This window comes from Crinia signifera, chromosome 4 (genome assembly GCF_055691185.1).
Source record: "Crinia signifera chromosome 4, ASM5569118v1, whole genome shotgun sequence".
NCBI classification, from domain to species: domain Eukaryota; kingdom Metazoa; phylum Chordata; class Amphibia; order Anura; family Myobatrachidae; genus Crinia; species Crinia signifera.
This window is the reverse complement of record NC_139220.1, coordinates 297,953,883-298,098,061: the sequence shown is the minus strand read 5'-3', so window position 1 is coordinate 298,098,061 and position 144,179 is coordinate 297,953,883. Positions and strand designations below refer to the sequence as shown.

Here is a 144,179-nt window from a genome sequence, read left to right as displayed (position 1 = left end):
GATATGCATTGGATCGACCAATGAAGGTCGACAGGGTTGGAAGGTAGACACAAGCATTAGGTCGAAAATGGAAACGTCGACAGTCCAAAGGTTGACGTGAGTTTGTCACATTTTTAGTTAACGTGCCCACGGGCAGTATTTCGTGTCCTACCATCCACTACCGCGACGGGTGCACTTTGGCTGTGTCCATGTCAACTACTGTATGTCAACATTCGGCACAAAAAAAGTGAAACTCATGTCGACCTTTTGACTGTCAACCATCCCATTGTTGACGTAATCATTGTGTTGACCTTCCAACCCTGTCGACCTTAACCATGTCAACCTATTTCAGGTGTTGACGTAAACCATGACAACCTTCATAGATTCGACCCACACCCATGCATTCTAAGGTTGCCCGTTCATGTGTCAGATTGTGTGGTCATAGTATCATAGTAAGGGAGCATCTGTAGAAGAGATGGAAGCTTAGAACATGGGTCCTCAAACTGTGGCCCTCCAGATGTTGTGAAACTACAAATCCCAGCATGCCTTGCCACAGTTTTAACACTCCCTTATAGCAAAACTGTGGCAAGGCATGCTGGGATTTGTAGTTTTACAACATCTGGAGGGCTGCAGTTTGAGGACCCATGGCTTAGAACATAGAACCAGCTGATCTCATTATTAAGGTCCATACAATTTGATAATTTCATATTTTTAGTTTTACAGGATGATGAGATAAATGACAGAGATAATCGCTATATACTGTAGCAGAATTAGAATGTAAGCTCTCACGAGCAGGGCCCTCTTTCTTCCTTCATGTGCCCTTCCTTCCTTTTCCTAAACCATTTCCCTACTTCCTTCGATGGCATAGAATCCCTCGGTTTTATGCCACCTTTATACTTGTTTCAGTATTGTCTGCTGATGCAGAAATGTTTATACAGATGGAGACCCTGCCATACTTGGCCGGAGCGCGCCAGACCCTCCCCGCTGGCGAGCGCCGGCGGCAGGGGCTACACTGAACTGGGACCTGCGTGCGTCTCACACGCACGCGCGTACCAGTCTCTCGGCGGGGACGCTGCGTGTCCCTGCCCGTCTCCGCTTCAGGGAGACGGGCAGGGTTAGGGGGGGCGCTCGGGGTACCTATACGGGCAGGGGAGGCAGCGGGGACCGGGAGCAGGATCCGTTGCCAGGGGGTGCGCGAGCATCTCATGTGCATGTGCCCCCCTGGCGGAGCTGGCGTAATGGCGGGGCTGGTGTTTGAAATGCCAGCCATGCAAAGATGAAGCCAGCCCCATCTGTATACCCTGTACTTGTCCTATACTTGGTCGGCTTTTAGCTAGACAGTGACGGGAGATTGACGGATAGTTAGAATCGACGGGAACCTAAGTCGACAGTAACAATGTAATTTTTTGGAGCTGGTCCTACTTTACTATCCAATTGGACATTGAGTAGGAATAGAATAGTGGGGCAAGCACAAAGAGCCATGCGAGGAGACACTGTGCACATACAGTGTCCACAGGGACCCCACTGACATGAGGCACCAAAAAAAGACAAAAATAACAATGTCGACCCTGCTACGGTGGACCGGATTACCATCGATGCTTATCTTCCATAGATCTCCCGTAATTGTCTATCTAAACGCTGATGACTAAGTATAGGCGTCTAACTAGACGTCATCGACCTCTAGTGGTCGAACTTGGTAATGTCGACCTAAACATGGTTGATGCCGTATACCAGGCTACAACTACACATCCCAGCATGCCCTGCTACAGTTTTGCTATTTAGCCATGCTAAACCTGTTGCAGGGCATTCTGGTATGTGTAGTTTAACAACAGCTGGAGGGCCAAAGCATACCTCCCAACAGTCCCGATTACCGCGGCCGGCAGTGTCCCATGGCGAGGGGGGGGCTGTTGGGAGTCGCCCTGTCGGCTGCTGAGCAGCGGGGAATAAATGCTGTGCGCATGCGCACAGCGTCTATTCCCGCAGTCAGGGGGGTGGGGGCATGGCTAGAGGCAAGCAGCTAACACGTTTCACTGCTAACTGCAGCTTTATCAAAGGTCCTTAAAATTCCAAAATTATACATTTACTTTTTTGTTGTGGTTAATTTTGTTTAAAGCGCTGCTTACATGACTTTTGCATGATTGCAGAGAATTCGAGGATTGCCCTGCCCTAGGAGACAGGAGGTTAATTGTGCTTATTTCCAGGTGCCGGCACCAGGACCCTCGGCGAATCAGGAGACTGGTAAACATCCGGTGAGTATAATCTGTGTTGTGTCTGTTTGCTGTTTTGTGAATGCTCCTTCCCCTCCCCTGGATCGTTTCCCCACCCGGGTTGCACCTGCCCTGTTCCACAAGCGCGTGTACCCAGTTTGAGGCCAGTAGTGCCTGTGATGACCATCCCTCCCCATAGTGGGACTCCATACCTCCTAACTTCTTGGGAGCCGGAGGAGGGACAGGGGACTGCGCGCATTAGGTATTTATTCACCGCTGCTCACCAGCCGACAGGGGGGACTCCCAACAGCCCCCCCCTCGCCGCGGGACACTGCTGGCCGCGGGAGGGATGCGGGAATGTCCCTGAAAACCGGGACATTCCTTCGGTTTTCGGGACTGTTGGGAGGTATGGGACTCTCCACCCCCATTCCTCCTACAGGTTACGTGGCACCGGAGCCCAGCGGAGCCAGAGGGAAGTACCGGGACCATAGTTGTCCCGAAGGTGAGTAAGCGTAGCGAGATTAGGCGCAGTCCCCACCCCCATGCCTCTTACATTTTTAAATAATAAAAAATACCCCTTACTTGTGGCAATCAATGTTGTGTTAAGAAATGACCAGATTTCTTGGGGTCGGGGTTTAATATTTCAAGACCGTGTAATGTGTTTGCAATCTTACAGTGCAGCTACTGACATTATTACAGTAAACAGTGCAAAGTCACATACTCTAACCAAATGAGTTTCTACCTCCCTGGCTTCAGTTTATTTGCCATTAAACATCAGAACATTTGTGTTTTTTCTTAGAATAAAGCAAACAACTCTCACTTAGCACACATTCCCTCGTTATAAAAACCCCACGCACCCATTGTGCAACCTCCTCCCAACTCTCCAGTATACACTAGACGTCATCCACTCTTGTTCTTATCAACTATGAAACACTAATGACAGTTTTATTAGTACAAGTTCATTCATCAGGCCTGACACAATTTTGTACTGTAAGTAAAGCAAAAAATCAAGTACAGTAGCTGGGATGGTGGGGCAGATGTAACATGTACAGTAGGAGTTATAGTTGAGTGAGTTATATTTTTTCAGTGCAGGGTAAACATTGTCTGCGTTTGCATGTAGACTACAAACGTTAGACAGCATTATTTTTACACAGCAATTTAGATTACAGTTGGAACACTGTACATTTTACATCTGCCCCACCTGCAGTGCGGTATGGTTGAACACAATTGCCTTTTTTTTGCTGTACTTGCAAACATAAATCATGTCCATATTGCAGTGGTTCACAAACTTTTTTGAATCACGGCAACCTACAGTAGAGCAGTGGTAGTAGCCAACTCCAGTCCTCGAGAGCTAACAATGGTTCACGTTTTCTAGATCACCTCGCAGGTACACAGGTGCACTCTGTCAGGACTCGTGGGTTTTGTCCGCTTGCGGGCCAGGAGCTAAGGGGCACTCTGAGGGTTGGAAGGTAGCAGGCTTAATATAAGTCTTACGCATAGGCCAAGATGAATAATACCTCTTTATTAAAGTAACACAGTCTCAGGTATTAATACTTAGAAACATTGAACAAGTCATGGAACAGTCGTACACACTGGGAGATCACTGGAGCATCCAACCTGGAGATACACAGGTGCTGGGAAACTTGATACAGGTACACACTGGGAGATTACTGGAATGTCCAACCTGAAGATACACGGGTACTGTGAAGCTTGTACAGGTATACCAGTGGCGTAACTATACATTTTGCTCCCCCCTGCCAAAAAGTTTGTGCCCCCCCCCCCCACTATATATATATATATATATATATATATATATATATATATATATATATATATAGTGTGGCCATGATGCACGTTCTCTCTAAGAGAGTGGAGAGAGAGAGAGGACAGCAGAGAGAGCAGAGAATGAGAGAGAGAAGGACAGCGGCAGGAGAGAGATAAAGACAGCAGAGGGAGAGAGATAAAGACAGCAGAGGGAGAGAGATAAAGACAGCACAGAGAGATAAAGACAGCAGAGAGAGATAAAGACAGCAGAGAGAGATAAAGACAGCAGAGAGAGAGATAGATAAAGACAGCAGAGAGAGATAGATAAAGACAACAGAGAGAGAGATAAAGACAGGAGAGAGAGAGATAAGGACAGGAGAGAGAGAGATAAGGACAGGAGAGAGAGATAAGGACAGGAGAGAGAGAGATAAGGACAGGAGAAAGATAAGGACAGGAGAGAGATAAGGACAGGAGAGAGAAAGAGAGAGATAAAGACAACAGAGAAAGATAAAGACAGCAGAGAGAGATAAGGAAAGCAGAGAGGACAGCAGAGAGAGATTATGACAGCAGATATAGAGATAAAGACAGCAGAGAGAGAGATAAAGACAGCAGAGAGAGAGATAAAGACAGCAGAGAGAGAGATAAGGACAGCAGAGAGAGATAAAGACAGCAGAGAGAGAGATAGGGGGATAAAGACAGCAGAGAGAGAGAGTAACAAATCACTTTCATTATTCAAGGCAAGCAGTGTACTGTGGAGACAGTGTCGGGTTCCATTGAGGCAGCAGTGCATCACATTAGGGAGTGCAGGGCAGCAGGCGACGTTGGAGGCATCAGTGGTGGGTTTCGTGGAGGCTGCGGCGGCGGGTCCCGAGAAGGCTACAGCTGCAGAGCCTGTGGCAGAAGCGCCGTGCAGTAGCGCATCATAACCCTGCGGCCTGTTTCATTTATCGCGCCGGGGCAGTCACTAGAGCGTGACATCAGGCCCCGGCAGCGGCATTAAAGAGTGGAGGTGGAGGGTCCGCAAAGGGCTGTACCTGTAGTACAACTACCGGGCGGACGGGTAATTGCTGGGGCAAGGGATGTTGGTAGGCTGCGCATTTGTGAACCGGGGATGCGAGGTGACGCCACTGGACAGCAGGCTTTATGGCTGCGCCCGCGCCGCGGCTGACTCCGCTGCTCAGCCTGCGGGGCGGGCAGCGGCAGGCATGTAAGTGCTGGCCGCCGGCGCCCACACAGACAGCGCTGCCACTCGCTCCCCCAAGCGGTTGCGGTGGCTGCCTTAGTGTATTTACGCCACTGAGGTATACACTGGGAGATGACTGAAGTAGCAGGCCAGAGGATACACAGAGGCGGAAGCGCTGATGTACGAACACACTGGAGGACCAGGGGATCATCAGGGCTGAAGACTCACGGATACGGCAGCGCCGGTGCGGGTACACACTGAGAGATCAGCGGAGCAGCAGAACTGGAGACAGTTAGAGCACAGTCTTGGAAGCACACAGGTGCGGGGACGCTGGTGCAGGTACTCACTGGGAGATAGTTAGAGCACATTCTTGGAAGCACACAGGTTCGGGGACGCTGGTTCAGGTACTCACTGGGAGATAGTTAGAGCACAGTCTTGTGTACTTGTGTAGGATAACGGCGCCCATCGCATCGCATACCATTTGGCATGCGATGGTATGCGATGCAATATCGCGCAATGTTAACCACTGTCATACAATGCCATACAATTCGATGGGTTGCGATTTTAAATTGTATAAGCACCCATATCGGTGCTTACAATGTTAAATGCACCGCCACGCCACACCCACTATAAACGTGAACCCGAAGCGTGGCGAGCGCAGCAAGCCCGCGAGGGGCGGCGGTACGCGTCCTATGACCTTTTCATACCCCCACTATCCACGTCGGCGTGGAGTTGTTTTTATAAAGTGTGGCGAGCGCAGCGAGCCACCGAGCCCGAAGCGTGGCGAGCGGACGCGGATACCTGTGAAGCCTGCGAGGGGACGCGGATACCTGTGAAGGTATCCGCGTCCGCTCGCCACGCTTCGGGCTCGGTGGCTCGCTGCGCTCGCTACACTTTATAAAATCAACGCAACGCCGACATGGATAGTGGGGTATGAAAAGGTCGTAGGACGCGTACCACCGCCCCACGCGGGCTTGCTGCGCTCGCCACACTTCGGGTTCACGTTTATAGTGGGGGGGGTGGCGTGGGGGTGCATTTAACATTGTAACCACCCATTAGGGTGCTTATACAATTTTTATATGGGTGCATGGCATGCCATAAAAACATTGCGCGATCAATATCGGGGGCGCCATTATAATACACAAGTACCCAGTCTTGGAAGCACACAGGTGCGGGGACACTGGTGCAGGTACTCACTGAGAGATCTTGGAAGCAGGAGCTCAGAAGCACACAGGTGTGGAAACTCTGGTGCCAGTACACACTGGGAGATCTTGGAAGCAGGAGCTCAGAAGCACACTGGGGAGCACAGGTCGCAGGTAACCACCTGGGAGAGATAGCGAAGCACTGGCATCTGCTGAGTGTCAGGTGAGGGATTAAATCCCCCGGGCTTGCTCCTGATTGGACGAGCGGAAAGGACAGAGAGAAAGCCATTGGGCAGCCACGGAAAGATGGCGGCACACTATGAGACACAGAGCCAAGCCAACATGGAGCCCGGGAATGGAGACCCACGATACTAGGCAGTAGATGAGAGGCACGGCCACTAGGACACACCAGCAGAACTCCTCCGGCCGGTACCAACATGAAGGGACCTAAGACCCCGACAGTGGACCCGGACCGGTAAGCGCCGCTTGTGTCCAGTGGTCGTGACACACTCTTTACTGACTGACACATTATAAATGATCCACAGGTGGAGGTAATTACTTCACTTATGATTTTGTGAGTAGACCTGGAAAACGTTTACTGTTGGTAGCTGTCGAGGACTGGAGTTGGCTACCCCTGGTCTAGAGCATCAAAATATTTTCAAGGCACCCCTAGGCCAAATGCTTCTTATCGAGAAATTCAGAAAAAAAAAATTAAATGAAGTGCATTGTGTCAGAGGCGTAACTAAATATTCGTAGGCCCCATAGCAAAAGTTTGTAAGGGCCCCCTATTTATCAACTGATGGTGATAAATGTATGTAAAACATATTACTTAGTAAATATGGGCCCCCTTCAGCTCTGGGCCCCATAGCAGCTGCACCCCTTGCACCTATGGTAGTTACGCCATTGTATTGTGTGTATATGTCACAGTTTTCTGGTGAGGGACAGGATTTGCTTCTGTTTGTCCACATATATTATGATTGGCAGCCACAAGCACTGGTTTTTCCTGGTACATTGACCATAAATAATATGAATTGATCCTGGTCCACCAACCCAAGGCACCCCTGCAAGTGTCCTGAGGCACCCCAGGGTGCCTAGGCACACAGGGCCTTATTCTGCTTGGTGCGGTCCGTTCCGAAATCTATCAGAGAACGTTTTTTAGCCTTCTGCGCATGCGTAGGCAACGAAATGCGCATATGCAATGTAGTGTCTCCGCACTCGTTCTCGCCAATACCGTCTAGAAATGTGCACCGAAGTGGCTTGGGAAATATGGGCGTAACATGGGCATCATGTGGGCGTACACAAGGGCGCGGTTTCAAAGTGGGCAAAACTGGGCTTAAATCTGGGTGTACACGTGGGAGTGCACGAACTGTGGTAGGCATGCAATCGGACAGGACACCGACTGCAAGCGAACCAACACGCCAGAAATATGCGGTGTCCATAAGCAAGTTTCAGTTTGTGGAGAGCAATGGTTCATGCGCTAGGCATTCGGTTCGCCCAATTAGTACGCCCGCACCTGAAGCACTCTCAGCTGACCACAATACAATCCACTCCTCTACTCATTAGTGATTAATTACACTCTTTTCACAGGTTCAATTGGAAGCATTGCTGCCTAAATGGCCCATTACAAAATACTACAATATATGCTGTAAACACGACTGCATTGTTGCTATCTGACCCACATTTACACTGCGCAAATACACCAACTCGGTGCGTACGGCCTGCTTCCCGTCAGTTCGGACGCTGTAAGACCGTGCAGAATCTATGTGTTCCCACCGCACACGCACGTTTCGATGTAGTCCGAAGACACTCCCACTTCTTAGTGAGTCCGAAGGGATGCCGACGACCTGTGGGCGTGTGTTCTTAGAATGTCCGCACGGCGTGGCGTTCGGACATTTCCGAAAGAAGACGGAATGGACCACAAAAAACAGAATAAGGCCCACAGTTTGGGAACCACGGCCATAGTGTATAACCACTGCAGTATAAAAATGTGATTCATATTTTAATTGCCAACCGCCCTGTCTTCATTCTGGAGCCCGCAAATATACGTCAGCCTCTACTGACTTATATTTGCCAGCCCAGGAAAAATCATTAGATGGTCACCAACCATCGAATGATTTCTCCTGCTACAAGCACATGCAAGGGAGTGTGTTTTCATAACACATCCCTCATATGCTGCGAGGGGATACGGCGGAGCGGGCTCCCTGGGACTCGGTAAGCTGCAAGCTTCGCAGCTTACAGAGTCAACCAGAATCAGTCCCCGGGTCTGACTCACTCTCTTAGTTTCTATGTCACTTTTGAAGAATGTTCTTTGATATTCCATATATCTCATAAATCAATACTTCTTTCCAGTGGCGTAGCTACAGTACGGCAGCCACCACGGCTGCTTGGGGGAGCAAGCGCCAGCGGGGCGCCGCCGGTGCTCATCAGGGCACACTGCTCAGAGCCGCCCCCCCCCCTTAAGGCTATTTCACACATGGCCAGAAGCTGTGCCGTGCATAGTAGTTACTAATGGACACGATTGTGTCCAGTGGCGTAACTTCGTTCCAGTTGCCCGGAGGCAAGATATATATTGGTGCGCCCCCCCCCCCCCCCCCCCACACACACACACACACACACACACACACACACACATACAACCCTATATAACCTTATATAAAATATATATTTCTGTTTAGATAGATAGATAACACATAAATATTTCAGAACTCAGCCACAGAAGTAATATCATTGGCTTTTAAATAACTGTTTTAAACTTCCAGGGGAGGAGAGGTGCCCCCTTGGGAGCAGGAGCCCGGCGGCAGATGACTCCATTGCCTCCCAGAGTTCTGCCTCTGATTGTGTCCATTCAGATAGGACGGCCACGGCAGCTGGATCCCACCACTGGAAGGGACGGCTGCCAGACTGTGGCCATCCACTCTATTCTAAACTGCTGTGTGCAGGATTTTCGCCACCCGGCAGGACCGGGGTGTGAAAAATAGCCCTTACCCCTCCGCATGCCGCCTCTGCCACATTCCTGCCTGGCCCGGCACAGCAGATATCCTCCTGTCGTGTAATGAAAAATTACACAACAAAATGGCTGCCCCCATACAGCAGACAGTTTTTTAGCATCCTTAAAAACTGTCTGCTATTAGGTGGCAGCCATTTTGTTGTGTAATTTTTCTTAAATGCAGGAGACGGAGCCAGGTGGATATACGGAGCCAGGTGGATATCTGCGGTGCCGGACCAGGAATGCGGCGGCGGCATGCGGAGGGGTAAGGGGGGTCTTAACTTTACTTGGGTGAGCGGATGGGGGCTATGGGGGGGGGGGGCGATGTCAATTTCAGGGGGGGGGGGGGGGGCGCAAACATTTTAGTTACGCCCAGGGGCGTAACTACATCTATGTGGGCCCCATAGCAAAATCTTGAAAGGGGCCCCCCCATTACCATTGTCACTATGCGACTTAGGGGGGCAGAAGAAAGAGTGAGCAACAAGGAGGGCATGGAAAAGAGAGAGAGAGTGCTCCATGGGAACGAGTAAAAATGAGGGAAAGGAGCACAGGAAGGAGAGGGAGGTAGCACAGAGGAAAAAGGAAGGGGGGAGCACAGGATGGGGAAAGAGGAGAGAGCAGCATGGGAGGGATTAAAAGAGGAGAGAGGGAACGAGCACAGGAAAGAGGGAGGGTGTAGGCGAGCACGAGAGGGAGAAAAGCTACAGGGGTACACTGGGGAGAGGAGGAGGGAGCACAGGAGAGAGAGGGAGGGAGAGATGAGAGAGGGAGAGCCAGGCTATGACAGGGTCTCATAAGCAGCGCCTCCCGAGGAGACCGGATCTCCTGCTCACCAACGCTGCCGGGCTTACCACTCCACAGTTAGCTGCTGGGTCTCGTATCAGCGCTACCATTAGGCCTCCCGCTCCACCGCCAGGTCTCCTGTATCCCCGCAGCCTGCATAGAGGCACCGCTGGGACTCTGGCTCTCCACACATTGGTTCCATGGAACCTCCTGCTCCCCAACATGCAGCCGAGTCTGCTGCTCATCCGTGTACAGCGGCAGCCGCTGTCGGATCTCCTGCTCCTCCACGTTCATCCAGCCCCGCCCCCTGGCCTCCTGCTCCACAGCTCACTGGTCGGGGCATCTCCTGCCCCCACCCCCCTGCATACAGACGCTGCCGAGTCCCACACCTACTGCTGGATATCCTGCTCCCCAGCAGCTGCCGGGGTTTTGCCCGGCTTGGTAATCAAGATAGTTTGAAAAAAAAAATTAAGAAAAAAAACATCAAGAGGGTGCAGGGGATAGCCTGCTAAGTCCTCGGGCCCCCCAATCAGCTGGGCCCCATAGCAGCTGCATCCCCTGCACCCTCTATAGTTATGCCACTGGTTACGCCACTGCATCTTTCTTATATTTAGATTAGGGATGGCCAAAAAACGGTCCTTGAGAACTACCAACAGTGCATGTTTCCCAGACCACCTGTGGATCTGTAGAACATGTTGTCAGGAATGAATGCAGCATATATTTGAAAATGTGACAGTAATGACTGCACCTGTGCACCAGCTGGGTGGTCTGGAAAACATGAACTGTAGGTAGATCTCAGAGCCGGCCCTAGCCTAAATGACGCCCTAGGCAAGATTTTGGCTGGAGCCCCCTAGCACCGTTACTAGTTCCACCTCTGACCCTGCTCCCCTTTCCCAGCACCATCAACCCTCGTCATAGCAGTCATCATTTTGGTGCTCCTACCCGCAATATTTTAAATAGAAACAGTGCACACACTCGGTGCGCAGCCCAAACAGGAGTGTGTCCTTGCTGGGAAGGGGCATGGCCACCCACTAATATCCCTAATTCAAATTATGCCACACAGTAGTGCCACTTTATTCACATTATATCATGCGATGGTGTCCCTTATTCACGTTACATCACACAGTAGTACCACTTTACCTTATGGACATTACTCCTCACATTATTCACATTATACCCTTAGAAAAAAATCCTGAGAAAATATTGTATTTTAAGCACCTCCATGGCCACACTGCAACCCAGCACAAATCGGTGTCTGCTGGGCAGAGGAGAAGAGCTGCAGCTGCTGCTGTCACATAAGAGGAGGGAGCCCGGGGCCCCCACTGGGCCCTTCCATCAGACTTTGGCCAGGGTAATTTGTACCCCCTACCCCTTTCTCTCGGCACCTCTGATAATACCACACAGTAATGCCCCTTACACATGACACACATTATTAATGTCCTTATAAGCATAATGCCCCTTACACATTATGCCAACCTTTATTAATGCCCTTTATACACATAATGACACACACAATGCCCCTTACACATATGTTGCACATTATTAATGCCCTTATACACATGACACACATAATGCCTGTTACACATATGTCACACATTATTAATGCATTTATACATGACACACATGATGCCCCTTACACATATGTCGCACATTATTAATGCCCTTATACACATGACACACATAATGCATGTTACACATATGTAGCACATTATTATTGCATTTACACATGACACACATAATGCCCCTTACACATATGCCGAACACTATTGCACAACCAACCCACCCACAGACAGCACTCGCACAGCCACTAACACTGTGACCTCTGCCTCTGCTTGGATACAGATGTTTCCTCATACATCTTGACTCAATAAGCCATGCAGCTCCTGGCCAGTTCTGCTAACGTTGGGTGCATTTTTTGCTGAAAATTCGTCTTATTTGCATTGTTATGACAAGCACAAACAAGGAGCTTCCGATGATTAAAATATGTGACATAAATATATTCTGTGTGCGACTGTGGCTGTACCTGCATACGGAATGCTATATTACAGTGATTTCCATGAACACACTATTTCATATGCAGATACAGCCTCACTCACACAGAATATAGGCATGCTGCATATCATTTTAATCAGCAGAAGCTGCTGATGCCCCTAGGCATTCCAAATGCCCTAGGCAATTGCCTAGTTTGCCTATGCCTAAGGCCGGCTCTGGTAGATCTTGAGCACCGGTTTGGCCACCCCTGATATAGATGGATTTCACAAACAAAATAGAAAAGATAAACATAGTACAGCACGTTTTAAAATGTATAAGAGGGAGATGCACTAACATCCATATCCCCTCTCTGCCGCACATCGCCGGCTACCGCATAGATAATTAACGCATATGCACTAAAATATTCAATAATTATTGCAGAGGACAGCTCTTGTGTTAAGAGCTGCCCTTTGCAATGCGCCCAACAATGGCAGCGGGTTTGCTAGTGATAGCCCCATTGCAGTAACCCGGCGGTGGGGCTTTAGTGCTTCCCAAAATGCGGTAAAAACAGCATTTTTGCGTTAGTGCATCCCCCCAAAATGTTTTTTTTTTATTTTATTTCACAAAGCACTCACATTTTATAGACAAACAACAGTATGTACAGTACAGGGTAAATCCTCAAAAGGTGAATAGATGGAGAAAACGTGCCGGACACCAGTACTGGACTCCCATTTTGAAGTCTCCAAGCATAGCACACAGTCACCTGCTAATGCATTTCAGACATACAGTACATGTTGGTCGAAGGACATAATTCAGCATCAGATACAGTTTTGCAAAGGTTAAGGCCCAGCACCTAAAGTACCTCCCCGCCATGCAATTTCAATGCTCCCATGTGTGACAGTGCACAAAAATCTAGACAGTTGGGAGGTACAGATGTAGCACCGCTCATTCAATCCCGGCGCCCGCCAGATCCCTTTCACTGGTGAGCACTGGCGATAGGGACTTGGATGCGCGTGCGTCTCACGTGCATGCACATCCCAGGATCACGGCGGCTGGGCAGCGTCTCCCTGCTCGTCTCTGCTTCAGGGATACGCTGCCCAGTTCGGGGGGGGGGGTGGTCGGGGCGGCGAGGGGGACCGGCGGCGGGCTCCGTTGCCAAGGGGCGCGCGAGCGTCTCATGTGCGTGCGCCCCTGGCGGTAGCCAGCCGCTGGCGGTGGCTGGCGATAGAATTGCCAGCCCCTGCAAAGATGACCCCCGCTGTATGGATGTATGATGTAGGAAGCTTAATCCTAAAAAAAATGGCATTTACTGAGAAAACGAGTAAATGTAATAGCTTTAATAGCAGGCATCAGTAGGGTTGGCCGTTGACCATTGATGATTTATAATCATCAGTGGTTTATGGACGATGTAGAATAGTTTTGCCATTGATGGGAGAGAACCATATGGTTACCCTCCATCTATGGCAAAGCATAACCAAATATTTTTTTCCCCTCCAAGGGTCGGGACATGGAACATAGCTCCACCCCCAACACTATGAAATTCCACACCCAGGTTCTGATTGGCTCATGGACCATTCAGTCAAAGAAAATGGATGGCCAGCAACAGGTAAAACCATCAATGGTCATCCATTGCATATTGTTCTATCATCGATGACCAGTTGCATTATGGGCATCAATGGCAAAACCAAGTTTGATTTGCATATAACCTGCTGATTGCCGTTTGCAGGCTGTTACATTCACCTCATAGCAGCGGCGTAACTATAGCACCGCAGCCCCCGCCACCGCGGGGGGGCACTGTGCATGTGGGGGCGCTATAGTTACACACACCCCCCCCAATCCTCCGCAGACTTACCTATCTCGCTGGTCCCGGTGGCTCCGTTCTTCTGCTGAGGACCACCACAAAATGGCCGCCCCCATATAGCACAAAGTTCTCTAAAACTGTCTGCTGTATGGGGGCGGCCATTTTGTGGTGGTCCTCAGCAGAAGAAGAATGGAGCCGCCGGGACCAGCGCAATAGGTAAGGCTGCAGGGGATTGGGGGGGTGGGGGGTTTGCATGGGCGGCGGGGGATTGCGGGTGCTTGGCGGGGCGGTGTCGGGGGCGCCCCCCCTAACGGCGGGGGGGCGGCCAAAACTTAGTTACGCCACTGCCTCATAGACTTGTAATAAAGTATATATGTAATAATTAACAAAACTATAAACATTTACAAGTTTACAGAGAGTATTGCGGTTACATACAGCATATGCCAACTATATTTGTTTAAGTTTTGATGAGCTACCAAGTGAACAGGATGCAGGAATCATTCGTCATACTAGAACCGCGTCCTCGATTATATAACCATGGTTGTGTTAGATTACGCAGGATGACATGAGCTTTCATAACATCAGCCACATACTGTAATCTAGATCCAAATTTATTTATGGTCTATAGAATTTATTGATATGAATTCCAAGTGCATGTTGCATCAAAGTATGTTTTTCATAAATTATAAATAAATATTAAATGTGGCAGCTGCATCATGAGCCCCCGCCCCCCCCTCCCGCGATTCGCCGCGCCCCCTACTGCAATTCGAAGCGCCACCCTCCCACGATTTGCGAACCCCCGCCCCCTCCTACGATTTGTGGCCCCTCGCAACCCCCCTCCCGCGTTTCGTGACCCCCTTGTGATTTGCAGACCCCCGTCCCCTCCCGCGATCCCGCGATTCACGGCACTTCCCACGCCCCCCTCCCACGATTTCTGGACCCCCTCCCGCGATTCGTGACCCCCTTGTGATTTGCAGACCCCCGTCCCCTCCCGCGATCCCGCGATTCACGGCACTTCCCACGCCCCCCTCCCACGATTTCTGGACCCCCTCCTGCGATTCACGGCCCCCCACGACCCCCCCCTCCCGCAATTCATGACACCACCCCCCCCGCGCCCCCCTTCCGCGATTCCCAGACCCCCCTTCCCCCCGCGACCCCCCCTCCCGCAAATCACTGATCCCCACAACCCCCCTCCCGCAATTTGCGGACCCCCCTTCCGTGATTCAAGGCCCCCCGCCACGCCCCCTCCCACGATTCATGCTAGCACCCCCCTCCCGCGATTCACGGCAGCCCCCGCACCCCCCCTCCTGTGATTCGCGGCCCCCCACGACCCCCCGCCCTCCTGCAATTCATGACACCACCCCCCGCAGACCCCCCCCCACGACCCCCCCCTCCCGCAAATCACTGATCCCCACAACCCCCCTCCCGCAATTTGCGGACCCCCCTTTCCCGCGATTCAAGACCCCCCCCACGCACCGTCCCACGATTTGCGGACCCCAGCCCCCTCCCGCTGATCGCAGATCCCCGCAGACCCCCCTGACCCCCTTCTGGCACATACCCCCAGCGGACCCCAACTTTTATCGATGTCTTGCCCACATACCACTATTATACAGCCTCCTGCTCTCATGCACCCTCACTCCCTCCCAGTAGGAGGAGACGCTCACCCACTGCCGGGAGCTGCATATTGTCCCCCAGCCTCCGCCAGTTCTAGGGATGCCCATCGGCTATCAATGATTTCAAATCATCAATGGTTTATGGCCGATGTTGAATACTTTTGCCATCGATGTGGGAGGACCAGATGGTTTCCCTACATCAATGGCAAAGGAGAACCGATCAAATTTCAAAAAATTTTAAGGTGCCGGGACACGGAGCATAGCTCCGCCCCCCCACACCCGGAAGTCCCGCCACCGAGTTCTGATTGACCCACGACCTATTCAGTCAGATATAATGGATGACCATCGATAGCTACAACAATCGATGGTAATCCAAGTAATATGTTACTACTATCGATGGCAGGGTGCAAAATCGCCATCAATGCCAACCATCGATGGCGTCTGCACCAATGCCCATCCCTACTCTGCAACAGGCAAAAACCTTTACTACCCCTCATGCCCACACACCTCTATCACTGCATTGCCTCCTGTTCTCCTGCCCCGTAACTTCCGCCAGTGGGAACCCGCTCACCCTGTGTTGCCCACATTCCCCTCTCATGCTTTACCACCCAGCCTCCTGCTCTCATGCACCCTAACTCCAACCCAGTAGGGGCACCGTCCTGTACTCCTGTGCTGCCATGCTGGACCCCCACTGGCAAAAGCAGCACAGTGTCCCCCACCCTCCTCTTTAGTCCCCCGTATGCCCACACACCCCTATCACTACTCAGCTTCCTGCTCTCCTGAACCGTAACTTCCACCACTGGGTTGTCGCTGACGCTGTGTTGCCCACATACCCCTATCATGCCTCATAGCCCAGCCTCCTGCTCTCATGCACCCTAGCTCCCACCCTGTAGGAAGAGACACTGACTCATGGCCACCGTCCTGTACTCCTGTGCTGCCACGCTGGACCCTCACCCACTGGCAGAAGCTGCACAGTGTCCCCCACCCTCCTCTTTAGTCCCCCGTATGCCCACACACTCCTATCACTACCCAGATTCCTGCTCTCCTGAACCGTAACTTCCACCACTGAGGAGTCACTGACGCTGTGTTGCCCACATACCCCTATCATGCCTCATAGCCCAGCCTCCTGCTCTCATGCACTCTAGCTCCCACCCTGTAGGAAGAGACATTGACTCATGGCCACCATCCTGTACTCCTGTGCTGCCAGGCTGGACCCTCACCCACTGGCAGAAGCTGCACAGTGTATTTAGTCCCCCATATGCCCACACAGCCCTATCACTACCCAGCCTCCTGTTTTCCTGTGTCGTGACCTCCGCCAGTGGGGAGCCGCTGACTCAAAAACACCCTACTATACTATTGCACACACACCAACACGCACCCCCCCCACACACACACACACACACACCCACAAATGTCACTGTACCATCCACACTATCAATGTACATCTTACTCTGTAACCGCTTTTTAATTAAACAAAACACAGCACACCCCTTCCACATCATATGCTCTCTATTTAACACATTTCGCCTCTAACTCAAGTTGCAATACAGGCATCTTTCATACAATTCTAACCATATTTCTCACAATACAAACGTTCACAAATTAAGAGGGCGCAGCCCCTTACAATGGTGTGAAGAGCGCCCGAAGGGTGTGATATATATATATATAAATGTCCAAAATACCGGCACATACCACTGCGCATACCCTGTGTATATCTAAGCTGGGTGCCCGCACAAACTTCAATAGATACTTGCGGGGGGGGGGGGGGGGGCTAAGACTGGCACTCGCAGCATAATAAAGAGTCCAGTACACGAGTTATAATAGCAACGTTTCAATAATAGGTTTTGCCAAAAAATTGTTTTTAGGCCAAAAGGTTGCACCAAGGTAGCTGTATGACTATGATAAGCCACACAAGTGTGCGGCACAAACACTGGACTGATATGGCACACTTAGCATCACCCCTGGACTAATACAGCATACTTGGCTGCACCCCATGAATTATACAGCAGATTTGGCTCACTCCATAAATTATGAAGCAGACTTGGCTCACCCCAGGAATTACATAGTGGCACCCCTGACCTGATATAGCACACATGGTGGCACACATGGAATTATACGGCACAGATGGTGGAACCCCTGGACTAATACAGCACACATGGAATTATACGCCACACATAGTGACACTCCTGCAGTAAAAAGAAAAAACTTTTTTATTCTTTTAATATAAAAAGGGCAGCACCCCTGGATTTGTGATATGTCGATGGTGAGGGGTAGGGATGGGATTACCTTGAGTCGCTGGATGCTCTCGGTTCCGCACAGATTCTTCACTGCGTCGGTTGTAGAGAACACACCTCCGTAGGAACTTAAGCAAGGCGTTCAGCAGGTACAACTACTTACGTTTTATTTAGTGCAAAAGGGTGAAAACAAAACTGTCATACTTTTACACGGCTGTAAATGGCCTGAAACAGCTTAGCACTACAATACTAACCCCACACCCGCCTAGCAGGTTACTACTTCAAATGAACATCAACAATCTACCATTAAAGTACGCTGCGGCCTTCCTGCGTCACTGGCGAATGGGAACACACATCCCACAGACCGATAACTAGGTTCGGGGAAGATGATGCCCTCACTCGGCAATACTAGCAACCATGTGTGGGCCTAGCCACCTAATCACAGATAATTATGGTCTACATGAAATATAATGCATACCAAATACAAACATTACGAGACATGCACTATGACCTTAAAAGATATCTTATTAACACTGTACTAAACACGTCCCTCCCAGGTATAAACCTTAGGATAATGTCCCTGGATGACGGGTGAATACTGTAGTCCTAGACAAGGATAGAACTTGACTCCTGGCAATATGAACTTTAGCCACAAGATGGCAGTGTGCTCCTTCTCTGTGCAATTTCAAAACAGTAGCGTCCATACAACTTAAGGGAAACTTCCCAATCCGGATACACTGAAATAGAGGGCTAATTCCCCTCGCTTAGTGGGGCTGGCGTGGGGTTCCTTGTTGGAACAAGAAATAGGTGGGGGCTGTCCTCACCCTGTTGGGTGTCCCTTTGATTCAACAAGAAATAGGTGGGGGCACTTTACCCACAAAGCTGAAGGGGTGGCGTGTAATAGGGTTCCACGCCGGTCGGAAGAGGGCAGTTCTAAACGGGGCCAAATTGAGTCAGGGGCTACCCAGGTGTTGGATATGGTAGGCTGCCCAGGACATTGGGCACAGCGGGGTCTGCCTGGGTGTTGGGCACAGCGGGGTCTGCCTGGGTGTTGGGCACAGTGGGGGTCGCCTGGGTGGCCGGTGGACAGTACCTGGTGCCTGGAGTTGGTTGCAGGCTCCTGCCCGTCACGATGCTGCTCCCTGACGTCCGTCCGGCTGGCTGCTGGACCTCTTCAGCGGCGGAGGGCACACTAGTGTGGGCGCTGCTGCTGCAGCGTTGCCACACTCATGCGCTCTCTCCGGTCCCGCCACCTCAGGCTGCTGCTCTCCGGGTCACTGCGGCTCGCCTCTTCTCCTCTCATGCCGGCTCCCTCACTTGCCGCTTCAGCTGTGTTGCTCGGCGGTGGTCAGGCTCCATCCTGGACTCGCCGCTGGGCTCTCTCTCTCTGCTCCACACTCCTTTTTTTTCCTCCAACCAAGCTGCTTCACCGCTCTCCTCCCTGCGGTCACACGTGCCGCTCCTTCTCTCCTTACACGCGCTGCAGCTTCCTCCCCTCACACGCGCTGCTGCTGCCTCGTGCTGGGACCTCTAACCTTTCTCCATCCGCCCCCCTCACTTTCTCCTATTCGTCCTCCAGTGCTGTCAATCAGCCTGGGGACGTTTCTTCGCGCCCTCCACTTTTCGGGGTATTAACCCCTTGAAACCTGCAGTCTGGGGCGGCACTAGAACATGGTTGCTTTGCAACCCAACTACCGCAGTCCCTGCTGAAGGAAAAGTGGCCCAGGTTGGGGTGCCACAGATTGATACGGCAGACTTAGCAGCACCCCATGAGTTATACGGCACACTTGGCTCACCCCTGGAATGATACTGAACCCCTGGACTGATACGGGACACATGGGGGCACCCCTGGACTGTTATCGGAGGCATGGGGGCACCCATGGAATTATACGGCACACATGCGTGCACCCCTGGACTGATACGACACACTTAACATCACCCCTGGACTGATACAGCACACTTATTAGCACCCCATGAATTATACAGCAGACTTGGCAGCAGCAGCAACCCATAAATTATATAACATACTTGGCTCACCCCAGAAAATATGCGTCACACATGCGGGCACAGATGCTGACCTGATACAGCTCACATGGTATTATACGGCACAGATGGCGGCACCCCTGGACTGATACGGCACACATGGCAGCAGACATGGAATTATACGGCAGACATGGCGACATTCCTGCAGTAGAAAAAGAAAAACTTTTATTATTTTAATTAAAATAAAGAGCAGCACACCTGGAATTATATGATATGGGACACATGCAGGCACCCCTGGACTGAAACGGGACACATGCATACACCCCTGGACTGATACGGGACACATTGGGGCACCCCTGGAATTACACGGCACACATGCAGGAACTGCTGGACTGATATGGGGCATATGTGGGCACCCCTGGACTGATATGGAACACATGCGGGCAGCCCTGGACTGATATGGGACACATGGGGGCACCCATAGAATTATACAGCACACATTGGGGCACCCCTGGACTGATACGGGACACTAGGCAGCACAGCTGGACTGTAACCGGGCAGCCCTGCCCTAGTGGATGGTAGGGCATGAAATACCTCCTGTCGGCACATGTCGGCTCAAAAAACAGTGAAAAAAACAATGTCGACCTCGCAACCTGTCAACCAAACCCATGTCGACCTAACGCATTTGTCGACCTAAAACCATGTCGACCTTGTCCCATGTCGACCTAGACACCTGTCGACCTAGAACCCTGTCGACCTAGTTGCCTGTCAACACAACAGTGTCAACCTATTGACTGTCGACCCAAGTGTGGTGGATAATACGACCATATCCCCATACCAGGCACACAGCATCCCCGCACATGCTTTTTTAACACTCACTTATTTCACTTTGTTTGTGTCATTCGTTGTGTGTTTTTTAGATATTTTGCCATTTTAATATACATATTAAAAGTTATATTTTATTATTTCTCCTCCAGGGGTACATTATTTTGGGGTTCATGTTTTGAGATCTGCATGTCTACCTTTTGGCTTCAACCTAAGCACTGTTGACCTAATTACTTTCGACTATGGGGACTGGAGTCCCGGGAAAGGCAGACAGGGGGCCCAGGTGTCAGTGGTTAGCAGCTCGAACCCCTTTTTAAATTTAGTGCCACTCACACTCGCTGAAAGCCTCAGATCACATGACATCAGCGGGAGATAGGGGCCTTGTGGGCATATAGAAGTGCTCCCTTCTCATTCCCCCATTCCTTCCTCCCTGGTTATGGAATTCAGAGATGGCCAGAGTGGGGCGAAGGATCAGCGCTATCTGGAGATAGCGGGCAGTGCGCCTGTGGACGGAGCTCAATGTAGCAGGAGCCGCAGGGACCAGCTGGAGTGTCAGGCAGGGGCAGACTGGGCCACTGATTCTTCCCATAGGGTGCTCACCAGCATCAAGGAGGAGCCAGATCAAAGTCAGCCACCAAGAGGCAGAGAATGGAGCTCAGCACCCACAGTGCCATAACAGAGCACAGATAGGCACCACTTGTTTTTGCCCCCCTACACAGAGTAGCTGCTATGGGGCCTTGTGGCTGTGGGGCCCATTAACAGCTATTAATCCCCTGCACCCGCTTGCTAGTTTTATTATATTATAAGGGAGTGAGGGAGCCGTCCGAGGCCACCTGCTTTGCTGGGAGAGTGAGTAGCCGAGTAAGTGAGGAGCCGGGTGGGAGGGGGTCATGCCGTGCAGCTGTGCCAGGCGGATAACTCTAGTCGATTGGTGGGTCCCTGTGAACAAGGGTCCAATCTAAGTTCCAATCTAGGGTGACCAATCCCGGGATTTGGCCTCAAAGTGTCCGGGATTTCAATCCCGGGATTGGAGTATCCAATCCCGGGGTTTCGGGATTAGACTGCGCATGCGCATTAGACAGCGTCCTGCTACAGAAGACCGCTCCTAGCCTCCCCTCCTGCCCAGCTAGTGCTGCCGCTACCTGCCTGGAGGCACCAGGCGAGCACCACCGCAGCGCTGCTGTCTACCCCGCTCTTGCCTGCCTATGTAAGTAAATCTGCAGGGCGGCACCAGGAACCCCCTGCAGCGCTACTCTGCCCCGCTCCCGGCTGCCACGCACCGGCCCGTCCATGTAGGGGTGGACAGGGCGTGTTTTTCTTTAAGGGATGCCAATCCCGGGATCCCGAGAATCCAGGGATTGAGCATTTTTCAATCCCGGAATCCGGGATTGAAAAAATGCCCCGGGATTGGCATCCCTAGTCCAATCCTTTCAGACATAAGCAGGACTCGTGTCTATAAACTGCGCCCTGTCAAATACACAGGTTTTTACTTACGTTGGAAAGAGTATAATTTTCTCTTTCTTGTGTGTGTGTGATGCACATTATATGCTAATCAGGTGCCCAGCCTTGCAGAACACTCCCAGGTGTTCGCTCCTGCCCAGCACCATCTCTCTCTGTTCTCCTCACAGACAGGAGACGGCTGCTCAGCAGGTAGGAGAACACTTACTATTATCTCTGATACTTGTTACTGCAGGTGGTGCGGTTTCCCTTGTGTACAGCATTAAGCAATGGCATAACTACTGTAAGGCAGCCCCAGCTGTCACTTGGGGGAGCAAGCGGCAGCGGGGTGTGTGTGGGCGCCGGCACCTGCTCGACACACTGACATGCTGCTGCCTGCCGCTGCCCACTGGCTGAGCACCGGAGGTGAGTCAGCCGCAGCACGGGTGTGGCCATAGCAGAGACGACAAATCCCCCCACTGATTCAATTGACTTACACAGCGCTGGCTATTGGCTACTGTGTACAGGATGGTCGGGTGGATGGCGTGCTAGGGCAGCCTCGGATGCGTCGGTCTGCCGGTCTCTCTTCCTCTATCCTGCTTCAGCTTCTCTGTTATGCGTGTGATGTCATCACGTCACATGCTGGGGAAACACACTGGAGAGGAGCTGGGGGGGGGGGGGGTGCCACAAACTTTTTGTCAGGGAGGAGCAAAATTTATAGTTACGCCGCTGGCATTAAGGTGTAGCACTCAATACACTAGCTCTAATTAGGCTTTCTTTCTCTCAGTAAATAATAACAATACGTTGTATAGAAGGTAAAAATATATTTATTTAGTACAATAACGTGATGATAAAACAGCATGGAATTAGCAACCAATGGTTATATACTCTCTGGGTGTTAGTTCCTAAGGGTGTCTGGGAGCTTTATTGATCATGTGATGCCCAGATGTGATACGGTCATTGGATCACCAGCATGTTGGTCGACAGTCACTAGGTCGACACTATTTGGTCGACAATCCTTTAGGTCGACATGAGTCTAGGTCGACATGCAGGAAGGCAACATGAGTCTAGGTCGACACGGGTTAGGTCGACAGGGTCATTAGGTCGACAGGGTCATTAGGTCAACATGGGTTAGGTCGACAGTCAAAAGGTCAACATGGGGTTTTTCACATTTTTTTGTGTCGACAAGCGGCATTTCATGCCCTACCATCCACTAGGGCGTGGTGGGAGAATAAAATAGTGCCTGAAGCATGGCAAGAGCAATGAGCCATACGAGGGGATGCAGTGCTACGTTTCAGTGTCCATGCGTTGCAAAAAATGTGAAAAACCCCATGTCGAACGTTTGACTGTCGATCTACCCGCATGTCGACCTAATGACCCTGTCGACCTAACCCATGTCGACCTAGACTCATGTTGCCGTTCCTGCATGTCGACCTAAATGCATGTAGACCTAATGGTGTCGACCAACATGCTGGTGACCTAATGATCCATACCCGCCCAGGTAGACAGGTTTGGTGCTAGAGATGCCAATGTATTGCATTCATCTTATTCTAGCCATTCTAAACTATTATTAGAAGTACAGCAGTTAAAATATGAATAATCCCTAACACTAACAGAAGTCACTTTTTCCAACTACTTGTTCAAGCAGAAGATTTTCAGTATCTGCTGTGATCTCTCCATTTTCGAAAGCAACCGCAGTAGCCCCAATAAATTGCCAGGGGCATGCGGTCATTCCACTTTCACCAGGCTCTGGAATGTGAACGAGATGGTATTATGCTACAGTAGCTTTTGGGCTGCTAACTGACATTTTTTTCTGTTGGCCCCCCAGTGGCACCTACACTGGCTGACAGCTGTGCATAGCTGCCAGGGTCCAGAACCAGGAAGCAGGGTCCAGCTGTTCTACAGCAGGATTGGCTCTTATCGGTGCCTTCTCCTGTCAAGAAAACATGAAAAATGTTTTTTTTTTTTTTCACTTTGTAAATTTAAGTGAAAAATATTTATGGCATCTGCATTAATAATATGGATTGTGATAAATACAATGGCCCTTATTCTGGTTGGTGCGATAATATCCACGTGCGTTCGGGCCGCCGATGTTTTGTGTCTGCGCATGTGCAGAGGCGTCTCTGCGCATGTGCGAGCGGGGCGTACGGCCAAATCCTGCATGAAATGTGAACACTCCGAACAGGGGGTGGAGAGGGGCGTGAAAGCCTATTTGGGCTCATTACCATATGCATACGCCCCGCGTTTCATGGGCGTTCCCATGCAAACGCTGGCCGTACGTATGGTAATGCGGCCGTGACGCACGTGTAGGAGGCGGACATATGACATCGCCGGATGTCAGCTGCCCGCCCAGATCCCTGCTTTTGCACGGAAAAATGTCCGTGTGGTCTGAGGTTGCGGGAGCTGGTGGAGCACTCGGTCCTGCATTCGATGGTCTGCGACCATCGAATGATGGGGGAGGTTCCCTGAGATGGAGGAGGCGTATTCCATGAAAAATACACGTGCGGTCCGTTCGGCCAGCTTCTTACCGCGTACGGACGGAGTTGGCGATCCGTACGGAAGGCGGGGTTTCACACGCACGGTCCTGGCCGCATATTCGGATCCGGCCGCACCGATCAGAATAAGGGCCAATGTTATGTGCTCAATTAGTATTTCACTTTATCAATCCCTAGTTACTGTTGTTAATGTTTTTCTGACCTCCAAAGATCAGTGCTCTTTCTTCTTTCTCCTATTTCAGTTGTACCTTATATCCTCTCCTATACAATGGGATTACTATTTATCAACATATTTAAAATAATGAACAGACTATAATTACACTTGAATGGATAGGTATCATCATTACTGTTCTCAGAGCAAGTTGTTAGCGATAGGCATATGCACCTCAATAGCAAGCAACCAATCGGTTGTCAGGGAGCTGGTGGGCGGGGGATCTGTGGAAAGTGTCTCTGTCCTACTCTTGGCAAGTCAGCTGTGACAGGCATACGTGCCTCAAAATCTCAGCCCATGTGTAACATGATAGACTTATTCCTAGATAAGCCTCTTAACACCCTCCACCCCAACCTATATATTATCAACATTTAAAAAAAGCCTAGATAACATTATCCGTTATTATTGACCTCCGCCAAGCGATACTGCAGCTAGTTCCTTAATAACAGCTGAACAGATGAATCACTATGTGACTATTGGGATTCAGATCTTTGCGGTAAGACCAGGATGTCTATAATATACTAAAGCATACCTCCCAACTTTTGAGGATCTGGAGGAGGGACATTCTGTGCGCCTCAGAAGTTTGTGGGCATGACCTAGTGGAAAGGGTGTGTGGCCTATAATCACAACCCTTTCGTGAAGCCACGCCCAGTTTTTGCTAATGTGGTGGCATGGCTAGTGGCTCTGTGAGCTTCTGACCAGGCCCTCAGGCTGCAGTAATAGAAACACAGTGTCTATTCACGAGTGCCAGGGGGGACTCCCAACCGAAGCATGCAGAGGAGATGGAGAATGAGTGAGGCCAGCACAATGCCAAGAAGACAAGGGGGTGCGCAGAGGGTGGGGAGAGGTGTAGGAGCTGAGTAGACACACTGCGAGGGATGTGGAGGGCATACCTCCCAACTTTTTTAAAGTAAGAATAGGGACACCGCGTGAGCCCCCGGAAAGGGGGCGTGGTGTATGCAAATGTGGGCGTGGTATATGCAAATTAGGGCTGCATCCCTTTTTTTCGGCCACTGCACCGCTGAATAGACGCTGTGCGCATGTGCACAGCATCTATTTTGTCAGATTGAGGGGGACTCCCAACTGCCCCCCACAGCGGTACACTGCCGGCCGTTTAGCGGGACAGTTGGGAGGTATGGGAGGGGGAGGTGTTTGTTACGCAGGGTGAGAGGGAGCAGGAGGTGGAGGAGGAGGCAGACAACCCTATTGCAGAGTACCATGAGGAGGGTGAGGAAGGGCAGATAGAGGAGGAGGTGGAGGATGTTTCCCCTTTACCTGGGTAAACGCCCACTGGGTGAAAGGAAAATTGGACCATAGTGTGGGCAATGGTGCCCCTTTACCCACGTCTCTGGCCCGTAGAAGGGTAACCATTACCCAGGAGGTGAATGCAGTCATACCCTAGTGGATGGTAGGGCATGAAATACCGCCTGTCGGCACATACCCTAGTGGATGGTAGGGCATGAAATACCGCCTGTCGGCACATACCCTAGTGGATGGTAGGGCATGAAATACCGCCTGTCGGCACATGTCGGCTCCAAAAAAAGTGAAAAACAGCATGTCGACCTTTTGACTGTCGACGTTCCCCACGTCGACATAATGCTTGTGTCACCCTAATGACCCTGTCAACCTAACCCCAAGTCGACCATCAGTCAGGTTGACCTTCAGTCATGTCGACCTTCATGCATGTCAACCTAGTGACCGTATCCCCATTTGTTATGTTTGAGTTTTCAACAATAATTCACAGGCGAAACCTATTCAACCTCTGCACAGGAGACCACCTCCACGTCTGGATGAAGATGCTGCTAGTTGTAATAAGATGACATAACATTTGTTTATATTTTTTTGAAACCATAGAGTGGCCACTGAACATGCCCCCTCTCCATCAGCCCTTATCCATAACCAGTGCTGGTATATTGTAAACACCCCCAAAAAATTATAGAAATATTTTATTTTAAAAAATACTATACAGGGTCAAGGTGCAGGTCGGACTAATTCCACCTCACCAGTAGAAGGTGTTAGATACACATCCCCCCCCCCCCCCCCCCTCCACTCACCCACAATTCCAAACATCTCTAATGTACAAACCTTACCATTGTTTGCAAATATACAGGATCATCCCAAGTACGGGGGGTCCGACGCTGCAGTCCCCAGCATTTAAATGCCGGGTAAAAGGCATGTGGTTCATACTGGCAATGTCAGATCCATGCATGAAAACCCAACACCAACACCTGCTCCAACTCCCCAGCAAATTGCAGCATCACTTGATGCATTCATTCAAAAACAAATTGATTTTATGTCTATACAAAGCCAACAATTTGACCTGGTTAACATACAACTCCGCTCTATATCACACCACCTCTGTTATGTATCTAATGCCACCCGTGTAGCCTAAAGCACACAGATTAGGAGGCACACAGATTAGGATGGCTTCAAATATAGATCTGCACCTTTGTGAAATTAGCCAGGCAATTTGGCACAAACTGCTGGCATTCAGGCGAAGCTGCAGAGCTGGTGTCCCTACACACCCATTTAAGTGGACAAAGACCAATTGAGGTAGGGCCTGCCGCACCCACTATAATACCCCTTTCACACTGCAGCTCTTAACGGGTATATTGCCGTTTTTTTAACCTTTTAAAACGGTTAGAGCTGCAGTTTGAAAGCGCCAGCCTGCAATTACCGGTTACAAATAACCGGTACTTGCAAACGGGTAAATACACAGTTAAGAGCTGTTTTTTATGCAGTGTGAACGGCTCTGAACCGGTATATAGGCAGGGCCGGCTCTACCATTAGGCAACTTTAGGCAGCTGCCTAGGGCACCAGGTTCTGGGGGGCGCCACCAAGTCTGCCTATCAAAAAAAATTAAATATGTCTATGGGGATACTTGTACTTAATGCAGGTGGTGGCTGTGGAAATTCTAAAGGCCCCCTTACATTATGCGATTTGGGCACGATTTTGCCCGATTCGGATGAATCGGGCCGTGAAATCGTCCCAAATCGCATATGGAGACATCCCCTCCGACCCGATGCGCGGCCCCGTGCGCATCGGATCGGAGACGGGAGGTCGGACGGGCTGCACATAAGATTTGCTAAATCTTATGTGCTGCCCGGAGCCGTGCTCCCCCGCAACAGGGGACCTACCAGAGCAGAGGGATCAGGCGCAGGGAGCCGGGCAGCATCAGCGGAGCAGGGGGGGCAGCGCAGAGTGCCAGGGAGCCGGGCAGGAGAAGACGCTGCAGCAGCAGCACTTCCAAAAAAAAAAGCCCATACAAACGCATAGGAAGCCATTCATTGGCTGAGACCTCTCTCAGCCAATCAGCGATTGGCTGATACCTCTCTCAGCCAATCGCTCATTGGCTGAGAGAGGTCTCAGCCAATCAATGGCTTGCTATGCATTTGTATGTGGAATTTCTTTTTTTGGAAGTGCTCTGCTGCTCATGCCACTCGCGGTGCTGCTGCATCGTCTTCTCCTGCCCGGCTCCCTGGTACTCTGCGCCGCCGCCCCACTGCTCCTTCACCAGCGGCTTCTTGCCAGGCTCCCTGCGAGCCCCCCCCCCCCCCCCCCGCCCGCTCTCTGGTTGCGGGCATATCCCCGCTGCTGTCCCCCGCTCCCATTGTCCCTGCAGCTCCCCGGGAGTGGCATGTGATAAATCGCATGCGATTTATCACATGCAAAACTTGGCACATGAAGTGCCATCGCATGTGATCCCTCCCGGGGAGCTGCTGGGACAATCGGGTCCGACTTGTCGTTATGACAAGTCGGACAAATGTAAGGGGGCCTTAAGACCTCACCTCCATACTTTCACTTGAGGCATACTTCCCTACTTTGCTGCCACCTCTTCCTTGTACTGATTTTTGGGAGCCTCTTCCATAATGTTAGGTATGGGGGGGGGGGGGGGGGGGGGTAGAGTAGGTTGAAGTTTTGCCTAGGGTGCTAAGAAGCCTTACACCGACCCTGTATATAGGACTCAGGCAGCAGTGAGCACTGAGCTGGTTGTCAGCGCAGTGAATATTGAATGAGCGGAACACACTCATTACATATGCACATATGTAATGAGTGTCTCATTCATATGCGCATATGTAATGAACGGGTCCCGCTCATTAAATATGCACTGCACTGTCTAGCTACTGTCTGTCCTGTTCCCCACCCTGCTTTCACACTGCAAACCTGCTTGAGACCCGGTATTTATGTGCAGTGTGAAAGGGGTTTCAAACGGTAATATACCGGCTTTCACCTGCAATGTGAAAAGAGTTAAGTAGCTCAGACCCGTTTTAAATACCGTTTCAAAATACCGGGTCTTAAACGTTTAGGCAATGTGAAATCAGTATAAGTCATGGGTGTCAAACTCAAGGCCCGCGGGCCGAATCCGGCCCGCCGGACCTCTTCAAGTGGCCCCCTGCCTCTGCCCACACCCCCCCTCGCCGCTGCCCATCCGCCCCCGCTGCCCGCCCCCCCCGCGCCTCTCCGTCCTTGCACACAGAATGTTCAGTGTCTGACAGGAAGCACAGCTCTGCGACTTCCTGGTGACGTGCAGAGCTGCTCTTCCTGTCAGACGCTGAACATTCTGTGCGCAGGTAAAGGCAGCAGTAACTGTGGGGTGGGTGGGCAACCCCTTGGCAATGAGCTGGAACCCCTGGCAACGGACATTAACACCCCCTGGCAACGAGCAAGAACCCATGAAAACGGACATTAACCCCTGGGCAACGAGCTGAAACCCCTGGCAACGGACATTAACCCCTTGGCAACGAGCTGGAACCCCTGGTAATGGACATTAACCCCTTGGCAATTAGCAAGAACCCCTGGCAACAGACATTAACCCCCCTTGGCAACGAGCAAGAACCCCTGAAAATGTACATTAACCCCTTGGCAACGAGCTGGAATCCCTGGCAACAGACATTAACCCCTGGCAGCCACCACCAGCAAAAAGAAAAATCGTGCAGGAGACAGTTTGAAGAGCAGCTCTCCCTCTCCCCGTCCTGGTTGGACACAGGTAGGCAGCCTACTACTCACCATGATACTTGTAGTAGTACACATTCGGAAAGGGGACGTGGTAACGCCCTTTTTGCCCATGGCCACTCCCATTTGTTCATGGCCACGCCCCCTTTCTGAATGTGTACCGGCCCTTTGCGGGTGACCAATCTGCTGATGCGGCCCCCGATGAATTTGAGTTTGACACCCCTGGTATAAGTAGTATATCTAGCACCTCTGGGGGTACCTATTATAGCCACCAAGCAAGTGATGGAGCACATATTTGGCCTTTTGAGAGGACGATTCTGTGTGCTCCACCGTAATGGTGGCAGCCTCATGTACTCACCAGCAATGGACTCCAAGATTGTGGTCCTGTGTTGTATATCACGTAACATCTCAATAAGGAGGAATGTTGCCTTGTCCTTAGATAACATCATTGATGTAGAAGTTAAGGAATGGGGGGCATTTACCAGACAGGCTCCGGAAAATCTGCGGGGATACCAGGCCAGAGATGATGTGGTTCGCTGCTTTTTCAGGTATCCACTTACATTAGCAATATAATGTCTCATTAATTGCTTAAAACCATTATTGTGGAAAACATAGATAAAAAAGGATAAGAAAACCTTATCAAAGGAAACAATTATGTTCAATGTGTGGAAATAAATAGTTAAGATCCAAACAATACACAATTGTAGACATCTGTTAATTGTTCAATAATTGTTACATGGTTTTTGGCATGTGAGATGTGACCTGACCTACAAATTTGTGTTGTTGGAGTTAGTTAATTATATTGATAGATGTGCTATTGTTTTCATTGTATTGTGTTACATTTAATTAATGAACTGCCGTTACATTGTGACCTTCTGTGCTTAGAATTTTTCCATTTTTATCACACATTTTTTCTGCACCCTGAACCACAACAATTATTTAATTCCTAGTTTTAAGGCCTGTCCGAAGAACAGATGAAAGTTTAGGCTTATGCAATTCTCAAAAGTTTTGTAAAGTGAAAATTTTATTAATTTAATGGCCCTAATAGTCCTTTAACCCCTTCGGTGGTATGGCCGGAAATTTCTTGGGGTGAGCTGAACTGCAGTAGCGGTCTCAAGAAATGTCTGTGCATGCTACTGTAAAGAAAGGGTGCAAAATGGTGCCTACAGCAGTGAACCAATGGTGCACCACCATCCCCCCCCCCCCCCGTCGCTGATCCTTCCACCCCATAGCCAATCCTCCCAGTCACCACCCCCATCATGATCCTCCCAGTCACTATTCGGGGAGGATCGTGGCCGCACCGGAGGATCGTGGCCGCTTGGGAAGGTTCGGCCTCGCTCGACCATTCGTGTGTTCGGGCATCCAAACTTCTCCAAGTGGCCGCAAAAGCCGAAGCCAGCAGCAGCAGCCCCTTCTGTGGTGAATATTTTCCCACCACTCAAGGGGTTAAGGGTGTTTTCAGTGTTGTCGAGAGGGGGAGGCGGGTATTTTTTACTCAGGACCAGGACTGTTGGAGAGGCTGGGTCCCGTGACCCCCTCCCCCACTGCAGAGACCAGGGATGGACAATTATTCAAAGTATAGCATAAACTTAAATCAGAACTTCCGTGTTATACCGATGTTATTAGATATTGAAGTTATACCTTCAACTGTTATCAATTGTGACTCCTCCTCTTATCAACAGGTAATTGAACTTTTTCTCTTCCTCCTGTAACTCTGACCTGCCTTTACAAAATCACTGGTAATTGAGCATAACAATCTAGTGTAGTCATTTGTGCAGGATTTATTTGTCTGAAGGTAACTATTTTAGAATACCCCTGCAGATTATCTGTATTGATTGCACTGAATCCCCTCACTGGCTCTCATTGGCCGGCCATGTTTTAAATAGGGGACTGGCCAGTCTGACTGCAGCCCCCCTTTTCCCCCAGACCCGGGGTTCCCATCATTGCCCAGTGGGATTCCAAGTGCCCTGTCCCCTTATCCTACTCTGGTGGCCATTTTTCGCTACCTACACTCCTTTTAGTAATTTGCCTCAGACAACGTTAAAGGTTTATAACTAGAGACAGGATTATAGGCAACATAAAAAATAAATGAAATATGCATGAAAAATACTTAAAATATGCATGAAAAGTGTTAAAATATGCTACATTAAATAATAAAAAAAGTAATTTTTAACTTATTTATTTAAAAATCAGCATACAATTAGTTGAAAATAAACCTCACAAATAGGCCCACGGCATCTGCAGATGTCTAGTGCTGTACACAGGATTTTTTATTTCCTGGCTGCTACAGCAGACTGCAGCATCCAAAGCTCTTCTTGCATCAACTACACGGAGCCTCATCTCCAGCGCCGATGGATCACATGTCAGCATAGCGCGTGAGGGCGGCGCAGTGGAAGGCTTCCTCCCTGCGCCGCATACTCACTGCGACACGGCATTTCCTCCATGCCGCGTGATGTCACAACCGTTCCGGCCGCCTCCTCTGCTGCAGAAGTCTGTCTTTTGGTGTAAAGTCCCAGGCCAGGGACAGGTAAAGTTTCAGGAGCTTAATAATGGCATCCGCCCCGACTGACTTTTATCAACATGGATTGGCAGCTTAGAGCAGTGTCAGACATATAGGGGGAAATTTACTAACAAAAATTTGTGGGAAAAAATCGTATTTTCATACGAAAATACTTTTTTGGGGGGCGTATACGTATTTTTGGCATTTACTATGCCAAAAATACGAATTTACGTATTCATATTGATGGGACATTCGTATTTGTATTTACAAATACGAATGAATACACCATTGATAGAATACGACAGAAATCACCATTCAAAAGAATGGTGGTTCCTAATTTACTAAGCGGCCGTATTTTCAATTATTGGCGTGGAACGCCCGCAAATGGACGGGAAAATACGGCAGGAAAATACACTTTATTTTCCTGTCATATTTGGTTTTAGCCTGCACGGATCAGTCAGATCCGTGTAGGCTTCAGTGTAAAAAAAATAGAAAAATAAATAAATTCAAAAAAAACAGCATGGGGTCTCCCCCACAGCCGTAACCAGCACCAGGCTGAAAGAGCCAGGGCTGGTAATAAAAAATTAGGAAACCCGGCAAATAGGGCTTCGCTGATTTTTTTAAAACCAGCTCCAGGTCCGGGGCTGGTTCCCAAAATACGGGGGACAAAATGACTAGGGGTTCCCTGTATTTTAAGAACCAGCCCCAGGCCCAACCAGCCAGCAGGGTAATGTCACAGCCGGGGGACACTTATTAGATAAGGTCCCGCGGCCAAAACATTAACCCTACTGACCAGTCAGTCTGGCCAGGGGCCCTGGGGGAGTGGGCACCCTCCCAATAAAGGGGTCCCCACCCCTCCAGGACTTACCAGACCAGGCTGAAGCCTGGTGCTGTCCCCGACTTTCTCGGCTCCTGATTGGCCACTAGGCGGCCAATAGAATCATTCGGAGGAGAGGCGCAGAAGATTAAACATCTCTGCGCCTCTTCTCAGTCTGTGAAAGTTGATCGCTGGGACACTCGCGTGGTCTTATTTTGCGAAGACCAGGACTACTTCAGGAAAGAAGAGGACAAGAACTTCGCTACAGGAGACATGTAAGTAGAATTTCCTTCCACAGGTCCCTATGGATTACTTCGGACCCGGACCCGGACGCCGCTGACATGGACCCGGACGCCGACATGGACCCGGACCAGGACACCGGACCAAGACCCAGGGACCTACCTACGGGCTCAAGATAGGTAAGTATCAGTATGTATGGGCTTTGGATGTATTAAAGTTTTATTTTTATTGTGTGTTAGTGTGTTTATTTGACTATTTTTACTACTGTGGAACTACAAGTGCCCGCATGCTGGGACTTGTGGTTCTCCAAGTCCCAGCTTGCAGGGGAGGCTTGCTGGGACTCATAGTTCCACAGTATTAAACAATACTTTATTCTATTTTTTTACACTCAATCAGCCCGGTGACCACGCACAGGGTCACCGGGGACAGCACCAGGCTTCAGCCTGGTCAGGTAAGTCCTGGAGGGGGTTGACCCCTTTATTGGGGGGTCCCCACTCCCCCAGGGCCCCTGGCCAGGCTGACTGGTCAGTAGGGTTAATGTTTTGGCCCAAGTGTCCCCCGGCTGTGACATTACCCTGCTGGCTGGTTTGGCCTAGGGTCTTAAAATACGGGGGACCCCTAGTCATTTTGTCCCCCGTATTTTGGGAACCAGCCCCGGACCTGGAGCCTGGGGCTAGTTTTAAAATATCAGCGAAGCCCTATTTGCAGGTTTTCCTGAATTTTTAATACCGGCCCCGGCTCTTTCAGCCTGGTGCTGGTTACAGCCGTGGGGGGAACCCCACGCCGTTTTTTTTTTATTATTTCTTTATTCCTCTATTTTTTTTGACACACTGCAGCCTGCACGGATCTGACTGATCCATGCAGACTGCCTGTACGAATTCGTATTAGCGGTCGTATATACGGCCAGCTAATACGAATTTATACGACATCAGAGGGTTACAAAGCAGTCGTATTTGACTGCTTTGTAAATTCCCCTCCGGAACACGACTTTGCATACAGCTGAAACAGCCACATGCAGTCGTATTCATTCGTATTAAGAATACGAATACGATTTTTTGTATTCGTATTCTTAGTAAATTTCCCCCATAGCGTACATCCAAGGTTCCCCACACTGTGCACATATTGCCCCAGCCTGCACACTCTACCACTACCTGGCCAGCAGCAGCAGGGCAAAGCAGTCTCGTGACTCGCGGGTGGAAAGTGGGGCGGGGCCTAAAATATGCACCATCACTAGATTTTAGGGAAAATATGCAATAACCAGTGAGAATGCATATAGTCCTGTCTCTATTTATAACCAACTAATATTACTTTCATTTTAACTGACAGCATGCTCACAAAACGATTCATCTTCATATCATGTCATGGAATTATTTTCAAAATCTACTCATCCTACACTATAGGATACTGAGGAAGCGGGACCTCCGCGAAACAGCTGTCTATCCCACAACCATTTTTTGCACCTTGAGCTATTTGAGGAGATACCAGACTCCCTATTTCTACAAACAGGTTCAGACCTAAGAAAAATCTCTTTCCTTCTGCAGCAGATTGACCGTTCCCTAGACCGCAGCAGGCAGCTATCCGGGTGGTGGTAAGACCCCTATCAAGGGGCTAATCACACTATAACCAATAGATACATTTGTGAATACGACCCCACAGATCTTTTTGTCATGCTACTATTTTGAAGAAAAAAAGAGTTTTATTGTTTCCCTCTCTTTTTTGCCTGCACTGGTTTGGTCAAAAACTACTAAGATTACTTTAAGTGATATTTTGGCATGTTTTTGGAATGAGATTCACAATTGTTTCTTCTTAGTGAAGAATTTATAGATAGTGACAGAAAAAAAATTCTTTCTTGTTATTTATTCATTTTTTCTTATACTTTTGTAAATACAAGTGATTAATCTTATGCGTGATAAATGAAAGTTTGATATACAGGTGTATACTATAACACTGTGACCATAGGACCACTTTTTTGATCCTCTTGACATCAAATAATTCACATATCGCAACCTCTACCTGTTATCTTGCTTTATTTACTTTCTAATCTTTCCTATACAACTGGGAATTTTCCAAATTGTCCTTAAAAGGTGGGGTTTACCGCTCATCGCCCACCAATACTGCAAAGCAAGTGGGAGAAAGCAGCGTGCACGTACACCTTACAAGGCAACAACTTTGTCTTCTGATACTATACACTTTCTGGGCTCAGAATCTCACTGATTGAGGGTGGACTTCCCTGCAAGGGCTTAGCTAACCAGGGAGTCGCCCACTCTAACAGAGAGAGAATCTACAGCTCAACTAGTTAGCACCCTTATCTGCAACTGTCGCACGGTAAGACCCGCTCAATTGCACAGTCTGGTTTAGCCAGGCAGATAGAGCAATCAGCAGCAGTCACCGTGATTACAAACAAACTGCAGGGTGCACTGACACTTAACTTGTTTTTCTCTCACTCCTCGTTTTTTCCTCTCTTTCCCTCTATTTATCCCTACCTTTCCCTGGTAACTTCCCCCCCCCCCCCCCCTTTTTTTTCTCTCCCCTTTTTTTCTTCTCTCCTTTCTTTCTCCCCCTTTCCTTCCCCCTCTTTTTTCCTTTTCTCTCGTCTCCCCTATCATCACATATCAATTAAGGGTCATTAACATAGCACAATTTCTAGTAGAATTTTTCCTGTCAATAGAAAATTAGACTGGCCTGAAAAACTAAGAATCATTGGTGTAAAATAAGGTATATTACCATAATAACTAAATATTCGCGGTCCACTCCATATATTGTGGTACCTCAAAAATTGTGTGAGAAAGTTAGTTCCGAACCATCATTGGTTTCAGATTGACGGATTTTCTACCTATACTTTACTCATTAGCAATTAACAGAGAGCTCTTTAAAAATTGAAGTCTCAGGAATCTGTACATGTTTTGTGTATGTCTGTCTTGCTATGTCTAAATTAATTTTAATGAATTAATAAATAAACGTTAAGTTTTAAATTCAAAAGTGTGCCCCCAACAACAGAGAGTACTTTCTTCTTTTTCTCGTTGTATCAATTTTTACTCTCAGGGGAGCACCTCCACATCACCCATTAATGCACAAGCATTTTGACACTACAAAATAGTGGACTTTTTCATATAAATATATCATATATACATCTAATATAAAACGTGGTACTGGTGCACAGGTTCTTTTCCCCAATTTACCCTTTCCCATATTAAAGTCATCCTACACTATACCAACAACTAACACCCCCCCCCCGTGCACATTTCTGCTTCCATTATTCACTTCACTCTTCTTAACACTCATAAGCTGTTTACATGCACTCTAACATCCACAAATTACCGCCACACAAATCATTCACAAACTTCCACCAACATTTATTTTGCTCTTGACTTTATTAGCTGGCAATATTTCCACAAATCCAGGCCCTAACCACCTGCTCCATTCACATTCAGCCGAGTCAAAATAATATAGAAAACTATCTAACCTCATAAATATCACATCTCTCCCATAACCCTCCAAGTCACTAAAATGTGCCTTACTAACTGCACGCTCAGTTTTCAACAAACTAACACAGGGTTGCCGACCCTCCCGGAATTACCAGGAGTCTCCCGAAATTCAGGTCCCCCTCCCGGCCCCCGGTGGGCAACCCTGGACCCCCACTGAGCCCCCCGATCGCGGCATTTAAATGCCGCAATACGCGGGTCTCAGAGGAGGGCGCGGAGCTAAAATTACACACTCGTGGCATTTTAGCCCCGCCCCCTCCATAGAGATCAGTGATTTAGGCTATTTCCCGCGATGGGGTGGGGCTTAATGACGTCACAGTCAAGCCCCGCCCCCCGAACGGGTAATGACAGTCTCCTCTCCGGGCTTCTCTCGAAGAGGAGCATTTAAAAGTCGGCAACCCTGAACTAACATCAGTCTACAACCTCTTCATCTCTAGCAACTTCAATTTTCTGGCTATTACAGAGACTTGGCTCACACAATCAGACACGGCTTCCCCTGCAGCACTGTCACATGGTGGTTTCCACTTCACACACATGGTGGTTTCCACTTCACACACACCTCCAGGCCTGGTAACAGTAAAGGAGGTGGGGTAGGTATATTACTGCCCCAGCTGTGCACATACACAGTCCTACCACTGGTTCCTTCACTCACATCCACATGATTTGAAGTTCACTCTATAAGACTTTTTACCCCTTTCTCTCTGCGTGTTGCAGCTATCTATCGCCCACCTCGGGCTTCCCAAACCTCAATTTCTGAAAATTTCTCTGCCTGACTCCCACACTTCTTATCCTCTGACATCTCCACCATCATCATGGGTGATTTCAATTTCACAACTGACAGCCCACTTTCTCCTCATGCATGTAAATGGCTCTCTCTAACCACCTCTCTTGGCCTCAGCCAATAGTCTGATTCTTCTCTCACAAGGAGGGACATTGCCTTGATCTTGTATTCACCAGGCTATGCTCTCTTTCTAAATTTGTTAACACCCCCGTACCCTCTTTCTGATCACAACCTTATGACCTTCTCAATGTCCTCCATTTCTCCAAACTCTATAAAACCAAAATCATCCAAGTGTCTAACCGGCAGAAAAAATACTAATGCTATTAATTTTCAACAACTTTCTATGGGCCAGATTCTCTAAGCTTCAAAAGTGATAAAAGGGAGAGTGATAAACAGCCAGCCAATCAGCTCCTGCCTGACATTTTTCAAACACAGTCTGTGACATGGAAGGTAGGAGCTGATTGGCTGGCTGTTTATCACTCTCCCTTTTATCACTTTTGAAGCTTAGAGAATCTGGCCCTATATCTCTGCAACAACTGCTCTCACCCATTTCTACACTTGCCTGTCCTGAGACAACTGTATCCCACCTGAACTAGACACTACAAACAGCCAGGTCCGTGACATGGGAGGTCAAAGGGGACAGCTGTCCCAGGCCCTGATGATCTGAGGGAGTCCCAAAGCCACATGCCCGGCTCTTCAGCTCCCCGCAGGGGTTTTCTGATTACCCAGAAACCCCGCCCCCTTGATCATCCAATTGTTTTATTTTTTCTTTCAAAACTGAAATCGAGCCTGCCCACGTCTATAGCCCCACCCCCTCATTGCTGTTTGCAGCGATTCATGGGCTGGCGGCAAGGGGATGGAGCAAATATGACACTTGTCATGTAATAATGTAATATTGACCTCACCCCCTCACCGCTACCCATGAATCACAGGATTATGCCATGGGTGGGGGGCTTTAAAGATAAAATGTTCTGCTGCACAGACCTGGCATCAATTACTGCTGCTGTGGCATCCTCCCTCAAGATGTCAGTGTAAGTGCACTACATGTATTATGTGTATGCAGGGCTATTTTTTAGCAGGCTCCAGCAGGAACTGAGGCCCTTATTCTAGTTCACTCTTTCTGACAAAATATTTCTTAGATGGACAAAACCATGTGCACTGCAGGTGAGGCAGGTGTTACTTGTGCAGAGATAATTAGATTTGGGTGAGGTTTTACACCTGCCTCACCTGCAGTGCACATGGTTTTTTCCATCTAAGAAATATTTTGTCAGAAAGAGTGAACTAGAATAAGGGCCTCAGTTCCCGTTGGAGCCTGCTGAAAAATAGCCCTGTGTGTATGTCTGTGTTCTATATATGTGTATATGTGTTCTATGTGTGTGTACTTGTATGCATGTATAAGTGTATATGTATGTAATCTATATGTATGTGTATATGTAACATCATAGTTGCTGCAGTCCCCGCTCACCTGACTATCCCCCTGTCATCTGGGCCGCTCAGCCCAGAGACCTCAGCACCACTCAGACGCCCAGACTCACCACCGCCCAGAGCCCAACTGCTGAGATGTCCACTTGCAGCACTATTCCCATCCTGCTACACTATTCCCAACACTACTCTTCCCCTCTCTCCCTGCACCAATACTCCAACCCTCCTCCCTTGCACTTGCACTCCTGTCTACTTGCAGCACTATCCCCTTTTTGCTCCGCACCACAACTCCCACTCTCTATACCACTAAACCCATCCTCCCTCCCTGCTCCACACAACTAATGTGTTTAATGGGGAGCGGCCCCAAAAGATAACAGTGTATGGGGTCCAAAGACTTCTGTTGCCATCCCTGCAAACAGCCCTTGATGGAGTTGCTCCAGCTACTCCTCACAATCCACGTAGCCTTAAATGCCAACCGTGGCATTCTTAATTAACAAGAGTCCTACAAAAACTATCAAGTAGAGTTTAACGTCAGTGGAACAAATCTCAGAATTCAAGACTACCTACCACCTCTATCATTATGCTCTGGACACTGCTAAACAAACATATTTTCAATCTCTCATCTTTTCTCATACCACTAACCCCAAGCTACTTTTTAATATGTTAAATCACTTCTTTACCCTCCCTCACTATCCCTTCCAGCTACTATCAGTGTACAAGAGCTTGCTTCCTTCTTTAAGGACAAGATTGCTAAAATTCATGATGAAATGGCATGCTCTTCTTCAGCCAGTGACTTGCTTACTTCCTTTCCTGAGCCCTTTCTCCTCATTTGACCACGCAAGTGAGGTTAAAGTATCAACACTCTTCTCATCCTCCTACTCCACTACCTCTCCCTTGATCCTATACCCTTACAAGACAGTAATGATATGTCTGCTGTGCTTATCCCAAGCTTAACTAAAATCTGTAACCTCTCTCTTGCTACTGGTATCTTTCCTTCTCTGTTCAAGCATGCACTTATTACTCCCATTCTAAAAATACACAATTCTGATCCAAACTGTCTCTTTAACTACCGTCCTATCTTTCAGCACCCATGCCTCTCTAAGCTACTTGTTAGACTTGCCTTCACTCGCCTCACACACTTTCTTAACTCCTACAACTTATTGGACCCACTTCAGTCATGCATTCACTCTCCACAGAGACAGCACTGACTAAAGTAGTCAATGATCTGGCCACTGCTAAATCTAAAGGCCATTTCTCACTTCTTATTCTTCTAGACCTTTCAGCTGCCTTTGACACTGTCGACCACTCTCTTCTCAAACAAACACTACAATCCCTAGGTCTTCAGAACACAGCCCTTTCTTGGTTCACTTCCTACCTATCTAATCACTCTTTCAGTGTTCACTTCTCTGATTCTACCTCCTCCTCACTACCTCTGTCAATTGGAGTACCACAAGGCTCAGTCTTAGGGCCTCTGCTTTTCTCAATCTACTAGGTGTTTCATCGCGCCCTACGGGTGCTCTTCACACCCGCGTAAGGGGCTGCGCCCCCTTAATTTGTGAACTTTTGTATTGTGAGAAATATGGTTAGAATTGTATGAAAGATGCCTGTATTGCAACTTGAGTTATAGGTGAAATGTGTTAAATAGAGAGCATATGATTTGGAAGGGGGTGTGTATTGTTTTGTTTAATTAAAAATTGGTTACAGAGTAAGATGTACATTGATAGTGTGAAGGGTACAGTGACATTTGTGGGTGGAGGGGTGTGTGCGCGTGTTGTTTAGGTGTGTGTGTGTGCTATAGTATAGTAGGGTGTTTTTGAGTCAGCGGCTCCCCACTGGCGGAGGTCACGACACAGGAAAACAAGAGGCTGGGTAGTGATAGGGGTGTGTGGGCATAAGCAGGAGTAATGAGGAGGGTGGGGGACACTGTGCAGCTTCTGCCAGTGGGTGAGGGTCCAGCGTGGCAGTGAGTCAGTGTCTCCTCTTACTGGGTGGGAGTTAGTGTGCATGAGAGCAGGAGGCTGGGCAGTAAAGCATGATAGGGGAATGTGGGTAACACAGTGTGAGCGGGTAACCACTGGCGGAAGTTACAGGGCAGGAGAACAGGAGGCAGGGCAGTGATAGGGTTGTGTGGGCATGAGGGGTAGTAAAGGTTTTTGGCTGTTGCAGAGTAGAGAGGGCCATTGGTGCAGACGCCATCGATGGTTGGCATGGATGGCGATTTTGCACCCTGCCATCGATAGTAGTAAAATATTACTTGGATAACAATCGATTGTTGTAGCTATCGATGGTCATCCATTATATCTGACTGAATAGGCCGTGGGTCAATCAGAACTCGGTAGCGGGACTTCCGGGTGTGGGGGGCGGAGCTATGCTCCGTGTCCCGGCACCTTAAAAAAAAATGAAACTTGATCGATTATCCTTTGCCATCGATGTAGGGAAACCATTTGGTCCTCCCAAATCGATGGCAAAAGTATTCAACATCGGCCATAAACCATCGATGATTTGAAATCATTGATGGTCAATGGGCATCCCTAGAACTGGAGGAGGGTGGGGGACAGTATGCAGCTCCTGGCAGTGGATGAGCATCTCCTCCCACTGGGAGGGAGTGAGGGTGCATGAGAGCAAGAGGCTGTATAATAGTGGTATGTGGGGAAGACATTGATAAAAGTTGTGGCGCTGGTGCAGAGGACCGTGGGGATACTTCTGGCTTCTGCCAGTGGGGGAACCTGCAGCGCGGCAGCCAGGGCCGGATTTCCCACCTAGGGGCGGGACTTTCTTATGGCAGTACAGGATCCCCCATTCTCACGGGGGTCCGTGAAATGCGGGAGCGGGGTCACAGGGGACCGTGTGTGTCACCTGGTGGCTGTGGAGTAATGGTGGATGGTGGCCGTGTACTGTAGCCCTGGCTGGGCGGGGGGAGGTGATGTCAAGGGGGTGGTGGTCAGGGGCAAACGCAGGATTTTCAGAAGGGGGTTTCCAGAGGGTGCAGCAAAGCACGGAGATGGACACTTAGGTGACCCAGTATATGCCGGGTCAGTTAAAGTATTATAGATAGACCAAATGTATATAAATAAAAATATATATATATATGTATATATATATATATATATATATATATATAAACAAACAAACAAACAGAAGATCCGACACTCCAATCGAGCATTCAAAACGTAACTTGCACCGGTGCCATCCTCACCCCAAAAGGGTCAAACACAGGTCAGCAGAACAGGCGTCACTCGGAGACTTTAATGCAAATCAGGTATATGCTTTATTGCATGTCAGGATGATACACGTCCTCAGGGTACAACCCCTATACACACAAATGCTGTGAAATATACCCTCACATGATTCCCCAACCACATAGTTAATTGCACATTACCTGCATCAGATGTCTGCACGGAAATCATAGCATCCAGCCGGGTCGCTCGTTCCCCACAGCGTTACTTCCGGGTTGCGTCATCAACCAGGCGACTCCCCCCTGGTGGAACGCATAGGAGCGACGGCGCTAACCCAGCTTCCTGCCATGTGAACCGCACAGCCCACCGGATCCAGGCATCACCAAGACAACTAAATAAACAAAAAGAAAAAACAATACATACGGTTTTAAAACATATAAAGTGCATTAAAAGTACATTAAAAAAGGTAATCAGCATACTGCATAAGAAGCTGTGCAGCCCATGCTGCTCATTAAGCTCTCCTGGTGCGATGGTATCCAAAATATGGATCCATCTGGACTCCGCCAGAGCATTTTACCTTTGTTCCCTCCCCTTGCGGGTTGGGGCACATGGTCAATTATTTTAGACATCAGACTGGCAACACTATGACCTTTGTCAACGCAGTGTCTCGCCACAGGCTGGTCACTGGTGCCACTACTCAGTGCCTGCCTGATGGCATAGCGATGATTCGCCATCCTCTCTTTAAACTGACATTCTGTCTTGCCCACGTAGTAAAGACCACATGGGCAAGACAGAACATATACTACATATCTGAAGGAACAAGTTAATGCATGCTTAATAGCAATCTTACGCCCTGTGTGTGGGTGATTTATTGAATTTCCCACTAACATAGACCTGCATGTAGTGCAGCGAATGCACCTGTAACAGCCGGCCTAGTCAGAAAATGTGTAGGGGCAGATCTTTGTGTAAGTTTGCTAATATCTAACTTTACCAACATATCACTTAAATTTTTGCCTCTTTTGTACGCTGGCATAATCTGCATTTTATTAAGCCCGGGCAAATCCCTGTCCGAGGTGATCAATGGCCAAAGTTGTTTAACCTTCTTGGTGACTAACTTACTGTCAACAGAGTACTGGTTTACCCAAGGCAACCTCTGTGCTATCGACACGTTCCTAGGAGGAGGATTCAAAGCAATATCCCTAGGTATTTGCATCACCCTTTGTTTAGTTTTAACTAGATCCCCTCGGTAATACCAAACTTCTCTTGCATAGTTCGTAGCTGTTCTCTAGTTTCTTGGGGGTCACTGGTGATGCGTCTTATCCTCAGCATCTGCGAGTATGGTAACCCATCTCGCAATGGCAGGGGATGACAACTTTCATGTCTCAACAGTGTGTTTCTGTCGGTCTCTTTGACAAAGATAGCAGTGGACAGCCTCCTATCCTTTAACCTAATGCTGACATCCCAAAAATTCACCAATTGATCACTCACAGAGAAGGTAAACTTAACCGGGCTATAAGATTTGTTGTGTGCATAAAAAAGACCAATCAAGGATTCCTCGGAGCACGACCAAAATATTAATAGGTCATCGATATATCGGAGGTAGAGCACATATATAGAGTATGGTATAGAGGGGTTATACATGGTATAGAGGGGTTAGTGATGTAGTGGTGGGTAAAGAGGGGTCAGTGACGTAGTGGTGGGTATAGAGGGGTCAGTGGTATAGTGGTGGGTAAAGAGCGGTCCGTAATGTATTGGTGGATATAGAGTGGTCAGTAGTGTAGTGGTGGGTATAGAGGGGTCAGTAGGGTATAGAGGGGTCAGTAATATAGTGGTGGGTATAGAAGGGTCAGTAGGGTATAGAGGGGTCAGTAGTAAAGTGGTGGGTATAGAGGGGTCAGTAATGTAGTAAATGGTATAGGGAGGTCAGTAATGTAGTGGTAGGTATAGGGGGGTCAGTAATGCAGTGACAGGAATAGAGGGGTCAGTGATGTAGTGATGGGTATAGAGGGGTCAGCAATGTAGTGGTGGATATAAGGGGGTCAGTAATGCAGTGGTGGGTATAGAGGTGTCAGTGATGTAGTGGTGGGTATAGAGGTGTCAGTAATGTAGTGGTGGATATAGGGGGGTCAGTAATGCAGTGATGGGTATAGAGGGGTCAGTGATGAAGTGGTGGGTATAGAGGTGTGAGTAATGTAGTGGTGGGTATAGAGGGGTCAGTAATGTAGTGATGGGTATAGAGGGGTCAGTGATGTAGTGGTGGGTATAGAAGGATCAGTAGTGTAGTGGTGGGTATAGCGGGAACAGTAATGTAGTGGTGGGTATAGTGCGGACAGTAATGTAGTGGTGGGTATAGAGCAGACAGTAATGTAGTGGTGGGTATATAGAGGTCTGACTCGGGCACAAAGAAGTGCAGATGCAACTGCAGCAAAGATGCAAGGAAGGCCGCAGTTGTGTCCAACTCAAAAACAGGCCTAATGAGGAGTAACCCCCCCCCTCAACAGTCCCCACCCACTCAAAAGACCCCGCCCCTATTAGGGCTGCTACCATACTTTTCCCGGGCTGCTTTTAAATCCCAATCCACCCCTTGGCAGGGTTGACCTGTGTGTGCAGCCGCTTTAGTTTGCCATATGAGCTGGACTGATAGGGAAGTCCGGCTGTCGGTCAATGTTGATAATCCTGCCTGTGATCCTGCCTCTAATTCACAAAGCTGTGAATTCTACCCGATTCCCAACTGTCTGTGAATAAAAAGCAGCTCATGTCTAGTGTAATTGGTGTCAGAGCCTGCTTGGCTAAATGTCAAACTGGGGAAAGCACTGGGGACAGGGCCTCCCCTCACAGACAGGGCGGTGGCCGCTGGGTTCCCACTGTTGGAAATTATTTTAAAGGTGTTGATATTGCAGAGCTATATAGGCGAACACCAATGGATGATTCAGACTATGAACAGTCCAATTAATTAAGCAGTGGTGTTGACATTGACAGATAGCAGGTACCCATTGTTACATGTAGCACGGATGGGCAGCACGGATGGTGTAATGGTTAGCATTACTGCCTCACAGCACTGAGGTCATGGGTTTGATCCCCACCATTGCTCTAACTGTGCAGAGTTTGTATATTCTCCCCGTGCTTGCGTGGGTTTCCTCCGTGTACTCTGGTTTCCTCCCACATTCCAAAAAATATACTGTTAGGCTTATTGGCTCCCAACAAAATTAACCCTAGAATGTCTGCGTGTATATGATGTAGGGAATATAGATTGTAAGCTCCACTGGGGCAGGGACTGATGTGACTGTTCCAAATGATCTCTGTAAAGCGCTGCATAATCTGTGTGCGCTATATAAGAAACTGTTAATAAATAAATAAATAAATAATGTACACTGGTAATGGAGCAGAGCTGGAGAGGATCGAGGTTTCATAGAGCTCACCTGACAGTGTGCGTATCCTGTTTTATGACAGGAGTTAAACAGGTCTCTCAAAGGATCTAAGGAAGAGAATTCTGTTTTCCACAATGTCACTACATAGACTTATACAGTAAAGAAATGAGATGGCCATTGCACATTTTTAATAGTGAACTTGGTGGCCATCTTGGGACAGAGAATGATGCCTCCCTGGAGGACAGGAATACTAGATTCTTTGCAGTACCACACTTCTTACTAATGTACATCCCCTTGATCTTCACACAACACTGGACTGTGTGATTGTACAATCACCCTCTCCTTATCACCCACTGCCTCAACCTGTTATCTCCCCTTGTCACTCTATGCCTCTCTCTGACAGTCATTGCTTCTCCCTGTCAACCACTGGCGTGTGGTATATAATGCACTTGGGATGTATCAGCAGAGGGTGGGCCAAAGTATATATTTGCACCTGGTTCCACCACTCACAAGTTTTGCCACTGTATAGAGGCTTTACATGCTTGTTGTGTTGCTGGTTATCTCATTAACCCATTATGGGGCAGATGTATTAAGCCTGGCGAAGAGATAAACTGGAGATAAAGTTGATATAAAGTGTAAGGAGATAATGCACCACCCAATCAACTCCTAACTGTCATATTTAAAACTCAGCTGATTGGCTGGTGTATTATCTCCTTCCAGTTTATCTCAACTTTATCTCCAGTTTATCTCTTCACCAGGCTAAGTACATCTGCCCCTTAATCTTTTTCAACCTATTATCTCTGTGAAGGTCAAATTTACTGTATATTATGTTTGCAAGTTTAATGTTGTTCTAATAATTCCATCTGTCTATGGGGGTTTGTGGAGTTTGAGAAATCATACCAATCATTATTATTCCTTAATTTTCATACTTTTTTTTGTAGGTATCTTGCAGAGAAGAGAGTATGCGGGTCCAGCACTGTTTGTGGAAGTATTTCCTACTTGCACTGATTTTTATATTGGCCTCTGGATACTTATCGTACAAAAAGTTTGCTGAAGGTTTCTTAAAATTCCAGAAACCTGTAAATAACTTGACCTATCCAGCCTTCAAACACCCTCTGGCCCCACCATATCCATATCCCTATCAGTTCCTCATTAACCAACCGGAGAAGTGCAAGAACCGAAGCCCATTCCTAATTATGCTGGTGATTGGTGAGTGCAGTCATGAGTCCTCTAGACACGCCATCCGGGACACATGGGGCAATGAAAGTCTTTATGATGTTGATGTGATAAGAATTTTTCTGGTTGGTCGGTCTACACTTGCAACTGAAAAGGTCCAAGAGGTGCTTGAGGAGGAAAGTGCAGCCTTTGGTGATATTGTACAACAAGACTTCTTGGACACGTACTATAACTTGTCTCTAAAATCCATAATGGGCATGGAATGGGTGGCCAAATTCTGCCCCACTGCCAGCTATGTTATGAAAATAGACAATGACATGTTTCTCAATGTGGATTATCTGGTCCACCAGCTCCTTCACCCAGAGTTGCCAGTCCGTACAAATTATTTTACAGGATATATAGTATCCAACACTAGACCTTTGAGGAAAAGAATCTACAAGTGGTATGTACCTGAGGAAATCTATCCCAACGACACCTACCCACCTTACTGCTCGGGTCCTGGGTATGTCTTTTCAGCAGATATGGCACGAAAAATCTATGATGTGTCCCAGAAAATTAGGATGATCCCAATGGAGGACTCTTTTATGGGAATTTGCCTGTACGAGCTCAAGATCCCACCTACTCATTCACCTCCGGACATTTTTAATGCCCACATGACTGAGTACAGCCGTTGCAAATTTAAGCAGGTTGTTTTAGTTCACCATATTGGCTGGGAAGAGCTGAGGACTTTGTGGGCAGATTTCTGGGCTAAGAGATTATTGGCATGCTGATTTCAGGAACTGGACATATCTTGCTACTGTAGGGTGACTAGAAAAAGTAATTACTGGGAGAAATTGCAATGAAGCGCAGCTAGGAATTCTGGGAGAAAAAAAAACAGAGAATCAGGAAATGTAGCACCAAGCTTGATGAACAGGCTTCAATAAAAAGTGATGTGTCAGAGCATGCGCTGAGAAAGTTATGCAGCATGAATATAAAAATGTGCTTATGGTTAATAGAATATGTATATATTTACATGAGATTTTAATAAAGCAGCAAAATTAATCTTGCCACAATTATTAAGGCTGATGGTCTATAATGGATATTCCTCATTCTGATCCATACAGTCCTCCGCGCATTCGCACGGGGGACCAATATTTGTGTCCTGCGCATGACCATAATTAGTTATGTGCATGTGCTGGGCTTCTGTGCAATTGCCCTCACCGACCTGCAGTGTCAGCGTGATGCTCGCACAGGAGGGGGGTGTGACGGCGGCGGGCAGAGGCAATGGTGATGGCCCGACATGGGAAGGCCCAGCAATTAATGGGCATTCCCATGCACATGCTGGGCGTTCCTATGAAAATGGCGGCGTGACACAGTGTGATGGGGCCGACAGCTGATGTCAAAAGTGATCAGCGCCATATTTATTCTGGCTGTAGACATAACCTTGCTGTCTCTGCTGTGGGGGCTGCTGTGACAAGGGACAGCGTAACAAGGAGCTGCTGACTAGGAGCTACTGACAAGGGTCTGTGTGACAAAGGGCTGTGTGACAAGGGACTGTGTGACAAGGGGATTTGTGACAAGGGGCTGTGTGACAAGGGGCTGTGTGACAAGGGGCTGTGTGACAAGGGGATTTGTGACAAGGGGCTTTGTGACAAGGGGCAGTGTGACAAGAGGCTGCTGACAAGGGGCTCACGGGGGGGCTGCTAAAACATCTAAGTGGCTGCTTTATTTAAAAAATATATTAAAATAAATAAATATGGTACTTTTGTGGTTTCACGTCGATAGCCTAAGCTATGTTGTCAGCGTAGCCCAACGGCTGCCTAGCATAGTAAGCGTAGTGTCTCTGCGGCAGCCCTGCGTAGTTAGCATTGTCACCGTACTGTCCCCGAGAGCTGCAGCTCTGTCTCCAGCGTCCCTGGCAAGCCTAGTGAGCGCCTCTCACACAGCGCCGGTGCCCGCATGATCCCCTCTCCGCTGGCAGACACCGGCGGAGAGGGGATCATGTGGGCACCGGCAGAGAGGCACTCCATCTGTCTGAGACAAAGGAGCATCTCAGACGCTTGTTCGTCTCAGTAAGCATTGCGGCAGGGTACGGCAACCTTGCAGACAGGGTTAGGGCTTCGGTAGTGCGTGCATTCCCTGCACAAAGGGGGAGTGCGGTGTGCAAGTGCATCTCATGCACAATAAAGGACGCCAGTTCTCCATGTTACATACTGGCAAATGCCTCCATTTGAAACCCCCACTATCTACGCCAGCCCGAAGCGTGGCAAGCGTAGCGAGCCCCGCGAGGGGACGCAGTATGCATCCTCCCGACTTGTTCGTACCCCCACTATTCACGTTGGTGTGGAATTGATGTTAAAAAGTGTGGCGAGCGCAGCGTGCCACCGAGCCTAAAGCATGGCGAGCGGACTTGGCGTATATTCCGCGTCCCCTCACGGGGCTCGCTGCGCTTGCCACGCTTTGGGCTCGGTGGCTCGCTGCACTCACCACACTTTATAAAATCAACTCCACGCCAACGTGGATAGTGGGGGTATAAACAATTCGGGAGGATGCGTAATGCCTCCCCTCATGGGGCTCGCTGTGCTTGCTAACGCTTCGGGCTGGTGTGGATAGTGGGGGTGTTTCAGGAACACTTTCACACCTGTCATGTCAGGCAGGTTAAAATAGACAATGGTTCCCACACAATGTAATAAGCGCTGACTGACTATGCTAACTGCGTAACGCTGATCGACTAAGCTAACTGCGTAAGCTCTGGCTATCCAGCGAACGGGTGGCAACTCGACGCTGATACTGACACGGATGCCTGACTGACTACACTAAATACTTAAGCGGCCACTGGAACACGCTCTATTGACTACGCTAACTACTTAAGCGAGATGCGGGGACACTATGCTGATTCTGACAGGGGTGCTGTATTATTCATGGAGTGCTGCCAATTGTGCCGTATAATTCATAGGGTGCCGAATAAATCCAGGGGTGCTGCTAAGTGTGCCATATAATTCCACACATTGATGGTGTGGTAAACCGGAAAGGTCAGCCAGTAACCCTCTGTATTACCTTGGTGCTGGAGCTGGATGGACGTCTTATTTCTTATTAATGCGGCTGAGGCAATAATCAGGCTGGCTATACAGTTCAAGGGTGTTTATTAGTATAAAGATAAATCACTGAGCTAGGTAGCAAGCCGGCGCACAAAGGGGTTGTACCATCAATTCTCTTCCCTTTGATTACCCTTGAAGTAAATTAACACATTTACGGCAATCAATACTAGATCAATCAATTCGCTATAAGGCAAGTTAGGACAACCTTAAACTATAACACATTACTGCATCACACCACATCAAATTACGGTACTATTTAAATTCACACATTAATACTTTACTGTAACACTGTCACGTGACTGGGTACCCAGGTATCTATACTAAACATTGTCTCTGAGACGAACCTGAGCTCAGGGGTTTAGAGTTCGTTGGAGGCCTCTTGTAGTCCTGTGCAGTGATGGGGGAACATAAGCCGGCAATCCTCCACATTAAACGGGAATACGGGACGGGGTTGAGCAAAATTCCCAAATACAGTAAAAAGGGCTGCAATGTCATTAGTAGAACAAATAGGGCAGAGCCCCTTTTCTATTTCCACCACAAGATGGTGCTGTTGTCCCACAGGTTCCTAAGACTGCAGTCTGGTCCTACTACTTCTGTTCCACTGCGCAGGGGCTGTGGTCTAGCAACTTGATGTAGGACAAAAGAGCCCAATAATTGTGGCGTCCTGACTCCTCGACGGGGACCCGAGTCCAGGGATGCTTGCCCTGACTTTCTACAAGGGGCCGGTTTCCCTTAGGGTATGGGTAGCAGCGCCTCTGAGTCTCTGTTGGCAGAGGAAGGGGGAAACCTCACGGCCGCGCTGGAGTCTAGGCCTGTGACAGTTAGCGGCTCTGGTGACTGGGGTCCTCAATGGCCCGGTAGCGGGGCTCTCTGGTGGGGCTGTGGCTTAGGCACTGGCTTGGGATGAGTAGGGCAGGGAGATGCAGGTACCTGAGTTGATGTCGCTGGCTCCTGCCAGTCACGGCCTTCCCCGCTGATCTCAGGGCCTCCGCATCCCTAGTGAGGGTGTCTCAGCTGCAGCACGGCGGTCTGGGGCTTCTGACCTCCGGCCAGGCTGGTCTTGCTGGTGGCTGTGTCTCTCCCAGCAGCAGCGCTGGTCACTCTTCTCCGGTGCCACTGGAAGCGGGGACTCTGCTGGATGACGCAGCGGGATGCTTCTGCCGTCTCCCGCTGTCAGTCACCGCCGGCGCTTGTATCGGCAGTTGTTGCTGGCGCTCTGCCGGGTACTTCAGCCCGTCTCCGGCTCTCTCTCTTTGCGTCCCGCCTGCCACGCTGGGGTGCGCCGGGTCTCTCTCGGCTGACGCGGCCCTGCAGGCAGTCTGGGCTCTGTCTTCAGCCGCACGCTGTCTCTCGCTCAGCACACCTCGACCTCCTTCGCGCCATACAGCCGCTCCTCCTCTCTAGCTTCCTCCTCCAATCACCAGGCACCTTTCTCTTCGGCTGTGTCCCAGCACCTTGGGTAAGTGCTGGGTCCTAATGCTCCTCTCCTCCTCCCGCGTTGGGTGCTGCAGGGCGGTTGCCTAGCAACCCCCTGTAGTTCTGTGTGAATAGGGCCTGCTGGCCACCAATGTCAATATTGGGCACCGCAAGCAGTGTCCTGTTTCTGGGGTGCCACATGCCCCCCTGCTCGAATGATGCCAGTCCCTGGCATCAATTTAAGGGTTAACAGGAGTCCTGAATCAAGTCCCGAACATGAATATAAGGCCCTTAATGTCCGTTCAGAAATGGGCCACAGATAGCATCAAATGTCACATCACATAGAGCTTAATACTGTACACAATTTACATACATACAATTTACAAAGGACTTGCATTCAAATATTATTTACATTCTATAGTGGGCTGATAACACTCCGTTTGGGCATTGCTCAGACCCCCTAACTTTTGAAGCGGTCTTTCGACTGCACCTCGGATCGCAGCATGCGGTCTGCAATGAGCACGTGGTGCCCCTTTTCCACTCTTTCTGGACCTGTTGATGGCCTGTTGTATCATGCACACAAATTCTTCTCCTGTAATTGTCGTATACTCCTGGTCTGTACCAGTTTTCTCTTCCAGGGGACGGGTTTCGGTCTTTCCAGCCATGTTCGGGGTTTCTGTGGTGGCCTTCGCTTTGGGCGGTGGCACAGTTGTCTTTGGGCTTTCAGGTTCCAATGGCTCCATTTTCTTTGCCATGGTCATGTGGGCCACGACTTCGAGGCATCTCTTTCGTTCAGCAGTATTGGCATCTGTCTGCTGGATGTTCCCTCTCTGATCACCTGTGTCCATCATTCTTGGGGTGTACTTGTGTTCAGTTCCTGGCCTCACTTCTTTAGGCTGGGCTTCGGCCTTCTCCACTTTCCTTGGGTTTTCCGCAGGGACCTTAGGTTGAGGCGATGGCCTAATGGGTTCTGGAGGAGGCTGCGATCTAATGGCCTTTTTATGGCACTGTTGTATTGGCTCACTCTTACCCTGCATGTCTGGTCTCTTGCTTGTCTCTAGCCGTTCCTTTTGCATTGAGATTTTAGGTTCTGGTGGTCGTGGCACCTGGTCAGGCCGGGGATGATTACTGATGGGCCGATCGATCTCGCCATAAACATCCTGTGATCCTCTCCTCTTCAGGTTGTGCTGACTATGTGGCTGGTGACTGCATGGATCGTTGTGGTGGTTCATGAAGCGTCGATATTGACTGTGGCTTGTTGCATATCTGCTGCCTCTTACTGCGGCACCACCAGGGCCTGTGACGTTAATTGCCTTGACACCTCTCCTTCCATTGGTCACTTCGAATTCGACCCATTCTCCTTTTTCTAGGCTTCGGAAGTATTTGTTCCTAGGGGTCTTCTGGATACCGGTGTAGTGCACGTATACGGTCTTCCTGTTATCTGTCCTTATGAAGCCATAGCCACGTGCTACACTGAACCACGATACCTGGCCGGTCACTCTTCTTGTTCTGACTCGTCGATCCTCAGTGTTACGTGGTCTTTTCGCCATAGTCTGACTTTGCACGAGCTCTGGCGGACTGATCGATGGATCTTGTATGGAGCGGGGCCACCAGTTTTGTTTCTGCGGACCTAGTAGTGGGTCTCTTCCCGAGGATCGGTCCTCCTCCTCGGGGTCTCCTCGTTTAAAGTATTCTGATGACAATTTCTTTCCATATGTCCGCTCTGCTGACATCTTTGGCATATCGGCCTACCCTCTTCATCGAACCAATCGATTGGGCCTCTTCCCGATTCTCTGGGTGTGCTCCACAGCGGTCGGCTTCCTCTCTCTCTTTGCGGGCGCCACTCATTATGTCTGGCTTCGCTCTGCTCCAGCCTTTGTTCCATTCTGGCGACGTTTAGGGCCAGTTCTGTGAGCTTGCTGTTAATGGCGGACAGTGGGTCTGGGCCTGCTGGCGATTGTGCCTCTTGAAGTACTGTTCTCTTCTTTACACTACCAGGTCCCTGGCCTCTGGCTTCGCAGTGACTCTCCGTCTCCTCTTCCTCCGCCATTGCCCCTTCTTCCGGTTCATCATTCGGGATTTTCTCCAATACCTGTAGTGCCGATTCCTTGAGCTCCTCAAATGTGCAGCCTTGTTCTTGCCGCTTTATCATTCGGAGCTGGGCGCGAGTGGTTTCTTCTCTTGCCCCTTCTACGAAGAGGTCTATCAGCATTTCATCTGCTAGTTGTACTTCTCTTGGATCTGCGGCTTGTACTGCCTTCATGGCCTCATGTAATGCCAGTGCGAAATCACGCAGTGATTCTCCCTGCTTCTGCTTCCTGGCGTATAACCTGCTCTTCAGCATTGGCACGGTTTTGGCATCGAAGATCTTCGCCAGTTTTTTCAGTATCTTGTCCGCTGTCTCCTTGTCGCCTTCCGACCATGATTTGACTTCTCGCAGAGCGGACCCTCTCAGTTGCGCCAGTAATATTTCTTTGCTTTGTTCTTCGTTCAGTTGGTATAGTGTGAATGTCGAATTCATGCGGTCCTTGAACGCCTTAAAAGTGCTCGTGCCTTTTGTCCGCGTATCTCCCGAGAATGTGAGTAGCCACGTGGCCCCAAAGTAGTAGGGCATCGTGATCTGTGCCGCCACTGCCTTCGGCGGTTCTTTGTCTTCTGGTAGCGGTGGAAGACGTCTGCGGGGGGACGGTGGTGTAGTGCCGGTTTCCGACATGTTTTCGATCCTGTTCGCGGACGCCAAAGTTGATATGTGGTAAACCGGAAAGGTCAGCCAGTAACCCTCTGTATTACCTTGGTGCTGGAGCTGGATGGACGTCTTATTTCTTATTAATGCGGCTGAGGCAATAATCAGGCTGGCTATACAGTTCAAGGGTGTTTATTAGTATAAAGATAAATCACTGAGCTAGGTAGCAAGCCGGCGCACAAAGGGGTTGTACCATCAATTCTCTTCCCTTTGATTACCCTTGAAGTAAATTAACACATTTACGGCAATCAATACTAGATCAATCAATTCGCTATAAGGCAAGTTAGGACAACCTTAAACTATAACACATTACTGCATCACACCACATCAAATTACGGTACTATTTAAATTCACACATTAATACTTTACTGTAACACTGTCACGTGACTGGGTACCCAGGTATCTATACTAAACATTGTCTCTGAGACGAACCTGAGCTCAGGGGTTTAGAGTTCGTTGGAGGCCTCTTGTAGTCCTGTGCAGTGATGGGGGAACATAAGCCGGCAATCCTCCACATTAAACGGGAATACGGGACGGGGTTGAGCAAAATTCCCAAATACAGTAAAAAGGGCTGCAATGTCATTAGTAGAACAAATAGGGCAGAGCCCCTTTTCTATTTCCACCACAAGATGGTGCTGTTGTCCCACAGGTTCCTAAGACTGCAGTCTGGTCCTACTACTTCTGTTCCACTGCGCAGGGGCTGTGGTCTAGCAACTTGATGTAGGACAAAAGAGCCCAATAATTGTGGCGTCCTGACTCCTCGACGGGGACCCGAGTCCAGGGATTCTTGCCCTGACTTTCTACAAGGGGCCGGTTTCCCTTAGGGTATGGGTAGCAGCGCCTCTGAGTCTCTGTTGGCAGAGGAAGGGGGAAACCTCACGGCCGCGCTGGAGTCTAGGCCTGTGACAGTTAGCGGCTCTGGTGACTGGGGTCCTCAATGGCCCGGTAGCGGGGCTCTCTGGTGGGGCTGTGGCTTAGGCACTGGCTTGGGATGAGTAGGACAGGGAGATGCAGGTACCTGAGTTGATGTCGCTGGCTCCTGCCAGTCACGGCCTTCCCCGCTGATCTCAGGGCCTCCGCATCCCTAGTGAGGGTGTCTCAGCTGCAGCACGGCGGTCTGGGGCTTCTGACCTCCGGCCAGGCTGGTCTTGCTGGTGGCTGTGTCTCTCCCAGCAGCAGCGCTGGTCACTCTTCTCCGGTGCCACTGGAAGCGGGGACTCTGCTGGATGACGCAGCGGGATGCTTCTGCCGTCTCCCGCTGTCAGTCACCGCCGGCGCTTGTATCGGCAGTTGTTGCTGGCGCTCTGCCGGGTACTTCAGCCCGTCTCCGGCTCTCTCTCTTTGCGTCCCGCCTGCCACGCTGGGGTGCGCCGGGTCTCTCTCGGCTGACGCGGCCCTGCAGGCAGTCTGGGCTCTGTCTTCAGCCGCACGCTGTCTCTCGCTCAGCACACCTCGACCTCCTTCGCGCCATACAGCCGCTCCTCCTCTCTAGCTTCCTCCTCCAATCACCAGGCACCTTTCTCTTCGGCTGTGTCCCAGCACCTTGGGTAAGTGCTGGGTCCTAATGCTCCTCTCCTCCTCCCGCGTTGGGTGCTGCAGGGCGGTTGCCTAGCAACCCCCTGTAGTTCTGTGTGAATAGGGCCTGCTGGCCACCAATGTCAATATTGGGCACCGCAAGCAGTGTCCTGTTTCTGGGGTGCCACAATGGGGGTGAGGAATATTGCCTATGTAGAGCCAGTTTTGCAGGGGAAGATCATCGATAGCTTCTTCTGTGGGGGCCCAAACAAAACAGTAATTTCAGCCGCAAGTGTGGCAGTCCCTGTCACTGAAATGATTGGTTTATTAAAGTGTGCATGACATGTTTATGTAACAGGACCCCTGTAAGAGAGTAATGCCGTACCTGGCTCTCTGGTTGCTCCGGGATACTTCACGGCCTGTCCTGTCAGATCTCGTGGCAGAGGAGGGAATACCCCAGGAAGGACCCCACAGAATGGAAACAACCACAATTAGCAGATTTATTTATCAGGAACGAACTGCTCGATGCTGTGAATGAAGGATCATTAGAATCAGGTGCAAACAATGGAATAATCTATTGTTACACAGAGCTCCGAGACAATGCAAATAATCACAACAATTATTGGTCAAGCATTTCAGGATAATAAACACTAAAATCAGTCAATTACTTGGGCCACAAACAATCATTAGGATTACTCAGAAATAATTGGCTTATTTAAGCACTATTGAATGAAATTAACTTAGCCTATCAGGTGTCCACAAGATGCCGTGTGTCTGTAACACACCTTTATAATATAATACGAGTTGGAAGAGAGTTATCCCTTACAAGAAAGTCCTCCAGTGTACTTGGTCCTAGGTAATAAACTGTACACAGCTATTTGTAATCCAATGAGGCTTTTAATGTGAAGCTTGTTCTCCTGTATACTCAGTGTGGCAAATAGCCACAGCAAGTGAAAGTCCCTGTTTTCCCTTTGCTAAGGGGTGCTATAAGAAAGAAATGGATAGACTGCGCTCACCTGTGATGCGCTTGTGATGAATATACAAATATAATGTGTAGATGTAAGCAAAAGAAGAGAGTAAGATGGTAAGTGGGTAAAAATTAATGAATTTATTAAATAAAAATGAAGTCGCAGTGGGAGAATGTGTGGAGTCCTGGTGATGCAGGAATAGGCCAGCGGGGTATCACTCCACTAGGCCTATTGTTTAGGTGTAAGAGTGACCTAGGTAGGACTCTTTAACCATAGGTCCCTTAATAGGAACCTATGTAACTATGTGGGTGACTGCAGCGGTCTGTATGGGCAAGGGGATGGGGGATTACGTGGATACAATGTCCAAGTGCACAGTATTGCGGGGTGCATTTGTCCTGTGGTACTGTGTCAAAGTCTCGTATTAGCGGTGTTACTGCAGGATAAGAACGAATAAGGATGTTGTCCAAAACTGTGTGCCAGGAAAAATGACTGGGGTGGAGGACAGTGAGCGGCGTCCCGCTTTGTACTCTTACCGGATGCTTGTAGGAGAAGTTCTGCCGCCTCTAGGGAGCTGTTGTCGATGGCGCGGGTGGATGCACAGCCGTGCGCCGGCACCCGGCTCCATAGTGTCTGTCGCTCGTGACTTCCGGGTTCCGCTCTCGCGAGAGCACAGTTCCCTTGGAAACGATAAACAGCGTACTGCTGGCTCGTACTCCCGGCTGGGAGGAGGCTGTGGCAGAAGGGGGTGGATTACGTAGATTGATGTTTTGCTGAAGTCTGAGGCTAAAGTCTGTGGGTGTCCCAACGCGTTTCAGCCACTAGGGCCTTTGTCAAGGAATGTATCCCTGTAGCAAGGGCCGGATTAACAATGGTTTGTAGATGAGGACTGGGTCTATCCAACAAGCCCAGCCCTATGTTGCTAGCCCCCCGGGAACCATAGATACCACCAGGCAAAGCTGGACCGTTTTCCCCATAGGATAACATGGGACCCGCTAATTCCGACCCCCACCCAGTTCCGACGACTGTCATCCCCCCCCCCCCTGGCATTACAGAAGCTCGAGGTTGATCTCATTCGAACCTAAATCACTGGCCCTTCAATCTTATACCAGGTTGGTTTATATGGGTTCATTGTTTCCAGAGATTTTGCGAGTAAACCGTTTTTTTTATTTCTGAAATGTAATTTTATGGCTGTTCATGGTCTTTGAGGGGAAATTTCCCTGGAACCAAATGGCCCAGTTTCACGACACCAAAATCATTCGAAGCCCACTTAAAAGTTCTTCAACATGATACTGGTCTGGGTCAGTTGGTTCAGAAGATATAGCTGGTTAAACAATATAGCCGGTTAAAGGGGGGGGGGGGGGGTTCTCTCCCCTTCACACCAGAAAATGCAGGGACTAGGCTGGTGTATAAGGGAATGTCCCTGCATGATCCTGGGACCATATTCCCAGGTAAATCCCTGCATTTTCTGGTGTGAAAGGGGTATTATTTGAATTAGCCGGGACCTGTAGTGCTCTGAATACAGCCGGGCAGCCCCCCACTCTCCCCCAGTTACCACAAGCATGTATTCCCCCTTGGCAATTAGCATGTAATCCCACATGGCAACGAGCATGGAACCCCTGGCGATGAGCATGGAACCGCTGGCAATGAGCACGTAGGTAAGCAGCACTTATATAGCATAATTTTTAATTGGCATTATGGTGTTTGGCATAATACAGGGGTTCCCAAACTTTTTGGAATCACGGCACCCTAGAACATAAAAATGTTTTCAAGGCACCCCTAGGCCAAATGTTTCTTATTGAGAAATTCAGGAAAAAATATAAAAGTAAGTACACTATGTTTATATGTCACAGTTATGTGGTGAGGGGCAGGATTTGCTCCTGTTTGTCCACATATGTTATGTTTGGCAGCCACTAGCACTGCTTTTGCTTGTTACATTGCACATAACTAATATGAATTGATCCTGGTCCACCAACCCAAGGCACCCCTGTAAGTGTCCTGAGGCACCCCAGGGTGCCTAGGCACACAGTTGGGAAGCACTGGCATAATACATAATGGAAATTATGGTGCGTGGTTTAACATGTAATGGGTATTATAATGTAAATTTTTAATGTGCGCCTTTGGCGTGCAATGTCCCTGTTTGTGAAGCATATTATGAATTTGCCTCAATCCGTTCAGTATAGTATTTACGCTAACTACTTAAGCGAGATGCGGGGACACTATGCTGATTCTGACAGGGGTGCTGTATTATTCATGGGGTGCTGCCAATTGTGCCGTATAATTCATAGGGTGCCGAATAAATCCAGGGGTGCTGCTAAGTGTGCCATATAATTCCACACATTGATGGGGGTGAGGAATATTGCCTATGTAGAGCCAGTTTTGCGGGGGAAGATCATTGACAGCTTATTCTGTGGGGGCCCAAACAAAACAATAATTTCAGCCGCAAGTGTGGCAGTCCCTGTCACTGAAATGATTGGTTTATTAAAGTGTGCATGACATGTTTATGTAACAGGACCCCTGTAAGAGAGTAATGCCGTACCTGGCTCTCTGGTTGCTCCGGGATACTTCACGGCCTGTCCTGTCAGATCTCGTGGCAGAGGAGGGAATACCCCAGGAAGGACCCCACAGAATGGAAACAACCACAATTAGCAGATTTATTTATCAGGAACGAACTGCTTGATGCTGTGAATGAAGGGTCATTAGAATCAATTGCAAACAATGGAATAATCTATTGTTACACAGAGCTCCGAGACAATGCAAATGATCACAACAATTATTGGTCAAGCATTTCACGATAATAAACACTAAAATCAATCAATTACTTGGGCCACAAACAATCATTAGGATTACTCAGAAATAATTGGCTTATTTAAGCACTATTGAATGAAATTAACTTAGCCTATCAGGTGTCCACAAGATGCCGTGTGTCTGTAACACACCTTTATAATATAATACGAGTTGGAAGAGAGTTATCCCTTACAAGAAAGTCCTCCAGTGTACTTGGTCCTAGGTAATAAACTGTACACAGCTATTTGTAATCCAATGAGGCTTTTAATGTGAAGCTTGTTCTCCTGTATACTCAGTGTGGCAAATAGCCACAGCAAGTGAAAGTCCCTGTTTTCCCTTTGCTAAGGGGTGCTATAAGAAAGAAATGGATAGACTGCGCTCACCTGTGATGCGCTTGTGATGAATATACAAATATAATGTGTAGATGTAAGCAAAAGAAGAGAGTAAGATGGTAAGTGGGTAAAAATTAATGAATTTATTAAATAAAAATGAAGTCGCAGTGGGAGAATGTGTGGAGTCCTGGTGATGCAGGAATAGGCCAGCGGGGTATCACTCCACTAGGCCTATTGTTTAGGTGTAAGAGTGACCTAGGTAGGACTCTTTAACCATAGGTCCCTTAATAGGAACCTATGTAACTATGTGGGTGACTGCAGCGGTCTGTATGGGCAAGGGGATGGGGGATTACGTGGATACAATGTCCAAGTGCACAGTATTGCGGGGTGCATTTGTCCTGTGGTACTGTGTCAAAGTCTCGTATTAGCGGTGTTACTGCAGGATAAGAACGAATAAGGATGTTGTCCAAAACTGTGTGCCAGGAAAAATGACTGGGGTGGAGGACAGTGAGCGGCGTCCCGCTTTGTACTCTTACCGGATGCTTGTAGGAGAAGTTCTGCCGCCTCTAGGGAGCTGTTGTCGATGGCGCGGGTGGATGCACAGCCGTGCGCCGGCACCCGGCTCCATAGTGTCTGTCGCTCGTGACTTCCGGGTTCCGCTCTCGCGAGAGCACGGTTCCCTTGGAAACGATAAACAGCGTACTGCTGGCTCGTACTCCCGGCTGGGAGGAGGCTGTGGCAGAAGGGGGTGGATTACGTAGATTGATGTTTTGCTGAAGTCTGAGGCTAAAGTCTGTGGGTGTCCCAACGCGTTTCAGCCACTAGGGCCTTTGTCAAGGAATGTATCCCTGTAGCAAGGGCCGGATTAACAATGGTTTGTAGATGAGGACTGGGTCTATCCAACAAGCCCAGCCCTATGTTGCTAGCCCCCCAGGAACCATAGATACCACCAGGCAAAGCTGGACCGTTTTCCCCATAGGATAACATGGGATCCGCTAATTCCGACCCCCACCCAGTTCCGACGACTGTCATCCCCCCCCCGGCATTACAGAAGCTCGAGGTTGATCTTATTCGAACCTAAATCACTGGCCCTTCAATCTAATACCAGGTTGGTTTATATGGGTTCATTGTTTCCAGAGATTTTGCGAGTAAACCGTTTTTTTTATTTCTGAAATGTAATTTTATGGCTGTTCATGGTCTTTGAGGGGAAATTTCCCTGGAACCAAATGGCCCAGTTTCACGACACCAAAATCATTCGAAGCCCACTTAAAAGTTCTTCAACATGACACTGGTCTGGGTCAGTTGGTTCAGAAGATATAGCTGGTTAAACAATATAGCCGGTTAAAGGGGGGGGGGGGGGGTTCTCTCCCCTTCACACCAGAAAATGCAGGGACTAGGCTGGTGTATAAGGGAATGTCCCTGCATGATCCTGGGACCATATTCCCAGGTAAATCCCTGCATTTTCTGGTGTGAAAGGGGTATTATTTGAATTAGCCGGGACCTGTAGTGCTCTGAATACAGCCGGGCAGCCCCCCACTCTCCCCCAGTTACCACAAGCATGTATTCCCCCTTGGCAATTAGCATGTAATCCCACATGGCAACGAGCATGGAACCCCTGGCGATGAGCATGGAACCGCTGGCAATGAGCACGTAGGTAAGCAGCACTTATATAGCATAATTTTTAATTGGCATTATGGTGTTTGGCATAATACAGGGGTTCCCAAACTTTTTGGAATCACGGCACCCTAGAACATCAAAATGTTTTCAAGGCACCCCTAGGCCAAATGTTTCTTATTGAGAAATTCAGGAAAAAATATAAAAGTAAGTACACTATGTTTATATGTCACAGTATGTGGTGAGGGGCAGGATTTGCTCCTGTTTGTCCACATATGTTATGTTTGGCAGCCACTAGCACTGCTTTTGCTTGTTACATTGCACATAACTAATATGAATTGATCCTGGTCCACCAACCCAAGGCACCCCTGTAAGTGTCCTGAGGCACCCCAGGGTGCCTAGGCACACAGTTTGGGAAGCACTGGCATAATACATAATGGAAATTATGGTGCGTGGTTTAACATGTAATGGGTATTATAATGTAAATTTTTAATGTGCGCCTTTGGCGTGCAATGTCCCTGTTTGTGAAGCATATTATGAATTTGCCTCAATCCGTTCAGTATAGTATTTATTTTGGCTCAATCCATGTGGTAAAATGTTGTGGAAGTTCTGTTGCACACACGCCATTTTAGAATAGTATGGCCGCCATTTTGGTTCGCAGAGTTGCGCAAATAAAGTTTCCATACCCGAGTCTGTGTGACAAAGTGGACCAGAAGCGCAGCCATACTATTACACATAAATTCATAATAACATACTTACACTAAATAAAATATAGTTAAAGGTTTAGAACGCCACACATAGCTTAGTTAGCATTTGCATACATCCGTCTGTATCATGTTTAGTACCGATATGTTCCGTTTCATATGCGCAGAATTCCGGTCAGTGCGAATATTTCGCAATACATACGGTCCGATTGTTAGGAACAGGGAGATCTCGCCTACCCTAACTCCGTTGTCACCCCTTGGAGTTGGCGGATGCGTGCTGAGCTAACCTTCACCAATAATAGCCGCGTTCGTGGGAGCCCGTTAGTCAGGCTCCCACCCCGATGCCACCTGGTCTTACTAGTGACAACGCAGCCGCCAAGGCCAGAGGTAAACAAGGGGAAATCTACCTAACAAACAAGGAGGCGAGAACCACCCTGCCCCACGGAGGGGGTGCCAGTGGATAGCAGTCTAAGCTGGAGCCCGCTGTGCTAATGCTGTTGGCAACGGGTAAAACAATGTACCGTGGCCAAGCTGGCCGGTATCACATTACACGAGGTGTACCCAGATGCTTAGCAGGAGTAACAATACACGGTAGGCTGACACAATCAGAACTGCTGACAGGTGTAACAATACACAATATGCTGACACAATAAGAACTGTTGACGGGTGTAACAATACACAATATGCTGACACAATAAGAACTGTTGATGGGTGTAACAATACACAATATGCTGACACAATAAGAACTGTTGACGGGTGTAACAATACACAGTATGGTGATACAGTAAATAAATGACAAGTAGGGAGACAAGGAGTGGGAATCTCCCAACTTATCTGAAAACCAAGAGATCAGCAGGCAAGGATCCTGGAGGCAGCCAGGAACAGGTACTGGAAACAGGAGCCAAGCGTAGACAGGAGCCTGGAACCGGAAACACTCAGGACGCCAAAACAAGAGCTATAGCCGGCGTCTGAGTGCCCCAGAAATCCAGTTTAAATAGCGCGCCGCGCACTACCCTGACGCTGCGTGCGGCGTCATGCACACCCCTTCCTCCCTGCGGCCGCCAGGCATCCCCAGTCGCCTTGGCAACCGCTGCGGCAGGGGAGGAAGGAGTTGTACGCCGGCAGCCTGATGCCCGTCACCGCCCGCCGGAAGCTCCCGGCTGATGACGCGACGGCGTCGAGGTAACCCGGCAACCGCCGGAAGAACTTTAGAGGAGACTGCCGGGCGAGCGGAGGCGCTGCCCGTGCAGCTCCTAACAGTACCCCCCCCTTGAGGAGGGGTCACCGAACCCTTAGACCCAGGTTTGAACGGGAAAGTCTTAAAGAACTCTGCTTTGAGCCTGGGCGCATGTAACAATCGCTCAGGCACCCAAGACCTCTCCTCTTCTCCGAACCCTTTCCAATGGACCAAAAATTTCAGTTGACCCCGAACGACCTTGGAATCCAATATCTGCTCTACTATGAATTCTTTGTGCCCTTGAATGAGGACTGGTTTGCGGTTCGGAGCGGGCCCTGATTGGGGAGCCATCGAGGCTGGTTTAAGAAGAGAACAATGAAAGACATTATTGATTCGCAGTGCTCTGGGGAGCTGCAACCTAAATGCCACCGGATTGACTTGAGCCGTGATCAGAAATGGACCGATGAACCTGGGTCCTAATTTTGGGCATCTCTGGCGAAGCTTGATGTGGCGAGTAGACAACCACACCTTTTGCCCCACTCGGAAAAAACATGGTCTCCTATACTTGTCAAAAAAAATCTTCGAACGTGCAGAAGACTGCCTCAGAGCCAAATGAACCTTTTGCCATGACTTCCTAAGGAAGGACACTGTGGAGAAGGGCGACCGAGAGGAATCCCTTGGAACAAAGAAGGAGTTGCACTTGGGATGGAACCCGAAATTACACAAAAAAGGCGAGCTCTTGGAGGCCACATGATAAGAGTTGTTATAAGCGAATTCTGCCAAAGGTACCAGCTCAGCCCAATTGCTCTGACATTTGGAGACGAAGCAGCGTAAATATTGCTCCAGGGCCTGATTGACCCTTTCGGTCTGTCCGTTGGACTGTGGGTGATGCCCGGAAGAAAGACTGACCTGTATTCCTAAACCGGAACAAAAACTTATCCAGAACCTGGCCACAAACTGAGACCCCCTGTCTGAAACTATATCCAAGGGAAGGCCATGGAGTCTGAAAATATGAGAGATAAAGAGCTGTGCCAACTCTTTAGCAGTGGGGAGTTTACGCAAGGGTATAAAATGTGCCATCTTGCTAAAGCGGTCGACCGTGACCCAAATGGTGGTAAAACGAGTAGAAGAAGGAAGGTCGACAATGAAGTCCATAGAAATATGGGACCATGGCCTCTCTGGAATGGACAACGGCAGGAGTGTACCCACTGGTGATTATCTGGAAGACTTATGTCGAGCACAGACCGGACAAGAAGAGATAAACAGAGCAACATCCTGTTTTATGGTGGGCCACCAAACCGCTCTGGACAAGTGCTCAAGGGTCTTGGTAACGCCGGGGTGTCCAGTGACCCTACTGGAATGAAAGTCTTTGAGGACCAATTTTCTGAGATGTTTTGGAATAAACAGTCTATTATGTGGAGTCCCCTGAGGAGCAGAAGGCTGGGAAGCCAGGACACGGGAGGCCAAGTCCTGAGTCAGACCCGCAAAAATGACAGAAGACGGGACAATGGGTGTATCTTTAAGTCCAGCACTCTGACAAGTCTGGAAACTACGGGATAACGCATCAGCTTTGACATTTTTGGGGCCGGGTCTGAATGTAATGATGAATTGAAACCTGGTAAAGAACAACGCCCATCGGGCTTGTCGTGGGTTTAATCGTTTAGCCGACTCGATGTAGGCTAAGTTTTTGTGGTCAGTGATCACAGTGATGATGTGTTTGGCCCCTTCAAGCCAATGACGCCACTCCTCGAAAGCCCACTTAATGGCCAACAATTCACGATTCCCGACATCATAGTTCCTTTCGGCTGTGGAGAACTTGCGGGAGAAGAAGGCGCAAGGATGAATTTTCTGATCATGAATGTCCTTCTGAGAAAGGACAGCTCCAGCCCCTACATCCGAGGCGTCAACCTCCACAAGGAAAGGAATTCTGGGATCCGGGGGATGTTAGACAGGAGCTGAGCAGAAGGCCTTCTTTAACTTATGAAAGGATTCGATGGCCTGTGGGGACCAAACTTCTGGATTGGCTCCCTTGCGAGTCAGTTCCACAATGGGGGCAACAATGTCAGAAAAGGAACGGATGAATCTCCGGTAATAATTGGAGAATCCTAAGAATCTTTGGATGGCCTTAAGATTGTTTGGACGAGCCCAAGACATGATGGCCTGAACCTTGCTGGGGTCCATGGAAAAACCCTTAGGAGAGATGACATAACCCAGAAATGAGACTTGAGCAATTTCGAATTCACACTTTTCGAGTTTGGCGTATAATTGATTCTCACGCAACTTCTGAAGGATCAGGCGGACGTGTTGCCGATGTTCAGGAAGTGACTTGGAAAAAATCAAAATATCGTCTAAGTAAACCACAGCAAATACTCCCAGGTACGGCCGGAGTACTTCATTGATAAAATCCTGAAAGACTGCAGGAGCGTTGGCCAAGCCAAACGGCATCACAAGATATTCGTAGTGACCTGAATGTGTGTTAAAGGCTGTCTTCCACTCATCTCCTTTTCTAATCCTGATGAGGTTATATGCTCCTCTAAGATCGATCTTGGAAAACACCATCGCTTCCTGTATTTGATCAAATAAAACAGAGATGAGTGGTAACGGATAGGAATTCTTTACAGTAATTTTGTTCAAGGCCCTATAGTCTATACAGGGACGTAAAGATCCATCTTTTTTTTCAACAAAAAAAACCCCTGCACCTACGGGAGATTTAGAAGGACGAATGAATCCTTTTTCAAGACTCTCACTTATGTATGAATCCATGGCCTGGGATTCAGGTGCTGAGAGGGCATATAGACGTCCCTTGGGCAATCTGGCATTGGGAACTAAGTCTATGGTACAATCAAAGGGACGGTGAGGGGGCAACGTATCTGCTTCCTTCTTGGAAAACACATCGGCAAAGTCTCTGTAGGGTACGGGTATAGAAGAAAAAACGGGAAGGACAAGACGAAGAGGAAGAGAGAGACAATGATCAGAACAGGAAGAGCCCCAACGTGTGATTTCTCCTGTGGTCCAGTTGATACTGGGATTGTGCTTCCTAAGCCATGGTAACCCCAGGACGAGTGGCGTGAGTGGACAGTGAAACAACAGAAAAGAAATCTCTTCCGAATGAAGAGCCCCCACCGAGAGCTGAAGAGAAGGGGTGCACGCGGTAACACTGCCGTTAGAGAGTGGCTGACCATCCAGGCCACAAACCGACAAGGAATTGACCAGGGGAATGGGTTTGAGCCCCAATGAACAAACCAGACCCCTGTCAATAAAATTGCCGGCTGCACCGCAATCAACAAAGGCAGTGGTAGAGACAGTGCAGTTATTACAGGTGACAGAAACCTGAATAATGATCGAGTCTAGGGGAGAAAAACAAGATAGGCCCAAGTGAGTTTCCCCAAACCCACTTAGGCCCTGTCTTTTCCCGCCTTCAACGGACAGACCACTGCACGGTGACCCTGACCTCCACAATACAGACAGAGACCCTTCAGCCTCCTACGATTCTTTTCTGCAGCAGATAAACGTGTAGCCCCAATCTGCATGGGTTCGTCACAAGCAACCTCCGAGGTTTCCCCCAGTGATGATGAGGGATATATCCCGGAGTCCCTTTCCCTCTGGCGTTCCCGGAACCTCCGATCCACCTTGATGGCTAACTCCATAATTTCATCAAGGGAGGTCGGGGTAGGGTAGTGAACCAATGCATCTTTTAACGTTTCAGATAGACCAATGCGAAACTGGCTGCGGAGTGCTGGGTCATTCCAACCAGAGTCAATGGCCCACCTCCTGAATTGGGTACAATAAGCCTCTGCGTTACTCTGACCCTGCCGTAGTGCCCTCAGGTTGGCTTCGGCTGAGGCAGCACGGTCTGGGTCGTCGTAAAGCAACCCCATGGCAGAAAAAAAAGCATTCACAGAGGTAAGGGCCTCGGACCCTGCGGGAAGGCCGAACGCCCAGGTCTGTGGGTCCCCTTGTAACAGGGAGATAACCATTCCCACACGCTGGGATTCCAAGCCGGAGGAGGCCGGACGGAGTTTGAAATAAAGTTTACACGACTCTCTAAAGTTAAAAAACTGGGAACGCTCCCCGGAAAACCGGTCCGGGAGACTCAACTTGGGTTCGGGGTTTCTGGATGAGGATAAGACCCCTTGTACCCGTTCCTCTTGGGAGTTTACCCGGAGGGTCAATTTCTGAAGCTCTTGAGTCAGGGTATGCATCTGCCCCGCCAAAGCGTGATTAGCAGCCTGCTGGGTCGGATCCATGATAGCTGACTGGAAGCTGGGTGAAGTATGTGGCCGGCTATAATGTTAGGAACAGGGAGATCTCGCCTACCCTAACTCCGTTGTCACCCCTTGGAGTTGGCGGATGCGTGCTGAGCTAACCTTCACCAATAATAGCCGCGTTCGTGGGAGCCCGTTAGTCAGGCTCCCACCCCGATGCCACCTGGTCTTACTAGTGACAACGCAGCCGCCAAGGCCAGAGGTAAACAAGGGGAAATCTACCTAACAAACAAGGAGGCGAGAACCACCCTGCCCCACGGAGGGGGTGCCAGTGGATAGCAGTCTAAGCTGGAGCCCGCTGTGCTAATGCTGTTGGCAACGGGTAAAACAATGTACCGTGGCCAAGCTGGCCGGTATCACAATACACGAGGTGTACCCAGATGCTTAGCAGGAGTAACAATACACGGTAGGCTGACACAATCAGAACTGCTGACAGGTGTAACAATACACAATATGCTGACACAATAAGAACTGTTGACGGGTGTAACAATACACAATATGCTGACACAATAAGAACTGTTGACAGGTGTAACAATACACAATATGCTGACACAATAAGAACTGTTGACGGGTGTAACAATACACAGTATGGTGATACAGTAAATAAATGACAAGTAGGGAGACAAGGAGTGGGAATCTCCCAACTTATCTGAAAACCAAGAGATCAGCAGGCAAGGATCCTGGAGGCAGCCAGGAACAGGTACTGGAAACAGGAGCCAAGCATAGACAGGAGCCTGGAACCGGAAACACTCAGGACGCCAAAACAAGAGCTATAGCCGGCGTCTGAGTGCCCCAGCAATCCAGTTTAAATAGCGCGCCGCGCACTACCCTGACGCTGCGTGCGGCGTCATGCACACCCCTTCCTCCCTGCGGCCGCCAGGCGTCCCCCGTCGCCTTGGCAACCGCTGCGGCAGGGGAGGAAGGGGTTGTACGCCGGCAGCCTGATGCCCGTCACCGCCCGCCGGAAGCTCCCGGCTGATGACGCGACGGCGTCGAGGTAACCCGGCAACCGCCGGAAGAACTTTAGAGGAGACTGCCGGGCGAGCGGAGGCGCTGCCCGTGCAGCTCCTAACACCGATAGTTATGGACAAAATCCATATTCCTAAGACAGTTTCTGTTGAAAAGTATATAACAAAGGAATCTATTAAAACAGGTTCTGACTGCTTTTTACAATCCCTGACGACGATACTAACAAACAAAGGACTCCAAAAGTTCACTCCCCTGCACCTTTCCTAACCAGTTGGATTACTTTGCCCCAATCACAGAGGACCTGACATACGATCTCTGACCAATAGGAATGGCCTTTGACCTCCCCCTTCTGACCCTATAAGATAGGTGACCCAGGGCGGCCTCGGTCACTTCGGCACATTTTCCTTTCCCTGACCTTTGACCGGACTATGTTCAAACCTGAACATAGTGAGCTCCGACCGGACTGCGCTGCGCTATTTCCCCTGGAGGTAACATTCGTATTCCCCTTTAATGTGATGTGGCTGATTATGATTGTGTCCTGTATCAGTATTTTCTTCCCCTAGTAGAGCCTGTTTATTGTATTCATTGTTAGTCTATTGTATCACTTGTTATACCTGTATTTTCTATTCCTGTAACCCCCTTTTGTCCATTAGGGACTTAAATACATCTCTTTACGGAGTTCTTATCTCCTTACTTTTATACTGTGGTTGTGTCTGTTTATTCGCATTCAGCGATAAGGTATATAACGGACACTGTCCTTAAAGGTATATTCGCAGATTAGAGTCAGAGTACTGCGAAAGGATCTCTTAATAAGGTATTGGTTCTGTTGTGTATAATACACAATAAAGGTACGCTACGCTGCACTACGTTTTGTTCGCACGTAGCTAGGTATAAAGGGTACGCAGGTTACGGACATATTACGTAAACTGCGCTTTTCACTTATTGTTTCTTTGGTCATATTTAATCGCCATTAACAATTGAGGGCTCGTCCGTCCGTTACACATTCTGGAGCTCAGTACCGGGCGCGACCTGACCTATACCAGCAAAAGGGTGGAAGTATTTATTATCCATTGCTGGATAGGCCAGGTCCGCGGCGGTGCGGGGTTCGAGAAGTGCTAGCGTTGAACCCGAAGTACAATAAGTGAAACATTAAGCCACGTGTTTTAAAGCATATATTAAGTGTTTAGTAAACTGTACTTCTGCCTGCCACAAGTAGTTTAACGGGGTATAGTGTCTTGAGTTGCTTGTTTATTACAGTATATGTGCCACGTGCGATAAAGTTCGCACACGTGGAGACAAAGGCCTGTGTTTTATTATAGTACATAGAGGATCCCTTCTGTGCAAAACTATAACTTTTATTGTTAGTTACTGCAGGACCAGAGACTCCGCCACGTGGCGATAAGTTCTGGGCCTTTTACAGTAACGTAAAGCGTCTATTGTGTATTACGCAAGGTGCGCGCGCACGTGCCCATATCGGGAAATTTTCGCATCTTTGTACGTGATTTACGGATTAAGTGCGGGATTTATTTCGCATCTTGATACGTAACTTTCGGACGAAGTTAAGGGATTTATTCCACATTTTGGCGCAATTACTGCGTATAGCGAAACTCGAGCGCAACCTTGCAAATACACTATAGAACAAGTGGGTGGCCGATTCATCGGCGGCCTGTGAACAGGTTTAACAAAACACACGTACACACGTGGCTGTTCACTGGCACTGCACATGCAGCACACATAGGAACGCAAAGGTGAACAGTATTGAATCATTAGCTTTATTTAAAACAGTATAGTAATATACTGTGGATAAGGCGGTGATTAATAAGAGAAAATAAGTTTTTTTCTTTTTGTTCATTTTCCAAAAACAAGCAACTCAAGCATTATTTTAATAGATTCCTATAGCCATTTAAAAGGGATTTATACCTGCATAAGTATCTAGTGAGAAGCTACCAGCCTGGGAAGATTTTCTGTACAGAAATATTTCAAAAATAAGCATAAGACCAAGGTGTAACTAGCGCCCAGTGTGAAACAAAACTGAGGCGAACGGGTGTGTGACGGCACGACTCAAGCGCAGTGTAGTCCAGTGTAGGACAGTCCAGGTAGGACAAGGTGTACGTGACGACGTGCTCATAGGAACTGCCCCTTCAGTGGAACTACCTATTTTGATCCACTAGGAGGGTACAAGAAGATACATCGGAACCCAGTGATCCGATTAGCTACTTTAGAAAATCCAGTTTTTGGGGGTACAGGAAAACAAGTTTGTTGTACCCTGGAAAAATTAGGCCGCACCTTGTAGGTCAACTAGACGTGCGCGGCTAGTTGAGAGCTTGGTGATTGAGTAACATTACCTCGCATAGTGGGCTTCACGCTTGATTGCGGAATAGTGCCATTGTGTGGAGAAGTGAGTGGTTGGGGAGCTCTCAGACAAGTAATAACCCACCGGTATCTACTAGCTGTGAACGTTTATTCCTGTAATTATGGGTAATAACGGGTCACACAGTGATAACGTGCCAGTTAGGGAGGAAGCGAGTCGACCAAAAGGATCGGCGGCTTCCATAATGTGTTGGAGCACAGTGAACGAGCAGTTGTTTACAAAAAGAAATGGAGAAAAATGACACAAGGCAGCAAGTTAGAATTTCCCAGTGTTGGTAGCTTTGATCCAGAAATCTTATCGGCAGTAAAAGATGAAATATGTCTACTCTCCAGTCGTAAGAAGAGAGTGAAGCACATAGAAATTCTTAAATTGTGGCAGAAGGAAACTACAACCCAAAAGGAACATAGTTATCTGTCAGATGCAGGTATAATCAGCCACATCGAATACGAATGTTTCCACTCAGCAATATGTAAAAAAAAAAAAAAAAGGGAACAATTCAAGTCCGAAGTGAAACCAAAAATAACCTGAAAATGAATAACTTGTGTACTGTTTTTACCCCCTATAAACAAGATACAGATCCACAGGGGGGATTCCTGACATCAGCCATCCCTTGCGAAACTAGCGGAAAGGAGAGAGAGGCTGAGACAGCCCAAGCTGCTGCTGCCATTCTGGTCGAGGAGATGGCTGATGCCAGGAACACGATTGGAGACACAGGTAAGTACACACAACACAGCACAAAGATAGTTGTTCCTGGGATGTTGTCCAATGGGGCTGGGGAGATACAGATCCACCCTCTGCACACAGTGGAACCTCCTTGTGGACGGGGAGACAGGGATGAGGTAATGCTTGTAAAGGATAGTGACATGCACAATGCGTGGACACGCTCAGATATGGGTAAGTGGAATGGTTTAAATGTAAGAGTTTTTTTTTTTGGTATCAAACCCATTAACAACATTCCCTCCTGGTCTAGGTTGTGCCAAGCAATTAGCAGTTACGATTGGGGTAACAGGAAAGGTGCAGCATTACCCATTGGTAAAACAAATAGAGATCATAATCGGGCCCTTGCATATCAAATGCTCTGTCTTATTGACTGCAGCGGCTACGATTGACCTTCAAATCACAGAACTACCTTGAAATTTTAGTTATGTCTGCTACTGGACTCCAGAGAATTCATAACTTAGAGACAACAGGACCAGTATGCACGAACTAGATGCAAAATTGTTAGATATACCCCCATGACTAATGCTGCACTGTACTGTTATAGATTTTTTTTTTTTAACCCATCTAAGGTAGCTAAAAACTACAGCACAAATACCGAGTTCCCTTTGAACTAAAGATGGGAAAGACACAGGATTAATGGCAACATTAGCTTCAATAGAAACCCTGTTAAAAACAGAAAGTATAGCGCCCGAAAGTACAGCTTCACCATTTGAAATCTGAGGTTGAGCTGGAAAAATACCCAGTAAAATAACAAAGTTCCCAAAAGAGAACTTTAAGCTAAACACCCCTAGACACAGCCCATAGTTACATTCACACTGGGAAAGAGAAAGAAAGGGAGGGCTTACAAATCAGAACAGGAGTTGAAAAGGGTAAGAACCAAATAGTTGAGAGCCAATTCCCCCATAGTGCTAAATCCTGGTGTCATCCAAATAAAAGAAAAATTTCCTGTTGAAAATAAATGTACACATTACTGTCATTAATATTTTCTATTTTTTTTTAGTTTTTCTCTCTCTCTTTTTCCAATTTTTTCTCCTTCCCCTACTCTTCTGTTCCAGAAACCTCAGAGAGCCACCAAGCCCCTCCCCCGGGTCTTGCAAGATCGCACACTGTCCTTACGGCCCACCAATGGGTAAATACCAATACAATGGGTTAATGATCTATTGTTATGTCCTTTCCTCATCCACAACACCAGCAGATGGCGATAGACAACTTCTGGTGTATCCTCCTGAGGCAGGACATAAGGTATCTCAGGACGGATTGCGGTTGCGCCTGAACAAAGGGGGGGGGGGGGGGGGGGAATCTGGGACACATTAGTAACCATAAACCCACAAATCATAGAAAAATAGTTCGAAAAATCTGTCGCACTACCAGCAGAGAAATACCTATTGTGAATATGCGGTACCCCATAAAGCGAGTAGTCAATATATATTTTTCAGGAAATCTTGAACAAAGTCCCAGTAACTTTGAGCATTGCTCTTTATGTTACCCAGGGCAACCACAGCCACCATCTTGTGAAAAGCAGTCCAAGTAGTGCACAAAGCATTCCCCTTCAACAGAATGAAAAGGGTTGTAAAACGCATTTACATATAAATAGGTGCAATCACAAAACCCATGTCTTCACAGACAGATGTGGATAGTAAAGAAGAAGAAACAGGCCTGATTACAGCCTTTTGCCATGGGTATGACTGACACAAGAGACCATGTGATTTAGAATATTAGACCTGCTGAGGGGGCGACAGATATAGTGACGTAAGAAACCTGGTGATGCCAGCCTGACCAATGTCGTACTGCAGTGTACAATTAAACCCTATTACTTGAGCACTTCCTACTTGTCTACACAGTGTAGTTGCCATAGCACTACTGGTAAACAAAACTGAGAATGTGGTGTTGGGGTGTGTTTTAACTGTTTATGCTCCTCATATAGTCTGGACACTCCTAAAATTCTGCCTAAACATGTGAAAAAAAAAATATTCATCAGCCAAGTTCACTAAATGGGAACTTGCATTGATGAATTCTATAAATGTTACCAGTAAAATGGGTAATATTGTAAACCCAGCAACACTCTTACCAGGTGTGCCCTCCAAGGCACAAAGGGTGGATTGGTGCTGAGGTTGCTGGAATGGTGGAATTTAGTGGGAGCCGAGACGAATATGATTGCATGACATGTTTGAATCAGACCTTTGCAGCATGCCCCCAAAGGGTGGTAACAACCCATTGGAAGAGGTAATTCATTTTTTTTTCTCTCCCTCGTTCTTTCCACAACACCGAGAGGGGAAAATTGTACACTGGCTATACCGTAATAGATGGAAAAGGCATAGTAGAGGCTGGACCCATTGGACGTCTCACTCAGCAACAGCAGTCTCATTAGTAGTACTGCGGGCTGAGAGAAAAACAGCCAATATTCATGCCGACTCCAAGTACGTTTGTTGGGGTAATGCAGAAGATCTTAGGCCCTATGGCGCCTCAGAGATGTTTTGTTTCAGAAGTTGGCACTCCAGTGGCGCAAGCGTGTAAGTTTAAAAGATTCCTGACAGTCACACAGCTGCCGGACAGAGTGGCTGTTATCAAGTGTAAAGCCCACACCTTCGATAAGGATTCAGTGTCACTTGATAATGAACATGCTGGCAAGGCAGCTGGGTGAGCCATGTGCTCTGCGGATAATGTTTGTGTTCCCCCTGTAAATGTCAGTGTATTCACATAGAAATACAAGATTTGTGTCCCCTGCAGGAGAAGCAGTCTGGAAGCCGAAGGGATGTGGACAGGAATAGAAAGATGGACAAGGAAAACCAGTGACTCTGAGAACATGCCAAACTGTCAGGGCAGAGATAGCCCATGGCCTGACTTGTCTTGACAGGGAAGGTATGTGGAAAATTAGTCCGAAATTACTGGTGTGCCCACAGACAGGTAAGACGACAGGATCATGCCTTACTTGTCTGGGGGAAAGAAACTGCAACGGCTGTTCCCACAGAGCCATCTCCACATCCCTCCTCCAGCAGGATCCTCTGCAGGTAATACAAAATTGGCTTTGTACAGTCCACTCTAGAAGCATTCTAGTTATTTATTTACTTTTTTTTATATATATATATATATATATATATATATATGTGTGTGTTGACGTTTGTGTGTATAGATATGGCAGCCCAGAAACACCCCTGAGTATGCAAGTTTATATGAAAGATTTTAAGTCATGTGTGAACCTTTTAGGGACTGATGGTACACCCCACAATCTCTTTTTGTAGTAGTAGAATCACTCTCAGAACTCCACCTCATTTGTCCCCATCAAAACATTGCTTGGCGGGCAGCCACACGTTATGGTAATCCCACAAGGAGATCCCAGACCTCACCACGGAAAAAAAGTAATGCAAGTGATGTATCCACACCTGGAAAACTGCAGCAAAAGGACTTTGTTGACACCTGTTCTGAACTGTCATAACCATGAACCAGGAGATGTTGTTGTTTCCCCTGCTTTGCCATATACAGGTTGCTTGATAGACCTTTGGAAAGAACCACCCCAAGTCTTGTTGACCAGCACTACCTCAATAACAAAGTCGCAGAGAGAGAGATTCGGGTACCTTCGTCCTACTGCCAAAGGAACAGAAAGCCAGAAGGTCCTTACACTCGAGGGCGAAAGAAAGAAATCGCTAAGAGGCACCATTTCGGGAGGACGGGAGAGCAGCTAAGGTCAAGCAACCTGTACAAGCTACAAAAGGGACTGTGACTCACCCCACTGGTAACAGGTTGGAAGGATCACTAACAAATTTTTCCTTTCTCAGTTTTCTCTATTGTTGTGGGTCCTATTCTTGTCCCCCCCCACTATCCGTTCTTATCTTCAAAGTCAAGGATACCGCCGCCGCACTGCTGCCAGGCATTGGACAGACGATACAGAGTTCTGAGAGTGTGTTACCCGTCCCAGTTTAGGTCAAGGTAGAATCTATAAACTTGACACATTACCCAGGACCGGATGTTTGATAGTGATAATACCATCATACTTAAAAGCATACCAAAAAGAGAGACAACAGAGTTCAGGGGTCTGTTGTCACAAACAATACCTACCAAAGGATGCCATATCTGAAAAACAATTGTATATAGTGTAACCTCCCCTGTTTTTATTTTTATCCCAAGATTTGTACATTATCCTTCGTCACCCTGAGTAGATTGTTCGATAAATGCGGCCCATCGTTTATCCATGATCCAGGATCGGCCAAAGAGCAGATGGTTTACTCCCCTTATATGTTTAATTCACGGATCCCAATTCCTCTGTTTGGATTATGAATTTCTGTATTGTTATGTAAAATGTTTGTATTGTAACAGTTTTATATTTACTGTTAAAGGGTGGACTGTGGAAGTCGAGTTGCACACACGCCATTTTAGAATAGTATGGCCGCCATTTTGGTTCGCAGAGTTGCGCAAATAAAGTTTCCATACCCGAGTCTGTGTGACAAAGTGGACCAGAAGCGCAGCCATACTATTACACATAAATTCATAATAACATACTTACACTAAATAAAATATAGTTAAAGGTTTAGAACGCCACACATAGCTTAGTTAGCATTTGCATACATCCGTCTGTATCATGTTTAGTACCGATATGTTCCGTTTCATATGCGCAGAATTCCGGTCAGTGCGAATATTTCGCAATACATACGGTCCGATAGTTATGGACAAAATCCATATTCCTAAGACAGTTTCTGTTGAAAAGTATATAACAAAGGAATCTATTAAAACAGGTTCTGACTGCTTTTTACAATCCCTGACGACGATACTAACAAACAAAGGACTCCAAAAGTTCACTCCCCTGCACCTTTCCTAACCAGTTGGATTACTTTGCCCCAATCACAGAGGACCTGACATACGATCTCTGACCAATAGGAATGGCCTTTGACCTCCCCCTTCTGACCCTATAAGATAGGTGACCCAGGGCGGCCTCGGTCACTTCGGCACATTTTCCTTTCCCTGACCTTTGACCGGACTATGTTCAAACCTGAACATAGTGAGCTCCGACCGGACTGCGCTGCGCTATTTCCCCTGGAGGTAACATTCGTATTCCCCTTTAATGTGATGTGGCTGATTATGATTGTGTCCTGTATCAGTATTTTCTTCCCCTAGTAGAGCCTGTTTATTGTATTCATTGTTAGTCTATTGTATCACTTGTTATACCTGTATTTTCTATTCCTGTAACCCCCTTTTGTCCATTAGGGACTTAAATACATCTCTTTACGGAGTTCTTATCTCCTTACTTTTATACTGTGGTTGTGTCTGTTTATTCGCATTCAGCGATAAGGTATATAACGGACACTGTCCTTAAAGGTATATTCGCAGATTAGAGTCAGAGTACTGCGAAAGGATCTCTTAATAAGGTATTGGTTCTGTTGTGTATAATACACAATAAAGGTACGCTACGCTGCACTACGTTTTGTTCGCACGTAGCTAGGTATAAAGGGTACGCAGGTTACGGACATATTACGTAAACTGCGCTTTTCACTTATTGTTTCTTTGGTCATATTTAATCGCCATTAACAATGTGTAATTTGCCTGAATCTGTTTGGCATAACGTGAATTTTGACTCAATTTGTGTGCCATAGTGTGAATTTGTGACTCAGTCGGTGTGAATTTTGGCTCATTCCATATGGCATAATGTGTAAGAGGCAAGTAAAGTATAAGAGGGTTACTATTGTGTTGCATGATTTGCATAAGGGGCATATGGTGTGGTAAACTTACTGTAGGTGACCACATAAAAGGTGCTGAAATGTTTTCTACCAAGTTTTGGCTTTCAGTATTTTTTTATGACTAGAGTTCCACCTCACCCCGCAAGTACCTTAGGATATCGGCATCCTGCAGAGGACGGCACCCAGCAACATATCTCTCTGCATCCTGTGAGTGTCGGAATCTGTAATATATATATATACAGTTCCAAAAGATACATATATAGTTCCAAAAGAAGTAGAAGGCACTCAGGAGATATCAGAAATGCTGCACGGCGGCAGTCAGTAATATAACAAAATTCAGACAATGCTGGTCACCGTGTCAACGTTTCGGGTAATAACCCTTTATCAAGACATGTCCCCTGGGTGTCCTGTCCGCCTGCGTCTCAAGTGGCCTTCGGGTTGGCGCCGTCTCTGTGGCACTCCGTGCGCGTCAGCGATGGTCGCGATGTTTGTGCCCGGATCGCGTCACTGATGCGCGCTCCCGGCTGCCGGCTTAGAGATCACGTGAGACGACTGTGCACTGCAGTGAAGAAACAACAATGTGGAAAGTTCATAAAACTAAAATAAACTGTGCTCAAACAATGCTTCCTAGCACTACACAAACCTGTAAGGGAAGCATATAACTCATTTGTGAAACAAAATGAAACAGTGACTTGATGTTGAACAAAAGTAACAAAAGCTAGTGAAAGGCTGCCATCTAGTGGACAGACTGCATCTTGTGAGTGTGAAAAAGGATATTTGCCTGTTAATATCTGCCTTTTCAGGTACCGTAGGGTTAATAGCCAATAGTATTAACATACACTGCTTCTGTTATCAAAAACCTATATGAGGCAGGTATCTGGCAGAGAGGAGGCATAGGCGATAGTGATAGCTGGTACAATGCAGTACGTATATTACAGTCCTAATAAGGGTAGTGCTGAAATTCTGAAAGTAAAAATCACCCACACATACACACACGGACAATACGCCCACATGGCTGAAGGTGCCGAGAGCACGTTTTCGCTGTCCGCTTCCTCTTGCCCACAGGTAATTCTGACATGGGTCATGCTAATACACTAACCTACCCAGGGGTGTAGCTATGGCGGAGCACAAGCTCCGGGCACTGGAATGTTACCGGGCGCCGGAGCTGTGCTTTCTGCCGCTGGCTCCCCCGCCCGGCTCGCCCACTTCCCGCTGTGCCCAGCGTCAGAGACAGAGTGCAGCCTTCGGCCCACCCGCTAGCCTCCTGCTGCCGCCCGTCCACCCGCTAGCTTCCTCCTGCCGCCCGCCCATCCTCTAGCTTCCTCCTGCTACAACACAGCCGCTAGCCTCCTGAGTCCTGCTGCTGCTCACCCACCCCCTAGTTTCCTCCTGCCCAGCTGAGCTGCCCTGTCCGCAGCTATTTTCAATTAAGTCTCCCACTGGACCACTAGCCAATAGGCGCTTGTGGTCCAGCAGCCGTCAATGCTGCTTCTGATTGGCTGCTGGACCGCAGGGGCCTATTGGCTAGCGGTCCAGTGGGAGACTTAATAGCGGCGGACAGGGCAGCTGAGCTCAGCCGGGCAGAACAGGGAGTGGGGGGCGAGTGATCAGGTGGGCGGGGGAAGGAGAGGGCTGCACAGCTCCGGTGCCCTTTGATCTCTCAGCTCCTGGAGCTCGTGCTCTGTCGGCTCTGCCCTCCCTACGCCCCTGCTTAGAGACGTATTAGAACTAAAGATGGGCGGGTTCGGTTTTACTCGGATTTACTCGGTTTGTATTGGCTATCAGCTGTCACGTGTTTTGTAGCCAATACAATCTCGATTTGAGAACTGAGTAAATCCAAATAAAACCAAATCTCGGTACTTGTTTCCTAGCAGGGCACCCAGTACGCATTTAGCGTACTGGGCTATTCACCGTAGTGAAATTGCATCGCATCGCATGCCGCATTATAGTAGGATGCAATGTCCATATAAAGTGCACAGGAGTGCTTATACAATGAAATATCGAATGCGATCTCAGTGCACCAAATGGGATGCAATGCAATATTTCATTGTACAAGCACCCATGCCACAATATGTGATGGGTGCTTACAATGAGATGTGATGGTATGAGATGTGATGGTATGAGATGTGATGTGTGCATAGTATGAGATGTGATGGGTGCTTACAATTGTAAGCACCTGCACCTATGCCATTGTTTAGCGTCAACCCAAATATCAACGCCACCCCGAAGCGTGGAGAGTGCAGCTCGCCCCGCGAGGTGTGGCGGAACGCGTCCTCCGACTACTCTCACTATCCACGTCGGTGTGGAGTTGATTTTATATAGAGTGGCGAGTGCAGCGAGCCACCGAGCCCCGCGAGGGGACGCGGAATACATGTAAAGTAATCCGCGGCCACTCACCACGCTTCGGGCTCTGGGGCTTGCTGCCCTTGCCACACTATATAAAAACAAATCCACACCGACGTGGATAGTGGGGGTATGAAAAGGTCGGAGGATGCGTTCCGACGACCCTCGCGGGGCCACGCTTCGGGATGGCGTGGATAGTGCTGGTATTTTAGGAACACATTCACTCCTGCACATTCATACAGCTGACAGAGTAATGACGACATGTGTTAACTAATAACTAATTTACTTAAATAGGGAAAAAAATCGCATCTCATCGCATGCTACTACTATACTTGATGCGATGCGATTTCACTACGTCTGCGTACGTAATAAATCTAGACGCCCTGCTAGGAAACAAGTACCCACATCTCTAATTAGAAATAACATATCTGAAGGTAATCGGCAAGAGAATTTGGGTCACACATTTTTTTTACTTCAGAAAAGCGGTCAACCACATGCTTCAGTAATAAGGGAAGTAGAGAGAAGTTTAACTTAAGTCTGGTATAAGAACAGAATACAGGAATTTAATATATTTATATGGGCAAGTGCAGGTGTGGGCCAGGTCTGGGGCATTGTGGGAATTTCCCTTCATGCTTGTACAATTTTGGCATTTTGGAGTAAATGAATTATACAAACTTGTGCGGTTATAACGCTTCCTGCTTCGCTTCTTTACCAAAGTGAAGGCAGGAAGCTGCAGCACCAAAATGTAATAACATTACAGATGCTGAAGTGGGGGGTTAAAAACGAACCGCTCTGAAGATTGCTGTTAGGCTGCAATAATTCCATATGCCTTTTATACAAGTGACTAGAGTGTTTTCAGTTATATAGAGGTAAGTAAAATATTCCCAGTAGTGTATATTGGTTACTTGAATATTATCTGTATATATATATATATATATATATATATATATATATATATATATATATATATATATATATATATATATCAGTTATTGTAATGCTTTCTGTATTGTACATAGGTCACTTTCTATATATTGCTTACTACTTACTAGAATGCTAATAGGTAGAAATTAAAGGTAACCCGCACTATATTCTTCTATAAGGTTATTGTACTGGATGGGTCTATACTGACTGAGTTGGGGTGTTCTATATAATACCCCTTTTAAACCACCGCAAAAACCCGGGTCATCAGCGGATCAGACCTGGGTCAGCAGCGGTATAAATGGGTCACGCAGTGTCCCTTTTCACGGGACTTTAAAGCAGCAGTCCACATCTGACCTGTTAATTGCAATTCCCAGTCATATTTCTCAGGTTGTCTCTGATTTAGAGTTTTTCTGAGAGTATATTACAAAAGCTGGGACTCTTCCCTTTCTGTCGACACTAGCGGCTTGTCTCTATCATGCCCCAAACCAGAGATATCAGCCTTCCAGCAGCCGGTCCCTGCTCCAGCTCCAAACGTCTGGTGAACAGTTTTATATTTTTGTCAATGGATTGCTCTGGCTCCTGATCTCTGATCCCCAAGTTCCCAGCACCTCCTGAAAGGTGGGACTCTAGGTTTTTATACTATTGAAGGCTAAGAAATCTATTTCCAGATAATGGCAATATCTGCAGTCAAACAAGCTGCCCTTCCACCGGAAAATGATGAATATTAAGCCCACTCCATCATCCAACCCTCCCCTACGTATAAAACATCCCCTACCTCCCTGGAAGTCATTTACAAGGGACCCTTCATTCAGCTCAGTGCCCCCTTCCACACGTTAGTGTTCACCCTCCCACCACCTGTGCAGTAAAGGAGTAATTAATAGAAGTTACTGCTCCAGGTCCTACATGTTGAATGGTAGATAGAGCACCCCCTGCCACCCGTGGGACATCAAAGCTGCTGCTGATAGCACCCCCCACCCCTAGGAGGGGAGAATGGGTAAGGGCCCCAGTGCATTGCTTTGCCCAGGGGCCCACACTGCTGTTAAGACGGCCCTGGGGGTAAGTCCAACCTGCAGACCGCAGCGTCAGGTTGCATGAAGTTCCCATATTATTTCTGTACCTTGTACTTTTATTTGTGCAGATAATAAGTGGATGTCACTCTTAAGACATAGTGTGCTGCACTGTATAGGCAATTTGCTGACATGTCCGGCAGCTGTTTAAGAAATTGGAGGCTATGCCATGTAATCTGAAATATTTAGGCTGTGGTATACAGCGTGCACTGCTCTATATATATTTGTGCTGTTTAAATAGACCATTATTTTACCGATATATTGCGGAGAATGTTAGTATTCATTAAACATCAAAATCACACATATTGGCTATACAACGGAGTTGCCGATGCGCATTTCGCTCATGTCTTAAGAGTGACATCCACTTATTATCTGCACAAACAAAGGTACAGATAGAATACAAGGTACAGAAATAATGTAGTGACTTCATGCAACAGAGGTAGAACCAGTGGAGAGATAGAATACCTTTAAAGGGAAACATATTGTAACACTAGGTGATTCATCGCGCCCTACGGGCGCTCTTCACACCGGCGTAAGGGGCTACGCCCCTTAATTTGTGAACATTTGTATTGTGAGAAATATGGTTAGAATTGTATGAAAGATGCCCTGTATTGCAGCTTCTGGCAGTGGGTGAGGGTCCAGCGTGGCAGCACAGGAGTACCGGACGGTGGCCCTGAGTCAGTGTCTCCTCCTACTGGGTGGGAGTTAGGGTGCATGAGAGCAGGAGGCTGGGATATGAGGCATGATAGGGGTATGTGGGCAACACAGCGTCAGCGATTACCCAGTGGTGGAAGTTACGGTTCAGGAGAGCAGGAAGCTGGGTAGTGATAGGGGTGTGTGGGCATACGGGGGACTAAAGAGGGTGGTGGACACTGTGCAGCTTCTGCCAGTGGGTGAGGGTCCAGCGTGGCAGCACAGAAATACAGGAGTCAGTGTCTCCTCCGACTGGGTGGGAGTTAGGGTACATGAGAGCAGGAGGCTGGGCGGTAAAGCATGATAGGGGAATGTGGGCAACACAGGGTGAGCGGGTCTCCACTGGCGGAAGTTACGGGGCAGGAGAACAGGAGGCAGGGCAGTGTCCTCCCACATTGATGGCAAAAGTATTCAACATCGGCCATAAACCATCGATTATTTGAAAATCATTGATGGTCGATGGGCATCCCTAGAACTGGAGGAGGGTGGGGGACAGTATGCAGCTCCCGGCATCGGGTGAGCGTCTCCTCCTACTGGGAGGGAGTGAGCGTGCATGAGAGCAGGAGGCTGTATAATAGTGGTATGTGGGCAAGACATTGATAAAAGTTGTGGCGCTGGTGCAGAGGGCAGTGGGGAAACCTGCAGTGCGGCAGCCAGGGCCGGATTTCCCACCTAGGGGCGGTACCTGCTTGTGGTGGTACAGGATCCCCCATTGTCACGGGGGTACGTGAAATGCGGGAGCGGGGGCCGCGGTGGGGGGTGGAATTGCCGGAAGGGGGTCTGGGGGGTCTGCAAATTGCGGGAGGGGGGTGGTGTGTGGGGATCCGCGGTTAGCGGGAGGGACGGGGGTCCGCAAATCGTGGGCGGGGGCGTGGGGGGGCTTGAATCGTGGGAAGGGGGGTCCGCAAATTGCGGGAGGGGGGTTGTCGGGGTTAGTGAATTGCGGGAGGGGGGGTTGCGGAGGTCCGTGAATTGCGGGAGGGGCGCGTGGGGTGCCGTGAGTCAAGGGGGGGTGGTGCGGGGGTCCGTGAATCACGGGAGGGGTCATGAATCGCAGGAGGCGGGGGTCGTGGGGGGGCTGCGAATCGCAGGAGGGGGGGTGTGGGGGGTTGCCGTGAATTGCATGAGGGGGGCGTGAATCAAGGGAGGGTGGGTGCAGGGGGGTGGTGCGGGGGTCCGTGAATCGCGGGAGGGGGCATGAATCGCGGGAGGGGGGGTCGTGGGGGGTTCCGAATCGCAGGAAGGGGGGTATGGGGGGGTGCTGTGAATTGCGTGAGGGGGGCATGAATCGCGGGAGGGGGGGTCCCCGAATGTGTGAATTACGGGGCGGTCGCAAATCGCGAGAGGTGCCGAGGGGGCCCGCAAATCGCGGGAGGGGGGCGCTACGGGGGGTTTTGTGAATCGCGGAAGGGGGGGTCATGGGGGGTTGCGAATCGCAGGAAGGGGGGTGCCGTGAATTGCATGAGGGGGGCATGAATCGCGGGAGGTGGGGTCCCCGAATGTGTGAATTAGGGGGCGGTCGCAAATCGCGAGAAGTGCCGAGGGAGCCCGCAAATCGCAGGAGGGGGGCGCTACGGGGGGTTCCGTGAATCGCGGGAGGCGGCGGCGCGAATTGCGGGAGGGGGGTCGCAAATCACAGTAGGGGGGGGGTGCCGTGAATCGCGGGAGGGGGGGTCGCGGTAGGCTCTTTTAATGCCGGGAGGTGGGGTCGCAGGGGTCCCGCGAATCGCGGGAGGGGAGGATGCAGGGGTCCTGCGAATCGCGGGAGGGGGCTCGCGGGAGGGAGGGGTCGCTGGGGTCCCGCGATTTGCGGGAGGGTCGCGGGGGTCCCACGTTTCGCGGGAGGGGGTGGTCGCGGAGGTCCAGCGAATCGCGGGAGGGGGTGGTCGGGTCTGGGACGGATATTAGACAGCACTTACATCGACAGCCATTACATCGACACCATTAGTTCGACAGCTCAATAGGTCGACATGGTTTTAGGTCGACATACTATTAGGTCGACATGGCATTATGTCGACAGCTCATTAGGTCGACAGCTCATTAGGTCGACATTTTTTAGGTCAACACTGCCATTAGGTCGACAGAGTCTATGTCGACAGTCAAAAGGTCGACATGGTTTTTTCACTGTTTTTTGGCCGAAATGTCGACACAGTCGACATGGACACAGTTTGAAGTGTACCGCAGCCGCTCGCTATGCTTCGGGCGCGGTGCCTCGCTGCGCTCGGCACACTATTTTATTCTCCCAAAACGCCCTAGTGGATAGTAGGGCATGAAATACCGCCTGTCGGCACATGTCGGCTCAATAAACAGTGAAAAAACCCATGTCGACCTTTTGACTGTCGACATAGACACTGTCGACCTAATGGCAGTGTCGACCTAATGAGCTGTCGACCTAATGAGCTGTCGACCTAATGAGCTGTCGACATAATGACATGTCGACCTAATGGTATGTCGACCTAAAACCATGTCGACCTATTGAGGTGTCGAACTAATGGTGTCAATGTAATGGCTGTCGATGTAAGTGCTGTCTAACAATAGTCCGGATACCGGGGTGGTCGCGGGGGTCCCGCGAATCGCGGGAGGGGGGTCGCGGGGGTCCCGCGAATCACGGGAGGGGGGGTTCGCGGGGGTCCCGCGAATCACGGGAGGGGGGGTCTCGCGACTCACGGGAGGGTGGAAAGCGGGGGTCCCGCCTAATCGCAGGAGGGGGGGTCGCGGGGGTCCCGCGAATCGCGGGAGGGGGGGTCGCGGGGGTCCCGCGAATCGCGGGAGGGGGGGTCGCGGGGGTCCCGCGAATCGCGGGAGGGGGGTCGCGGGGGACCCGCGATTCGCGGGAGGGGGGGGTCGCGGGGGTCCCGCGATTCGCGGGAGGGGGGGTCACGGGGGGTCCCGCGAATCGCGGGAGGGGGGGTCCCGCAAATCGCGGGAGGGGGGGGGTCGCGGGGGGTCCCGCGAATCGCGGGAGGGGGGTCGCGGGGGTCCTGGCAGAGGGTAGGGATGTGCAGGAGTAATGGTGGATGGTGGCTGTGGAGTAATGGTGGATGGTGGGCGTGTACTGTAGCCCTGGCTGGGCGGGGTGAGGTGATGTCAAGGGGGTGGAACGTTAGGCACATGAAAGTGAAACTGTTCTACACAGGAACGTTCTCCACAGGGGTTGAGTGACAGATCTGGCTAAATATATAAGAGATTTATCCACACTGTAGATTCTCCTGTTTGGAAAAGTTGCAGAAGAACATTTGATACCTTGTAATTTAAGTGACAAATCACCCACAGACGGGCTAACAAGACATACAGTCAATAAGCACACGCATAGGAACAGCTACTGAACTATAAATATCACAGGACACAATTTGAATTTGTGATACATTTTATTTATCACATATTGGCTTATACACCTGCTATGATAACAATTAAGTAATTAATAACCATATCAAAACAACGGCAAACAGAGACAATTTTAATCTTTCTTTTTCATTAACTTGTTTCGCGCTAATCTGATTTCTTCTCTTTACACACCTATTATCTATATGTTTTTAATACTTCACTCCCTAGACCCCCTAATACAGGGCAAATACATATATTGATCACAAGCTTATACATATTATTCAGGGTTGCTGACTTTTTAATGCTCCTCTCCGGGAGAAGCCCGGAGAGGAGACTTTGCTTACCCGATCGGGGGGGGGGGCTTGATGGTGACGTCATTAAGCCCCGCCCCCTCTACGGGAAATAGAAGAAATTACTGATATCCATGGAGGGGGCGGGGCTAAAATGACGCGATTGTGCCATTTTAGCTCCGCCCCCTCCTCTGAGACCCGCGGATTGCGGCATTTACATGCCGCGATTCGGTGGGTTCAGGGAGGTCCCCCAGATTTCGGAAAGGTTGCCCACCCTTCCGGGGGGCCGAGAGGGGGACCCGATTTTCGGGAGACTCCCGGGAATTCCGGGAGGGTCGGCAACCATGATATTATTTGTCAAGTAATTATGAACGGCATCTGACAAGGTGAAATTATTAATAAAGAATTGCATTTTAATTCAAACCTAAACTGATTTTTCTTTATTTTTCTTTGTAACAGTTACTAGAATGCCCTTGTATTGTATACTGGGCAATACAATGCTTCCTGTGATGTATATTGGTCTCTAGATTCGTCCCTACATACAGTAGTATGAGACACTAGAATGTACTGTGTTTTATATATTGGATAATACGATGCTTCTTTTATTCTATATCATTTAACAGAATTATCCCTGTTTTGTATATTGGTCACTGGAAGGCTCTGTGTATTACAGTATACATTGGTTAAGAGAATGTCCCTTGTAGTCTTTATCAGTCAGTAGAATTAATAACCCATGTATTGTATATTTATCACTAGAATGCTCCTCTATTATATATGGGTCATTAGATTACATCTTGTATTGTATATTGGGCATTGCGTTGTATAGGTCACTATAATGCTCTCTGTATTGTGTTCAAGTCATTACAATGCTCTATGTGTTGTTTTCCAGTCATTACAATGCTCTCTGTATTGTATAGTGGTCATTAGAATGCTTCCTATATTGTGCATCAGACAATAGACTGGTTTCTTTATTGTGTACAGTATTAGCCACTAGAATGCACTTATGGTGTATTTGATACTTTAACAGCAAGTTTTAGTGGATATTTAAACCACACACCAGTTAGAAAAATGAAATTACATTTTTTGCATCTATTTTATTTTTGATGGATTTCATGCTTCATTTTCCTGTCAAGCCTATTATTGGTATTTATATATTAGTTGGGCGCCCACTAAGCTATTTGCTTAGTTTTCCACGTCCGCTCGCCACGCTTCGGGCTCGGTGGCTCACCAGTTTTATCACCATATTCCATTAAGTAAATACTTCATTATTTCAGAGCTTGATAAATATTTAACATGTAGTTGACATTGTGATGGAAATGTTTTCCTTCCTGTACCGGCTCTCTCCTGCCTGCCAGCGCTTGCACATCCCTTGGGTCTGTAATCACTGAGACAACTAACTTTCAGGCTGAGAACACATGCAAAAATCTGTTCATGCAGGTAATTGCACAGCAGCTCATGCCAGGCTGATAATGTAGTGGCCAGTGCCAGGCACCTGTAGGTAACACTATATAACTTGGACCTTCGTGGAATATTAAACCTGGTTTAATTAAGTAAAACCCGTCATGCATTGTTTATAATGCCATATTACAGTACTTATATATCCTGCCCGTCAATGGGCAGGATTAAAGGAACTCTAACCTCAAAACATGTTGCTGAGGTTTGTTTAAGAGAGAACATATACTAGATATTTTTAGCTAGGTAGAGATGGACGTCTTCCATCGATGGTTTAAATTGATGGCAGGAAAACAGCTTAAAACAAGACAAAATGAGGGTCATTCAGATGTGGTTGGAGTTTCTATAACTGCTGCTTTCTTGGAGCACTCTGGCCTCTTCCATCCCACCTAAATGCCTCCCCCATCAGTACTTCGCATATGATGTTGCAGAACCTCTGGGGCCTGACTGACCCTCACTGCGCAGTGCAGGGGCACCGATTTTATGTTTTTGCTGGTGGGTGCTCAAGGGGGCGTGACCTTTGGGAAAGGAGTGTGGCCCTGTAATGGGCCCCCCAAGGAGCCCCCCTCCCCCCCAGTCCAGGATGGAGGCAAGCGGGGGTCCAGGCAGCATCGCAGCGGGGTCCGTGCAGCGCTGGGGAGGCAGCGGGGTCCCTGCAGCGGATAGGCAGTCAACAGCGTGGTACCGCTACTAGTTCCCATCTGCCGCAGGGACCCCGCCGCTGACTTCCCATTCACCACTGATTTCCCACCTGAAGACTCAGCGGCACAGGTTAACAGCGAGCGGCAGGTGAGCTCCGGCCATGTCCCGTGGGTGCTCCTCATTTTCTATGAGTGCTTGGGCCCCGGAGCACCCAACGGTTTCGGCGCTTATGGCGCAGTGACTGGTGACAGGTCACGGACCAATGAAGGAAGAGCTCCAGGCTTTGCTGATCACTGTGCAGGGCATAGCCAAGCTCTGTGCCAGGTGAGAAAATAAATTCCCCTGTGTTCTTTGCCATCAATGGCAAGACTAACTGCAATTGGCATCAAATCATTGATGGTTAGATTGTTAATGGGCTAATGCTAGGGCTATATAGAGGTTCTGAGCAATCTTGGGGAGTGTGTTGTCCCGTCTTCATATGCACTTTATTTTAATATTCTAAGTTTCTTCGCCATGTTCATCCCAAAGGTGTCTTCCCAAAAAGAGCACATACAGTTCCAGTCACTCATAAGGAGAACGTGACCACCTTGTATAGAAACTATTCATTATGCCAACGATAATGCACAACCTAATTCGTCATTCAGCAACAACCCAATGAGACCTGATCCATCAAACACGGGTCTAGTACAGTGGCGTAGCTACGTTTTGGGCGCCCCCCCGCCGCCGCCCCGCCAAGCACCCCTACCCCCTTGCCCATGCAAACCCCCCCCCCCCCCCATCCCCCACAGCCTTACCTATCGCGCTGGTCCCGGCAGCTCCGTTCTTCTGCTGAGGACCACCACAAAATGGCCGCCCCCATACAGCAGACAGTTTCAGAGAACTGTGTGCTATATGGGGGTGGCCATTTTGTGGTGGTCCTCAGCAGAAGAACGGAGTCGCCGGGACCAGCGAGATAGGTAGGTCTGCGGGGGATTGGGGGGGGGGGGGTTAACTATAGCACCGGGGGCTGTGGTGCTATAGTTACGCCGCTGCCTTTCCATGTTGTGATGCATTTTGTACCGAGCCCGAAGCATGGTGAGTACAGCGAGCCATGTGAGGGGACGCGGTGCTACGTTTCAGTGTCCATGTCGACATTTGGGACAAAAAAAAAAAAAAAAAATGAAAAACCCCATGTCGACCTTTTGACTGTCGACCTTCCCCACGTCGACCTAACGCTTGTGTCGACCTAATTACCTTGTCAGCCTAACCCACGTTGACCTTCAGTAATGTCGATCTTCCTGTATGTTGACCTTCAGTCATGTCGACCTTCATGCATGTCGACCTAATGCTTGTTAACTTGCTGTCTATCCAATGATCCATACCCGTTCAGGAGGTAAGGTAGCGCGCCATCTGACTAGCATGTTTATGGACATATAGATGGCTAGACAACATTCTCAGGAGGCTCTTTCTCCTCCATGCCACTACTCACCTGCTCCATCCCAATCATCAAATTACCAAATCACCAATTGAATTGATCGATCCTAAAACAATACTCATTTGCCCAACACAATAATTACATTTTTTCAATCAGTAATAACTACATAAAATTAACACACATTAATTTTATCTATAATAGCCAGTGAATCTGATTGGAGTCACAGTAGGTTTTGGCCCTCTGTGGGACAAGTAATACCCCGTTCTCACTGCAGGCAAATTCCCGGGTCTGTCATGTCAACCCGGGAATTTGCCTTTTAACACAGGTTTTTCTGCAGTGTGAACAGGGCGCATACCCGGATCTCTTACACGGGTAAAACCCTTCTATTTGCCCGTGTTAGAGATCCGGGTATGTAGACACGGGTTGACCCGTTCACACTGCAGAAAAACCTGTGTTAAAAGGCAAATTACCGGGTAGAACTTCTTCACCCGGGAATTTGCCCTGCAGTGAGAACGGGGGTCCGTCGAAAAAGCCGTGTATTTCTTACTGGTAGTGAGAGCACGGCATTAGTTGATACAGTGGGGGAAATTTACTAAAGGAAATTTGTAAAAAAATAGGTGTATTTGTATCCAGAAAAACACTTATTTACGGCACATGATAGCACATCAATACGAAAACGAATTGCCGTATTTTCAGGATAGTAAATATCAAAAATAAATGTATTTCTGGATACAAATACACCTATTTTTTTTTACAAATTTCCTTTAGTAAATTTCCCCCAGTATTTCATTTTATTGTCGCTACTACTGCAAAATAGCAACTAGGTGGCAGACTTAACTCACCTATGGAACATAAATCTTTAATCCTTTTCAAAATTTCTACACCTTTGGAAACTCTGCATCAAAGTGGATTTTATTAGCCATGCGCAGTTAAGATAGTCACACTTTCATGAAAAAAAGCAAAAAAAAACCAAAGATCCAGCATTCACGTTTATGCAGCTTTTATTTAAAAAACCTCACATAGGGGGAAATCTTAGTAAATTTCCACCATAGAGTCCATGGAAATTCTATGGATAAATGGCAACAACCAATGGCAACAACCCGCCCCATGATGATTTCAACCTTGTTGGTTTTCCTCCAGTGCTTTTGTATGTATCCAATTAAGAAGACAGAGCCTTTAAAAAGTTATGTTGATTTGACAAAATAATAATCCATCAAGCAGACAGGGATGTGGTATATGGTCCCGACAGTAGGGATCCTGACAGTCATTAGCCTAACGTCGGGATCCCGACTGGCCGGACTTAGACAGTGGGGCGAGTGCAGCAAAGCCCTTTGCGGGTTACGCTCACCACCTATTCTATTCTCCCTCTGTGGGGGTCGTGGACCCCCACGAGGGAGAATGGCCGGTGGTCGTCGGGACCCCGAGTGTCAGGGTTTTGACTGTCAGAATCCAAACTGTCCGGAAACTGTCCGGCACCCGCAGACAGAGGGCAGGATGTACTAAACAGAAAATGTGGTAAAAACCCTGTTATCTGGGTTTTTACTGCATTTTCAGATGCACTAAAGCCTCACCACCGGGGCTTTACTACAGGGGCTTACAGCAGCTCTAGCTGGCATAATCCCATAGAAGCCTATGGGCATCTTTTTTGCGTCCCCTGCCACCCAACACTACCCACACTGACCCCCCACCTCACCTGATGTCTGGGCAGCCTCCTGCTGTGCTGCCCGGACCAGTGACCTCCGCCTCCCTAGCACCGGAACATCCCCCTTCCGGGTGCAGGGAGGAGGAGGCGGAGCCAGGCAGTCCCTGCAGCCATATGAGCAGGAGGCTGCTGGGGGGGGGGGGGAGCCGCAAAGGGCAGCTTTTATTGTAAGATGCCATATTAATCGTATAGTATCAATGCGATTTGTGGCAGCATGTACCACAATTGCTTTGTACATCCCGCCCAGAGGGAGATCATCTCAATAGTCACTGACTATAAGGCAGAGATACTTCAGTTGATGGATTCAGCGACATGTCATTAACGGCATACCACAGCAGTCAATAAGTGGTATCAGCCCACAGAACATGCACTGATACCACTTCTCCCCCATAATTATGATTAATACATCTACCCCATTGTGCATAAATGACATAAGTCCCGTCTCTCCTCCTGGAGCTAATATTGGCGCATGTGCTTTTGCTTCGGCTGATTTCTGTGTTTCTGAATACTTATTTACATCCAAAATAAACCTACTGTACATATATATATAAAATATACAAACACCTTGATAAATGTACCTGCCCTTTGTTTGTTAAGTTCAGTTGACATGTGTAACCTCCACACCTGCATTCCACTTCCAGCAAGGTTCAACAGCACCACGGTAACTCATTACCAATAACAGTAACTACGTGGAGCCTCATATTTTACAGTGTATGAAGTTCTGTAATATTTACTCAAAATGTTTTCTATTATGTTTTCTACTACTTGCAATTAGCAGGATGTGCGATGGGGTCAAATGTGACCCTTTCTATGCAAATGCAAACATGTTCATGATAGATGTATGATAGAACAGATATTGTTTTTTTTTTTTTAATTAAGAACATCTAAAAACATGCTAGCCTACTATAGGTATATAGATGACATGTTGATTTTATGGATGGGTATAGCCGTGGTTTTAATTAAACTCCATAATAAGACAAGTATGTCCAAATTTACTAATACCTTTGACTTAGATCAGATGCATTCTCTGGATATATTGATTCCAAAAAGAAGAATATCAAGGGTTGCTGGTATCAGAGAAGTAGCCCTGGTAAGATTGATAAAATGGTGGAAAATGTATTGCAATGGGGTACAGCATTCCCTAGTGAATACACTTAAGAAAAGGTCCATTGCTGTTCCACATGAGGACATTTTCCCTTGGGTTAATACCTATAGCCAAATATCGGTTAGTATAAAAACATCACAACAGAGTACACTGAAGGTGGGTTGTTTTATATGCCTTACAATACTACATGTTGTAATATGCACCAAGGACCCTCAGATTCAGATGTGGCTGAAGTTGCTATCGCTGCTTACATGGAAGCAATAGCACTTACTGTACATTCTTAAACTGGTACTGCAATTTCTCTCAGCAGTGTTTGCCTAGCTGATCACCTGCGAGCTGCCCGGGCAGGGTCCCCTGTGATCCATCACATGCAGTCCTTTACTTGTGATTGATCACATAAGACCCCTTTTCCCCACCCGGCCCTTCACCGGTAGATTGGTCCAAGGTTGGAGGTCAGACCTGCATGCTGGTCCGACCTCTGACTCAGGTCCGATGTACGCAGTACCACCCATCAGACCTAATGGGGACATTATTCTGACAAGATATGGGCCAATTTCCATCAAGAATGTGTGCAGTTGGTCCAAATTAAGTTAGTGTATAAAGGGATTATCTGCAACCTACTGTACAGTACTTGCCACTTTCCAAGATACCCCTTTTCCACTGACCCTGATCAAAAGTTTACATTCCCTGGAGATTTTGGCCTGATAACATGCACACAAGTTGAAACAAACAGGTTTGAATGGCTACTAAATGTAACCATCCTCACCTGTGACCTGTTTGCTTGTAATCAGTGTGTGTGTATATAAAAGGTAAGTGAGTTTCTGGTCTTCTGAAAGACCCTTGCATCTTTCATCCAGTGCTGCACTGACATGTCTGGATTCTGAGTCATGGGAAAGAAAAAAAATTGTCAAAGGATCTGCAGGAAAAGGAAATTGAACTGTTTAAAACAGAAAAGGGATATAAAAAAATATCCAAGCAATTGAGAATGCCAATCAGCAGTGTTCAAACTCTAATTAAGAAGTGAAAAATAAGGGATTCTGTGGAAACCAAGTCACTTTTAGGTAGACCAACAAAGATTTCAGCCACAACTGCCAGGGAAATTGTTTGGGATGCAAAGAAAAATCCACAAATAACTTCAGCTGAAATACAGGACTCTCTGAAAAAAAGGGGTGTGGTTGTTTCAAGATGCACAATAAGGAGGCATTTGAAGAAAAATCGTCTGCATGGTCGAGGGGCCAGAAGAAAGCCATTACTACACAAATGCCACAAAGCATCCCGCTTACAATACTCCAAACAGCACAGAGACAAGCCTCAAAACTTCTGGTTTGGAGTGATGAGACCAAATTGAACTTTTTGGCCACAACCATAAACGTTACATTTGGAGGGGAGTCAACAAGGCCTATGATGAAAGGTACACCATTCCTACTGTGAAACATTGAGGTGGATTGCTGATGTTTTGGGGATGTGTGAACTACAAAGGCACTGGAAACTTGGTCAAAATTGATGGCAAGATGAATGCAACATGTTAACTGAAAATACTGCAGGAAAATGTGCACTCATCAGCCCGGAAGCTGCACATGGGACGTACTGGGACGTTCCAACGTCACAATGATCCAAAAACACAAGGCCAAGTTGACCTGTCATTGACTACAGAAGAATAAAGTGAGGGTTCTGGAGTGGCCTTCTCAATCTCCTGACCTCAATATCATTGAGCCACTCTGAGGAGATCTCAAACGTGCAGTTTATGCAAGACAGCCCAAGAATTTACAGGAACTGGAGGCTTTTTCCAAGAAGAATGGGCAGCTTTACCATCTGAGAAAATAAAGAGCCTCATCCACAACTACCACAAAAGACTTCACGCTGTCATTGGTGTTAAAAGGGGCAATACACGGTATTAAGAACTGGGGTAGGGGGCGTGGCCTGGCAGGCTCTCTGTTCGGACGCTTGCAGCGTGAGCTCCCGAGAAGGCCTTCCTAATTCTCCTTTTTCCAATACCATCTCCCCACCCTCACCCCCCATCCTTACCCAGCCCTCATGTGTCCCGACCGCTGCTGACCTTAACCGCGGAGTTGGGGAGCACTTTTTAGTGTTCTTGCAGGATGCGGCCTGGTCAGGCAGTCGAAGCCGGGACCTCGATTTGGGCAGAGAGGCGACACATCGAGCGCCCGGGGAGCCGCGAACCGCAGCTTCTGCCGCGTCGGTGACCCGGTACACCACTTCACCCCACCTGCACCTCCTGCTGGCCTCAATCCAGGGGGACTGAAGACACGCTCGCGGCACACCGGAGCTCCAGACGGAGAAGGGAAGTCCCTTCTAGGGATTTCTCGAAGTTCCTTCAGGTTCGTCACTTCCTGCAAACAGGCTCTAGAACCACACTATCCTCTCGAGAACTGACCTCCTTCGAAAGACTCTGCGTAGCTACATGTGACCCCACCCACACGATCTCATTGTTATACAAACTCCTTCAAAACTCAAATAACGATACATCCTCATCATTCACCCAGGCCTGGGAACAGGATCTAGCCCTAACCATCTCTAACAAAGAATGGGAAACCATCTTCCTTAAAGCCCACGCCAGTTTGGTTTGCATCCAAACAAGGGAAACCCAATACAAGATAATTATGCGTTGGTACAGACACCCATCTATCTTACACTCCATGAACCCGAGCATCTCGGCAAATTGCTGGAGGTGCGGGAAGGCCACTGGAACTCTCCTACACATATGGTGGAATGCCCGCTAATTACCCGCTTTTGGACCGATGTCATTGAGACCTCAAAAAAAAAGAATCCACATCTCCCTTCCCGTAACCCCTGCCTTCTGGCTGTTGAACCTATCCCCCACCCCGCTTTCCTCCTATAAAACCTCATTGCTCAGACACCTTGGTAACGCTGCGAGAGCAGCCATACCAGTCCCTCCCACACGCAAATCCTGGTTCACCAAAATTGACCACTACATGTCCATGGAGGATGTTTTACTATCATCAGTGGACAGACACTCAGATTTTGCAGCCATATGGCTTCCCTGGCTGGATTATAAATCTTCACAGGAATACAAAGATTTTATTTGTTGGTAAATCCGCTGGATCCAGTTTCGAACCATATTAGCTTCAACTTGCCTCTATCACTCTATACTCTGGAAAGGTCAGACCCCCCCCCCCTCTTTATCCTCATCTTTCTTTTTTCCCTTATTTCGCCCTCCCACCCGGTACCTCCCCCCCGCCTAACCGCAGGTACCCCAATCTGTCTGCACTAATGCGAATACCCACATCGCACTCTTCTTTCTGTGCCTCAAATTATTACATTTAAACGACTTCATAGACCTTTGAGGACCTCATTAAGAGTATTTATACGATTGTGTACTGTTGACAACTGTATGTCTCGCTGCGCCGAGATAAGCATAATTCAATGTTTCAATGTTTGAATCCCCTGTTATTTCTTTCAATATTCAATAAAAACTGATTATATAAAAAAAGAACTGGGGTATGTCAACTTTTGATCAGGGTCATTTGGGTAGTTGCTTTTGACATTATGATTTAAAAAGAGTAAACACAGTTGTTTGACATTAATGGCTTCACCCAACCGCTAACCATGAGTGAAAGTTTGTGAGTTATCATTCATATTCTCCTGCAAATGGCCAGACAATCACACATTCTGCTAGGGTATGTAAGGTGAGGAAAAATATACAAAGTAACAATGCAGGACTCACGTATGGTTGGATGAAGCACACTTGTACCCAATGTGGAAAGAATACAGTTCTGAAACATTGATGTAACAGCGGGTACAGCTGTGCTTTATTCAACCGTCCAAGAGGCCCGACCTGTTGCTTTGTGTGTATGTATGTATGTATGTATGTATGTATATGTCGACCAGCCTTAGGTGCCAACAAAAAGAGGAAAGATCCATGACCGAAACGCGTTGATGAATTGGAGAGGAGTGAACAGCCACCAACCCCCCCCGGATGTATGTATCAGACCTAGCTCTGTTTTGTTTTTAAATTGTGTTTTTACACCGCTTTGGTGTCATATTGGATTGTTTTTAACTTTTTCGAGCCCTTGGTGGGCCTTCCTGTTTTCTTTGGACATACTGGATTAAAAGCTTTTTTCATACTTTTATAAAAAAACATCGTCTATTGGCATTTGTCACTTTGGAAAGATAAAAAGAAACCGCTACAGGCTTTGTGTCACCACCTAAAGTGGATGACATACGGTGATAACGTTTAACAGTCCCATACCCTGGTGAATTGAAAGAAACCTTTATAAGTGGACTGCCCAACACACGAAGTGTGAGTCTGGGTACGCCCACTACGAATTGCTATTCCTTACTCTAAGCTATGATTATGTAGTTATGATGAATTTCTGATATTTGGTTTATCAAACCTTTTCCCCGAGATAAATCGAGAAATACCTGTACAACTTCCTGAGAAAAAAAAAAGATACCTTTATGTGCCTGGATAACACCTTGAATATTGTGAGTTGGGGTACGCCCGTTTTTCAGTTAAAGAAACCTTTATGCATGTTTTATCCTTCACTTTTGGGTGAGTGAGGTACGTCAATTGAGCCCCTCACACACAATCTTGCACATCCTGCTGTCACACAACAGACCTACACATTTGCACTCTTTTGTTTCCTTTTTCCGAGTACATCTTGAAAAAGAAAAAATCTTCTGCTTCAAGCACATACAATTCGGAATACCACCAAAGATACCTTTATAAGTTTATACCGACGTATACAAACGTGAGTTTGGTACGCACACGCCACTCTGCTCTTTATATACACCTATATTCCAACGGAATAATTTATTTAGACACTGTACACATTGTAAAAACTTTTTATTTGTTTCTGCTTTTTTGGGATCAATATTGACATCGGGCAAAAATACGTCCCCAAGACCACTGAAAAAGAATACTACTAGCAAAAAGGAAGACCATACCTTGCGATATTTCTAAGTATCTTCTGCGCCTCATTGTATACCAACTTCACATCTCTTTTTGTTTGTATAGTAATTTAAGTGTGGGTGACACTTACGTGAGTTGTTACAACAGGGCAGCACAGTGCCATATAATATTTCTGTCACTTTCCATTGTCCAGCCTTAGGTGCCGACCTAGTCACTGTTGAGAATTAGTTGTTGCATAGGCATCATATTAATCATGTATATTGTGCTGAGCGAGAAGCAAAGAAATAGCACAGCAAATATACAAACAAGAAACCTAGTATTGATCATCGTGCAAGGATGGTGTGGTGAGGTGATAAATGTCACAGTGTTTGACTTATGTTGTATCCAGCAGTAAAATTACTTGTGTACAGTATAAACACTGTATCCAACAGTGATGCTGCTAGTTGTGTGTGTGTGTATGTACATGTTATCCAGCAACAGCTGAGTTACTTGTCATGTCAGGAGCTGCACCTTCCACCAGACCTGCTAATATGGAGCCTGATTCTGGTTCACTTGCAAAAGCAAATTCTCTCTCTAATGGAAAAATGTGCACTACATGTAAGATGTAACATGTGCAGAGAGAGTTACATGTGGGTGTTATTTTGTTCTGCACATGGTGAATACAGGCTGCTTTATTTTTACACTGCAATATACAGTAGATATCAGTTTGAAGTACAAACCCCACCCAAATCTAACTCTCTCTACACATGTTACATCTGCCCCACCTGCAGTGCACATGGTTTTGGCAATTAGAGAGAGAATTTGCTTTTGCAAGTAAACCTGAATCAGGCCCCATGATATCCTGCTTGCACAGGTGAAGCCCACTAGACTTGTGCTTGTACTTCTCTGTGGGAGGCAGACGATCAGCATACTAATATCCATTCAGGGAACCTGTTATGTTCATAACAAGGAAAGCAGTAGCAGCGCTCAAAATTGTATAAGTTCATATGGGTAAGTGCACTTTACCACAAGATGTTTCCGCTGGAGGAGAAGGCATGGAGCTGCATCCAATCAATCCAATCGTCCTCTCTAGTGAGCACAGCAGATGGAATAAGCCGCTGGAGGAAGGTATCTGGAGCAGTGCCCAGTGGGTCCAGAAAAGCAAAGTCCTCTCTAGTCTTGCAGTGTAGGAATGGTAATACCGGTATTAAGTAACCATGATGGCTTGAGTCACTTGGAACTATAGATGTTCAGTTGAACAAGCTGGAAAAATCCAGGAAGGTGGAAACCTACTGCACCTGCTGCATTTAGCTACCGACCTATAGCTTTATCAGATATTTCTTCACTACTACTGTCCCATCTCTCAGCTCCCATAACCCTCCAAGCTACTCAAGAGACTTGCCTACACTCACCTCACACACTATCTTAACTTACACAATTTATTGGACCCACTTCAGTCAGGCTTTTGATCCCAACACTTCACTGAGACTGCACTGACTAGTAGTACAGTAGTCTAAAGGCCATTACTCTTTACTTATTCTTCCAGATCTCTTTGCTGCTTTTGACATGGTTGACCACTCTCTTCTCATACAAACACTACAATCCCTAGGTCTTCATGATACAGCCCTTTCTTGGTTCTCATCCTACCTATCTTATCACTCTTTCTTTGTCTGCTACTCTGATTCCATCTTCTCTAGGTCCTCTGTTTTTCTCAATCGATACCTCATCTCTGTTGTAGGCAGAGGGCTTGCGTGGCAGGACCAAGGGTGGCAGCGGCTCCCGGCGCCTTGCTCCCCCTGTGCTGGCGTCTTCTGGGCTGGTTGCTTGTATATAGAACAAAAATATACACACATACATGTAGTGCACACACTTACACTGACAACGGCGCTGTGTACCACTTGTGCCACCTTATAAATAAAAATATAATAATAATAATCTTGAGGAAGAATGCCACAGCAGCTGTTGTTGATGCCAGGTCTGGGCAGCGGCCCTTTTCATCTTTAAGTCTCTGACCCATAGCTTAAAAATCCCACAATTTTGAAGGTCAGTTGTGAGGGGGTGAAGCTACAGACACAATTACAGGACAAGTGCATCATTTAGGCCCCACCTCTTGCCCCCCTGGGGGCACAGCTATGGACACCAGCATAATGTCAGTATTAAAGAAAAAAAAAAGAAAACAATTGTTTGCCTGGGCTAGTTGCCATGCAGCTGTGGACTGGGAATCTTATATTATATTAGTACCTGGGGTGCCAATTATTGAAAAGGGGACTCTTCAATAATAATAAATGATGTATACTCTATAATACACGTTTATCCAATATATATGCAAATATATTGCGTCAGACTTACAACCTAGGCTGCTGATACATACATGCAATTCTCATATATAGGAATTATGAAATTATGATTCCAAAGTGAGTTCAAACTTGGTTTTGCCGCTCCGATCAAAGATATTTTATTTACAGGAAAAACACAAATCATACAGAATAAGTTGTGCACAGTAGTGATATATATGCTAATTATAATTATATTTATACTTCCTTATAAAACATTAAACATAAAACAAATTAACAAACTTAGACAATTACTAACACTAATTGAATACTTGCAAGTTCATTGTTCCATTCCTTAGGTGTGAACATCTCCACCAAGCTTTATTCATCTTCCCCTTCTTACTCTCATCCTTCTCCTCTCCTCCTGATGTCCCTCTGCTGACTGACTTCTACCCATAAGCTCATTCCTTTTATCCCATATTTTGCCCATTCAAACTGGTCTATTCCCATTGTGCCCAGTGTGGGAGATAATTATGGGGTTGCCAGATTCCACAGTGTCATAAACCATGCCCTGCTCATTCTGCCCCAAGGTGGTGAGCATGTAGGGTATTTATGACACAGTATTTCTTTAATCTTCAGAGGCTTCCCCTTGGTTGTGTTGATGTGTCAATGATCTGTTTTGCCTAGGGCATTGACGTGGACAATTATAACCTGTTGGGAGTAGTTTGTTTTCGTGTTGTCATTGCCTCTGGCCTGCACCATAACTGGACAGTACAGTAGGTCAGCTGGCTTCTACACTTCTTAAGGTATGCAGATCTTTGATTGTGATCTGTACCTTTGCATCTAAACATCCCCCTGCACATACCAGGATCTGTTTGCATATTATGTGGCCTAACAACCAGATGACCTGTTGACTTTATTCTACCAGGTTCTAATTATTTATTTACTGTAAACCAGGCATACAGTAGACCTATACCTACATAAAAATCCATAACCTTGCAGTAAGACACAATTGTAGATCTATATACAGACATATTCAAACACTATCCTAATACATTCATATCTATTCCTCACTATATACTATATCTTTCTATCTAGACTCTTCACTAAGGTTAAAATCCCCTTTCATCATTAATATGGAAATGCAACAATATCTCTGATTCTAAGTTATAATTTATGCAAACAATTACCTATCTGGCAACACAGCAGAATCGCAGAGCTGAGTGGCCTGGCAACTGAGGCTGTGGTACAGCTGAGTGTGAGGCTAATCTTACTAGCCAGGCGTTCATCGTCTGCAAAACTACTCTGTCAGTCACTTCATTGGTTACCTGTATTCTACCGTATTCAATACAAAATTATTTTACTCACACACAAAGCCATAAACCAAACTACACCAACATACATCTCTTCTCTTATCTCAAAGTATCTTCCAAACTGACCTCTACTCTCCTCCCAAGATCTGCGTCTCTCATCCACACTCATTACCCGTTCCCATTCCCGACTGCAGGACTTTCTTCGGGCTGCACCCACTCTGTGGAATGCCCTCCCAAGCACAATAAGACTCTCCTCCAGTCTCCAAACCTATAACCATTCCCTGAAAACTCATCTCTTCAGGCAAGCTTATCAAATTCCAGAACCAGCCACTTAACCTTCATATACTGTTCCTATCTAATCACATCCTCACTGTACAATCCACCTCTCTATCTCTTTTTCACATTTTTCCATCCTCCTGACCCCCGGCCAAACTGCTGGGTCACTGTATCATACAGCACACCAGGAACCTTTGCAGGGGCGGATCCAGGAGAAAATTACAGGGGGGGGGGCACCATGGTAGTAGAGGGTTTGGAAGGGGGAGGGGGGTGTTCAGGGCCGCCAAGAGAAATCCTGGGCCCCGGTACAAGAACTTCCTGGGGCCCCCATGGACGGAGCTCCCCGCACACTCTGCGGACCCGTTGTTACGCCACTGCTTCCAAGGTGGATACAGGGACAAAAATTTACACTGTAATGCCTATTACACATGTCACACACCCATTACATATTATACCACATGCCATAATGCTCATTACACGTTATGCCACACACCGTAATGATCATTGCATATTAGGGGGTTAACATGCTTATTGCCATGGGATTAACCTGCTCTGCCAGAGGTTAACATTCTCTGCCAGGGGTTAACATGCGCTTTGCCATGGGATTAACCTGCTCTGCCAGGGGTTAACATGCTCTGCCAGGCGTTACATGCTCTGCCAGGGGTTAACATTCTCTGCCAGGGAATAATATGCTCTTTGCCATGGGATTAACCTGCTCTGCCAGGGGTTACATGCTCTTTGCAAATGATTTACACATACCCTCCAACATGGCCCATTCCATTAGGTACAAAATGCTCTGTTCCTGGACTTCCCTGCCGGTGGCAGTTGCAGAGGTGGGGCTGCAACACAGTCCAAAATTCTAAAAGGGGAGCCACATATACTGCCACCCCAAACATCACTGTCCTGGACTCACTGGCAGTTAATGTGACCTCCCTCTTTGAATTTTTTACTGTGCTGGAGTCCAACCTCTGTATCTGCCACTGGCAGGGAAGTCCAGGAATAGAGTATTTTGTACCTAATGGAATTGTGCATGCTATTAACACAGCATGCACATTAATTCACAAGGTGGGATTTCACTATAGTGGAGGGGCTTTCACCTGATTAAATCATACTGTATATTTAAGACATACAAATATAGACATATAAATATAGTGTTCACTCTAGGATTTTTTAGGGTAGGGTGCTGCCCACCAAGCTCCGCTCTCATACACTCGCAGCTGCAGCGGCAGAGGCGCTGGGGAACACCGGAGGGCTGAGAGGGGCAGGCCATTCAGCGCAGCAGGCAGCAGGAAGAGCTGCAGATAACAGTCCTGTCAGCGATGTGGTGGGTTCTGGAAAGGCGCATATTACAGCACAAAGTAAGGGCATATCACCTGAAGGTGTATATCACCTGAAGAAATTGCCGTAATAAAGGCAATGAAACGTTGTCACAAGATGCTGCATTAAGTGGTTTTTTTTTGGACAAGCTGCTAGGAGTGCCGCTCCTCACCCATCTATTGTACAATTTTCATGCACCCAGCACAGCAGCTTCAAAACAGAGAGAGCCAGAAACCCCCCCCCCCCTAACAAAGATATATATATATATATATATATATATATATATATATATATATATATATATATATATATATATACAGTCTGTATTGTCTGGCACTCTGAAGATGAGGTTTACTGCCTGGTTGCCTTCCTAAGAAACCCCTATATATATATATATATATATATATATATATATATATATATATATATATATACACATATAGATTCTGATTCTCCGGCACTCTGGAACCCTCCCTGGGCAACTTGCTGGGGTGCCTTCCTCTGGGAGAACTAGTCCCTTACAGATAGCGGGCTGGTGGGGCGGCACTCACAGACTGCACATTAGGACTTGAAACGGTGTAACAAGTGCGTTTAATGATAATGTTTCGGGGAGCTAGTCCCCTTCATCAGATCGCTGACAGAATGATAAAAACAATAATAAATAGGGACACTTACCAATCCATGCCGGGCGCGTCGCGGTCCCGTATGCGCCGTCCGCCTCCGTCCAGCTCCTGTCACGTAGACTTCCGGCAGTTGGAGGCAGCCACCTCCAACACATCACTTCTGCCGGAAGTCTGCATGACAGGCGCTGGACGGAGATGGAAGGGGACTAGCTCCTCGAAACGTTATCATTAAATGCACTTGTTACACCGTTTCAAGTCCTAATGTGCAGTCTGTGAGTGCCGCCCCACCAGCCCGCTATATATATATAAATATATATATAGTCCAAACCGACTGCACACAAGGGTAATCCACAAATAAACTGCTCGTTTTCACGCCATCATAGCAGCTATGATGCATGAAAAGGAGCAGTTTATTTGTGGATAACCCTTGTGTGCAGTCGGTTTGGACATTGTATATCCAGGACACGCTGGGATGATATGCAACGGGTGCAAGCTGTGGATGCAAGCTTAGAGTGCCGGTTAACTGTCTTCCAAATATATACATATATGTATATATATATATATATATATATATATATATATATATATATATATATATATATATATATATATATATATAATATATATATATATATATAAATATATTTTATATATATATATATATAATATATATGTGTGTGTGTGTACATAAAATATTAATATTATATTGTCATTTATTTATGCAAATAAATCATAGCTACTAAGCCAGCCCAGGCAGAGGAGACAAATGCACTTACAATTGGCAGTTTATAGTGAGCTCAGCTGTAAGCTCCTTCGGGCCGGCTCCACTGTGACTGCACCTTCGCCTTCCTCCTGGTGCACGACTCCGGAGTCCCACCACCAGGGGCTGGCTGGCAACTTTTAGCCTGGGGGGAAAACATAAGAGAGTGGCCCATCACTCCGATAGAGGGCGGGATGCACCAAGCAGTAATGGTACATCCTGCCGCCCATCGTCACAATGCTCATCGCATATCTACTGACATACAGATGGGGCAGGCCTCTTCTTTGCTGGCAAATCCCCAGAACGTCAGCGCTGGCGATCCACCAGCAGCCTGCCTCACCATCTGATTGAGACGCGCGTGCGTCTCACGCGCACACGCATCTCAATCTCAATTCCGGGGGAAGCGCCATCAGAAGGGGACGTGCGCGCCTCTCGTGCGTGTGCGTAACCTTCTCACTATAGAGATGGCGCTGGTGGGGGATGGCGGCTGGCGTCGCCATCCCCTGCAAAGATGGGACCTGCCCCATCTGTATGCGATAAGCAACACAAAGTGATAAGCACTGGCAACTGTGATCCACAACATTGCCTGGACTCCCGGGTTTCTTACCTAGAAGTCCCCCTGCGCATGCGCACAGACCCAGGTGGCCACAGGGCTTCCTGGGAGGGATCCATTTTGAATCCCTCACACAGCAGTGCTGTGGGAGCAGCCCACCCCAGAAAGGGAAAACACATGTGGGAGAGAGATAGATAGCGAGAGAAAGAGAGGGGGGGGGGGGGGGGGATAGTGGGAGAGAGCACAGTGGAGGGGGAGATAGAAAGAGAGAGCGCAGGGAAGAGTGAGATAGTGAGAGTCTGAGAGAGAGCACTGGGTAGAATGCGATAGCAAGAGAGAGAGCGCAGGAGAGAGATAGCGTGAGAGCGCAGGGGAGACAGAAATAGAGAGAAAAAGCACAGGGTGGAAGATAGGGAGAGAGTCCACAGGGAAAGAGTGAAAGAGACAGCAGGGGAGAGAATGAGAGACCACAGGAGAGAAAGTGAAAGAGACAGCAGGGGAGATAGTAAAAGAGACAGCAGGGGAGATAGTAAAAGAGACAGCAGGGGAGAGGGAGAGAGACCACTAGGGATATAGTTAATGAGACAGCATGAGAGAGAGAGAGACAGCAGGAGAGATAATGAAAGAGACAGCAGAGTAGATGGAGAGAGTGAGAGAGACCACAGGGGAGTTAGTGAGAGACAGCAGGGATGAGGGAGAGAGTGGGAGGGACCGCAGGGAAGATATTGAAATAAACTGCAGCAGGGGAAAGGTAGAGGTAGACTGCAGGGGTCAGGGAGTAGTGGTACCTTGTAGTTACGATCTGCAGTTGATCACAGGTCCACTCCAGCCTTCTCCAGTCCATCCTGTGCGGTGTAGTAGGAGGAAGCAAGGACCAGAGGAGGTCAGTAGAAGACAGGAAGAGAGTTGGGGGCGGGGCTACTGCAGAGCCCGGGCAGGAAGCTGAGCTGCTGGGGGCCTTAGGAGGGAACTCGTCCGGCTGTCAGAAGTTGAACTTGTCTGACTGACAGTCGGTGCTGCTGCTGCCCTGGCTTGGACACACAGTCACTGTCAGCCCAGCTCTGGCACACAGAGCTGACTGAGCTGCACAACAAGCAGGCTGCAGCAACCGGTCACACGCACAGGAGACCTGCAAGATGATGTAATCATCATCTTGCCAGAGTCTCTACACGGAAGCTCCGCAGCGGTGGAGCGCCGCGCCTGTACGCTGACTGCACGCACTTACAATGAAGTGAAGTGACAGTCCGCAAACAGTAAGCACCCGCTCCCCTCTCCTGCTTCGATCTACTGCCGCCCGCGCTCCCTCTACACAGAATCGCGCTGTGCAGCGGCAGCCGTTGCTAAAATAACAAAAAAAATAAAAGTGTTTTTTTTGTGTGTCCTCGGACCCGGGCCCCCTGATAGGCCCGGGCCCAGGTAAAATGTACCCGCCCCCCTCCCCTCTCGGCGGCCCTGGGGGTGTTAGTGGTGCCAGTGTACATGCTAAGAGAGCGGCAAGAGAGAGGAAAGCAGAGAGAGGGCAGGAATGGGATTAAAAATAGGCCCTGGTGTTTAAAGTACACAGGCTCACCTTGGCGACAAAAGTGAAGGATGTAGTTGTGTGAAAAGGGGTGTGGCCACTCAAAAGGGGCGTGTCCCTGAGTGTAGTGTACCACACCATATACAACTTCTACACATTATGCAACAAAATACTAGACCCCATTATACTTGCCCCTTACACATGATGCCAAATGGATTGAGCCAAAAATAACATAATGCCGCACAGATTAAGCCAAAAGATTCACAACATGCTTCATAAACAGGGTCATTACCATGGGCCAGTGCTTTGATCTCCACACTTCCCCTGATAAAATGTACCAGCTAGCACCTGTCTGACGATGAGGCATACTTACCCTGCAGGAGTAGGTAGCCTGGTAGGAGCAGGGGAGGAGGGGATATGATGCTATATTGGAACAGAATGGGGGTATGAGGTGGAGGCAGGCGACGGCGACTGGTGGTGGGGACCTGCGGGGAGCTTTGCCGGAACAGAGCACGGCTGGCGACATCTGGAGGGGGCTGGTGATAGAATTGCCAGCCCCTGCAAGGATGGAGCACGCTCCATCTGTATTTAAGTGAATCCTCACCTTTATGTCCAATTTCATGCATGCACACTCGGCAGACCCAGCATTGGTAAGTAACAATGCTACCTCAGTAACAATGCTAGGGATTGGAGCTGATTGGCCGGTGATAAAAACCAGACAGTTTGGGCGGGATGCTATATAGCAGAAATGCGGTAAAAACCCTGTTTTCGGGGTTTCTACCGCATCTCTATATGCTATATGGCGCCTCCGCAGTGTCAGCGCTGCGGAGGGAATCGCCAGCTAAAGCTGGCGAATCCCTGCAGAAGCCTATGGGCTTCTTACCGCAGCGCTGTTTGAGGGATCCGTCACGGATCCCTCCCAGCGTGCCCTGCGGCCGGCGACGGGGTCTGCGCATGCGCAGATGGACTCCCGGGTCACAGACCTGGAAGTCCAGCGCCGGCACCGCATCGCAAGGGACAGCTCTTACCGCAAGAGCTGTCCCTTGCATGAATAACGGCATATGTTATAGCATATGCCGTTATTAAAAATGCGATGTCCGGCGAAGGGGGGCCGCGGATGTTATAACATCCCGCCCTTTATCACTTCACCGAGCTTAATAAATCTGCCCCACAGTGTGTAAAAAGGTATAGTTCTGTGTCTTTAAGCAGAAAGAACAAAATAATGGCGGACAGATCCGCTGCAGGGGCTGGGCGATTTGAGTCCCATTTCTATGCGATCTGACTAGATGGCATAGAAATGGAGCACTAATCGCTCTGTGTGTATGCCCTGCAGCGATTGCGATGTGCGGAAACATGCATTGTTATCACCTGCAGGGAAAGACAGCACTTGCACTGTCTTTCCTGCTAGATTGTAGGACTTTGCCTATAAACAATAATGATCACTCAGCACACAGCATTGCGGGGTGTACTACGATGTGTGCTGAGCGATCGTGTTTATGTCCGTCGCTCAGCACAGAGGAAGGGTTGTCCCATGTGTATGGGGCTTTAGTGCTTCTGTGTTTGCCTTATCCTGTATTGTCTTGTGTACTCTATCTTTGATTATTATAAATACCTTGCACTCGTTTATCTTGCTGTTGTGTTACTGTGTTTTTGTACCTCTTATCGCGGTGAATTAGGAATGTAAAGCCATGAAAGATCAACCAATTAATCATTCAATCAATACAACTTTATTGGCATCTACAGTTTTATACAGTATACGAATAGTCAATGAAAGTACAGTGCAGTACAGATTTGTAATATCAAACATGAAAACATGTCCAAATTGATAACAAACTGGGGTGTAGTGCTCAGGGTCATGTAGCAACAAATAAGGCCAACAGGATACTAGTCTGTATAAGAAGGGTATGGAGACTAGGGACTCAAATGTAATTATACCTCTCTACAAAGCATTGGTTAGACCGCAGCTAGAATACGGAGTACAACTCTGGGCCCCACACACACTATAAAAATGACATCCTAGTACTGGAAAAAGTCCAAAGAAGAGCAACAAAGCTTACAAAGGGGTTGGAGAATTTAAGCTATGAAGACAGATTGCACACATTGGGATTATTTATGCTAGAAAAGAGATGATTAAGGGGAGACATACTAATCATGTAAAAATACATCAGGGGCAGCTGCGTCTCTTACCTCATTAGAGGAGCGGGGCTACCGAGATGCCAACAACCCCACCCCCCTCCGGTGAGCCGCCGCTGGTCCCCGCCGCCGCCTCCATCTTCTTTTCCCGATCATCATCACGGGACCGACACATGCGCTGGCTCCAGCCTCTATGGGGCTACTTCGGGAGCAGACCCGTAGAATTGTATTGAAGGTCCCGGGTCTGGCGCATGCACAGTATAGTCCGCTGTACTGGACATGTGCAAAACCCATTTTTAGGGGCTGCCCCGCAGCTGCACATAGAGAGGCATCCCAAAGGGAGGGAACACCTCGCATTGGGACTGCCTTGAGTGACTGGCAGGTCGGACTTCTAATACAAAGTCACTGCCAGTCACAGTGAAACCAGTGCAGTCTCACAGACTGCATCTGGCTTCACACAGTGGCAGATTTTACCTGGGGGGGCTGCAGCCCTGCAGCCCATAGGTAAAAAACGCCACTGATCAGGGGCCAATATAAGGAACTCTCAGCCAACATTTTTGCTTTGAGGAAGGACTCTGGGACACGTGAGCATGCGTTTATGACTAGAGGAAAAGATGTTTTGTTACCTTAGAAGGAAAAAAATATTTAAGTCAGGGCAGCCATCAGCCATATTGTGGAACTCAGCCATATTGGGTAAAAACATCCATGGGTACAAACAACAATCATAATCTGTCTTTAAATAAATCATAATAAGGGATCTAGCAAATGGATCATACACACTAACCAAGGTTGAACTCAATGGACGTACGTCATTATTCGGCCTTAACTACTAGGTAACTATGTTCTAACATCCGCACCCCAGCTCCGCCCCTTATCGCCACCCACCGCATTCATAATTATCGCATATGCACTAACATATGCGATAATTATGGCAAAGGACAGCTCTTGCGTTAAGAGCTGTCCTTTGCAGGCTCTCCTCCTCCTCTCTGCACCCGGAAGAGGATCAGTGCAGGGAGGAGGAGGTCACAGATCCGGACACAGGTGAGGGGGGGCAATGCGGGCGGCGGGGGTCCGTGCGGGGCGGTGGTGGGTCGGTGCGGGGCGACGGGGGGTTGCGTTAGAAGCCCATAGGGGAAGGGGAAGCTTAGTGCATCCCGATAACGGGGTTTTTACCGCATGTCACCTTAAAACCTACTCAGGGAACCAAAGTGCAGTTTAATATATTTATTGCTGCTGGGGAAAAACCGAATCTCAGTCAGCTTGTATGACATAAGATACTATTGAATATTGTTTGTGTGATGGCAACATAACGAACAATCCATGATTCAAATAGGTCATGTCTCCAATTATGCTTTGTACCTCACTGAAAAAACTTTTCTTCACTTACCTCTTGAACAATAGGTAAACATAATCCAATCACTTTACCTGCTGAATTAAACACCCTTTCAAGAGATTTGTGCTCCACAACTGTGCAGTTACCATAACACACAACAATTACAAACATTAAAACACTTTTGATAATGCAAGAACAAAAATTCAGTCACGCTTCCCTACACATTCCTGAGGCAACCATTTTACTTACACATTCCTGAGACACGCATTTTACTTACACACAGGGGTGCCGAGAGGGGGTGGGAGCAGGTACAATTTAACCGGGCCCCAGCCTGTCAGGGGGGCCCTGGTCTGGACACACAGTTTTTTTTATTTGGTGGCGAGTGCGCCTGGTCTGAGTGCGCCAGAGTCAGCTGTTCAGCGGCGGCATTGGTAGTGCGGATGTGGGCGGACGTGGGCTGGCGTGGGGGCAGCAGCATCACAGAGGTCCTTCTGAGTGGAGTTCCGATCTCCGACTCCAGGGCCTGCTGAGAGCTAGCCATGTGACTTTGGAGTTTACCGTGGCTCGACGACAGGAGGATATATAGGGTAGGTAGTCCCTGGGTGCTGGGAGGAACTGGGTCAGAGAGAGGCCACCTCCCGCGTGATTACCACCCACTCCGCAGAATCCAGCCCGCCCCGCTCCCTATCCCAGCCGCAGCAGTAGAATTGGGGGAGGGGGGGTGCGGGGGGCGCCGTGAATCACAGGGGGGTCAAGGGGGGGGGTGTGGAAAGCGGGAGGGGGCAAATCGCGGGAGGGGAGGTGTCGCGGGGTCCTGCGAATCACGGGAAGTGGGTGTCGCGGGGGTCCTGCGAATTGCGGGGGGGTCGCGGGGGTCCCACGAATGGGGGGAGGGGGGGGTCGCGGGGGTTCCGCGAATCGCGGGGGGGCGCGGGGGTCCTGCGAATCGCGGGGGGCCCTGTGAATGGGGGAGGGGGGTCGCGGGGGGCCCGCGAATGGGGGGGAGGGGGTGGGTCGCGGGGGTCCCGCGAATGGGGGGAGGGGGTGGGTCGTGGGGGTTCCACGAATCGCGGGGGGCGTGGGGTCCTGCGAATGGCGGGGTCGCGGGGGTCCCGCGAATGGGGGTAGGGGGTCGCGGGGGTCCCGCGAATGTGGGGAGGGGGGTCGCGGGGGTGCCGCAAATCGCGGGAGGGGGGTCGTGGTTGTCGGGGGCGGGTGCGGCAGTAATGGTGGATGGTGGCTGTGGAGTAATGGTGGATGGTGGGCGTGTACTGTAGCCCTGGCTGGGCGGGGGGAGGTGATGTCAAGGGGGTGGAACGTCATACACATGAAAACGTCATACACATAAAACACTGGTCTTTTCCCTAGGGGGGGGGGGGGCGGGTTTGTGTATCCAGCTGGGCGGGAGTGTTAGCTACACAGGGGATGAGTGACAGATCTGGCTAAATATATAAGAGATGCGGTATCCGGCAGAGAGGGGTGATGTAGGGCAGTGAATGTTAGAAAATCTCACCCTCTTGCTGGAAGCTGCTCACAGTGTGGGGTCTCCTGTGCCTGCAGGGAGCTGGGTGCAAGAAACTGCAGGTGAAGCTGGGAGCTCGCTGGGGGGTCTGGAGTACCATCTTCTGCTTCTGTTGCGAATGATCATCTCTAGAGGTCAGAGGAGCATGTGATGGGCTCTCCTCCAAGCAGAGCTTAGCACATGCTCCTCTGACCCCATTGCAGTGCCTTCTGGGATTTTTTACCCAGTAATGCACTGCAGATTACTGTGTGCTACCCCGACTAGGGATGGACATCGGAAGTCCGCTATAAAACGATGGCTTGGTTTTGCCATCAAATCTTTCGATGCAATGGTAATTGACGATCACAGCAAAAGAATTATATTTCTATGATTTGTGCAAATATCTTCAGCACAGCCATGCAGCATAGCTGGCCAGGGGGGCGGGACCATGGAAACGCCATCAAATGTTTACCATTTGATGGCGGCAAACATCAGAATGCCACCATTGAATGGTAAAAGTACTACTATTGAAACAAAATCATTGATGATTATGAAACATCACAATAGGATGTCCATCCGTAGTCACCATGATGCCCATTACACGTTACGCCTCAGACTGTGATGGCCATTACAGATTATGCCATGGGGGGAAGGGGTGTGAAATGTTCTTTGGCAGGAGTCACATGCTCCTTTCCATGGGTTTCATGCTCCCTGGGAAGGGGGTGGTTAAATACTCATTGGCAAGAGGAGTTTCATGTTCATTGCTGGGGGTGCGCACTGCACACCAGCGCTCCCATGAATCCGCACTTCCGGGTAGCGCTGGGTGCTCTTCTTATAAGATGCCCACTGCAGCCTCCTTCCCTTTTGAGCCGCTGGCCGGATGTTGCACGCCGAACACTGAAGCTACTTTACTGGTCAGTGGCTCAAAAGGGAAGGAGGATGCGGCGGGCCTGGGGCACTAGTACCCCAAGTATCCAGGGGCAAATGCCCGCGCGCACACATAGTATACATATACACAGCCCTCATATATATATATATATATATACACACACATACACACACATAGACACATAGAGCCCCCCCACACATAGTATACATATGCACATCCCCCCTTTGCGCACCCACATACACACACAGCCTGCACACATACAGATGTAGTATACACATACAGAGCCCCCACACACATATAGTATACACACATATATATATATAGCCCCAACACAGTATGCACACTAATATATATATATATATATATATACACGCATATGGCCGCACTCCCAATAAGCAGTCAAGACACAGGTCACTTGAAGTTACGTTTCGAGGTTTAATTACCTCTTCATCAGACTCAAATACATAGCATACAATACGTGATATTTATACTTACATATCCCCAAAGCACAACCCTCCGAGCGCGGGAGCAGGAGCCGGCGTCTTCCGCATCCGTCATCACTGAGCGTCGCACGACGTCACTGCGCTCAGGCGTAGAGGCGGTCCGACAAGCCGTCAGCTCCGTTACCAGGGAGATCTGTACACAAAACCCAACATAAACAAACGATCACCAAAGTGAGCATACACCATAGAAAAACTTTAAAAACAGCTGGCAAGCAGATAACTGGAGCAATTTACCAACGAGATATAGCATTAAATAACAAAATATGATAATGAGAAAAATATCATTATAATCATAGCGCATAGAAATTAGTATAATCACGCCATACAAGGAAAAACATAGCATAACATAAATCAGAGAAAACAGCGCAGGCCAAGATGCTCATTAAGACCCCGTGGGGACAGGGTACCCAGGCGGTGAATCCAGGCGGTTTCACACCGCAACAACTTTAGGGACCTGTCTCCACGTCTAATATTGGCCGGGATGTGGTCAATGAGTATAAAGCGGAGGGCAGCAACACCGTGGGACGCCTGCATAAAGTGGCGAGCCACCGGCTGGTCACTGGCCCCGCTTTCAATGGCAATTTTTATAGAATGTCGGTGAGTGGCCATGCGATCCTTAATGGTACGGTCAGTCTTACCGACATAACCGTATCCACAAGGACAGGTCAACAGGTAGACCACATACCGAGTGGTACATGTCAACCTGTGTTTGATAAAGTATTTCTTTCCTGAGAAAGGATGACAAAAGAATTGTGAGGCCGTCATGGATCTACAGGTGATGCACCCTAAGCACCTGTAACAGCCGTTCTTGCGGGCCAAAAAATTATCCGACTGGATCTGACTACTGGACACCCCCGAAATATCAGTGTGGACCACCCAATCAAAGATATTGCGACCCCTTTGGTAACATGGCATTAACCTCTTATCAGAAAGGCCAATTTTGGGGTCAGAGGTGACAATAGGCCACCATTTTTTAGATTTTTTATTTATTTCATTACTTTGGATGTTATAATGGTTGACCCATGGCATGCGGTCACCAGTGGTCTTGCGGGGGTGCACTTCAAGAAGATCACCTCTAGTTTTAGACATGGCTTTAGATCTAGCAGACAGAACTGAGGACCTCTCATAGCCACGTTCCTCAAATTTCTGTGTCATCTTATCCATCTGTCTAATGGCTGACTGGTCAGAACTGCATATCCTCCTCACACGTAGGAACTGTGAGTAAGGCAACCCATACTTCAGCGATTTTGGATGAAAACTATCTGCATGAAGTATGGTGTTGCGGTCAGTGGCTTTGGTATATAGATCTGTAGAGATGATACCCTCATGTACCGATACCTGCACATCCAGAAAGTTAACCCTTGAGGGATGTATACAATGCGTAAGCTTGACCGGACTGCCAGACATATTATGCTCTTCGAGGTGTCTCTCAAGCTCCAACACAGGCCCAGACCAAATAAAAAACAGGTCATCAATGTACCTGGCGTATGCCATGATGTGATCACACACGCCAGGGACATCCAGAAATATTTCACGTTCCACCTGCAGCATATAGGCGTTGGCGTACGATGGGGCCACATTCGACCCCATCGCACACCCCGCCAGCTGCAGGTAGAACTCTCCATCATAAATGAAGTAGTTATGCGTCAACAGTAAATTCAGTAACTCCAAGACAAGCTCTATTGGAGGACCACAGTAATAGGGATTGCCCCTTAACAACTTATCCACTGCATGCAAACCATCAATGTTGGGAATGATGGTATATAGACTGGTGATGTCCAGACTCACAAGTACACTACCTGATGGCACTGTACCAACATTGGCCAGCAGGTTAAGAAATGCAGTGGTGTCCCTAATGTGTCCAGGAGCATTAATGACACACGGTTGAATTAGTGCATCCAAGTACACTGATAGAGCCTGGAAGAGCGACCCCCTGGCCGAAATGATGGGTCGACCAGGAGGGTCCACCAGGCTCTTGTGCACTTTTGGGAGGGTGTAGAGAATAGCCACAACAGGATTTTTTGGGAGCAATGCCTCTGATAATTTCGAATCAATACTGCCAGATGCCACAGCTGTAGACAAGATGGTCTGTAATTTCTTGCTGTATAGGTCAGTTGGATCCTTCGGCAGTTTGCAGTAGACATTAGAGTCAGACAACTGGCGTGCAATCTCCTTCTTGTATTGTTCAATGTCCTGTATGATTATTGCCCCGCCTTTGTCTGCGGGGCGTATGACAATGTCATTATATGATGAAAGATCACGCAGGGCCTGGAATTCTGCAACGCTAAGATTTCCTGATCGATGTTGAGCCAATAGTGGCTGTATGTCGTTGTCTAGCATGTTCCCAAATGTCCTTATAGAGGTGTTATAGGACACCGGATCAAATGTTGAGCGTGGAATGATCTTTTTTAATTGGGGGGGCAAGGGGTTTGTTACAGGAGGTTGGGGGTTATTAAAGAAATGTTCCTTCAACTTAAGTTGACGTTGAAGGCGATATTTTTCCACCTCCCATTTAAGCTTGTTGAGACCAGTTGACGGGACATACGATAGCCCTTTGTTAAGAACCTGGGACTCAGATTCAGACAGGACATGTGTCGACAGATTAATCACCGTGGTCGCCTGTTGCGATTCAGCGGAGGACGTCCCACTTTGCCTCGACCTCTGCCTTTGCCTTTTGCCGCCACGGCGGGTATATCGGCGTCTGCGGTGTCTCCCGGACGGGTGGTCTGAACCCCTAAAGGGGACTGACCGCGGAAATTGCTTTGCATAGGTGCGGCATCAGAGTCGCTAGAGGTTATTGCCTCATACGATGACCCATGGTCCTGAGGTGGTTTCCACCGTCTCCTGTTAGAACCCCTTTCACGATTTTTAAAGGGCACCTCCGTACGGCCACCATGTACCCAATTATAGACCTGGTTATTCTCATAATCATTATTCACCTTGTGTAGCTTCTGCTTTTTAAAAGCAATCAGATCTCTTTTGTATGCAGACATCTGCTGGGCCAATTTCTCAAGCCCGCAAGAACGGCTGTTACAGGTGCTTAGGGTGCATCACCTGTAGATCCATGACGGCCTCACAATTCTTTTGTCATCCTTTCTCAGGAAAGAAATACTTTATCAAACACAGGTTGACATGTACCACTCGGTATGTGGTCTACCTGTTGACCTGTCCTTGTGGATACGGTTATGTCGGTAAGACTGACCGTACCATTAAGGATCGCATGGCCACTCACCGACATTCTATAAAAATTGCCATTGAAAGCGGGGCCAGTGACCAGCCGGTGGCTCGCCACTTTATGCAGGCGTCCCACGGTGTTGCTGCCCTCCGCTTTATACTCATTGACCACATCCCGGCCAATATTAGACGTGGAGACAGGTCCCTAAAGTTGTTGCGGTGTGAAACCGCCTGGATTCACCGCCTGGGTACCCTGTCCCCACGGGGTCTTAATGAGCATCTTGGCCTGCGCTGTTTTCTCTGATTTATGTTATGCTATGTTTTTCCTTGTATGGCGTGATTATACTAATTTCTATGCGCTATGATTATAATGATATTTTTCTCATTATCATATTTTGTTATTTAATGCTATATCTCGTTGGTAAATTGCTCCAGTTATCTGCTTGCCAGCTGTTTTTAAAGTTTTTCTATGGTGTATGCTCACTTTGGTGATCGTTTGTTTATGTTGGGTTTTGTGTACAGATCTCCCTGGTAACGGAGCTGACGGCTTGTCGGACCGCCTCTACGCCTGAGCGCAGTGACGTCGTGCGACGCTCAGTGATGACGGATGCGGAAGACGCCGGCTCCTGCTCCCGCGCTCGGAGGGTTGTGCTTTGGGGATATGTAAGTATAAATATCACGTATTGTATGCTATGTATTTGAGTCTGATGAAGAGGTAATTAAACCTCGAAACGTAACTTCAAGTGACCTGTGTCTTGACTGCTTATTGGGAGTGCGGCCATATGCGTGTATTTGAGTGATCCCACATCGTGGCTTCTCTGGACCGGCACCCTTACAGATATTCTTTTGACGGAGTTGCTGCTTCAAACCAAACCACTATTGTGGATATCTGATGTGCAGGTATCAGTATCCTGGAGCCTGAGCACCCGTGTTTTAAATTTTACATTCCCATCAGCACTTCCCTTTGCTTGCCAGCATGGACTCCCAGGAGAATCAAGGAGTCGACATGCTGGGGTCTGTCAACCTGGCGTTACAGACACAGGGGTTAACCCTGTCGATTACAGCTGAACATGCGGATTCTGTGCTGTTTACCGAGAGACTTATGGATGAGGCAGAAGCCCGTCCACTTGAATACCTTTACAAGGACTGGCAAAAACTTAAACAGAGAGAAATTGATTTCCTGTACCATGGAATCACGTTAAGTGATTATTTTAAAGATAAACGTATCCCGAGAGGATTCAGGATAAGGAACGCCCCTACCATCGGCAGACACAATGTGGCCTTCTGCCGCAAATGGATCTCTGTATTAAATAAATGCAGCTTCGACTTAATCCTTCTCGTCATTGAGGAGTCAGGACGAGAGTTGGCATTGGTCCGGAGTAAAATTGCAGAATTTGAACTGCAACACAAGCAGTCGTTTGAAACGGACACTAGTTCTGGCTGGATTGAGAAATTGGCCCAGCAGATGTCTGCATACAAAAGAGATCTGATTGCTTTTAAAAAGCAGAAGCTACACAAGGTGAATAATGATTATGAGAATAACCAGGTCTATAATTGGGTACATGGTGGCCGTACGGAGGTGCCCTTTAAAAATCGTGAAAGGGGTTCTAACAGGAGACGGTGGAAACCACCTCAGGACCATGGGTCATCGTATGAGGCAATAACCTCTAGCGACTCTGATGCCGCACCTATGCAAAGCAATTTCCGCGGTCAGTCCCCTTTAGGGGTTCAGACCACCCGTCCGGGAGACACCGCAGACGCCGATATACCCGCCGTGGCGGCAAAAGGCAAAGGCAGAGGTCGAGGCAAAGTGGGACGTCCTCCGCTGAATCGCAACAGGCGACCACGGTGATTAATCTGTCGACACATGTCCTGTCTGAATCTGAGTCCCAGGTTCTTAACAAAGGGCTATCGTATGTCCCGTCAACTGGTCTCAACAAGCTTAAATGGGAGGTGGAAAAATATCGCCTTCAACGTCAACTTAAGTTGAAGGAACATTTCTTTAATAACCCCCAACCTCCTGTAACAAACCCCTTGCCCCCCCAATTAAAAAAGATCATTCCACGCTCAACATTTGATCCGGTGTCCTATAACACCTCTATAAGGACATTTGGGAACATGCTAGACAACGACATACAGCCACTATTGGCTCAACATCGATCAGGAAATCTTAGCGTTGCAGAATTCCAGGCCCTGCGTGATCTTTCATCATATAATGACATTGTCATACGCCCCGCAGACAAAGGCGGGGCAATAATCATACAGGACATTGAACAATACAAGAAGGAGATTGCACGCCAGTTGTCTGACTCTAATGTCTACTGCAAACTGCCGAAGGATCCAACTGACCTATACAGCAAGAAATTACAGACCATCTTGTCTACAGCTGTGGCATCTGGCAGTATTGATTCGAAATTATCAGAGGCATTGCTCCCAAAAAATCCTGTTGTGGCTATTCTCTACACCCTCCCAAAAGTGCACAAGAGCCTGGTGGACCCTCCTGGTCGACCCATCATTTCGGCCAGGGGGTCGCTCTTCCAGGCTCTATCAGTGTACTTGGATGCACTAATTCAACCGTGTGTCATTAATGCTCCTGGACACATTAGGGACACCACTGCATTTCTTAACCTGCTGGCCAATGTTGGTACAGTGCCATCAGGTAGTGTACTTGTGAGTCTGGACATCACCAGTCTATATACCATCATTCCCAACATTGATGGTTTGCATGCAGTGGATAAGTTGTTAAGGGGCAATCCCTATTACTGTGGTCCTCCAATAGAGCTTGTCTTGGAGTTACTGAATTTACTGTTGACGCATAACTACTTCATTTATGATGGAGAGTTCTACCTGCAGCTGGCGGGGTGTGCGATGGGGTCGAATGTGGCCCCATCGTACGCCAACGCCTATATGCTGCAGGTGGAACGTGAAATATTTCTGGATGTCCCTGGCGTGTGTGATCACATCATGGCATACGCCAGGTACATTGACGACCTGTTTTTTATTTGGTCTGGGCCTGTGTTGGAGCTTGAGAGACACCTCGAAGAGCATAATTGTCTGGCAGTCCGGTCAAGCTTACGCATTGTATACATCCCTCAAGGGTTAACTTTCTGGATGTGCAGGTATCGGTACATGAGGGTATCATCTCTACAGATCTATATACCAAAGCCACTGACCGCAACACCATACTTCATGCAGATAGTTTTCATCCAAAATCGCTGAAGTATGGGTTGCCTTACTCACAGTTCCTACGTGTGAGGAGGATATGCAGTTCTGACCAGTCAGCCATTAGACAGATGGATAAGATGACACAGAAATTTGAGGAACGTGGCTATGAGAGGTCCTCAGTTCTGTCTGCTAGATCTAAAGCCATGTCTAAAACTAGAGGTGATCTTCTTGAAGTGCACCCCCGCAAGACCACTGGTGACCGCATGCCATGGGTCAACCATTATAACATCCAAAGTAATGAAATAAATAAAAAATCTAAAAAATGGTGGCCTATTGTCACCTCTGACCCCAAAATTGGCCTTTCTGATAAGAGGTTAATGCCATGTTACCAAAGGGGTCGCAATATCTTTGATTGGGTGGTCCACACTGATATTTCGGGGGTGTCCAGTAGTCAGATCCAGTCGGATAATTTTTTGGCCCGCAAGAACGGCTGTTACAGGTGCTTAGGGTGCATCACCTGTAGATCCATGACGGCCTCACAATTCTTTTGTCATCCTTTCTCAGGAAAGAAATACTTTATCAAACACAGGTTGACATGTACCACTCGGTATGTGGTCTACCTGTTGACCTGTCCTTGTGGATACGGTTATGTCGGTAAGACTGACCGTACCATTAAGGATCGCATGGCCACTCACCGACATTCTATAAAAATTGCCATTGAAAGCGGGGCCAGTGACCAGCCGGTGGCTCGCCACTTTGTGCAGGCGTCCCACGGTGTTGCTGCCCTCCGCTTTATACTCATTGACCACATCCCGGCCAATATTAGACGTGGAGACAGGTCCCTAAAGTTGTTGCGGTGTGAAACCGCCTGGATTCACCGCCTGGGTACCCTGTCCCCACGGGGTCTTAATGAGCATCTTGGCCTGCGCTGTTTTCTCTGATTTATGTTATGCTATGTTTTTCCTTGTATGGCGTGATTATACTAATTTCTATGCGCTATGATTATAATGATATTTTTCTCATTATCATATTTTGTTATTTAATGCTATATCTCGTTGGTAAATTGCTCCAGTTATCTGCTTGCCAGCTGTTTTTAAAGTTTTTCTATGGTGTATGCTCACTTTGGTGATCGTTTGTTTATGTTGGGTTTTGTGTACAGATCTCCCTGGTAACGGAGCTGACGGCTTGTCGGACCGCCTCTACGCCTGAGCGCAGTGACGTCGTGCGATGCTCAGTGATGACGGATGCGGAAGACGCCGGCTCCTGCTCCCGCGCTCGGAGGGTTGTGCTTTGGGGATATGTAAGTATAAATATCACGTATTGTATGCTATGTATTTGAGTCTGATGAAGAGGTAATTAAACCTCGAAACGTAACTTCAAGTGACCTGTGTCTTGACTGCTTATTGGGAGTGCGGCCATATGCGTGTATTTGAGTGATCCCACATCGTGGCTTCTCTGGACCGGCACCCTTACAGATATTCTTTTGACGGAGTTGCTGCTTCAAACCAAACCACTATATATATATATATATATATATATATATATATATATATATATATATATATATATATATATACATATACATATACATATATACACACACACATACATTACATACATACATACACACACACACAGCCCCTCTATACACACACACAGTATACATTAGGGTGACCAACTTTCCATAGGGCCAACCTGGGACAGGGGGTCGCGGGCTCGACACCCCCCCCCCCTCCCTCCCCCTCACAGAGTGACTCACCCGGCCGCATATCACACTCAGCAGCACACCGTCGCAGAGCAGACTGACGACCGTCTCAGAGAGTCGCAGAGTCGACTCACAGGTTCCAGCCTCCAGCAGCCGTCGGGTCACCGCCTTCACCTTTCTTCTTCAGTCAAGCCAGGGGCTCACCAGCACAGGCAGCAGCAGGTCATTAACGCAGCGCCAGCGCCGCACTCACAGTAATGCTGCCTGACCGCAACCGTCTCTGGCTGGCTGCACAGCATCATACCTCCCAACAGTCCCGATTTTATCGGGACAGTCCCGATTGTCAGGGCCTGTCCCGATGTCCCACCCGCGGGCAGCAGTGTCCCGCGGTGTGGGGGGGCTGTTGGGAGTCCCCCCTGTCGGCTGCTAAGCAGCGGGGAATAAACGCTGTGCGCATGCGCACAGCGTCTATTCCCGCAGCCAGGGGACTGGGGGCATGGCTAGAGGCTCACAGAGCCTCTGGGTCATGCCCCCATAGCGGCAAAATGGGGGCGTGGCCTCGCGGGGGAGCCGCGAGTATAGGCCGCGCCCCCTAAATTAGGCCACGCCCCCGAAATTTGCGGCGCGCCTCCGGCGCGCGGGAGATGCGTCCCGAGTCGCCGGAGACAAATGTTGGGAGGTATGCAGCATTACTGGGAGAGTGGGAGGGGACGCGGTCACGCGGTGGCTGAACTAACCAATGATAGGGAGGCGGTGACGCACACCGCGTAACAGCTTCCCCTCCCACACTCCAAGTCTAATGCTGTGCGGCCAGATAGAGCAGTGAGCTGCCCGGCACGTCACCAGGCAACACCAACAATTTAGTTAAAACGGGACTTTCTGCGTCCCGGGATGGGTTTGGCCGGGACGCGGGATTTAGGAGGTCTAAATCAGGACAGTCCCGGCCAAACCGGGATGGTTGGTCACTCTAGTATACATATACACAGCCCACACATAGTATACATACAGGCACAGCATACACATATACACATACATACACACACACACAATTGCAGTATTCAATGAGAAAGTTCTCCGTGCATGGAGAGCGTTTTATTTCGCTCTCCATGCACTCTCCGTGTTTTAGCGGAGAGCCTCCTGCTCCCACTATTCAATGTATGGATGGGGGGATGGAAGCAGCCAGAGAGATTAAAGACTCCCTGGCTGCTCCAGAGGAATGTGGAGGGTAGGGGGGGATCCCCTGGACCCAGGCAGCACAGGCTGCCCCCCCCCTATAGCCAGCGGGGGACCCAGTATTCACTGCACCCGATCGTACATATTAACGATCGGGTGCAGTGAATATATGAATATCTAATGAGCGGCTCGAGCGCTCCGGTCCCCTGCTGGCTGCACTGTGTAAAAAAAAAAGCACATGAATAAAAATAACATGCCCCTTCACAGAAAAAAAAAACCTGATTTTTTTTACACCAAAATAAAAAAAAAAAACCCTTTTAGTTTAAAAAGTTCACATTCCAGATCTCCATCAAAAGATGGAGAATTTCTACACGGAGAGAGACGGAGAAAATCACTTAGAAAGACGGAGAATATTTCACATTGAATAGGGTTGCTCGCTTTTGGAGAGCAAAATGCTCCGTCCAAGGCGAACAAAGCACAAATTCTCCATAAAACACGGAGAATTTTTCTCATTGAATACTGCCCAATGTATACCTTCCAACTTCTGTGCTGATGAAATAGGGACACAGCGTCCGGAAAGGGGGCAGGGCGTATGCAAATAAGGGCGCGACTTATGCTAATTAGCCGCAACCTCATTTTCATACGCGAATAGATGCTCTGCGCATGCGCACAGCGTCTATTCTATTAGATTGGGGGGGTCTCCCAACTGCCACCCCCCGCAGCGGGACAATGCCTGCCGCGGGTGGGACAGCGGGACAGGACCCGAAAATTGGGACTGTCCCGCTGTAATCGTGACAGTTGGGAGGTATGCACAATGTACTGTAGTATACCCCTCCCACACACATTGTATACATATACACAGCCCCCCTATGCACACACACAGTATACTTACATAAAGCTGATAAACACACACCTTTATGACATAACAAAAAAAAAGCAGCCAGCATTATTAAATACCAATACACCTTCCCCCTCCCCCTCTAAAACAAAGTCATAGCCTGCTCATATAACTACAAACCCCCCTGTTCCAGCTCACCTGCAGATCATTTCAAACATCAGGAAGTCCTCACTCCTCACCGTGACCCGGCCACTCGCCCAGAGCTGCTCAGTAATGCCTGAGAGGAGCTGTGCACTTCAGCTCCCCCTACAGGCAGCCAGGGTCCTCACACGTCTGTCACTGCAGCCGGGTCCCGGGAGAAAAAATGCTACTGTGATGTCGGACCTTGCTGCAATCGTGCGTGCGGGGGTGCCTGTCATTAGGAGATGCCTGTGCACCCCTGGCACCCCCTGTGTGCACGCCTATGTTAGGGAGAGGGGGACAGATCCTGGGCAGAGAGGAATATGGGGACAGATAATGGACAGGGAGTGTGGGAACAGATAGTGGGCAGCGGGAGGAGCAGGGGCGGATTGGCCTGCCGGGAAACCGGGCCATTTCCCGGTCGGCCGCTCCATATGTCCCCAGAACCGGCCGCTCACCCCCTTTTCCGGGCCGCGGACCGCACAGCTGCGACCACAGCGTTTTGCCCATATCAAAGATGGCCGCGGGAGGGCTGTTGCACATGCGCGGCTGCAAGCAGCTCCTCCCGCGGTGCTTTGGTGTGTGAACCCTGATCCCCAGCAGCAGAGCCGGCCTAGGGGGGAGCTGATCGGTACCTGCTATGGGCTCCAGCAGCAGCAGGGCATCTTCGGAAAGGGGGCGTGGCCACGGGGGTCCCGCGATTAGGCCACGCCCCCAACTTTGCCTGGCCCTGATCTGTAGTAGGTGGCTCCTGTGGTCCTCGTCCAGGAGACAGGTAATGTGTGTGAATGGACTGCGGACCACACTGTGATACTGTATATCTGTGTGGGGAGTGGGACATACAGCATGGACATTAGGGAGAGGGGAACATCAGTAATTTCATACTGCCCCCCCCCCCCTCCCACCACCAAAAAACACCACAAAAACTAAATTTTTTATATATGTTGGACAGGGCCGTAACTAGGGGGTGCTGGGGGGGCATGCGCACCAGGCGCTGCATGTGGGGGGCGCTGTCAGCGGGGGTCCGGGGACGGCAGCGGGGTCCGCCAACCGGAGGCTGGGCGGTAAAGCATGATAGGGGTATGTGGGCAACACAGAGTCAGCGACTCCCCAGTGGTGGAAGTTACATTTCAGGAATGCAGGAAGCTGGTAGTGATGCATGAGAGCAGGAGGCTGGGTGGTAAAGCATGATAGGGGAATGTAGGCAACACAGGGTGAGCGGCTTCCCACTGGCGGAAGTTACGGGGCAGGAGAACAGGAGGCAGGGCAGTGATAGAGGTGTGTGGTCATGAGGGGTAGTAAAGGTTTTTGGCTGTTGCAGAGTAGGGATGGGCATTGGTGCAGACGCCATCGATGGTTGGCATTGATGGCGATTTTGCACCATGCCATCGATAGTAGTAACATATTACTTGGATAACCTTCGATTGTTGTAGCTATCGATGGTCATCCAATATATCTGACTAAATAGGCCGTGGGTCAATCAGAACTCGGTGGCGGGACTTCCGGGTGTGGGGGGCGGAGCTATGCTCCGTGTCCCGGCACCTTAAAAAAAATTGCAACTTGATTGGTTCTGCTTTGCCATTGATGTAGGGAAACCATCTGGTCCTCCCACATCGATGGCAAAAGTATTCAACATCGGCCATAAACCATCGATGATTTGAAATCGATGGGCATCCCTAGAACTGGAGGAGGGTGGGGGACAGTATGCAGCTCCTGGCAGTGGGTGAGCGTCTCCTCGCACTGGGAGGGAGTAAGGGGGTGCATGAGAGCATGAGGCTGTATAATAGTGGTATGTGGGCAAGACATTGATAAAAGTTGTGGTGCTGGTGCAGAGGACCGTGGGGACACTTTTGGCAGTGGGGGCCTTGAATCGCTGGAAGGGGGGTCCGCAAATTGCGGGAGGGGGGTTGTGGGGGTCAGTGAATTGTGGGAGGGGGGGTTCTGGGGGTCCGCGAATCGTGGGAGTGGGGTGCGGGGGGGTCATGAATCGCGGGAGGGGGAGGTCGTGGGGGCCACGAATAGCGGGAGGGCGTGTTCGGGGGTGCCGTGAATCGTGGGAGGGGTGTGTGAATCGCGGGGGGTGTCACGGGGGTTCCCCAAATCGCGGGAGGGGGCGCCGGAGGTGCTGTGGGGTTCCGTGAATCGCGGGAGGGGGTCCGCAAATCACAGGAGGGGGGGTGCCGTGAATCTCGAGAGGGGGCGGGGGTTTGCAAATCGCGGGAGGGGGCGCGGTGGTGGCGTGAATCGCGGGGGTGCCACAAATCGCTAGAGGGGGGGTTGCATGGGGCCGCAAATTGCGGGAGTGGGTCTGCGGGGGGTGCCGTAATTCGCGGGAGGGGTGGTCGCGGGGGTCCTGCGAATCGCGGGGGGGGTGGCAGGGGTCCCGCGAATGGGGGGAGGAGGGGTTGCGGGGGGTCCCGCGAATGGGGGGAGGAGGGGTCGCGCGAATCGCGGGAGGGGGGGTGTCGCGGGCCGGATCCCCCATGCCCATAGGCCCCATTTTTTAATTACATTTATTTTAAAGCAGATAAAGATAGCAAACACGGGTCCTCGCAGTGGGGGAGGGGCTAAAGTGATGCAAATCGACAGAGTGGTCTTTATGGCAGGCAAGTGCTTAACCAGAACTCCATAAACATCAAGAGAGAGGGTATCCTGATATATCTTTGTAGCTCAATGTTGTAGCCTGTATTTCATTCAATTTACTCAGCTCCAAGGACTCCTAGGAACAATCACAGCCAGTGCAGGACTGAAGAACCCCCAGGTATAATCAGGGCCGGTGCTAGGGTGGCCGGCGCCCTCCTGCAAACCATAAATTTTGCGCCCTTTCACATTGCCATTGCAGCAAGCTGGAGCCCGATTGTGGGAGCGTATGCAACATGCGCTCCTATAGAGGATGTTGGGTGCATGTACATGCATACACCATCTCAGTACTTTGTCCGCAAAATGTTGCAGGCACTAAAGGTGCCCATACATGCTGCGAGAATGGCATACGTTATGGGCTAGATCGCGTCGCACGGCATACATGCAATGTGTGTGCGATGCGATCCAAAAGCAGTACAAAAAGTATGTGCAGCCCAAGGAAGCACACATCGCATTGCACGCTGCTATCGCACCGTGTATTGGCACATTTGGGCACATAACCCAGCCCATTATTTTAAAAGTGTCACTGAGAAGAGGGAAGGAAGGGGGAGGCGGTGCTGCTGCCTGTTCATCATTTGATTGACAGCTGACAGGCGCAGGGAGCAATGGGTAGGCGGCGTGCAGGAGGCAGTGACAATTGAGGGCTGAGGCAGCTTTAGCAGAGCAGGGAGGGAGACAGCGCCTTTTCAGCATGGCGCCTCCCTGCTTTGCAGGAGCTGCTGAGTGGGTAGCGCCGGCCCTGGGTATAATCCATCACTGTACAGTGTTAGTGAAGCCAGATGCAGTCCGTGAGACTACTCTGGCTTCACTGTGACTGGCAGTGACTTCCTATTGGAAGTCCGACCTGCCAGTCACAAAGGCAGTCCCATTGGGAGGTGTTCCCTCCCTCCGGGACGCCTTTCTGCAGGCTGCCGTGCAGAATCACCGATTGCGCATGCGCAGTACCTATATACTACCTATATACTAGGCAGGGAGGGTTTGGTAGAGAGAGAGAGAGAAAGAAGCTTCAGGGAGAGTCAGGAGCTGCAGTGGATGCAGGGGGCATACTCACAGGCAGGTGCATGCTGTGAGATCCTCTGTGTTCCACCCACTTCCTGGTATCAGATGAGCACTCCTGTGCTGTGTTGATGAGGGGGGAGGGGCTTGCACCACAGAGAGGAAGATGCAGGGAGTCGGGACTTCCCCTGCTGCTGCTGCTCTCAGTTCTCTCTCCTCTGCTGCCTGCGCCGCTGCTCTACACTGACAGCAGGCACAGCAGCGGCCGGAGAGCAATTCACAGCCCCCCACATTTATCCTCCCACAGGTCACTAAGCAGCACGACCGTGGTGCCGGCTCCCCGCGCCACTCCCCCGTGTTACCAGCATGTGAAAGGATAGGGACCATCCAGTCCTGACTCCCTGCTGCTCCCAGCTGTACACCGGGACTGCGCTGCAGCAGGACAGAGCTGCAGTTAGCGCCAATCAGTGACTCGGTGACCTGTGGTGCCTCCCACCTCCCCTTCTTCTCACCTTCCTCTGCCCCGCTCCCATGCTCACAGCCCGGCTCCTCTATCCCTAATCTGACTGCTCTCACTGCCCGGAGCAAAGCGGTGGCTGCACAAAATCGGCCCACAAGGCTATCGGCCCTTCTGGCATTTGCCAGAAGTGCCAGATGGCCAGTCCGGCCCTGGACAAGCAGACATGAATAAGGAAATGTACTAAGATCAAATGGGTACGAATGGATATGTATGGAATGCATCTGTTCGCACCCATTCAATACCATTCTTGGCTGGGACCTGCACATCAGCATATTGGCAAAAGGAAAAATTTGCCCAATTTTGCACTTTTACAAATGGTAATCATGTCCACAAACACAGGTTCGAGTCAACAGACCAATTAATAGAACTCGGCAGGACTATAGGGGAGATTCTCTAAACTAAAAATGCGGTAAAAACCCGGTTATCAGGGTTTTTACCGCATTTTGTGATGCTATAAGCATCCCCCGCCGGGTTACCACGGCGGGGGGCATCTTCAGAAAAATCTGGCGATGCCCCAAAGAAGCCTATGGGCTTCTAACGTGACCCCTCACCGCCCCGCACCGTTCCACCGCCGTACCGACCCCCCCTCACCTGTGTCCGGGCAGCACAAAGCTGTGCTGCCCGGACCTGTGACCTCCTCCTCCCTGCACTTTACATCCTCTTCTGGGTGCAGGGATGAGGAGAGCCAGCCCCCCTGTAGCAGGCAGCAGCCGGGTAAGAGAGGTTTGGGACGTCACGATGTCACAACGCGATCCTGCGCATGCGCAGTGATCAGTCTCTGGGTGATTTGTTATGGCGGTATGGGGTACTGGCACAATATGTTTCAGCAGTACGCCGTACCACCCCGTACCACCACACTTGAACCCCTGCTATTTGCCCACCTTTCTGTGAGGACCGGGATGGAACGGATTTTTGGGAGTGGACCTTGATAGGTGAAGGATATTTATACCCCTTTTAGACCAAAACGCTGGGTCGCACCCTGCTTTTTGGACCCTGGTTGAAGCCGGGTGCGACCCGGCGTTTAGGGGCATTTACACCGGACGGGCTTAAACGCCCGCACCCCCCTCCCACCCCTTTCCGGCGCTTGAAGATGACAGCGCGATGTCATCTTCAAGCACCGATCGACGCCGCCGTACCCGGAACGCTGCTGGGGGCAGCCCAGCACTAAGGTAAGCTGCTAGGCTGCCCCCAGTCCCCGCACACACACACCCCCCCGCCATTGGACAGGAGGTGAATGGATGCAGCACACAGGCATCCGTTCACCTCCCTCCCCCGCCGCCTCTGCTGTCTGCAGAGTATAGCAGACAGCAGCGCCGGCTGTCAGTGTCAGACTGACAATCCGTCCAACCTGCGGATGCTGCGGTCCGCAGGTTGGACGTTCCCCATTCATGTAAATGGGAGCCAGGTCATCCGACCCGGCGTTCCCATTTACACCGCCCTCTACCCAGGTCCTAGCCGTGTTCTACCCAGGTCAGGACCTGGGTAGAAGTCCCGTGTAAAGGGACACGGCGTTAGGGATTTACACCGCCGAAAATCCGGGTCTGACCCGCCGCTGACCCGGATTTTTCGGCGGTGTAAAAGGGGTATTATTGTGATATTATAGTTACATACAAAATTAAAATGTTTGCCATTCTTATTGTGGCATCATGTTATTCCTGGGTACATTTTCATTAAAAGTCATTTGAAATATCAGATATGCTTAACAATAAAGATAAAAAATGTGAAACCTTTTCACTTCTTTTGTAGTCCTGAGGAAGTCCCCAGCGTTTCTTGGACGTGGCCACAAAATGGTGCGCGCCCATAGAAATGGAAAAGGTCTGACATGAGTATTTCAGGATTTTTTAAAGGAAAAAAAGACTTGTTCATATTTTACCATCCATGTGGGCGCAGTATACGGTCATTGGGTCACCAGAATGATGGTTGACAATCTTTAGGTTGACACCTTTAGGTCGACATGCATTTAGGTTGACATGACTTAAGGTCAACATGCAGGAAGGTCGACATGGGTTAGGCCGACAGGGTCATTAGGTCAACATGGATAAGGTCGACAGGGTCATTAGGTCAACAAGGTCATTAGGTCGACATGGGTAGGGTCGAAAGGGTCATTAGGTCGACATGGTTTTTTTTTACTGTTTTTTGAGCCAAAATGTGCTGACAGGTGGTAATTCACGCTCTACCATCCACTAGGGTGTGGCGGGAGAATAAAATAGTGTGCCGATGTAATACCCTGGTACTGCAACAGTTAATACCATTTAGTTTTATCATGCATAGCTAGGGCTATTTCCTGTGCACTGATTGGGAGAAGTTTGGGGATCAGGCAGTGATCACATGCAAGCCTCCTGAAGAGGGGGAAGACAGGAAGTGTAAGTTAGAAGGTAGCAGATTCAGCACAAGTTTGGAGTGAACAGTGAAGGGGAGAAGGTGCATGGATGCTTGCTGGGGCCATGGAATGGCTAACTGTCATTTCCATGGTCCCCAGCTTTGGATACAGCAGTCATGAGTTGCACCCCTTCTATGGAGAGATCAGCAGCACCTGTGGGTGCTTTCCTGCAGAGTAACATGAGGAGAATGCAGCCCCTCACAGTACATGTGGGGAGTGCTGCCAGTCCCAGCAAGGCACCTAACAGAGAGAGAGAGAGATTGCAGTGTGAGAGCAGCAGTACACAGAGTCCAGTGAGAGGGTGATGCCCACCTGTAGAGGTGCCCTAGAAGAATGCCAGGTGTGAGTCTCAGGAGAGGACATATCTGGGTGAGTAGTCGAAGCCACGTGGCATGCTGAGTAGCCCCCCCATTGACAAGAGTCCTTGTAATGTATGAGAGACAGTAACCTGTGATGTGTAGCATTACTGGTCCCAGGATGCCCTGGTATGGACTGCTGACTGACATATTTATGCTGCTGCAATTAAGTGATGTGCTGGAGGAGGTGCCTTGATGTAACTGATGTAACCGATACGATTAATGTGCTGGAGGAGATGGAATGATAAGTGACCTGATGTAACCGTTATGCTTTGTGCTGGAGGAGAGTGTTCAGAAGTGGGACTATGTAAAAACCAGACCGGACTAAACCCCGGACTGGACATCAAAATCTGCAGTCCGGAGCTTGTAGGGTCCGGTCCGGGGGGTGTCTTGTCCGGGGGGGGTATCTGTGATAGATATCACCAGGGACATGGGGGAGGGGAGATTACAGCCTCCCCGGGTGGTCCGGACCATCCGGTTTTTGCTACATGCCCGGACCATACAGGGAGGCTTTATTCTACCCCCCCTCCTCTACCTGGTGACAGGTGTGACAGGCAGCCCCACCGGACAGGACACCCCCGGACAGGACACCCCCCGGACCGGAGGCTACAAGCTACAAAATGCAGAGTTTGATGTCCGGTCCGGCGGTTTTGTGTTGGTCCGGTTTTCACCCATACCCTTCAGAAGTTTTCCCCGCTATACAGTATGTTAAATAAACCGTTTATTGCTGTTTTATGAGATGGCCTGGCGCCCAATTATATCTGCGCTGCACTGACACCTGTAGTCCACTCCCACAATGCGATAAATAGTTGGTAAGACAAAAGCCTGGGCGCTGTAATTCTCGCTGTTTTGCTGCCTATCCTGCACCCTGAAGGGTTATTCCTAGGTAACCCGAATAGTTGTCTGGAAGAAGGGGTTTGTTGGATGTGGGATATGGCGCTACACCGGGTCAAGCACGATATATGAGTAGGGATACTTAACTTAGGTATTTTTCGGTCCTTTTTTCCTCCCTTTCTTATTTCTTCCTTCGCGTATTTTCTCGTCAATTTTTTGGGAGAAAAAAGAAGGAATAAAGATATTTTAGGTTGGAACGGGGGTGAAATTTTGTTTTCAAGATATTATTGTTCTTGTCCCAGTGTTCTGATATTTCTCACCTCACTTACATATATATGTAGTGAGGGTAAGCTCATCTGGGTTTCTTTATATTGGGTGATGGATTGTGGGAGGCGTACCTCACTTACACGTTTGTGCACATGAAAACTCTCATCAAGGTATCTTTAAACTGCGTACCAGTACTCACGATTGATGATGTATGTACACGTGCATCAGGGTATCTTTAATCATTTCAGGCTGACTTCTTATCCAGTGAAAAAAAGTTTTTATTTTACAGAATAAAATTATTTAAAAAATGTTTTCTTTAAAAACGGAATTTTAGTGTAATTCCGTATGCTACTACCGTCTGCTGGTGGAGGAGCACTGTTTATCCCCTTTAGGAATAGGGCAGGATTAGTGTTGGGCCACTGACCGGTAAGTGGACTCCGCACTTTTGAGAAAAAATTCTCTTTGTCCTACCCTTTCCTCGGGGGGTGATCAGGTTCCTCAAAAAAGCTTCCAGCAGAGAGTCAGAATCCAATGTCAACTCAAAAGCAAGTCCTCCTGCCGACGCGTTTCGAGATGTGCATCTCTTTGTCAAGGCATGGAGGACCTGCTGGTGTGCTTGCTTTTTATGAGTGAGGGTAATCCAAAATGGCTTCACTTCCTGTTCCTGTTTCCGTTTTTCTTATTATGTAATTAAACAAAAATTATACAATACAATGATGTTAATATGCAGTATTCTATGGCTCTTAGAAGCATATTAGATAAAGCCATTAGTTTGATACAATTAGAGCTTACAAGGTGATGTTCGTGTTGGTCAGGGTGTAGAAAGATGGCGGCCGCTACTTAGTAGTATTGTATCTCAATCTGGGTGTAGCAATATGGCGGCCGGCATCACCTTCGTTTTGAGGATAACAATGTAACAATATGGCAGCTACAGGGTAGTCATAATGGAGCTTATGTAGATGTTTAGATATCAGCGCATCTCCCCCAACAGAGACGCAGAGACACTCCCACGTCCAGAGACATCCGTCTAGGCACTCTCCCGCGGGGTGCAGCAAGATGGCGTCCGTCAGTCTGCTGATATCTTCTGATAGACGCATAGTTGGGTGTAGCAAGATGGCGTCTCTGAGATCTTCTAATCGGCGTTCTGCTAGTGGCGTGAGCGTTGTTATTCTTCCCCCTTGCTGGGTGTAGTGAGATGGCGTCCTTCAGTCTGCTAAGATCTTCTAGTGGACGCATAGTTGGGTGTAGCAAGATGGCGCCCGTCAGTTCTCTGAGATCTTCTAATCGGAGGTTTTCTATTGACGCGAACGTTGCTATGGAGACATAGAGACTCATCTGTCCCGTTTCTCCCTCTCTTCTTGTGTAGCTGAATGTAGAAGACTTTCTTAGATGTAAATAGATGATGGCAATTCTTGCACTTTTAGAAATTAATGAATATCTGTTGGAGCTGATTCAAACTCTAAGAAATAAAGAGAGTATGATCAGGATTTTTTTTAAGAGTTTTGCATTTTACACAAAATAAACATATAAAGATGATTAAAGTGAAGTTTAATCTCACAAGGAAGGAACGAGAGATCATAAAAGATCTGGGCCAGGACGAAACCATAATAATCAAGCCTTGTGATAAAGGTGGAGGTTTAGCAATTCTGGATAGAGAGGATTACATAAAAGAAATACAGAGGCAACTATCAGACACGGAGACGTATACCAAATTGAAAAATGATCCATCTCATAGAATAGAAAAGGACTTCAAACAACTTTTGGACACACACCTACAAAAAGGGGGCATATCCAAAGATGAATATGAATATTCAAACATTCAAAACCCAATAACACCTACTATTTATACACTTCCAAAAGTGCATAAAAGCCTGTCCAACCCCCCCCCGGGAAGACCAATTATAGCGGGAGTAAATAGCTTGACCTCAAAACTGTCATCCTTGATAGACAGTCTCCTACAACCAATGGTACAAAAAATACCGTCATATCTAAAGGACACTAATGACACACTAGAAAAGATAAAGACCTTCATTTGGAGCGAAAACAGCACTCTATCCTCGGTGGACGTAACATCGCTATACACTTGTATTAAGCACGAAAAGGGCATTGAAGCGATAGCCTGGGCCCTAGAAAAAACTGAATACACACAAGAAAGGAAAGTCTTCATCCAGGAGGCAATTAAGTTCATCCTTAATAACAACTTTTTCTTTTTTGATGGGGCGTTCTACATGCAACGCACGGGTACAGCTATGGGCACTAAATTTGCCCCAAGCTACGCGAACCTTTTTATGGGGTTCTGGGAGGAAGAACACATATACAGGAGCGCAGCTTGGGGCACAAGCCTAAAAAAGTGGTATAGATATATAGACGATGTCTTATTACTTTGGGAAGACACCGAAGAAAACCTCCTAAGTTTTCTCCAAGAACTCAATACCAACACATTCAACCTTAAATTTACCTTCACCCACAGCATGGAATCAATTAACTTCTTGGATTTAACGATATACATAACCGGAGGACAAATAAACACAAAGACATACAAAAAACCAACAGATATAAACTCTTACATTTCTACAGACAGCCAACACCATGCACTATGGTTAAAGGGAGTCCCCAAAAGTCAATTTTTGAGAGTCAAACGAAATTGCAGCAATTCGGTGACATGCAAACAACAAATGGAAAACATGAAAAAGGACTTTGTGGACAAAGGATATGAAGAAGCAATATTAGAAGACACCATGCAGCAAACAGAAAAGATCGATAGAGAAACCCTACTCAACAGAAAAAAGGATGCTTCAAAACAAACAGATACTACAGACAGACAAAAATGGTCCTTTATAACCAATTATGACACCCAATACAAACAAGTGGAACAAATAATGAAAAAACATTGGCATCTACTTCAGAGAGATCAGGTTCTGAAAGACCTGATACCAGAAAAACCCTGTTTCATTTACCGCAAATCTAGAAATTTGAAGGATGCGTTAGTGAAGAGCACTTTACCAGCACTAACCAAAAATCTCATCAGGACCAAAGGTTTCCACCGTTGTGGAACCTGCATGGCATGCAAAACCATAAAAGACACCACATCCAAATACACTTGTGTCACGGTAAACAATATCAAATTTAAAATAAACGATTTCATAACCTGCCACTCCTCCAACATCGTGTACTTGGCAGAGTGCACATGTGGTCTTTCATACATAGGAAGGACAACTCGCCCATTGAAAATAAGAATGTCAGAGCATATAAGAAACATTCGTAAAGGACTGGAAACTCATAATCTTTCCAATCATTTTAAAATTCAACACAATTGCTCGACATCAAACATCAGGAAATTTATGGGCCTTAAACAAATAAAATCAAGCTGGAAGGATAAAAATATTGAAACAAATCTTGCTAGGTCAGAAATGAAATTAATATTCGATTTGAAAACATTAACACCAAAGGGACTTAATAATGATTTCGAATTAAAATGGTTCCTATGATCAATCATTATAAATTCAAATCCTTTTATGCATAGACAGCAAAAAAATAGCAATGAATTTTCCACCTTTAATTCTTATATTCTCTATATCTTTATATGTTTATTTTGTGTAAAATGCAAAACTCTTAAAAAAAATCCTGATCATACTCTCTTTATTTCTTAGAGTTTGAATCAGCTCCAACAGATATTCATTAATTTCTAAAAGTGCAAGAATTGCCATCATCTATTTACATCTAAGAAAGTCTTCTACATTCAGCTACACAAGAAGAGAGGGAGAAACGGGACAGATGAGTCTCTATGTCTCCATAGCAACGTTCGCGTCAATAGAAAACCTCCGATTAGAAGATCTCAGAGAACTGACGGGCGCCATCTTGCTACACCCAACTATGCGTCCACTAGAAGATCTTAGCAGACTGAAGGACGCCATCTCACTACACCCAGCAAGGGGGAAGAATAACAACGCTCACGCCACTAGCAGAACGCCGATTAGAAGATCTCAGAGACGCCATCTTGCTACACCCAACTATGCGTCTATCAGAAGATATCAGCAGACTGACGGACGCCATCTTGCTGCACCCCGCGGGAGAGTGCCTAGACGGATGTCTCTGGACGTGGGAGTGTCTCTGCGTCTCTGTTGGGGGAGATGCGCTGATATCTAAACATCTACATAAGCTCCATTATGACTACCCTGTAGCTGCCATATTGTTACATTGTTATCCTCAAAACGAAGGTGATGCCGGCCGCCATATTGCTACACCCAGATTGAGATACAATACTACTAAGTAGCGGCCGCCATCTTTCTACACCCTGACCAACACGAACATCACCTTGTAAGCTCTAATTGTATCAAACTAATGGCTTTATCTAATATGCTTCTAAGAGCCATAGAATACTGCATATTAACATCATTGTATTGTATAATTTTTGTTTAATTACATAATAAGAAAAACGGAAACAGGAACAGGAAGTGAAGCCATTTTGGATTACCCTCACTCATAAAAAGCAAGCACACCAGCAGGTCCTCCATGCCTTGACAAAGAGATGCACATCTCGAAACGCGTCGGCAGGAGGACTTGCTTTTGAGTTGACATTGGATTCTGACTCTCTGCTGGAAGCTTTTTTGAGGAACCTGATCACCCCCCGAGGAAAGGGTAGGACAAAGAGAATTTTTTCTCAAAAGTGCGGAGTCCACTTACCGGTCAGTGGCCCAACACTAATCCTGCCCTATTCCTAAAGGGGATAAACAGTGCTCCTCCACCAGCAGACGGTAGTAGCATACGGAATTACACTAAAATTCCGTTTTTAAAGAAAAATTTTTTTAAATAATTTTATTCTGTAAAATAAAAACTTTTTTTCACTGGATAAGAAGTCAGCCTGAAATGATTAAAGATACCCTGATGCACGTGTACATACATCATCAATCGTGAGTACTGGTACGCAGTTTAAAGATACCTTGATGAGAGTTTTCATGTGCACAAACGTGTAAGTGAGGTACGCCTCCCACAATCCATCACCCAATATAAAGAAACCCAGATGAGCTTACCCTCACTACATATATATGTAAGTGAGGTGAGAAATATCAGAACACTGGGACAAGAACAATAATATCTTGAAAACAAAATTTCACCCCCGTTCCAACCTAAAATATCTTTATTCCTTCTTTTTTCTCCCAAAAAATTGACGAGAAAATACGCGAAGGAAGAAATAAGAAAGGGAGGAAAAAAGGACCGAAAAATACCTAAGTTAAGTATCCCTACTCATATATCGTGCTTGACCCGGTGTAGCGCCATATCCCACATCCAACAAACCCCTTCTTCCACACTCCCACAATGCAACCGTAATTAAACTCATGATTATTCAGGGGACCCCCTGGTGCCTGTGCCTTACCCATGACCAGCCAGAGAAAAGTAATTGTGATGCACTATACACAGCGACTGCAGGTATTCATACCTAGTGCCAGTGGGGTTTTACACCGAGCCTAGTGAGCCATGGGAGGGGACGCGGTGGTACGTTTCGGTGTCCATGTCGACATGACCTGTGCCGACAGACGATATTTCATGCCCTACCATCCACTAGGGCATGGTGGGAGAATAAAATAGTATTCTGACTTTTTCAATGTCGACCTTACCCATGTCGACCTAATGACCCTGTCCACCTTAAGTCATGTCGACCTTCCTGCATGTCAACCTTAACTCATGTCGACCTAATGATCCATACCCGTGGGCACAGAGTTAGATTACAATAGTGTGCTGAGCGCAGCGAGGCATCGTGTCCAAAGCATAGCGAGTACAGCGAGCCATACAAGGGGATGCGAAACACTTATACAGGGTCCATGCTGACCTATGTAGACACCCAAAAAAAACTGAAAATACCATGTCAACCTTATGACTGTCGAGCTTTTGACCCTTTCAACTTTTAGACTGTCAACCTTTTCACTATCAACATTTTGACCCTGTCGACCAATAGTAATCGACCGTTTAACTATAGACCTAGACACTGTAGATGGAATATACCGTGACAGGGCCGCACACCTCGGACATGGCAAGTGACTGCTCTGCTGGGCGAAATGTGCAAGGTAATTCCATGCAAACTGGTTTTAACAACAAAACAAACTAAATGAATCTCGTTATGCAAGAACATCGGTGATGTCCACTTATACTTCGTCATTCTGCATAATGGCCGCTGCACGCCTCTGTGCAAATTGGATGTTCTGCTTTCTGTGCTGTGGTTAGGTTACAATGCCGGAATGAACAAAAGCATCGAGGAATTTCTGCACGGAACACTTAGGTCTGTAGATGATGAGGCAAAACCAGTTTAGAACATGTATACTACCCCCGTCTTTTTCTTTTTCAAAGCAAATAGAAACAGACCAAAACAGCACCGTATCCACCTGCTGGCTGTATATACTGTATGACATAATGATAATGCATATATTGCAGCAAAGCCTGGTTGTTGCGAACAGTCAAGCGGTCTCCTTCAGCAAGACAGCTGCAGATAATTGTGAATTCAAGCTGTTGTTAAAAGCCTGCGGCAAAAGCCTGCCTCTCCTGCATCTCCCCAGAGCTCTGCAGTGCTATAGCTGAACAAGGCTGCTACACCCAGGCAGGCTGAGATAAAAATAAACGGATCAATTCTGTAGCCAGTCATCAAGACAGGCTACAGAGTGAGGATGGAGCAATGATTTCTGTGCTGGCTGTGATGGAGCACAAGTGATCATAGCAGAGTCTTGTGGAGTCTGTCAGCAGATTGTTGCACCTGATACAGGTAGGTGGAGCAGCACTACTCTACTATCAGCTAAATGTTCTAAGACGGGAAGTTCTGTAGTGCAGTCACCGCTGCACACGTATGTCTCTGTTTAGTAGCTGGGCATTGACACAGCATGCAACCCGAGATTTTCTTTTGTGTCTGTCAATCCTTGTGGGATGTATTTACCGATTATCGGGTTTTGGATCGGATGGGTGTAACTTCTTGTCAATGACATTTGCGGCAATAAGAAATTTAAAACACATCCTGATGCATCCGCAGTCTGTTCACTCATCCGGGCTGCCGCACATGTCGTCAGACCACCAGTGCTGAAACATTGGGATGACGACACTGGTATACTCACTGCCGACATCCTAAATGGTGAGTATGCAGGCAGGCCTAGCGTTCGGACGGGGAAGTGGGGGTGACATTTAGGCACTAGTGGGGGGGGGACTAACAGTCAGATGTATCAAGCTTCAAACAGTGATAAACAGCTAGCCATTCAGCTCCTAACTGTCATGTCACAGACTGGGTTGGAAAAATGACAGGTATGAGCACAAATACGTCTAAATGGAGGGCTAGATTTTATTTATTAATGGATTGTTATATAGCACACACATATTCTGCAGCGCTTTACAGAGAATATTTGAACACATCCGTCCCTGCCCCAGTGGAGCTTACAATCTATGTTCCCTACCATGTGTACATGCACACACAGACATTCTGGGGTTAATTTGTTGAGAGGCAATTAACCTAAAAGTATATTTTTGGATTGTGGGAGGAAACTGGAGTACCCGGAGGAAACCCACACAAGTACGGGGAAAATATACAAACTCCGCACAATTAAGCACACGGGGGAGATATATTGCTCAGTTTCTCCTTTTCATCAGCGACCAGAGATGGTCGCTGATGAAAGGGAACCTCTGCCATTGGTGCCGCAGAGGTAATCAGCAAGCTCCTGCGATTAGAACGGGGCTGAAAACGGGAGCGCGCACACGGCGATCTATCGCCGGGGCACACTCCCATCACTGGCAATATGGTCGCCTGCGACCATATTTCCAGCGATTTCAGCCCCTATCGCCCCCGTGTGTACACAGCTTTAGAGCCATGGTGAGAATCGAACCAATGCACTGTGAGGCAGTAATGCTAACCATTACACCATCCGTACTGCCCCTAGATAAAATACAGTACAGTATGTCAGCAGCCACTGAATGAACTGACGAAGCTCCAGCAAGTGAAACAGCTGTCTGCTCTAATCACTTCTCAGCGTCGGCGGTACTGACGCCTAAACGCTGCGCCCCGGCATATCAGAGGGTACAAGACGCCACTTACCCGGTACAGCAGATAAGCAGCGGCAACCTAGCTCCAAGCAAAGCCTAAAACACTGAGGTGAGCCTACTAGAAGACAGGTACTTTTCCTCCCACCATGACATTTCTTGAACAGGGTGTTTCCTCATTGTGTCAGAGATTCAGTAATTAACCTTTTGGAGACCTTATTGGGGGCAGGTGTGTTTGCATTGTGATAGTATCTACACAGCAAAAATGTATACTGAACCAGAATAATTACTACCGGATAAAATACACTCCCTTTCATTTCTGGCCACTGCCACTATACACTACTCATATACGCTAACCATTTGGTCCTATCGCTCATTCCTCACCAATACAAATATTTGCAAGTGGGAACAGCAGCATATTGACCAGATAGACATAAGCCGTATCTCTGATACCTTCTAAACACCAACACCTTTTTCTTTTTAGGAGTACTCTCATCTCTGCAATAAAGAGATTAAATTTATCAACAGGGCACCATTAACCTTCTAAAAGAGACAGCAGATGCTCCAGTCTAAAATCAACGCAGTTTCTCGGCGAGTACCGCTCACTCCCCACCAATGCATAGTCAAATGGGGAACAGCAGCATACTAACCCATTAAACCTAAGTCGCCCTCCTTTGCTTCTCACCATACTTTAGCACTCTCCAATTTCTTACTTCTCGACTTTTTTTATTCCAATAACACTCTCATCTCCTCACCAAAGGATTCGGTTAGACCAGGGCTGGGCAACACCGGCCCTCCAGATGTTGATGAACTACACATCCCAGCATGCCTTGCATCAGTTTCAGCATGGCCACATAGCAACACTAATGCAAAGCATCCTGGGATGTGTAGTTCATCAACATCTGGAGGGCCGGTGTTGCCCAGCCCTGGGTTAGACCCTGCACTGACCTACTGTCAACAGGGCACCCTATTCCCAATGAGAAGAAAGATGATGATTACCTCTCTCATATTTCCTATAGTCCAGTAAACAACAATTTTTACCCATTGTCTTATTTAAGGGTCACTACAACCTGAGCAAATATAACTGGGCTTTTTCTACTTGCTTTTCAAATTTCTTAATTTCCTCTATAATCGACATAGGCTGCCGCTGCTACACTTTGTCTGCACTGTGGATCGCCGACCTCCACAATAGGTGTTGAAGTCTAACCCACATACCATTATAAGAATTTCTGATGTGACCATATTACAAATTTAACATTTAGCTAATGTTTTGAGACTTAACAGTGTTCAATCTGCTATCACCAACTGAGAAGACCTCTGTACCAATACCCAAATTTACGGGCTAAATTTATACAGTACCCATTATCTCAGATTTGAGGTGGTAGCGGGGTGCATCTCTAACTACTATCAGCTACCCATGCTGGATGAACTCATTTGAGTTTTTTCCTTGATGCACTCCACATTTAATTGTTTTTGTGTTGTTTGTCAGTTTGTCAAAAAACACGTTTTTTATATATAAATAATAAAAGTTATGTTTTAAATATTGTAACCATTACATAAATCTAAGAATTTTTTTTCTCTAAGCGTGCCCCCAAACAAAGGAGAGTACTTTTTTCTTCCTTTCATTAATTCACTGAATGAAGGTATTCATGGACTTCTCAAATTATCAAAAAAGAGCTTAAACATTTTGCCTTATTCATTATTTGTTTACCATTATGTTTTATCATATTTCATTTCATAGTTATGATATTATCTTGAACATCCACTTTTCTGCCCTTTCTTCTAGCGCTCTAAAAAAAAAAAAAACCTTGATAATATCTAAACAGTCCAAGAAAGGGCAAAAGCATCCAGCTGTAAATTTGTTTTTAACCCAGATGATTGACAGATTCTGGGAGATATATATAAAAAATTTTTTTTTTTTTATTATGGTTAGGTTACATACAGAGCCACTGTCTGGATTCAATGTATCAAGATGATGGGGTCTGTCCTTTAAGCACAGGAATATCCTATGTATACTGGGCTAAACATACTGGCGAAGCACTGAGAATGCTTAGGGCAGGACTGGCAACAATATTGGAGCTCCGTACCATCCAATGGTTTTATCCTGGGTCTATAGATCACATTCCTGTAGGTCATACCTCCCAACTTCTTGAGCTGTGAAGTAGGGACACCCGCGCAAGCGTCCGAAAAGGGTGTGTGGTCTGCGGGACACTGCCGGCCCCGGGCTGGATGTGGGACCGTCCCCCAAAAAAGGGACCGTCCCGTGAAAAACAGGACAGTTGGGAGGTATGCAGTAGGTACAGGCCAGTCTGCCCCCAACTCCCCCTGCACCCCCCTTCTCTTGGTGTAGAAGAGGAGAGAAAAGAAAGGCACAAATAAAAATATAAAATACATATACAGTATTTATAAAAAATCACACCGGAGACTGATGGGATGGGTACATGCACACGGGTGACTGGGGGGGCAAGACATGGAGTCCAGTGTGGATTGTAAGGTCTACAGCAGTGGTTCCCAAACTGTGTGCCGTGGCTCCCAGGGGTGCCACGGAGTAGTTGCAGGGGTGCCCTGGGTTGGTTGTCCAGGACAAATTCAAATTATATATAGTTAATGTAGTAAGGAAAATCAGTGCTTGTGACTTCCAATTATAAAATATGTGGGTAAACAGAAGTGAATCATGTTCCTCATCACATAACTGGACCTAAGGATGACATATAAGCGCAACTTATTTCATTTAATATTTTTTTTCTGAAGCTCATGGTATCTAACTTTCGGCCTAGGGGTGCCGTGAAAAAAATTCTGATACTCTAGGGTGCCGTTATTCAAAAAAGTTTGGGAACCACTGGTCTACAGTGTTTAGGTATACAGTAATAGCGTGAATAATTACCTTCAATATATTCAGTCACCTCTGCAACACCTTTACCTTTACTGATCTGATCTGGAGAATACAAAAATAAGATACCACACAAGTTGGATCATAATTGCAAGTATTCTAAAGTTTATTTGCACAGACACATATATTTGTACCAAAGTAATACAAGCATGCCCCTCCCTTCAGGGGTAGGGTCTTACAGGAAATTCCTACATATTCATTAATGACCCTCCCCAATGAGGAGGGATTACAGGCCAAATATTGGTTCAGACATGATCTGCGTAACAAGCGTGCACTTCCATCTTGTAACAAAGGAGTGGACTTCCACCCTAGACCTGCCATATTCCCGCCCCCCTAATGCTGTTTGTCTGGAAAGTACCTTATGCCTTACATTGGGATGCAGTGTAAATCCCGGTGGTTGGGATCCCGGCGTTCAGAATCCCGACGCTGGAATCCCGACCTTTTCCCCCTCCTTGGGTGTCCAAGACACCCCCTGGAGGGAGAATAAATTAGCGTGTCGAGCGTAGCGAGCCCGCAAGGGGGGGCGATCCACGTCCCCCCCTTGTCGGGATTTCGGCTGTCGGGATTCCGGCGTCGGGATTTTGAACGCCGGGATCCCGACCGCCGAGATTTCATACTGAATCCCCTTACATCATGGGTCTTCAACCTGTGGCCTTCCAGATGTTGTTGTGAAACTACATGTTCCAACATGCATTGCCATATTTTTTCCTATAAGAGCATGCCAAAACTGTCAGGGCATGCTGGGAAATGTAGTTCCACAACATCTGGAGGGCCACAGGTTGAAGACCTGTGCCTTACATGGTTGGAAATCTGGTTTTAGCTGATTCTGTGGTTCATCTGAGACAGTTGACCTGTGTCTGGACATACAGTACTTCCTCAAACATGGGTGTAACTCCTTATGTTTTAGCAAACTCTGCAGAAGCAAAACATCAGCTGATTGTCGTACAAATCACATTGTTTAACTTATTGTAAAACTCATCAGCTCATTGTAAAACTCATCAGCTCATATGTGCTTTGTATGATCCTCTAGGACAAAATATTTCTTATCTATTCCCCATATAACTATGCAGACCCCAGGGGGGTCTCTATCAACAGCAACTTGGTCCCAACCAATAGGTGACATTGACACAAGGTCGACAAGCGAAAAAAAACGGACACTTTTTTTCACATTTTTGTGTCCGTGTGGACACAATTAATTATTAATTAATGATTAGTGTACCGCAGCTTCGGTCATGGTTCTGCTCTTGGCACACTTTATTGTACCACACACACACACACACACACACTGTCACATGTATGCACACGCACACATGTCATTATGCTCTATTTGCAATTGCCAGTACGACTATTCCCAGGCCCTGGCATTTTGAGCACACAGGCCCACATGCAGCAGACGAGACCCTAGCGCGGCGAAAAAGGGTGTGGCCTCATGGAAAGGAGGCGTGGCATCGCAACAAGGTGAGGCAGTACGGATGGTGTAATGGTTAGCATTACTGCCTCACAGCACTGAGGTCATGGGTTAGATTCCCACCATGGCCCTAACTGTGCGGAGTTTGTATATTCTCCCCGTACTTGCGTGGGTTTCCTCCAGGTACTCTGGTTTCCTCCCACATTTCAAAAATATACTGCTAGGTTATTTGGCTCCTAACAAAATTAACCCTAGAATGAATGTATGTACATGTGGTAGGGAATATAGATTGTAAGCTCCACTGGGGCAGGGACTGATGCGAATGTTCAAATATTCTCTGTAAAGCGCTGCAGAATATGTGTGCGCCATATAAGAAACTGTAAATAAATAAATTACACTGCCCATGGAACACACCATTATGCCCTTTACACATTATGGAATACACTGTAATGACCATTACATATTATACAACACACCACAATGCCAATTACATATTATACAGCACACCGCAATGGCCATTACATATTATACAGCACACCGTAATGCCCATTACATATTATACAGCACACCGCAATGCCCATTACATATTATACAGCACACCGCAATGGCCATTACATATTATACAGCACACCGCAATGGCCATTACATATTATACAGCACACCGCAATGGCCATTACATATTATACAGCACACCGCAATGGCCATTACATATTATACAGCACACCGCAATGCCCATTACATATTATACAGCACACCGCAATGCCCATTACATATTATACAGCACACCGCAATGCCCATTACATATTATACAGCACACCGCAATGCCCATTACATATTATACAGCACACCGCAATGCCCATTACATATTATACAGCACACCGCAATGGCCATTACATATTATACAGCACACCGCAATGCCCATTACATATTTTACAGCACACCGCAATGCCCATTACATATTATACAGCACACCGTAATATATAACATATAATTCCATATAACTGCAGCTTACCTACATGCTCGTTGCTAGGAGTTTCATTCTTGTTGCCAGGAGTATCTTGCTCAACATCAGTGGTTACATGCTTGTTTCCAGGGGTTACAGGCACTTTGCATGTTTTTTCATGCTGGTTTCTAGTAGTTTCATACTTGTTGCCATGGGGGAGGGGGGGGTTGATCGGGGGATTTATTGATCTTTGCCAGAGGGGAATTGCTTGATCATTTTACGGGGGTGAGCACTGCCAGATGGCTTGCTAGAGGTTCAGAGACAGACCTTTAGGATCTGTCTCTGTGTCCTGTCCTGTGAGCGGGGGCGACGGGCAGCAGGGGACCGGGCTGCCACTGTGACTTAAGAGGGGTGGGGGAATTTATATCCGATCACTTGGCCACTGCCTTTAACTCCATGATTGACTCCCTATCCTTCCCACTTTATTTTAATTCAGCAATAATTAAGCTCATCCCTAAACCCGGCAGAGATCTATCATCACTTAGTTCTTATTGTCCAATCTCCTAATTAAATTTGGATTATAAAATCCTGACAAAAATTCTATCAGAACGTCTAAAACCTATACTGCCCAAAATAATACACCCAGACCAGACCGGCTTTATAACAGGACGTCACTCAGTCATTAATGTCCGTAGAGTCCTATCAGCGATCCAATATATTTCAACCAATCACCCCCCCCCCCCCCCCTTCTTGTAATCTAATCATGACACTAGGGGGGACATTTACCAAAATGGATTTGTAGAAAAAAGGTGTATTCGTAGGCAGAAATACACCTTTTTTTTACGAATTTGTATTTTCTGGATTTACAATCCCAAAAATACAACAATTCGTAGTCCTAAAGATGGAACATTCGTATTTGTATTTACAAATACGAATGCCCTACACCATCGATAGGATATGACAGAAATCACCATTCAAAAGAATGGTGGTTTCTGATTTACTAAGCAGCCGTACTGATAATACGGCTGCTT

At 48.0% G+C, this 144,179-nt stretch overlaps 2 protein-coding genes and 1 long non-coding RNA gene across 4 annotated transcripts in view; 2 read left to right on the top strand and 1 right to left on the bottom strand.

Annotated features, from left to right (window-relative positions):
• Positions 1–46,315: 46,315 nt before the first annotated feature.
• Positions 46,316–47,384, top strand: LOC146073235 (beta-1,3-galactosyltransferase 2-like). The gene has a single exon (XM_083180423.1). It carries the CDS (start codon positions 46,316–46,318, stop codon positions 47,297–47,299), a length of 984 nt encoding a protein of 327 aa, XP_083036549.1. The 3' UTR covers positions 47,300–47,384.
• An 11,430-nt stretch (positions 47,385–58,814) lies between these two features.
• On the bottom strand, positions 58,815–105,187 carry LOC146072790 (uncharacterized). Its single transcript, XR_014473235.1, has 3 exons — positions 104,583–105,187; positions 103,258–103,386; positions 58,815–58,927 (listed from the first exon to the last, which is right to left on the bottom strand). It is a non-coding gene; the product is annotated as an uncharacterized LOC146072790 (long non-coding RNA).
• A 31,145-nt stretch (positions 105,188–136,332) lies between these two features.
• LOC146072789 (beta-1,3-galactosyltransferase 2-like) overlaps positions 136,333–144,179 on the top strand; it is an 18,443-nt gene continuing 10,596 nt past the window's right edge. The window contains exon 1 of one of the 2 annotated variants that reach the window (XM_083179984.1): positions 136,333–136,651. The gene's annotated coding sequence lies outside the window, so the exon portion shown is untranslated. Of the gene's footprint in view, positions 136,652–136,748; positions 137,012–144,179 lie in introns of those variants that run through there. The other variant, XM_083179985.1, reaches the window with a different exon arrangement.

What these genes read in the sequence shown, in the direction of transcription:
- LOC146073235 (XM_083180423.1), top strand. Translation starts at nt 46,316, where the DNA reads ATGCGGGTCCAGCACTGTTTGTGGAAGTATTTCCTACTTGCACTGATT.